Source organism: Notothenia rossii, assembly GCF_949606895.1.
Source record: "Notothenia rossii genome assembly, chromosome: 3".
NCBI lineage: Eukaryota > Metazoa > Chordata > Actinopteri > Perciformes > Nototheniidae > Notothenia > Notothenia rossii.
In genome coordinates, this window is record NC_136901.1 from 25,958,400 (window position 1) to 26,102,578 (window position 144,179).

General features: G+C 42.1%; 2 protein-coding genes across 3 annotated transcripts in view; both read left to right on the forward strand.

The window, feature by feature from the left end:
- Positions 1 to 21,302: 21,302 nt before the first annotated feature.
- dnah2 (dynein, axonemal, heavy chain 2) lies at positions 21,303 to 67,495 on the forward strand. The gene is made up of 88 exons (XM_079668532.1): positions 21,303 to 21,650; positions 22,327 to 22,380; positions 22,525 to 22,689; positions 22,827 to 23,055; positions 23,187 to 23,297; positions 23,761 to 23,999; positions 24,160 to 24,351; positions 24,791 to 24,948; positions 25,065 to 25,152; positions 25,731 to 25,936; positions 27,197 to 27,326; positions 27,516 to 27,698; positions 27,926 to 28,140; positions 28,331 to 28,477; positions 29,522 to 29,678; positions 29,844 to 29,953; positions 30,445 to 30,574; positions 30,997 to 31,185; positions 31,286 to 31,430; positions 31,575 to 31,767; positions 31,864 to 32,064; positions 32,552 to 32,708; positions 32,914 to 33,088; positions 33,366 to 33,529; positions 33,963 to 34,124; positions 34,470 to 34,573; positions 34,740 to 34,896; positions 35,116 to 35,198; positions 36,011 to 36,191; positions 36,335 to 36,473; positions 36,571 to 36,788; positions 37,274 to 37,363; positions 37,509 to 37,634; positions 37,866 to 37,976; positions 38,223 to 38,411; positions 38,783 to 38,886; positions 39,287 to 39,476; positions 39,560 to 39,740; positions 40,053 to 40,180; positions 40,875 to 41,027; positions 41,312 to 41,437; positions 41,649 to 41,867; positions 42,592 to 42,709; positions 42,939 to 43,075; positions 43,206 to 43,343; positions 43,472 to 43,630; positions 43,797 to 43,949; positions 44,590 to 44,681; positions 44,806 to 45,001; positions 46,034 to 46,258; positions 46,412 to 46,516; positions 47,165 to 47,353; positions 47,610 to 47,695; positions 47,899 to 48,029; positions 48,125 to 48,274; positions 48,873 to 49,040; positions 49,324 to 49,484; positions 50,055 to 50,194; positions 51,222 to 51,354; positions 51,760 to 51,899; positions 51,995 to 52,205; positions 52,313 to 52,429; positions 52,703 to 52,844; positions 53,178 to 53,347; positions 53,691 to 53,807; positions 53,908 to 54,072; positions 54,150 to 54,272; positions 54,445 to 54,593; positions 54,734 to 54,800; positions 55,388 to 55,538; positions 55,638 to 55,786; positions 55,912 to 56,045; positions 56,154 to 56,298; positions 56,408 to 56,607; positions 56,804 to 56,930; positions 57,209 to 57,395; positions 57,973 to 58,121; positions 58,339 to 58,522; positions 59,070 to 59,254; positions 59,380 to 59,571; positions 59,783 to 59,967; positions 60,498 to 60,726; positions 61,038 to 61,189; positions 62,228 to 62,342; positions 64,941 to 65,117; positions 65,535 to 65,609; positions 66,434 to 66,584; positions 66,720 to 67,495. The coding sequence occupies exons 2-88, from the start codon at positions 22,348 to 22,350 to the stop codon at positions 66,872 to 66,874; spliced, it is 13,302 nt and encodes a 4,433-aa protein (XP_079524658.1). The 5' UTR covers positions 21,303 to 21,650; positions 22,327 to 22,347; the 3' UTR covers positions 66,875 to 67,495.
- Positions 67,496 to 69,406: 1,911 nt separating this feature from the next.
- The window catches only part of kdm6ba (lysine (K)-specific demethylase 6B, a), a 93,986-nt gene continuing 19,213 nt past the window's right edge, over positions 69,407 to 144,179 (forward strand). For both annotated transcript variants that reach the window (XM_079672714.1, XM_079672715.1), the window contains exons 1-5: positions 69,407 to 69,967; positions 72,415 to 72,590; positions 72,957 to 72,997; positions 102,856 to 102,903; positions 134,621 to 134,682. The gene's annotated coding sequence lies outside the window, so the exon portion shown is untranslated. The remainder of the gene's footprint in view (positions 69,968 to 72,414; positions 72,591 to 72,956; positions 72,998 to 102,855; positions 102,904 to 134,620; positions 134,683 to 144,179) is intronic.

The following is a 144,179-nucleotide window of genomic DNA, read 5'->3' on the forward strand; positions in this document are numbered from 1 at the left end:
TTTTCAGACCATCGCTCCACTCAAACGTTATCCAAAAAGAGAATGGATTTATAACCATCGTAAAATAGCAGAAGTATAGAGATTGTTGTCTCTCAGATAGAGTAAAAGAAGTACGTTTGTGCAGTGAATTATATTGCAGGGACTGTCGGAACATTAAATATTAATCGTCAGACTTCCGCCCTTATGGTGCTGATCTCCACTAAATGGAACACTTTACACAGGCGCCATTTGTCAAAGTTATTTGCTGTCATCTTATATCTGGTGCACTGCTAAAATTAGCTCCCTTCCTTCTTCATCTTTGTTCCAGACTTCAATAATAACAAAGTGACATTTGGAATGTGAAAGCAGAGGTAATTTGTGTTCATTCATCTGTTAGCAATAATCAAGCTACCTGTTTTCCTTCCAACTGTATTTTTCCAGTTGTGGTTGACGAAGCATCTTTCTGTACAGCAGCATGTGTATGCACTTTTGAACTCTTGAAACGACTGTACCTCATATGACTTTTCTACTATTGACGTGTCCAATTCGCTAAAAGACAATATAAGAAACGAGAAGAATACTCAGATGAACCAGATGCTCTAAGGTGCAGGCTGTCCAAACCCACAAATAGATTTTTTTTCTTCCAATCCATTAAAGCTGCCCAATAGAAAATTGACACGATTTGTAGTTAATGACTTGATGAAAAAACGGATAAAGAGGTTTGGTTCCTGACTCAATGTCTTAAATTATGATTTTGATGAATAACCTCTAACCTTATAAGCAATATCCTCTTACCCTAATTACACAAAGGTGTTTTTCCAACCATTACCTACAGACATCAAGAAGCAGCTTTTGTCTCATTCTCATGTTCAAAAGGTTCTATTTAACTGTGGAATTACAAAGTACCAAATAAGTTGGATTTTGAAAAGTGACTTAAATCAGAGCAGTAGAGCAATTTGGTTTAAGTAGCATCGAATTACTTGGGACACAATATCTTAATTAGGAATTTGGCTCCTTTCAACACAGAGGTAGTAAATCTGTGGTCATTAAAAGGTTTGTTTATCAGCAGCTTTGCATTTTCTGCCACACTGCAAGACCGTGCTGTAAACTACACAAGGCTTATAAAACAATTTCTATCTAGGCAAACACCATGTCAGAATCGGAGTCACCATAAATCATGCAAAAATAAATCACTTTATTTTGCAGGAATTGGTAAAAACTCTAACTTTATTTTTTATGTTGGTTTTCTGGCTATCTCTTTGTTTCCGGAAAAGGCCTTAAATTAAAAGCAGGGAGCGTTCTAAGTGCTTAAAACAACAGGTGTGACTCATCCTGACACGGGGAGCTATATCATAGACAAACTGTTTTACAGCTTAGTTTTATACATAGCTGAGGGTGTCGGATGCCCAAATGTCATATGGTGCTTTGAAGTTGTGATTTACAATGTTGAAAGGTAGTTATTAAAGTCCTCTGCACAAAGTGAAATGTAGCCCAACTGTAATGCTGTAGATGTATTGTATAAATTACATCTGATACTAAAACTGTTAGGCATTTAGCATAAGGATCATGATGCAAAAGCCTCTCACAAACTTCATCAATTCCTCCCGGAACAACTTACACAACGAGTGTGGAATAAAATATTAATATAGACGACATTTCCATTATTTCCAATTATAGTTTTAAATGATTAATGAACTGATGGAAATAAAATGTAAAAAACAGAAGTGTCCGGTACACAAAACTTTCCTGCACCCTTTTTCCTCCTCTTCTCGTCTCTTATCTTCTCATCCCGTTGAGTATCCTGTTCTCTCTTGTTTCACACTGTCCTGACCTGCAGTCCTCAATGAGTACATTAACACAGATGAATAGCCCTGTCTGTACAACCATAATTAGGGCACAACATTTCATCTGCTAATGTGTTTTGCGGTACTCACCGTGCCATACACCAACTTCGAAGCGGTCCACACACAGGTTTATGAAAAGGAGCACAGTGTGAATCATGTTTCTGTGCTTCTAGGCTGAAGAGCCCCTGCTCTTAATGGCACTTCAGCTCCCCGCTAGCACCTCTATGTGAATTGTTTCCTTAACAACAAGGTTTTATATTTCTGATGCATTGTGCTCTACTTTTATATTCTATTAAAACTCACACGAAAACAACTTACCTGCTTTGCCAGTACACAAGGGTGAAAAAAGCAGCACACAAAAGCACAAACTCAAAACCTCTCAGCAGTCTTTTCTGTCTGTCAGAAAACTCACGTTACCATGGCCATGTTGTGATGAAGTGGGCTTTAGTTGTGAAGTGCAACATCCTGATCAATCCAGCATCCAGCAGAAACTGGAAAACAAATACTGATCTTTTTTAATAAATAATCAATTTGAATCAAAGTTAAATCCAAGTTAATTTGAATGTATTAATGTATGGGGGCGGTGGTGGCAAAGTCGATAGGGACTTGGCTTGGTAACTGGAAAGTCACCAGTTCAAGTCCCGGCAAGACCAAGTGGTACCGAGGTGTCCCTGAGCAAGGCACCGTTCCCTACACTGCTCCCCGGGCGCCGTTCAAAATGGCAGCACACTGCTCCTAACACTAGGATGGGTCAAATGCAGAGAAACAATTTCCCCACGGGGATTAATAAAAGTCCATCTTATCTATTGAGGGACTGTGTCATTGTAATGTTGTCCCTTAGTTCCTGCAGTCGACAATAAATCCCAAGGTCTGCTGATTAGTAGAAAAAATCTATTCAAATGTGAATAAACCAAAACAATGGTTGTTTTTTTTGTCTGCAGGAACGGGCTGCAAATGTTAGTAGTGGCAGATGGTATATCTATATCATTTTTATTTATTTGTTTAATGTTTTGTATAAGGGCGAGTACATAGCTTAAACCAGTGCCACACACCACCATGTTAACTTTAGAGAAATACGTTTTCATGCAAAGTAGTATTTTCTGTGGAATTTACCTTAAAATACTACTTATTGTTATTAGCGTCGCACCAATTAGAGCTACTGTTTTGTGTTATTATTTGAGTGATTTTGCTTTTGTGTGCTTTTTGTTCATCGTGACTTTTGCAAAGCTAATACCCTTTAAATGATGTATCAAAAAGAATCAATTGAAGTACACTTGTGGTTTTCAGTCCCTCAGATACATGTAATTATGCCTGTACAGCTCCTCTCAGCTGCTCAATATTACATTGAGGACAGTGGGTCGTGTCCACCATGAATCAGTGTGTTAATGGCTGTTTGACGCTTGGTGTCGAGCAAATGAGGTCTAGTAAGCTGGGCGATGCTGCAGCGAAGACCTGGGGCTCACTGTAATTGGAAATGAGAGGGTGGATGCAGTGGCAGCGAGGGTCAGCTGTCTGCACGCACACACAGTCTCTCTCACAGAACACCTCTTTCACTCTGTCTTTTTCTGATTCGCTCACCCACTTTCAGGGCCCGGTTGTAATTAGTGGCACAGGGAACCGGTCACACATAATGCTGCTAATTGGGCTGGCAGGCACCATTACCCGGAGCTAATCACCGTTCTCCGGGTGACGAGGCGTCCTGGCCCCCTGACCACTCGCTGCTAGCAGGATCCATATCAAATCAGCAGATCTCAGGGGGTCCTGCTGCTCCAATTAACCAGCTAACTCACTGACTCACTCCCCCTGCTTCACAGATTTATAGGTAGTGCCTTTGAATTGGGTCATGCTGCTTAAAGGAATAAAATACATCTAGAATTCTCCTTTTTATATCAAAAACTTACCATGCAGCACCTTGAATTCTTAGAAAAATAGTTTTCATCTGTTTCAAAAAAGAAAAGAAAAAACTGAGGTAAATTCCAACCAAGATTAACAACAGAAATCAATAATAATACATCATGTAAATAACCATTTAGAGAACAAAGAATTATTTAAAGCCTATCCAATCTTACTCTTTTAAAGACATCCTTGAGTCCTCATCTCATTACTGTACCACTTGACACACTGGTTAATGGTTAATGGACTGCATTGATAGAGCACTTTATCCAGTCTTTACAACTCCTCAAAGCGCTTTTACATATACAAATAGCAGTCACACATTCAAACAGAGGCAGAGGCTCCATGGAAGGGGGCCCTATGATCAAGAAAACGTACTTTCACACAGCATTGACCATGCCATTGGTAGAACTCCGGGTCAAGTATCTTGCCCAAGGATACGTCGACATGTAGACTTCAGAGGTTGGGATTGAACCCACAACCTTCCTCGTAGAAAATGACTGAGATAGTCTTTTAAATGTTGTCCTCATTTTAATGTGTGTCTTTTGCTAACAGGAACTGCCTCCTTGTATACCGTAATTGCCCCCTACACCAGACTGGTTCTGTGAGAGACCCAATTATGTCTTCCTGGTGTCCTTAGGTTTTAGTGACTGATGTTTCTTAACTCAGTATGACTAGAGCCTCATCCTCCTCTCTCTGACGAGGACTTTAACAGCTTTATACGATGCATCTGGTCCACCAGAGCTCAAGGCTAGCCATTAGAGAAAGAGAGGAGAGGAAGAAGGCAGTAACCTGAACATAGCTGAGCGGGAACAGAGACTTTTTTTCAGCTCTCCTCATCAGCACCCTTTTTATTTCTGGGCCCATTAAACCTGACCTGACTTTAATTGCTTTCGCCTCTCTCTCAGACCTCATTTCAAGTTAAGGTTTGGCAGCACTTTCCCACAATGCTTGATTTTGCTTCTTGTAAAGATGGTAAGACTTTTATTGTTTTGTTCCCATCATGGTTAATCAAAATTTAATAAGCTGACAGCATTGTGTTCCTTGTGGCAATGTTTTTGTGATTAATGTTCTTTAATTGTTCTTACGTGCGTTCAGGCTGTGGGAACAAATTCCCTCTACCTGAGGACAATAAATAATCTGTCTTTATTTAAGTAAAATGCAAATGAAGTTTGATAGTGAATTCCATTTTATTATCAGAGTCATTTCTTTATTTTGATTTCAAGTTCATTATTTTGACGAAGAGCACATTGTCACTGGTTTCCTCCGTCATTTATGTAATGCGAGGAATTGATCTCCATGGCCAGGAAGAGTAATTACAGCAACCAATAACTACTGTATATCAACATTTAAATATTGTTAGACAGACTCACAGAAATATATTCTCAAAGTCTCTTTCCCTGTGGCCCCTTTTGTTTGAGTTCTCTCTTCAATCCCTTTTCAAATGCCACCTGTCTACAAATCATGTGTAAATAAATCTCTCCGTCTCTCTATTCAATTACTGAAACACCTGTCTCTGTAACAGCCACTGTCACTCATTTGATTGTGTGTGGGTGTTTATAGAGAGAGTGTCCTTCCAGAGAAATGCACTGAGGTGGGAGAGCTGGTGATGGAGCTGTGCTGCTGCCTCTTTAAGATCAGGGTCACGCAGGAGAAAGTGGAGGCCAAGGTCTGTAGAGAAGAGAAGCATGTGGTGGAGATCCAGAGAGAGTGTGACCAATACTTGTCCATCATCCTACAGCAGAAGGTAAGCCTTGGATAGCATATTCACATTCTCGACATGCTACCTATAACGTGAAATATGTTGGTGTCACGACTCAAATGGAATTTGTTCTTCTGCCACAATTGGTTGTTCTACTTTTTTAAACACACAGTAAATATTCAAATAACCCCATGACATGTACGGCACATTTGGAGACACAATATCACAAGGTTATACAGAAATATGTCATTGCATTGTATAAAGAACTTATCATGTGCTGCTCATGAAAAAGGGATCACAGGTAAGAATATTCTGAATGTCCAACTTTTTCCAAACTCAAATATCTCAACAACTGTTCTGGGGATTGCCGAGACATTTTGTGTTTTGATATCCATGATCACCAGGCGATGAATCCTTTTGACTTCGGTGCCCGTTGACTTCTCTTTCAGCACCACAGTTATGATGACATTTGCCGTTTTGAGGGAAATATCACAATAACTACAAGATAGATTTATTGACTTTCTTGTTCCCTGCAGGACACATTTAAAAAACGAGTCTTCCTCTAACTTTTCAAATAGGGCTTTAATAAGGTCAAATTTGTAACATGTCCTTTTGTAAGCAAGGGATAGGCCTAATCTATAAGTCATTGTCAAATCATACTAAATAGCATTCATACACTAACATTCAGAAGATTTACTGACAAAATCATGGATGGAACATGACCAAGCGGCTGTCAAGCCCAAATGTAAAGGCCAATATAATGTGTTAGGTGTCTAGTCTTTTATTTTCCAGATCAAAGATGTATAAAATCAAATCTGACTCAACAAGAAATATACCCTGTGGCCATTCAATGCATCTACTTTCTGTCCTCTGATCAACTCCCATGGCCGCCCCCCCCACGCTGAGGAGACAGTGATGCAGGCCATCAAGATCCTCCAGGGCAGAGAGCCCACCTGGTCCAGGGCCAAGAGCCAGCTGGGAGAGAGGCAGCAGCATGATGGAGGGATGAATAAGGGAGGAAATTAAAGGAGAGATGCAGGGAGGCAGCCATTTGGACCTGGCAGAGAGGAGGAAGGGAGTGAGGCTAAAGTGCCTTAAAAATAAACATGGCATACAGTCACAGAGAAACAGGATAAAGGTACAACATACTCTATCTACATCTAACCTAAAGAATCATTTATTTTCAAACTGGTTTATTTCTTGCCTTCCGCATTAGCATAGCATGGCCAAATTATGATTATGATTATTAATAAGGTTATTATCTCAGTTGGAGGAGAAGCAAAAATGAATGATTTGGCTGAGATTGGGACCGCTTTCATTGAACTCCTCTTCACCCGAGAAATGTGTTGATAAATGGAAAGGTTCAAAAGTTGAGGATGTGAGTTGAGCTTTGGAATATTGTCGCTAATATGAAATCTGTCCAAGCACCAATTTTCATTCAGAAACATATCTGTCAGTTTATGAAAGACAGAAGCCCTCCAGACACTCTTCATCCCTTCCTCTGTACACAACTTTCTCTGACATATTTGCCCTGTCTTGCCCGTGTTTGACACCTATGCTTTTGAGTTTTTAAATGTCCTTACCCTTGCCTGTGGGTTGAAACCAAACTTATTTTCATTTGACAATATATATTTATTTATTCATTTATCTAAGAGGATTACAGCAGCTGAAAGTTTCCTAAATACATTCAAAGTCACACTTTCACAATAATATCACGTTTTTGTGTTTAGATGCTTACAAAAGAAGAGATGCGCTATGTGAAAAACATGTTTCTCAAGTGCTGTAAAGCATAATAAAGTTTACTGGCGTACAGGTGAAAACTCAGTAAGCTACATTTTAATATTCAGATAGAAGGCAAACGACACAAAGCAGTAGGGTGATTTGGAGAGCAAGGTCACTAAATAAGGAAACATTCCTAATAGTAGAAAAAAAATGGAACCAATACTTGTTTAAAATGAAACAGAGAAAATATTTGAACTTTACCTGGTCTGTTTGGCCTTGAAATATATCACAAGCGGTGTAAACATCATTCAAATGTTAATAATTGCTGACAATGACGTTATATGTTGGATTTTGTCTCAAGATGATAAGCTAAAATATGTTTTCAAAGGATATACTGTAGAAAACACACACATCCACACACCTATGTAACTGCCATCTGCCCTCTCCTCAGTTGCATTAAAGCCAAGGTGTTCCCCAGGGACCAGGCTCCTGTCTGAGGTGATGGTGGTGAGCGGTGGGCTGCAGCATCAGGGCATGCCCTCCAAAACATCCTCTTCTGGGTCACCGGTCAGTACAGTAAGGTTGTCATTAAAGGACTATTGACTGACATTAGCTGCAGTCCAGTGAGCACACTTAAGCAAAGAAACTTTAAAACAAAGTAAACAGTTTGTCAACTGTGAGGGACTCTGGTCTTCGTGCATGTGTTGCCAACAAAATGACTCAAACAGTTATCAGATGAGCAAACAGAGATACAGCAGCACGACTTAATGTGTCCTTCAAATATGCTCTAATATTCTGTCCTCAGAGCAGGAGAAGATAACAGAGAGGAAGTGAACAACATTTTTTAACCCATTAGGGTTTATTTAAAAATACTTTTGATTAAAGCGTACCCATGTCACAATAACTGTGTACATTCTGGTCAGGATCATTCTTTTCTTTGAGGACTACACATTTACTTTTCTCTGGAGTTTGTATTTTTTTTGGCTATCTTTTCTTTTTTTAGATCTACATCGTGTATGCATTATATTTTTATCTTTTTCAGGATGTCAGCTGATGGCGCCACTTAAGAACCAGCCCTGCAGTGGAGATGAAAGCAGTAAGTCTTTGCTTACCCAATTGGCTAATAAAGCAAATCCATCTCAAATGTTCTGTCTATACTGATGAAAATGTAATTTTAGGGAGCAATATCATGGACATTTAAAGTGGAGCTATTATGCTATATTGGAAAAATATATTGTAGGGCCATACAAAACATGTCTGTGAAGTTCTTTGCTTAAAATACCAAACAGATCACCCATTGTAGCCATGCCTCATACTGCTCATACCCCTCTTTTGCAGCCCTGTTAGAGAAAGCGGATTTTGGGTCCTTAACTTTAAAAAAAAAAAGAGCAGGAGGCGGAGATAATGCCTGATCATAATTATACCGCAGATAAAGTTAAATTCTGCTGTGATAAAACGCCATCCTGTTTAAACCACATCAAGGATTATTTCTGAAATAGTATGGAGCTCAAATGCTTTTTCTCTTGCGGGTTTATCACAAGGTGAGTTCCTTGTTTTATTTCCTGCTTTTTAAACACATGTGCTCTACAGTACAGGTTAGCTCTGAGTGTTAGCGAGGCTTGCTAATGCAAACAAAGACGAGATTATGTCCAAAACACGTCAGGCATTGTTTCTGATAGCAACTTATGGGTCCGCTGCCGATTTGTCGTCATATCGGCAGCAAATCTGTATCCGCTCGTTGTACCCCCGTTTTTAAAAGATTTGGGTACGGAGGAAAAGAGAAAAGGTCTTATTTTCTGACGCTGCGTGACTTCCCCGACACACCGGGGACACATATTTATGTATAAAAGACTTTAAAAAGTGCATTTTGCATGATAGGTCCCCTTTAAGTTTCCCCCATAGGAAATTCAGGGTTGTTTTAAGATGAGGACCTGACTACAATCTATTTGTACAAATGTCTCAAGTTTATATTTAGCAAAACACAATTGATTAACATTTTCAGTTTTGACCATTAAGCATTGATTTTAACATGATTACATGCAGAGTGTACACACAGACTACTGACTGAAGACTTCGAATCGGGGTCTTTAAATCACTTGAAATGCAAATAATCCCTTTCTTAGGGACAGTGTGTGCTTTGTGTTACATTGCAGTCAAACCGAAGCTGCACTTTCCCTCTTTTTCATGAGAACTCAAATGGTGTCCCCTGCAGTGCCCCTCTACGCCTGTTTGCCTCTGGTGGAATAGTTCCTTTGACTCCCTATGCATTTGTTACCACCTTTAAAAGTGGCTTCGCATTTTATTTGCTCCATTTGGTATTTAACAACCCATAGCAGTTTGATTCCCAGTGTGAGCCAGTGGGGATCAACACATAGAAAAAAACTTGGAGCAGTTGAGTGTTTTTCCAGAAAGCTTTGTGCAGGAAGAGGGAACTGCTGCAGCTTCAATCTGTTGGATCAGAGGGGCACCACCCCACCTCCGCTTACCATTCCAGGCTATATCCAATGTAGCCTCTTTCACTGGTTACCTCCCATGTTCTTTTTTCACCGGGCTTTCTCTCTGTGAAGCAGTTTAGCCTCCAACATTAGCAGGTTAAGGAAAGTAATGTTGCCAGACATGAACCTGAGCCCATGTACAGACATTTATAATGGAAACCAGACTGTCTTTAGCTGTTATCAACTGAAGAATGGCAGTAAAGTGCATTATGGTCACATTTGACGACGGCTGGTGATATTTGAAGGTATTTACTTTGACTGGATGTCAGATAAAGCCATCAGGAGTGGAAAGCCAGAGAAAGCTACAAAGAATGTTTTCAGGAGCTATATCCTTCCTGTTTTCTAAAAACGACTGTGACTTCTGCTCTCCCTTTTCCTCTAAAGTATTTCTACATTTAAATCTTTTCATATGCATTTGTGCATGGTCTGTAAAGCCTTTTCATGTCTTCTTGTTAAGTCTGTAGTTGAATTAAAATGGAGCAGTTTATTTCAGCAATAATCTTATAGAGCAATCGAATCGATACATGTCCTAATGCATTAAAGATTCTTTATTTTACACTTTAAAGGCAGACCTTTTGAACCAAATGTCAGGAAAAGTCATCAGGCTGCCAAAATAAAACATTGAAATACCCTGTCAAAATGTAAAATTGTTTTTAATGCTATTGCTAATCAGGTAACAAAAATGTACAAAAAAACACTTTCTTATCAGGAAATCAAACATTAGTAAATGTAGCCTCAAATTATAAAGAATACAATTATTATTATTAAAATGTATTATTAAAATGATAGTTAAAAAATGGATTTGGGTTTTGATGCTTTACACACAGTGGAAAAATACACATTTAGCTGTTGTCTCTGTTTCATTGTGTCAACAAAGTGACTCCAACGCATTGTGAACTTCTTTAGGTAGTAATTGTGTCTTTTGAGGCTGCAAAGGTGTATGTGTGATAGGACAAAGTGAGAGAGTAGGCCATTCTTCCATCCTGATCTTTAGGTCATCGTTCTTCTAATCGTCCTGTCGTCACAATGTCCTCTCCTCTCCTTACTGTCTTTTCTCTGGCCAATTTCTTCCCAGCATGTTCATTCAGACGGTCTCTTGGTCTCTCTGACCTTTCATTCTGTCTTTCCCTCTCTCTAGGTCAATGCTCTGCTTCATTGCCCGCTCTTCATTCAGCTGCCAGCTCACAATGTAGCCACAGCGTGACATTTAGGGACAATTGAGTGGTGGCAGATATAGATTGAGACTGCAGCGTTTCAGAGTGCCGTGTTTATCTAATAGCTGAGTCGTCTGTTCCTTTTGACCTGACAATAATCAATACCACTTTCTGCCTCTTTGTTCATCCATATACCCCCTTATGGGGCTAAGAGTAGTAGGAGTAGAATTCAATTTTTAAAAACATGATTATTAGGATGAACAAACTCCACAGAGGCAAACCCTGCTGTGCGTCACGTCAGCATTGATTATTGGGAACAAGATATACTTGACTTTTCTTTTTAAAATAAAGCAAACGTAGTAGTAATACGCTTTTTTTTGCTTGACATATATTTGACATTTTATGGCTTTGTACGGAGCTGGCAGTAGACTGGCTCACGCTGAGGTGTCGCGGCAGCTTGGAAATTACATTTACACCAAAGTGAAGATCAACTTGCTACCAGAGAGGCGAGGTGTGAGGATGGAAGGAGTATACTGTATATTTGAGGGAAGGGATAGGGAATGGATCAGTTTAGAAAATGTTGTAAAGAAGACGAGTAGAGCAAGAGACAGTTAAAGGAATAAGAAATGGAAAGCTGCAAGAATGTGTTGTCATAGACCAGCAAGAAAAATAAGTGGAGAATAAGTAGAAGACATTTTAAATAAAATATTTGCAAAATAAGTTAGTATCTGACATGAAATTAATTAAATTTGAATAAGAAAAAGAGACTAGTGGCATAATGTCCAATCCTTGTCTGCAACATGTATGGTTAGTCAGAAAAAATGTCAGCTTGTTAGTTTATAAATACTTTAACTCTTTAACAATAAAAGAATGATTTAATATGTGTATTGAATTTAGATCATGGATGTATTGCTTTTTTTTCTTCTCATGATATATATAGGGTTTCCTGCATACTGTAGTTTTGTACATTACCCAAATCCAATGGAAAAATCCCATTGGCTTTTTTGTTGAGGAAACCAAGGAAAAGATGAAGGGGTAAAGGGGTGAGCAAGCAGTTGGAAATACAGGAAAAAGTGAAGGAGGAGAGAGGGCGAGGGATGGCAAGGAGCCATGGCAGGAGGCAATATGGGGGAAGGAAGAGGGATGAAAGAAAGTCAAAGGTGGGGAAAGGGGACTGATTGAAGATGAAAAGGAGTGCTGAGGTCAGTAGAAAAGTAGTTCCAAAAGACAAAGACAGAGACAAAGAGCTTAGGGAGGATCAGTAAACGTTTGAAGTTTTTCTAAGATAGAAATGAACATGCTGTGACAAATTCAGATTCACATGCTAAACCGATACAGAATGGTGCACTTCACTATACATTCCTCAAACTCTTTGAAATAGAAAATAAAACAGCACTTTCTTTGTAAATTGTTACAAAGACTTACATAAAACAAGTAGGAAATATTGACTGTAGAATAAAGGGCAACTATTCAGAAGAGAGTAACTCTTCTGTACAGCTGGGTGAAGCAGTGTGGAGGTGGAGAGCAGGCTGGGGCAAAGACTCATTTCCACTGCAGCATGCTGACGGATGGACTAAGGGAACCTTATTTTACCCTATAAATGTTTTATTCCTCAGTCCTCCAAACTATTAGCGGCCTCCCTTTTGCTCCCTTTCCCTGCCTCTCTATCTTTCTTCCTTTCCCCCTCACTCAACGTCTCCTGAGCTCTCTGCTGGGATCAAACTGTGCCTCTGACTTTGTTCTACGTCAGCTTCTTCTTAACGTTACAGGACCAGCTTTGGCACTGTCACTATGAACTTGCATGTACATAGAACACCATGATCAGACCTTAGGCAGTACTAATGAACAAACCAAAGTACACACTATGGAGGACTACAGGACACAGTAGTATCAGCGTATCAGAATCAGGAATTTTACTTTTTGCCTAAACCCTGGATTTGATTTGCCTTGGATTTGTTTGTTTTTTACATTATACTATTTATTTTGTATTAAGTTTGTCGCACAATAACATTGTTTGATTGAGCTGAGATGTTTGGTAATGACAGGAAAAAAGTAATACAAATACAAATGATGCAGTAATATTAGCCATACAACTTTTTTTGTTAAAAATGTAACTTAACAAAGTGCAGCCTCATGTGTGCATGCATTATGTTGAAAAAAGTGGACATTTTACATACAATTATAGACTCTGTAGGGAGAAAATAAAAGTTATCAAATATAATAAGATATAACCACAGAACTGTGGAGATAAACGTGCATGTTTTGATCTTAAAACACAAGATAATATGCCTTTACAGTAACAGATCATTCAGAGCCGTCATTGTTTATCACATATGGCAATGGGTTGCGAGCAGTTTAACCAAAGAGTGCTCTTTTATGTAAATCCTTCTCGATGGCTTGGAGATGTAAAATCAAACAGTTATTCATGTAAAAAATACAAGATGAGAGGAAAATACTAACAGAGACATGTGGGGTTTTTGTCGAATAGTGTTTAACGTGTAATCCACACAGATCCATGTTACGACTCCTTATCGTTTCATAGAATACATCTGTCTTTCGCTGAACTGTGAGTAACACTTGTTGTGTGTGCTATTCTTCACAGGTACACGTGCCGTGGATAGTTTGAGGTCCAAAAGCTGCTCTTCAGCTTCCAGATGCGTGCCAACTCCACATGAATGAGTCCAGCTTCTTCCTCTAAGGATGACAGAACTCGCACAAACATCTTGTTTTTATCCTTTTTGATTTGAGATAATTCAACAGGACAAAAATTTTATTTTCAAAGGCTTGGAACAAAGGATGCCCTAAAGGCTTTCCAATGTGAATTGAAATGTAGAACTGTGTAAAAGTTATGCTTGTGTTTTTTTCCAAAGTGAATCCCATAAGAATGTTACTTTTCCCGTAACTTGCTATCCTTGCCATTTCTTAAAGGGGCTCTTTTACGCTAATATCCAGGTTTCATAATTGTATTTGGTGCCTCTACTGTGACATGTTTACAAGCTTTAATGTTCGAAAAGGTCTTTATTTTGGCACTCGCCCAGTCTGCTCTGATTGGTTAGCTGACCGGCTCTAATTCGATTGGTCAACCACTTAGAGATGTCCCTACCCTTAGCCTATCACAAACAATGTGCTTGGCGCTAGCCAATAGAAGCCTGAGTGTCACACAGTGATTTCACTTTGTTACGAAAGTAAACAAAGGAGGTGTTCAGGCATGGAGAAACTCCCTCTAGCAGGAACTTTGGGATTGTAGCCTTTGCAGACCATTTACAAAAAGGTATACAGTATAACACAGCACAGGAACGGGACAAAAGCATAACAGGGCCTCTTTAATGGACAAGCCTTATGCTTACTGGTTAACTGCATCAGGTAGGATAGCTGGTTATAAAACAGTTCAGATTAACAATAAGCTGGAATGGTTCCTCAAACAGAACCCTCTAAAAACGTTTCCTTTACCACCAGGTTTGTATGAGATGTTTTTTACTGCTGCAACGAATAATGTTCTACCCACCAGAACCGATAAACAGGAAGTCATGTGTGAGGGCAGATGTGTGAGAGTTTCTGCCTTTCCTGCAGTGTACTGGAAAGTTTCAAGGTTCTTGCTTGACAATTGAGAACAGCTGTATGCTTTTTGTATTTGATTAACACAACAGTCCCCCTGCCAGCGTGGACGTATTATACCTCGGTGATGTTGAATACTCCTCTGCTCTTTCTGACAGCCGAGGATCTATTCATGGCTGATCACTGAGGAGAGAAGAGAGCAAGGGAGTGTGTGGGTTTGTGGATATCTGTCACTCACTTCACTTGCTTTATTCCATCAGTGGGAATTAGATTTGACAAAGTTGAGCTCAATATTAATGTGATCACAGGAGGTTTTTTGCTGCTGCCAAGATTTATTTTCCCCTCAGCTTAGAATCTAGTGTTTATTTAGCTCAGTTAATTATGTCATGATTCATGATTTGCGACTTTGATAAAGTTTTCTTTATAAAAACCTAAAACAAGCCATACTTTCTTACATATTTCCCTCTCTAAATACCCTCCCATCATTATGTATTCTCTTCCATTCATATCTCACCTGCCCTCTCTTGCCTTACATCACCTTACCCCTCCATGTTTCCCCTGAATCACTGATCTGTACCCTTCCTCACCATTGCTCCTCCTCCCAGATGAATGGGATAATTATCTGTATTAAGGTGCAGAAGATGTTGAGAGCATCACTACGGCATCTCCTTCCGCGTCACCGCTTCATCGTTTATTGTTATCGCTCTCTGCTGCTCTGAGTGTCAGCTGTTGTCCCATCCATCTCCATCTCCATCTCTTCTTCTCTCTCCATGTGGCTGTGGGCTCTCTGCCTCTGCCTGTCTCACTGAGCCCACCCACAGTCCGGCCTATTTGATGGCTAAAATGGCCTGCAGAGATGGAGGCAATGGTGTTGTCATTTTAACTTGAGAGCAAATGGTTGTCTAATTCTGTTTGCGACTCAAAACGTTGAATTGTACAAAGGCCACCACAGGGTTGCTATTAGGTGTGAAGTGAGTTACATCTTGTTGGCTCATCTATTCTCTTTTATTTCTCCATCTTTGCTGTCTCTACTCTCTCTGTCAGGACTCCTCTGATCCGTGTCCTGGTTCCCGCGGTGGACCCCACAGGGGCCCTGCTGCAGCACTTCCATCCTCTCTCTCTGGACCAGGAACAGGGCCAAGAGGATAACAGAGGAGTGAGTGGAGAACAGTACGACCCCATCTTTGATGTGACGTCCAGACTGCTCTCCTGTCTCTGATTTGTTCTGTTGCTTAGCAGTGGGGGTTGTTTTCTCCCACAAGGCTTTCTTGTTCTGCTCCAGTGTCATTTGCGCTTGACAAGGTGCACAAAATACTTTATGAATATTTGATTGATTTGGTTTATTCAGATGAATCTTTCACTCCCCGTATCGACCCACTGTCTCCCTGCTCCCTCATGCTCATCAGCATGATTTGCAGCTATTTATTATACCAGTGGATGCCTGACTGTCAGCTTCTATGGGTTGTTGCCTTTTAGACACGCTTCTCTGCAACTAGGGAAATGTCACTGTTATACATCAAGTAATTTGTTTGTTTGGGGAAGTCGATTTGTATTGTCTTTTCTTTGATTCATTTGCAGCCTTCCATGTCCTCCTTCTTCTTTGCTTTCGGTGCAAAACAGTCCTAACACCCTGGGTAAAAATGGAACACAAGATGTCTGTGATTTGTAACAGAGGAATGATTCTTACTAAATTGTTCAATAAAACCTGCCAATGCAAACAATTTGACCTACATTTGCACATCCCATTGAAACCATTAACTCCTACTCCTTCATTTCTCACTTTTTCCTTTATGTCTGCAAGGGCTTATTCATTAAAGAGATAGTTCCTCCCTTATTTATTTTATTACAATTCCAATTGCTTAGCTTGAAAGAAAATACCACTATTTATAAAACACGGCAAGGCATGTACGTAGGTCTTATTAGCCCTTAACACTCTATAATTTACTGTACATTATGCACTTGATTGATTCATTAAGTGTCTCATTAAGCTTGGATGGTGTCAAAGCATATATATTTATATATACAGTCTATGTGTCAAAGCCAGCACTTACTGAGAATGTTGTGTTGCTGGAAAAGGTGCAAGAATATCGGCTTGCGTCATGGTGGCTCGGCGGTTCAGACACTTACCTTATCAAAGCTGTGTTGTGAACTTTGTGTCATGTCATGCCTCTATCTTACTGCCCATGTTTTCTGTCTGTATTTTAAATCTGCTCTTCATCTGCTGTGTGAATATTAGATCTCATTTCAGCACCAGGAGCTGTCCCATCTCTGTCTCCTGGACACTGAGTTGGACAAGCAGGTGGATCAGCAAAAAAGAAAAAGCTTCAAGGGTCCACAGACTATTGGCATACATTTATTTGTACTGTCTTGAGCTCCGTAAATCCATAACAAACACATATGAATTACAACATTTCAATATGGAGCTTAACATAGCTCTGCATTGACATGTTTCTACATCTGGAACACTGTCTATCGGACGTTGAGGTCAGAGCCTCTTCTGATTCTGAAGGAAACGATGACAGTTATCGGCACATCTGCAGTCAGATTGTATGCCATGAACGCAGTGAAGACGGTGGAACTGCTCAACGATTGAGCGGCAATGACTGTGATGTGGTAGCCGTTATGGCCGCGATGATTGATTGGAATGTATGCGTGGCTGATGCTCTCTTTGTCAGTAATCTGCAATAAAACACAATATAGTCTTATCTCAAGCACAAAGGCCATTTCATACCCTGTCAGAGTGAGGGCCAGTTAGACTAATGGATGATGACAAAATGTTGAAATGTATGAGACTAAATCCAACTGTTACAATGTCTTCCTCTCTTTTATATCCCTGACTGTTCCCGTCTAATTTGTGCAGCAGAGATTTTTTCCTTGCTCCTTGATCTGTATCGTGCATTTCAAAGTCAGTCTGTTAAGATCTTCCTCTTGATGCCCTCTAGGTGACTCAGAGTGTAGAATCTGTACCTGGAGGAGATTCCCTGGGACTGCTGGGGTCATTGCTGGGGTCAACTATTGAGGTCATGACTGGGACAAATGTCCTCTAACATATACATCAATGACGGCTTCCGTGTAGCTGCTGTAATCCAGCCCTTCTTCAAGGAAGACACTAAAACACACACACTGACACACCTGCCACAACTTAATGTATCTGCATAAAGTTTCTTGTACATTTATGAGATAATTAAACCAGCCGACAGAATAGTTTGTGACCTGAACCTTTAAACTATACCACAGTATAAAATACCAAGTTGCTATATTTAAATGTACACTGCTTACATTTACAAGCATTATATTTTGTCCAAATGCATACAGTCCACTGACATACAAATATTTTTCCTGGTGAAACGCACTGCGGCTGCACAATAACTGAATATCGTCATGGTCGAAGAGTGTCAGCACCACCAAGTGGACTGTCAGATTATTAAAGCCTGCAAAATATAGACACAATGACAACCTGATGAACACTGACACGAACACTTAGTCATTTCTTCTTTCATTGAATCACTTAGAGGACTAAGGCGCTCATGTCCCTTCACTTTATATCCAAACACCCGCTCAGAAGATTTGATCTCTAATTCTGGTGGTTGAGCAGATAAAATGCTATTTCTTATTTACAACCGCCAGATGATGACGCTTTTTTTAATACTGTCAAAACATGATTACGGTTTGAAGCCATATCACTAAGTCCCTCATGTCAATTCGTTATTTACTTGACCTTTCGTTATACTGTCCAATACATTTCTACCAAAACAAAGTAGAAATGAACATCAATGCAAATTTGACAGCAAATGGGTGAAATGATCCAAAAAAAGGTGGATGTGGTTGATTTAAAAAAATGATTTTACGTCAACCACATCCAACTGCAGAGGTTTGTGGTGCGTTACACAGGTTTATACTTTCTACTTTTTGTTTTGTTTAGGCCTCTTTTTGACAGATTACTTGCTCTTTTTTACTCGCAAAAAGTCTTTCTCTGACTAAATTGACTTGTGGCCAATATCAATTTGCAAACATATATTTGTGTAATCAGGTGAGTGTAAACCCAAAATATGTTTACACTTCCCTTATTTGCCACATGCTGTCGAAGACATAACAGATGAACATTGTGTCTGTGTGTCCCTGGTGGAACTGAAGGATGAAAAGCTCAGTGGTGATGCATCCAGTTTGAAGGAGACCTTTCACTGCTATGACGCCTGCGTTTCAGCATTGCTCGAGGGGCCATACCCTCACTACTACAGAAACACACACACTCATCTGACATTATCATTTCAACCCCTTATGTTAAGGATTATAATGGTTTTGGGTTTCGATTAAGTTATGAGTGATTCTCACCTCCTCTTGTGAAACCATTGCTTTACTTCCCTTTGTCTATTCATAAAGCTGACAGACTACACTGAAGAAGCAGCTTGGATCAATAATATTGAGACAGCTGCTCTTTGGAAAATGAGCAGTCTTCTATAACACAAGACAACAAAAGCCAATGCTGAATCAGGAAAACAAGTAGGCCTATTAGGAAACAACGTTTTTTAAAGTGGCAGCAAAACATGAGAAGTTACAGCTTTATTAAATATTTCCTTTTTCTAATCACATTTCGCTTCCTGAATGTTTATACTTACTTTAATAACAACGTTTTTCTGTGGTATGCCCCCATTTAAAATGCATCTTGACAGTACACACTCACACACAAATGCACACACACTGTGATGGGGCTCTGGCAGTATTCTAGCCGTAATTCTGTCCGAACACTTCATTATGACCAGAGCTCCCACTGCAGTGCGAAGAAAACACAGGGTGCTGTCAGCCTGGGTCAAGGGGCTGGAAAAGTGTGTGTGTGTATGTGTGTGTGTGTGTGTGTGTGTGTGTGTGTGTGTGTGTGTGTGTGCGTGCGTGTGTGTGTGTGTGTGTGTGTGTGTGTGTGTGTGTGTGTGTGTGTGTGTGTGTGTGTGTGTGTGTGTGTGTGTGTGTGTGTGTGTGTGTGTGTGTGTGTGTGTGTGTGTGTGTGTGTGTGTGTGTGTGTGTGTGTGTGTGTGTGTGTGTGTGTGTGTCTGTCTGTGTGTCTGTGTGTCTGTGTGTCTGTGTATTCTCTTTTATTGCAGCTAATAGGGCCGCTGCGTCCAGCTGAGCTTCTGTATTCTATTCTCCCGACCACTTATAAAGTAGAGAACTCTCTGTTACTCTGTTTAAGATGTATTTGTATTTGTGGCTCTCATCAAACCCTCCTCCCTTTTCTAATTGTACTAAGTGATGCTGTATATCTCCAGCCTCCTCTCATCTGGTCCAAGCAGCAAGCCCCCCACAGACTCTCCCTCCTTATTCATCCCTCCATCCCTCTCTTCTCCTCCCCTCCTTGGCATGGCAGCCTGTCATTAGTTCTGAGCTCAAAGACTCATGGCTTTAATTTTGGCCTGCCTGTTTCTGTGTCTCTGACCATTTTGTATCTGGTTTATTCACAAAGCTCTGCTGTATGTGTGTGTCTGTGTGTTCAGGCTGTAATTATATGGTATAAGCATTTGTGTACTTAGGTGCTTGTATTCCTCTTATCCATACATTGTTGTATGTGTTTGCATTCAACATGCATGTGGACCTTAGCCCAGGCTGTGTACCTATCCTATCCTGTTGATTTAACACTCAGACACACATAAACGTTCTTACAGTAACAAAACACACACAGAAACAATGCTGTTAATCAAGGTGATGTAAATAATATGTGTATGCTAATATGCAAATCCCCAAACCTGAAAAGAGAACAGGAAAGGAGAGACTGGAGGGGAAATGAATCAAACAAATGAATTCTAATGAAGCCTCCTACAAGACGTTTGGAGTCGCTCAGCATTGTGAAAGAGAAGGCCCGGACTTCCCCACTGGAAAAGGACTCAGCCCAAACTCCTGAAAGGGGGAGAGAAAGAAGATAGAAGGACCCTGGAGAAAGTGAGCCGGGGGGAAGAATGGTCCAGTAATGAGAGAGGGGAACCAGAGGAGGGGGGGGGGGGGGGGGGGGTTGTGCTCTAGGTTGTATTCAGACGTAAGTATTTTTCTCATAAAAGACCAAACACAAACTTCCTCAGGGTTTAAGAGCTTCTTTATCAGACCCAAGTCTCTGTGTGTTTGGGTGTGTTTGTTTGTATTACGCTAAATATGTGAAATATGCTGGATTCAAATTCAAAGTGGTTTAGTCTCAGGTAGGGTTGTAACAAAATTATCAGATTTAGGAGGTCTTTTCCTTTATGCATAGTACACCGGTAATATAAACTTTAAAGATGTGCAATTGGGCGATCATTTACTTTCCTTTCTAATAGGAGAATATTAATTGTTTTTCCGGGCACAAGACAACTGTGTTTTTTTACAATTTTTTCATTGAAAGACAGCTTTTCCAATCTTCTTATCGACTTATCTTTACATTCCAAGGTTTTTAAAATATTGGAAAAGGAATAGGAAATATAAGACCAACTAGACATCTTCAAAAAACTACTTGTGATTCCTTTTAGTGATGATTAGCTCTCAGTAACTTCCTAAACATAATGATTCAAACCTGGGCCAAGTCATACTTTGTGTTTGCCAGTCATTTCATGATTATTACCTTCACCATTCATAGGCTCATTGTAGAAGCCACATTAAGAAGCACTAACTTCTGCTGTTTATTATGGATGTCAAACGTGTATGTTTTATTAGATGCAAACATAAGAGGAGGAAAAAGAGCACTGGAATTATTTAGAAAGGTGATATGACAGTACAGAGATGCATATCAGTGAATCGTCATGCCTTCAACATGTTTCTATAATTTTTATCTGTGCACCTCGTGTAAACGTTGTAATTTCCACACTTCTTTATCCCTGCAGCACTCCAGTCGTTCTGCCACCAGATGGCGACCCAGGTCAGCTATTATTATTTTTGAAAAAGTTTAACTTGAGAATGCTTGGAACTGGAAGACACCGTGCCGGACCACAGACCTACAACAAACTAATCCAGCAGGAAATATGCCCCCTCCAACTCCACCTTCCCCCTAAAAGCTCCGCATGTCTCGTGAGCATACTCGTGTAATGCCCAACCCCACTCCGGCGTTACCCAGACAACCAAACGTTACCATGGAGACATGCATACTCAAACCAACTAAAGGTTTGACTGAGGGGATGCAAAACGCGGAACATATAAAAGAAAAGTCACGTAGCTATCGTAAATAATGACTTTTGATAACTTAATTTAGCCGGATACTGTAGTTGTTGAGTAAATAATTGCACTTCTTCAGTTGTCATGTATTTCAGCTCGTGAGGACTTCACAGCTGTGCCTGTTAGCAGAGAGGTCATTAAGGTAAACTGCCGTTAAGCTAACTAGTTGCTAAAGGTTTGCTAGCTAACGTTTGTTACACCAATCTACAACCTCCAAAAATGATAAATACATTTCTACAGCCAACTACGAATATGAAAATAAACAATGTTGACTGAAATAGTTATTGTGGAAAAGGCAGTGGTGTAAACAAAGTAACTAAGTAGATGAAAAAATTCAGAGGTATATCGTGTACTGTTACTCCACTACATGTATTTAATACCTTGAGTTACTTTGCAGATTTGGATTAATGATGTGAAAATATAAGACTTTAGTTACACCTGTAGTAAATTCACAAGCTACCCTGCAGCATGTAAAGTAATGTAAACTAGCTGCACCTTTACCAGCTTTGATAATACTTAAATGTATCAATAATTATATACAAAACACATCATATATATTTTTCTGAAATGGGCCAATCTGCATGAGTACTTTTACTTTTGGCTTTGAGTTGCCAATACTTTTGTACTTTTTCTTGAGTAACATTTTGATAGCAGGACTTTAACTTTTTGGAGAATATTCCTACACTCTGGTACTTCTACTTTTACTCAAGTACAATAATTAAGTAGTTCTTCTTCCACCTCTGGAAAAAAGTCATGAAACTTGGAAAAATGTATCGTTATGCCACTGCATTTCAGTTGTGTGCTCCTTGTGATAACAGGTGGAGAAAGCTTGGAAAGAAATGGATGACGAATACTTTAAAACCATTCGTCCGGTAAAGCTGGTTATTGGTTGGAATATTTTTTCGTCTACTTCTGTGGGATAAACACAGATATTGTCCATCTAAATTACAACCTTTTGCATTATCTTTCTCTCTATCTTTTTCTCCCTGTACCCTTCCTTTAATCTCCTTTCACAGTTGTTTATCCAATGTGTGGCTTCTTCTGGTATAACCAGAGAGTCTTGGACAGAGGAAAATGAGCTGGCATTGGATCCATTTATTGTGGACACATCTCTCACAACCATGGTGGTCTACATGGGCGAGCATGACAAGCTGCATGTGGAATACTCCATGCCGGAAAAGGTATGGCACAATGTTCTTCTCACTTTTAATACTGTTAATTGTATTTAAAATGAACCATTGTCCAAGAGATCTCTTTTCCTGTACAGTATGTCTCATTCCAAAATCCAGCTGCCTTACTCTGTTTTTCATCTCTTCAGGTGGTGCAGCCCTTGTCCTCTTTTAGCCGCATGGAAGGAACCATAATCACAGCTGAGACCTTTGATGCGGTGATACAGTTTAGCACAGCCCAGGGCGGTTCCAACCAGAAGGTTCTTCATGACATGACCTGTTTGCATGCCCCCTCAATTGCCCTCACCTCCTTCAGGGGAAGGAGCACCAAGGATGATTACACCAACGACATTCACTGCTATCTTGCTAGCATCACAGGTGGGTTCCTAAGTGGAGCAGAGAGAGAGACAGTTAAGACAATTAAATGACATGTCACAAGATAACATAAATGCTGAAATGTTCACAAAGCCACATGCGCTCCAGTGTTACACTATTTTCTTTTCTTACAGATGATGTGTTTAAGAATGAGGGCTACACAGTTCTATACATCCCAATGGAAGGCCTACAGTGCAGCCCTGAGGTGGCCAGCAAAGACAAAAAGCTGGTGCAGAGAATGGCGGGTAAGATCCTGATACAGCTTGTGTGTTTGGGAGGGGGGTTGGGGTGCCTTTCTTTTTCCACCCATCTCTGTGGAGTCTGTATCTAGGAGGTCACACCTGTTTCTGTTCAAAACAATATTGACTTTCCAACTCTTGAGATTGTATTTAATGCTGTACTGGGCTCACCGTCTCTCACTCACATCAGTCTAATTAGTCCATTGTTTTTTTCTACTCTTTTTCCACCAATAGTCTTTCTTTCTCAATTTCCTCATCAACTCTCTTTAACATCAATTTTTCAGATTTGAACATTTCCTTCATCATATTCACATCCTTCCATCCTTTGCTGCATCTGTCATTCTGTGTTTGTCTTATCCAGACTATTGATTTTTTCTCATACTGTATATTCAGTCATTTTTATTTAAAATATGGAGAAAACTCGCAACCTCTATTTACCTTTTCTCACACCTTTTCTCTCTCTTATTAGTTATTGTGATCCGCTGGACGGATCAGATCAAGGAGCTACTGAATGCAAAAGCAATAACGAATGTGAAGGACAACTGCGGCCCTCTTGAGGAGATAGCCTTCTGGAAGAGTCGCTCTGCCAAGCTGTTGAACGTCAGCCAGCAGCTACAAAAGCCAGCGGTCAGGCACATCCAGAACATACTGAAGCTCTCCAAGTCTCTCTATGTACAGCGCTTCAGCAATCTGGCCAAGGAGATACTGGTACTAATACACATCTAGAATATCTTCATCAACTCTTACTCACTGACCAACAAGATATTTGTTCACTGGTTCTGCTATTTATTACAACATTAACGCATCACTTTACCAACAATTGGAAAATGTTGGCATATTATAATCTTAACTTTGTGTGTTTGCCTAGGAATGCTCTCTGCAGGCCCAATCCAACCTTCTCTACCTGTCCATACTGAAGGAGCCGTGTGAAGAGCTTACCCAGCTCAAGCCTAGCCAAGTTGCTCCCAAGCTGCGACACATTGTCAGTCTCATTCGCATCATCTGGGTCAACTCCACAGACTACAACAGCAGCGAGAGGATCACTGGTCTATTCCGCAAGGTGCCTGCAGTTTACCGCATCAGATTAATCATGAATTCAAGTTGTGAATCACCTAGTACTTAAATATGTTTCTATTCTAGTAAGAGTCATTGTTACTGAAAACCACTTCCACTCATTCTGGGTGTTCACACATCAGTTACAGCACCCTGAGAGTGAATGCACTGAATTCAATGCCTGATCACAGTTCTCATTACCTGAAGAGCTGGATCGTTTCACTTCAATTGCAAGCTGTGCATACACATTGCTCTCTCTTAAATATTCGGTCTAATTATTTTGTAAGTGTTTGAGTGCATACATCTGCTGCTGTGGCTGATGCTATATTGATAACCATCCTGATAGGGTGAGCAGTAAAACAAAAAAACATCCTTTTTTCCATAGCTGATGATGGACATTTTCTGAAGCTGAAAGTGACAACGTTTTTTTGTCTGTTGTGTTGCAGATGAGTAATGAGATCATCCACCTGTGCTCCAATAGCCTCTCTCTGGACAAGCTCTTTGGGGGCTATGTGTTATCGAGCAAGCAGAACCTCACAGACTGTATCCAGTGCTGCCTGGCCTGGAAGGAAATGTACCTGCATGCCTCACAGGTTCACCAAAAGTAGGAGAATATCTCACATTTGTAGTGACTCTACGCTTTGTCATTAGGGTTAGAGGCACACAACTTATATTTGTTAGACTTCAAATATTGTAACTTTACCTCTGCCTTTACATCAGGTATTCTCCAAAAGGATGGGTCTTGGACCAAACCAGCATTTTTGTGGTGTTTGATGTTTCGATTCAGAGGTTCAAAGAGTTGCTTGAGGTAAATGTTCCACACACACACACACACACACACACACACACACACACACACACACACACACACACACACACACACACACACACACACACACACACACACACACACACACACACACACACACATACGTCAAAATAACAATTCTACAAGCAATATTTCTTCATTGAACATCTGTGTTACAGTATCTTTCTGCAATTGTTATGTCATGACAAGTGCTAAGGTTGAAAAAAAGGTATAAATATTGTGAATGATTTCAGTGAGGTTGCATTGACACACATTACGCCACAATAGGAAATGTCCAATTGTATTATGTGTTGTCATTGCAATTTTAACAGATCTAAGACAAATGCAGTAATAGGGGTTAGCATTTGTGGACTTGCTTTTCTCATTTCTTTCCAATTCTCTTTGTGAGAATATGTTATGTATCTACCCTCTATCCCTGCTATTATTGAACAAGCTTTGTTGTGAATCAATTCTCCATAAATGAATGGTACTGTATATGACCTTGATTATATTTCAAATCAACCGTCATTTCACAATGTCTTGACTTTTTGGATATCATTTTCTCTTGCTTTGTGCAGGTATGTGACTGCCAGTATCAGTTTGCCCGTTGGGAGGATGGTCAGCAGAGGCCCCTGCCGTGCTTCAGCGGTTGCCAGGGACCAGAGTTCACCCACTCCCTCCTGGAGATAGAGGGCAACTTCCACCGGGGCCTGAAGAACCTGCACTCTCTTGACCAGGGCGTCCTTGATGTCGAGAGCTCCACATGGGGCAATGCATTCAAAAAGTAGGTGTTTTTCTCATTAACACATTTAAACTAGGACTAAGTTTAAAGGAGACCTATCATGCAAAATGCACCTTTGTACGTCTTTTATACATGAATATGTGTCCCCGGTGTTCCAGGGAACTCACCAAGTGTCAGAAAACACAACCCTCTCTATTTTCCTCCTTAGCCAAATCTCTAAAAAAGGGGCTGCAACGGATCTGAAAAAAACGGATCCAGATTTCAACACTTTTCTACGTCACAAAGAGGTGCTCAGCTTATTGGTCAACTCTCCACCTATCAGGGGAATGAGCCACGGCCACGTGCATTGCCAAACCTCTCATTCGCATATACTGTAGGACGGATTTCCGTCCATTTGGCTATTCAAATGTTAACGAAACGGACAGACTTCCGTGCACATCAGCGGCTGTCGGATTAAAACAGTTTAATGCACTTTTAACAATCACGCACCCAGGATTCCTGCTCCTTTCCTGGGTTACAAAGTGAGGTGACGCAGCCTGTCCTCTGGGTGCGCTCTGTGGGGCGAGGGGGGGGGGGGGGGGGGGGGGGTGTATCGCAGCCTGCTCCTCTCTGCCTGCCTGTCGCTGCGCTCTGCCTCTATCCACACAACTTTTCCCCGCCTTTCAGAGACTTATTGCTGGGTCAAACTCTAAGTTACAAACTGTACACATTGCATTCTTGCTAATTAGCCAAAATATGAACGGAATAAGTAGCAAGCATCGTAACAAACAGAGTAAAATAAATAGGGACAACAGCTTGTCAACTAACCATTCAGAAACGTCCTGCAACCGAGATGTTTGCACCTCCACCAAAACCTCCGCTGCTTCAGGGTCAGTTTCTGGATCAAATTGATAATATGCTTGAACACATGCATTGCTCTGAGATGACATGTTTATTCCACACTCGTAATCACAGCAAACATGGTAACGTGACTCTCGCCGGCTCATGCCCCCCCCTGCAGGGGGGCGTGGTCAGATGCTGCTCAGAATTTTCAAAGACAGGCTTGGAATAGAGGGAAAATGAGCGAAACGAGGCATAGCTAAAAAATGATCTGTTTGGTATTTTGAAAAATAAAATGTATAAATATACCTTATATAGGTATGGTCATACACTATATCATTTAAATATAGCATGATAGGTCTCCTTTAATTTTATGAAAGTATAGGCTGCAAATCTTATTAAAATCTCTTAACACAAACAAAAATGTGCATAATTTTGATAACCAGCTGATATGTTCCTGCGTGTGTGTGCTTGTACACACAGGTTTCGTGCGTTGGTGAAGGATCTGGAAATGTTAAAGCAGAACCTGATCAAATCAGTGTTCAAGACGGTGACCACAGTGGAGGAAGGAGTTCGGCTTCTTGATATTTTTAGGCCAATGTCTACTCGAGAGGTGTGTATCTCACAAACACACACGTACATTCACTCAATTCACTTTTAAACCACCAAACACATATCAATACATTAACACTTTTTATCACCTTATATTAATGAAACCTTTAAAGACAACTATACAGAGTTATTGTCGGTTTCTTACTCTGTACAATTTGTGTACTCATTCACTTCCATCCTATCTACCCAGGCCATTAAGCGGACAACAGAAGAGAAGATGGAGCAAGTGTACAGCATCTTTCGCAAAGAGCTCAAAATGGCCAACAAGGAGCTGAATCAGAGGACGAGGTCTTATCCTGACCACATGGCCCGGATGGCAGGCGAAGCCCACTGGGTGAGGGCCCTCAAGCAACGCTTGGAGATACCCATGGAGGTGAGTTCATTAGACTATACGCTAATCTATTCCCTTTTCTACTCGTACTCAACCGTTATTTTCCACCACCATAAGCAGGATGCAAAGTAAAGATGTTTAGTTAGAACTCTGACTCTGCTTAGGTTGAATTTTAACCATGTGCTCACTTAGCAGACGGTATTAATCTCTCCTTCTGGAGCTTCCTCCTTGATTTTTCTTCTCATTTGTCCTCTTTCGTTCCCCTCCAGGTGCTTCAGAAGGCCCACTTCATGCCTGAGTCAAACAGCCGCAAGCATGTCGTTTTAACCAATGCCCAGATGGTTCAGGTTTTTGACGAGAGGATGAGGAAGAACTTCAGCACGTGGAGCCAGAACCTGGATACACAGTACCTCAAGAGACTGGAGCAGCCACTCCTGCTGCGCTGCAAGGACAAGACTGCCAAGCTGGAGGTCAACTTTGACAAGTGTGTGAAACAAGCATCACTTACACACAACACCAGTCATTCATTTTTAAATATACATTCAGTGTCTTAAGTACTGATGCTAATACACTCTATGACATGCTCGTACACAATATATATTCATTTTAAGGCTAAATGTTGACATACATGACCTCTTAATTCATTTTGTTTTTTTCTGTGTTTTCTTGTCCAGCAACCTGTTACTTCTGTTCTCTGAGATCCACTACTGGGATCGACTGAAGTTTGAGATCCCCCAGTGTGTGTCTGACATTTACCAGGACAGGGACGAACTCCGAGGCCTGAGGGAGAGAGCACTGCTGCTGACCAGGGACTACAACAGGTCTGACAAACACACAAACACACACAGAAGAGGACGAAAACATGAATTAACTGAACAATTGATGTATGATATCAGGGGCCTGATGTATCTTCATATTGTAAACATCAGAAATTATTCTTGGAAGGGACTGTGACTACCATACACCTGATATAGTTTAGTCTATCAAATATATATATAGTAGGGCTGTCATTTGATTCAAATATTTAATCGCATGATGTCCATAGTTAATCGCACATTTTCTATCTGTTCTAAATGTACCTTAGAGGAATATTGTTCAAGTTTTTAATACTCTTATCAACATATGAGTGGACAAACATGCTTTATGCAAATGTTTGTTTATTATCATTGGAACAATGACAAATATTCTCCTGAATATTTTCAATACAACAACCTGGAGCCTCTCTCTCTCTCTTACACTCTCTCCCAACCCTGTCTACTTCTCTGCACTGAGCCAGTTGCTCAAACAGACAAGCCTGTTTACAGTTGTCGGTGAAATGCCGCTCCTCTGTCTTCATAACAGTCAAAGCATGAGACTGAAGTTCCCACTGTGGGTCAAAATAATGCGCTGTGATGTGCAGTCGACACGTTGGATGCGATCCGAATGATCTCACACAGTCCCTCGTCCTCCACAATGTTAATTGTCCTGCAAGCTGTAGCCACCGCCACCCATTTAGCTATCGCTGTCGAAAGCTTGCTGCTCGTAGACGCCGTGTCCAGGCGTCTCCCCGGCGTCTCCCCGGCAAACTTTCAAGCGTGGTCTGCCGCAAGCGAGCGGCAGGAGGCTGTCAGCATCAGCTGTGTGCTTGGCTTGCTGTTTAAAACTGTTTTGTATCCATATCTCTCGCTGCAATCTCCCACTATCCAACTAACAACAACAACAACAACAACGTCGTCAAGCCTTTGGGCTCTGAAACTACGGGGTGGGCCAAGGACAAATACACATGCGTTAATCGCACGTTAAAAATAATTAGTTATGCATTAACTTGATAGCCCTAATTTATTTATTTTTTAAATTGTGTGTGTGTGTGTGTGTGTGTGTATCAGGGTCATTGGGATGCTGTCTCCTGATGAGATAGGTCTGTTTCGCGAGCGGATTCGTTTCCTTGATAAGAAAGTTCAGCCGGGGCTGACCAAGCTCGAGTGGTTTTCTAAAGGGGCTTCTAATATCTTCATCCGGGAAGGTCTCCAGCACGTGAACAAGGTAGGAACACAAAGTTTACGCATAACTGATATAGCCACCTGTAAAGTGGTGTCAACAGGATAAAAGTAACTCAAAGTATCCTCAACAGATCCTCCTATTCTTGGATAGTGGTGTTTAGTCACTGATAAACTCCTCTCTTCTTCTCTTACCTTAATCACACTATAGGTTCAGTTGTTGGTTGATGGATACAAACTATCCAACCTATCCATCTCCAACCTTTGTTGCCAAATCAGCGAAACATTGCTGGTTAGACTGGATGGAAAGACTGTGTTCAGGTAACACTCACTTCCTCATTGCATAGGATGCCTAACAGAGTAAAACACAAAATAGGGAAAGGCACAGATATTGTTCATCATGTTTTTAGTCACTTCCTACGAAATGGTTCCTACAATTTATATTGTGTGTATGTATTTAAACTGTAAATTCATTAAGTACTGTAAACATTGGGTAAAGTTGTTTTTATGAGTTGATTTTAAACATGACACCCCTTCATTTTATTCATCATATTCATTCATCCTTAAACTCAGCGTTGTCATGTGGATGTTGTCTATGCCGTCATTCTTTGAAATCCCCTTTACTTTAGTTCCAATATCGAGCTAATTATCTTGAAACAGGCCATACTATATTACTGACAAATCATTCATAAATTGTCACCACTTTTACAATTGTCTGAAGTGATGCACATGGGTTGCATATTACCGCTCAAGTGATGCACATTGTTTTTCTGTGTTGGTTGAATCTTGGGTGTTCCTCCTGCAATTCTAAGGAACCTGGAGTTTGAGGATGACCAGAAGAAACACCAGCAGATCCAACTCCAAACACTGCGCTCAGCACACCAGGATATTGCTGAAATTATGTCTCACATCCACAGCACCTTCTCCAATGATGGGCCTGAGGTATGTGCTCTTTCTCCTTCACTACTGGCGTTATTCTTCCTGCACTGTTAGGAAATAGTTGGAATACTGTAACATGTATAAGATTATTATGTTGTGCTTCCTCTATGTGAGAAAATTATGTGTCTATGCTAGGTGTAGGCATAAGCCAACATGAAACTGTTAAGTAGTAGCTCAGCTCTTTTTCTGAAGGTGACGTTTAAATCAACACAATGTTTTGAAAAATGTAAAAAATGTTTGCATGAAAACTCAATGACAACAAGCAAGAGAGCAAACACTGCATTCTGCCTCTTTATCATTAAGTTAAATCTCTTTCTGTTCGTATCGACAGCGAGACTTCCATGTTTTATGTGATATCATGTACAGCAAACATACAAATGTGCAGTCCCATGTCATGTGTGTATGTTTGTACCATGGTGTTTAAGGTCGAGGAGCACTGGGCGATCTATACAGAGAAGGTGGATCACATGGTAGAAGAAGCTCTGAGGAGCAACATCAAGAACTCCATGAAGAAGCTCTCCAGGGCCATCAATGGAGACAACAAGACCTCGCCTAATCCCTTGTTCAAAGTCATGGTAGCAATGCGCCAGGCAACTCCCACAAGTACACCGAAGGTACCATCAAACCCCTATTTATCTGTTTAAGTGCTATGGAAAATATCAAAATGTATGTTGCGGTAGTTCTCTTTATGCTGACCTGCGTGTGTTTTGACAGGTCGAGATCTCCCCTACGCTCGCAAAGCTCGCTCAGATTGTGAACATTATGCCTCAGCTCATCAACACCATCTCAGAATTTAAACGACTGTCTGAAGTTCTCTCCGGCAAACAGCCAGAGGGGAATCCCATACACATCAACATAGGTTAGAGCAACGTTTTTTACATTTCCAAAAAGAGTACCACTGTGAATATCTGATATGTTTTTACTGTATGCTGAGAATAATGTAGACCCGAAAGTGTTTCTTCTCCCGTCTCCGTTGTCACCCTTGCCATCTTCAATCCTTTAGAGCAAGACGAGGAGATAAAGAAGATTCAGGCTGCAGTTGCCACAGGGATGACAGCCAATGCCAGCAACCTGCAGATCTATCTAAAGACGTGGGACAGATACAGGGATATCTGGGAGAACAACCAGGATTCCTTTATACAACGCTACAAGAGACTAAACCCACCAGTCACTACTTTTGATGCTGATATACACAGGCAGGAACATCCTTCTTTGATTGTTCATTTCTATGCATCTTTTGATACTCCAAGCATTGGACTACATTGTGAGTTGTTGTCTTGTTTTACCCACAGGTACACAGAGAAGGCCAACAGTGTTCAGCAGGAAGAGACGGTGTTGACCATCCGGTTTGTCATGCTGGACTGTTCCCCACTCAAGTCCTCCTTGGCGCAGCTCTGCAGCCAGTGGCAAACCAAGTTCACTCAGCTGCTCAGCCACATGGCGAGCACCCGCCTCAAAGAACTTCATGGCTCCATGCAGGACAATGCCAACAGGTGGGGAGTCAATGGAGAGGAGTTTATATTGGACTCATTTGTATGTGTTTATTACAGAGAGTAGGGATGACAGGTGAAGAGGGAGAGAGATCTAACAAGTCCTTGGCAAAACTATTTATTGATTTGACCTTAAGTGATGTTTTCAGTCATTAAGGGAAGATCAGAATCGAGTAGTCGTTTTTCACATACAAAGACTCTATGTATTGTATTGGTGCAAAACTTAAACCTAGTAGGAAAAATTTAAAATGAAACAAGAAAAGTAAATAGAATAGGTAAGAAATGAAACAAAAATGAAACAGAACTAAAAATATGTATGAAAATAAATAATATAGAATTGAAGAAAACATTTTTTTTTTCATTTTTGAGGATAAATAGAAGACGAGATTGGAAAGCCAAGGGGGAAATGTTGATCCTGTAAACATTTGGAAAATATACTGTGCTTAAAGTGGTATGAATATTTGTTGTGATTATTTCTATGTGTGTTTAGGCTGAAGAAACCTCCTCAGACACTGGCAGAGCTCAGTGGGAACCTGAAGCTGTTGGAGACTCTTCAGGGCAACCTGGCCAAGACAGAGGCTCAGATTCCTCTCATCCACGAACAGTTTGCTATCCTGGACAAATACGAGGTCCCAGTGGAACAGGCTGTAAGCACATTGCCTGATACAGAGAGAAAGGACTAAGAAAAGTGTATAGCGTTAACCTCCCCTGAAGTAAAACAATGAAATCTGTTGGATTTGTGTACACAGACACTTAAGGGTTTCAGCAAAATACAGACATTGTAAAAACTCTTCTCTGATAGTACTGCAGATTGTCATACAAACGAACACTACATGTGTTGGTGACCCACAGGTGCACGAGTTGCATGAGGTGCTGAACGAGGACTGGGTGTGGTTCCAGCAGGTGTTGATTGACAGTGACATCCTGCTGCAGAAGGACAAGGAGAAGTTTAAGAACACCCTCCTCCTCTCCTCTGAGGAGCTCAAGAAGAAGACCCAGAGCACTATGGAGGAGTTCAACAGCACAGGTCACACACACACACACACACACACACACACACACACACACACACACACACACACACACACACACACACACACACACACACACACACACACACACACACACACACACACACACACTCTTACTCCCTCTTTTAACACACATATATGATATAGCTAAAAGGTAGTATTCAGTAGGCATTGTATAATAGTGTGTGGACATTTAAATCTGTATGTTTTTCTGTTTTTGTATGCTTTTTCATGGGTTATTGATCTCATTTCATTTGAATTGTTCATATCCAGGTCCATTTGACAGTTCCCTCAGCACGGAGTTTGCCTTAAACCAAGTAGCCGAGCATCACAGCCAACTGGAGGCTCTGAAACAGGAAGAGATCACCCTCATTCAAGGGCTGAACTTCTTTAAAATAGAACAGCCCCCCTCCAAGAAGATCCGGGCGCTCGAAAAGGTCCGACAAAGCACTTACCTCATAGCCCTTATATACTTATAAACAAGCTTATACAGTTCTGTGGGAATTGTGTGGTTGAGATAAACTGGCTTAGCATAAGTGAGTTAGCATTGTTTAGACGGTAATTGATAGTACAGTATATGCTCTTTTTCAGGACACGACTTAGACGGGTTTATAAATTCAGACCTTGGATGTTGCCATTAAAGGAATTTTGCAAATGCGTAATGCAGGGCCGCTGTACAATAGCTGCCCACTGCTCCTAGTACTAGACTCCTGGTACTAGGATGTGTGTACTGTGTGTACTGTACTGTGTGCTCTGCATGTGTGACCATTAAAGAGGGTTTCATCCCTCCCAATATTAGAATATTAGTATTAGAATTATGTACATGATTATATATTGACCATTTGTGTGTTTAAATGGATGTTTGTACAGGACATAGAACACCTGCAGCAGGTCTGGGCGATCACAAAGGAGTGGAACGCCAACTGGAACATCTGGAAGGTCGGTCAGTTTGCCACCCTGCGGACGGAGAACATGGAGAGCACAGCACAGGACATGTTCAAAATACTCCACAAACTCCAGAGAGAACTAAAGGTCAGTCTTGTCAAAAATAGTTTGTTAACAGCTGAGTGCAGATGAGCTACTACACTCACGGTTTAGCTATGATATATTATCTGTGTCAGTTAAGAGAAGTACCTTAATGCACTGATGCCAAACAATACATTTAATCAAAAAAATCTAAAAGCTTGACATTGTTTCACTCCAGAGGAAACTGAATAATGCCTTGTGTTTACAATGAACAGACTCCTTTTACAATGACAGCTCAAACATGATATGCCCTCAAGGACACACTGCATTTGATGACAATATCGGCAAAATGCAGCAGTTCTAACATAAATATTACACAGTAGAGACGACCTGATCTTTGTCTGCCTGCAGGATAAGGAGTGGGACATTGTGGATTTCACCAAGAATAAGATAGACCAGTTTAAGAGGATCATCCCTCTCATTGCTGATCTGAGGAACCCAGCCATGAGAGACAGGTATTGACTTAAATAATCTACATGTGTTTCCTTGTCATTAAAGTATAGTTCGGAACTATTGTTTTGTTTGTGAAGTGTCTTACCTGGGAGGTGGTAGCTTTCTTTACTTTTTACTTTAAGCTCACATTCAGGACAAACCCTGCTCTCAATGCCACCTTTCTTTCAGGCATTGGAAGCAGATCTGCGACGAGCTGCAGTGCTCCTTTGACCAAACCAGCACTGAATTCACCCTGGATAAGATCATATCTCTGGGCCTGGACAGGTATACTGAGAAGATCTGTGAGATCTCTGGAGCCTCCAGCAAGGAACTCTCCATAGAACAGGTCCAGTCACTTCCTCGAGTCTACACTGATGCTCAGTGGGCAGATGTGTAGCTTTAGCTTATGTATTCTAGTCTGTACGAATACTTCCAAAGTTCAAGACTACAAAGAATGATTGTATAAAAAGACAATTGAGAAACATTTTTAGATTTATGTTGAAAAATGAAAAGATTGGAAAGGACCTCTGTATGCTAACATTACTCTTTGTGTTTGATAATTAAGAGCCTGGAGGACATTATCAAGACCTGGACGGACACACTCTTGGACATCACACCTTACAAAGACAAAGGCCACTTCCGGCTGATGTGAGAAAGCAAGCCTTGAACGGTTAAAGCAGCTGTTGCTGTAACCCCGGCTGATGCACTCCATTTATATAATGGGGATAGATTTGTGTCTTCATGATGTCTTATTTACATGCATCATTAGATCCCACAGCTCAGTACAACTGCCATCTGGTGATGTATCAATCTAGCGTTTACAGTAATGCCTCTGTAGCATGGCTGTATAGTGGAGAGCATATGTGACATTGATGCCAGATTGATACATATTTGAACAGCCATGTTGGAGGAGTCAGAATAAAATGGGAGTTGGTTTGTCGTTAGAGAAGAGAAGGAAGAATGACAGCCTGGCTGGTGGAAGCAGTACAGCAGAGGCCATCTGTTGCATATACAAATGAATCTAGTCAGATCTCAGACACAGTTTTATTAGCAACCAAATAAATTGCCACTGATTTGAAGGAGGGGGGGAAGACTACTGTCTGCCACTTGCCCACAGTAAAAAACATGGAACTGTGAGGTTGTAATGCAAAAAGAGAAAATTAAGGATATGTGAAAGGTACTGAAAATGAAACCTACTAAACGTGTACTGTATAGATTACTTTTTTATTTACCAAAGGTCTGAACCAAACCTAATGAAATATGACTAATGCTGGAGTATTCCTTTTGAGCACAGTATTATTATTAAAAAAAACTAGTGACAATCAAGTAACTGAGAAACTGCATTACATCAACCTTAACTGTACCTTGTACATAATAAACTTAATTTCTGCTCTTTCACCATTGGGATCCATTTCAAGCAATCTTCAGCAACCATAATTGTCCCTCTTGGTCTCTCCCAGGAGCACAGAGGAGGTTTTCCAGGCCTTGGATGACAACATGGTCATTCTGTCAACAATGAAAGCTTCTCGCTTTGTCAAAGCCTTCGAGCGGGAGGTGGACAGCTGGGAGCGGCGGCTGTCACAGGTGCTGGAAGTCATCGAGATGATCCTCACGGTGCAGCGTCAGTGGATTTATCTGGAGGTTTGGGAAGCACTCACATACTCTACTGTGTTAAATGATTCATTCATTTCCAGGGGTATTCCCATCATCTGTCAAAGCACACATTTATCATCTGGTCTTATTGGGGTGTTTGAGCACTCGATCTCTGTCTCTCTTCCCTCCAGAACATTTTCCAAGGTAAGGACATCAGGGAGCAGCTGCCTTGTGAGTGCGAAGAGTTCGAAGAGGTTAGTTCTAGTTGGGAGACCATCATGGGCCGACTCCACAAGGATAACAACGCCTTGCAGGGAACACATCACGCCGGTACGACAACATGGACATGGATTCACACCATCTGACGGATAAATACAATTATATTTAGAACTTAGTCTTCAACTAGCTTCCCCTCTCTGGCTTCCAGGCTTGCCGGAGAAGCTGTCAGAGATGAGTATGAAGCTGGAGGAGATCCAGAAGGCCCTGGACATGTACCTGGAGACCAAGAGGCAGATCTTCCCCCGATTTTACTTCTTGTCCAACGATGATTTACTGGAGATCCTGGGGCAGTCACAGAACCCAGAAGCCATGCAGCCCCACATGAAGAAGTGTTTCGACAACATCAAGAGCCTGAAGATTGACAAGGCAGGGATCACAAAAATAATGACAAAATACACATACATACTTATTCTAAGAAATATTAACTTAAGGCCATTAAGTCGCAGTTAGATTTACACTGCCTGTGTTTATTAACATATTCACTTTGGTACAAAATCTAAGAAGGCTTTTATGTAAGCTAAATTATTATTTTTATGGAAATTATTTAATTGTCAAGCATATTTAAAATGCTTGGTTATTGTCAATGTGTTCTTACTGTACCCTTAGTATTCCCTTTGCATTAGGAGGAAATATGAAAATACTTATTTTACACATATGTTTAGGATAAGATTAGTAAATGCACGATGGTTTGTTATATCATGTTGCATTGCCCTCAGACAAAAAAAACGCTGTTCCGGTGCTATGTGCCTGGTATTTCTTAGTTATTTTTAATCTTAGAAAAAAACATTATTATATTATTATTTAACAGAATCTCCATTAAGCCATTCTGTGTGTGTGTGTTTCTTTTATAGATAAATAAACCACTGGCGGTCGGGATGTCTTCTGCTGATGGGGAGTTTATCAGCTTCTTTGCAACAGTATATCTGGACAAACCTGTGGAGGTACAGCGGTGATGATCAATGTCATGATCGTGTTGATATGAGTGTTCTGTTGATAGATGTGTAGTCATGATAGCATCGGTGCTAATGTGTACAATACAGAGAGTTGTGAGAGATGTCAGCACCATGTTGTGTTGTGGTTATGCAGGTTTGGCTGTGTGATGTTGAGTTAAGCATGCGTGATACACTAAAGGATTATCTGAGCGGCTGCCTTGTGTCTCTGAAGAAGATGTCAGGACAGAGAGACAAATGGGTCAAAGATTGGCCGGGACAGGTACATTTTTATTTGTCTTTTCTCTCTATAACTGCCCATTGTGGTTTTGCAAATTCACACATCCTGACAGACTGACACTAATTCAGTGACATGCTCTTGATATATTGAATAGCTGTGATTTACTAATCCAAGTTCCTTCTAAACTCCATTTAACATTTCTCTATTTATATCAACAGGAACAAAGCTTTACATTCAAAAGTAATGAAGCGTGCATTCTTCCTATAATTGTAGATGCTGATCACAGCCAGTCAGATCCAGTGGACCATCGATGTCACTAAAGCGCTCTTCACCTGCAAGGAGAGGGGTGACAAATCGTCCCTTAAATCCATGAAGAAGAAACAGGTTTGCTATTTGTTGCTTAACTAAACTAGAATCATTTAGAGTGAACTGACTGTGATGGTCTTTCCATCCAACAAGATGAAAGTTCTGTACTACCGTAGGATGTAAAATGTGTTTTGATCCGGTTAGAGATTTATTTTCAATATGTTTAAACCATCCTTTTGAGTTCTTTCGATAGCCAATATAATCATTAAAAGAAGAGAAAAGGATCCCAGTAAACTTCTGAGCCTTTGCTATAACTGTTTTCAGGTCTCAATGCTTCACTGCTATTCAGAGCTCATCCGTGGCAACCTGTCCAAAGTCCTCCGTCTGAAGATCGTAGCGCTGGTCACAGTGGAGGTTCATGCTCGGGATGTCATAGATAAACTGGCCAAGGCAGGCTGCAATGACGTTAATGCCTTTGAGTGGCTCTCTCAGCTGCGACTCTACTGGGACAAGGTATGCTCCAAGAAGTGCAAGAGCAGGAAACAGTGTGGAGAAAAAGACATGCAAAAACTTTTATCCATGATTTACACATTTCAAAGCGGAAAGCAATACTTTAATGGTGGGTTTGGGTTTAGAAAAGTATTGTTTTATGCATTGATGCAACCTCTTTTATGGCAGTTAAAGGTATACTTTAAAACACTTTTACCCAAACATATCCCCTCACACTTTACTCACTATTTTCAGCATTTCCCGCTCTCTACCACTTTATGTCCTGGCTGTCTAATAGCAGCAAAAGATCATCTTTGCTTAGATCAGCTAAGTTGGAAATAAAAAAAAACATCCACTAAACTTGCATTTTAAAATGTTATCTATCTTCCCAATAGGAATCCGAAGACTGCATAATCCGACAGACTAACACACGTTTCAAGTACGGCTACGAGTACCTGGGCAACTCCGGACGCCTCGTCATCACTCCACTTACTGACAGGTAGCCATCAATCATTCAGTCAGTCAATTAGTGCACCAAGCAACAAATGCAACAGCACATCAATCAGTCAAACTTCAGTTTTATGTGTGTACTTAAATATTAAGTGATTAGGATTGTTACTGTAGTGTAATCACTTGATTATATATATATATCATACCTTTATTAGTGCATTTACAGATTAAAGGACAATGCACATTTGAATGTGAATTGTCTTAACAGTAGATTCATAATTGCAATAAAGGCTACATCAAGGTCTTTTTTTCAATGTTTTGATATATGCTTATTACATTTTTTAGTTATTGCTTGAAATGAAAATATCTGATCATATTTGCTTGTATCTAAATATGTATTTGTACTATAATTATCTGTAGAGCCAACGTCTGTTTTTTTCTGTGTGCAGGTGTTACATGACCCTGACCACAGCCCTCCATCTGCACCGGGGGGGCTCTCCTAAAGGTCCTGCGGGGACCGGGAAGACAGAGACAGTGAAGGACTTGGGCAAAGCTCTCGGCATGTATGTCATTGTAGTCAACTGCTCTGAAGGACTGGACTACAAATCCATGGGACGCATGTTCTCTGGACTGGCACAGGTAGGAACAATGGATTTGAAACTACATGTGTTTTTGGATCAATGTGTGATTTGAATGTATTTTATTGTGTCAACACTAAATAGACAGGAGCATGGGGGTGCTTTGATGAGTTCAACAGAATCAACATTGAGGTGTTGTCGGTAGTGGCTCAGCAGATCCTCTTCATCCTGTCTGCCCTCTCAGCCGGACAAACCAAGTTCCATTTTGAAGGACATCACATAGGCCTGGTCTGGTCATGTGGTATCTTTATCACCATGAATCCTGGTAGGTCCACACTAACGCCCAAAAGGATACATTACGTTGCAAAAGTGCTTTAAGCATTTTCCAGAGGATAAATTGCTCTTTCAAGGTTTATTATTATAATAATGATTCATTGCATCTATTGTTTGCGCTTTTACAAGTGCTCAAAGCGCTTTACATTACATATTACATATATTACACATGGAATACATCAATACTGTGGACAATACCCAACAGCATGTTGACTGCAGTGGCTGCTCCCCTGATCTGAGGATCAGCGCACTAGCCCACAGCCGCCCCTTTATAATCTTTTTTGTTCTGTCTGTTTTTCCCTAGGTTACGCTGGTCGTTCCGAGCTTCCAGATAACCTGAAAGCCATGTTCAGACCCATCTCCATGGTGGTGCCAGACTCAACTCTAATCGCTGAGATCATTCTGTTTGGAGAAGGCTTCAACAACTGCAAGGTACTGAAACTTAAGGACTTTTATACTTGTATTATGCTGGGGGAAAAACTGGTATCTGTGTCTTTCTATATGTTAACATGCACACTTATAGCATGGTTTTTCGTCTGATTTTCATCGGAGTATCCTGATAGTGTGTTGCGAAGTAAATAATACCCTGATTTTAGAAATGTGCATAGTATACGTTTCCCAGGATAATACTATTACACACTACATGTGTGCATTTACAGTAAATGTACTCATTGTAACCAGGGTTAGTCTGGTGGTTTCAGGCCACAATTTAGAGTCACAATTTATTCAGGAGCATGGAAATATGGCATTACTCTGTATCTATAAGTAAACCCTCTCACTTCTCAATAACCACAGATAGTATAGTGTATGTATCTCTCTGCGTGCTATTTTTACCCTGTACACAGCTCATAGTCGCACCGATTTCTAAAGAATATCTTCGAATTGTCACAGCCTTAATGAAACATTCCCGCTTCTTTTATGTGAAGAGCTCAGGCAATCAGCACATGGGATTGAGTTATTCTACACTGATAACTTCATTAGAAATGAGTTATCAGTGTACGTTCCATTAATAATAATCTTGTTGTAAAATCAGAACGACTGTAGCTTCAGCTGAACATGATCAGTGGTGGGCGTGGATGTTTCTGTTACTCTGAGTCACCTTTGTTTTCTGCCTTTGTCCTCGTAGCTCCTGGCTAAGAAGGTGTTCACGCTGTACTCCCTGGCAGTGCAGCAGCTGTCCCAACAGGACCACTATGATTTTGGCCTGCGTGCCCTCACCTCCTTGCTCCGCTATGCCGGACAGAAGAGACGCTTTTGCTGCAACGTTCCTGATGAAGAAGTAGGTCTTTCTTTGTCACGCTCACATTCTACAACAAACCTGTCTAATGGTCTGAATTAGTCAAATCAAATGGCCTTCTCCCAGATGTAAAGTTAGTGCAACTCCATGGCGGATCAAGAAGTAAGTAGGTAGATACTGTGACTACATCATCTATCGACACCTTTTACTACAATGTGAAATTATACGAAACAATGATCTATTAATTCAACAAAACTAACAACAGTCCTCCCGTTCAAATGAACTAACATTTCCATTATAGATGTAATTATGTTCTCTGTCCACAGATTCTACTGATGGCGATGAAAGACATGAACATCGCTAAGCTGACTTCTGCTGACGTGCCGCTGTTCAATGGAATAACCCAGGACCTGTTCCCTGCTGTGGAAACACCCGTCATAGATTATGGCAAGGTAAGTCAGCAGTCCAGATCAGCTCTCGCAGAGAATTAGTGTTTGGTAAGGTTTGCTTTGAGAGCACAGTCATAAACTGTATAAATATGTTAACAAACTAAAATCATCAACTTGACTCGGTACATTGTGGTCCATATATCATCATTATCTGTACAATATCACTCTGGGTATCACCATCATCCGTCTATCTTTTTCTGTGATTGCGTTGCAGCTGAGGGAGGCTATAGAGGCGGAGCTTCGTCAGAGCGGTTTGCAGGTGAATGCTTTCACCTTGACCAAGGTCATCCAACTTTATGAGACCAAAAACTCTCGACACTCCACCATGCTGGTGGGCAAGACAGGCAGCGGTAAGAGTGTGACCTGGAGGACTCTGCAGAAGGCCCTCACCACCCTGCATCAAAAAGGAGTGCCTGACTATGAGCTGGTCCAGGTGGGTGTGGATGGACAAGAACACGCTGTCATTTACCGCTTCTTAAAACTAAAAAGAACATTTTAGGGTCACGAAACGAGTCAACAGCCATTTAGAATGACAGACATGTTTTCTTCCTGCTTCTCTTTCTAGCCTTACATTTCATCTTGCTTTCTTTCTACCTATTTGTCTTTATTTTTACCTCTTGTTCTCTATTTCCCCCCTGTGCTTTTTGCATATCTATTTCTGGTGCCTCACCTCTCTCTGGCTCTCATTATCTCTCTCTCTTTGTTCCTCTTTACTGCCTGTCTCCACAGAGATACTCTACCTTCTATTTCTGATCGTGTTTCACCTACATGCTCATGCAGACAAAATTAGGCACACACACACACACACAAACACACACACACACACACACACACACACACACACACTACACACACACACACACCCACACACACACACACACACACACACACACACACACACACACACACACACACACACACACACACACACACACAATACACACACAAGCAGTACACCAAAAGTGTTTCTTAAAATGTTACTAAAATGAATCTAGGTTTGTGATAGCTTTACCCTAATCAATTCAGGCTCTAAAATATTAAATGTCCCTGAAAGCTACTGATCTCATTTGTTAGCTGACATCAGTAATTATAATCTGCCATAATATTGCTCTTCTTGTTTATCATTTGTCTTTTATGCCTTGGTCCCTGTGATACAGGACTATCCTCTGAACCCCAAGGCCCTGAGTCTGGGAGAGCTGTATGGAGAAAACGACCTCTCCACCAACGAGTGGTCTGATGGAGTTCTGTCTTCACTCATGAGATCAGCATGCGCAGGTGCTGACACTAAAACACACGTTGCTGGTCATGCAAACACGTGTTTCAACTGAACATCAAATTAAATCCTTATATTGTCTTATAGAGTGTTTTGTCAACAAAGTCAAATTCCACTTGCTTTTAGAGTGGTAATACTATACATAAAAAAATGGTAGTATTAAAAAATGTGGTTTTCCATGTCACTCATAATTTGAATGTCAATACCTGCATCTCCCTTTCTTTTCTTTAGATGAGAAACCAGATGAGAAGTGGATCATATTTGATGGGCCTGTTGACACACTGTGGATAGAGAGTATGAACTCTGTGATGGATGACAACAAGGTGCTCACACTCATCAATGGAGAGCGAATCTCCATGCCTGAACAGGTTCGAACAATACGAATGTACTTAACATGATTAGAAAGAGGAAGAAGCTTGAAAGGGAAACTAATGACCTTTTTTGTTTGAAATTGATTGTCTCTTGAGTAGATAAAGTTCCTAAATAGTTTTGTCCCAGGTTTCTCTGCTGTTTGAAGCGGAGAACCTAGCACAGGCCTCTCCAGCTACAGTGTCTCGCTGTGGGATGGTCTACAACGATTACACTGACCTGGGATGGAAGCCTTTTGTTCAGTCGTGGCTGGACAAGCGAAACAAGGTGCATAGCATTCAATCCCAATAATGCACTGACTTTTTTTTAATGATATCCATTTTATTCCTTGTTTTCTTGACACCTTATTGTTCCATTTATATCTACTGATGATTTGGGGCCTCATTTCTCCACAGGCTGAAGGGGTCCACTTAAAGCGCTTGTTTGAGAAATACACGGAGAGCACACTGAACTTTAAGAAGACAAACTGCAAGGAGCTGATTTCCATCACTGAGCTGAACGGAGTAACCTCTCTCTGCCGCCTCTATGACTCCCTGGCCACACCCAGCAATGGGGTGAGACAAAGTGCAATCTGTAGCCTCCACTGCACACCCCTCTCATGGACAACCACTTTCCATCATAACTTAATATTTATGAAAGATTGCATTTGTTTTTAGACTCATAACTGAAATAAAGCCTAAGCGTGTGAGTAAGTAATATGTTTCTTCTCCCTCTCTCCAGGTGAATACTTCGGACACAGAAAACTTGGGTAGGATGGTGGAGCTTTGGTTCATCTTCAGCCTCATCTGGTCTGTCTGTGCCTCTGTAGACGAAAATGGACGCAAGAGGATGGACAACTTCCTGCGGGAGATAGAGGGCGCCTTCCCCAGCAAGGTCCTCTATAGAGCATAATACTTGTTAACACACTTGTGACATACAACATCAGTCAAACACTCAGCACTAGTTTGCTTACTTGGCCAGTGTTAAGTGTACTGTTAGCAATTTCATCGGCTAAATTACGTTTTGCATAAAAAGGACAAGTAGGCTTGGGCAGGCTAGATGAGAGAAATAACCTATTCAATATTAATATAAACCCACAAGGCACAAGAAAATAAATTGAAACATGTGGGCAGAAAGCATAGCTTGTAAAAAAAAAAAGCATTGTTTTAGGTATAAGGGCTATAATCTCATGGTGAAGAAACTAGAAACGTTATAATACATAAGAATCAAAACATATTAAAAAAGGAAAATCTAAAATGGAACCAGGGCATTGATGAGTTACCAAAATAGTAATACAATAGCGAAACATGAGAAGAAAGAGTAAAGAAATGTCATACAAGTATATGAATACAGATAACAATGTTATTTACTAAAGCCGTATAATTAATAGTTAAAGATTAACCATTGTTAGCATAGATTACTCCAGAAGCCCATGAATATAAACATCTGAAACAAATATAAAAATAATAATTGTAATACAAAAATTAAATAACATACATAACCGTCTCTATACTTGAATTGTAAACTCCTTCAGGACACGGTTTATGAGTACTATGTGGACACCAAGAATAAAACCTGGGCTTCCTTTGAAGAGAAACTGCCAAAGGGCTGGCGATACAATGCTAGGTAAGTGACCTTGTGGTCCTTTGTATCAGACATCCGCTGTCTGCCAACCCACTGAATATTACTCTTGAATCTGCATAAAGAAAGACGGTATAACCCACCATGTCTGTTTCCATTCCTGCTGCAGTGCTCCATTCTATAAGATCATGGTTCCCACAGTGGACACAGTTCGCTACAACTTCCTGGCTAAGGCTCTGGTGATGGGTCGGTACCCAGTGCTGCTCACTGGGCCCGTGGGCACTGGAAAAACCTCAGTGGCCCAGAGCATCCTGCACGGCTTGGATAACAAGTGGTCTTCCCTCACTGTCAACATGTCCTCACAGGTTAGTGCCTCTGCATTGTCTGTGTGTGTGTATGTATGTGTTATTCCCTATTCTTCTAACACTGTAAAAGTCTATCTCCAAAGAAATGTGTTGTTTTTGGGTGATGCTCAGTCTCTGGCTTCTTATCTTTCCTTGAATCTACCCCTTCCTTCTGTTTTTCTCATGAAAAGATGTGATATTTTTACCCCAATATTCATTTATATTTATATGTATATTCCCCCCTCACTTGCAGCATGAGACACAGTCACATAGAGGTGTTTGAGTACAGGGGGTGCTTGTGCAAATGTCTGTGTGAGTGAATGAAACTGCCTCCATCCCACCACATCATGGCTTTGAATAGCCTCCATCTCAGCTTCACTGCAATTAGAGTCAGTGGACCACGTCATTGCTGAATAGCAGTGATGAAGGGATATAATGTAGGCACTCATTTCCACCACACTTTTACCACCATTATCACCAATGCGGGAGTGCTGTCCCCACCACTTTTCCCTCCACACTCTTCTGTGATACGTTTTTGTCAACCTTCACAAACACACTACTACTAGTAGTTGTGGTTAGTTTAGTTAAGTTTCTTTCCTCATGTCATTACATTTGTTTGTATTTTTAAAAGTATTTTAAGCTACTCGTAATTGTATGTCAGTGAATGCATGACTGCTGCTTTCAGTGGACAGTTTATTGCTACATTTTCAAGATTCAAGATTTGTGTCAATAGCTCAAAACTCTCAAAAAGTATTGATATGAATGTCATAGCTACATTCCATAGTTAATCCCACAATTGACTCATCAAAAGTTCTAAGATTTTGATAATACTATGTAAGGTTTTATATTTACATGAAGTATATTATACAGATACAACAATGTATTCCTTTTAGCCAACAAGCCAAGACACTGTCTCATTTGGTTAATAAACTAAAACACCTTCTTAAATACATAATTATACATGCATTTTCATAATAAACTGTATTTGTTCCCTTTTCTGAATGACTGCATCTCTGTCTTTCTCTCTCTCTCTTTGTATCCATCCCTGTGCAGACCACCTCTAATAACATCCAGGCCATCGTGGAGAGCCGCATAGAGAAGAGAACCAAAGGCGTGTTTGTGCCAGCGGGGGGGAAGCGCCTGCTGTGTTTCCTGGACGACCTCAACATGCCAGCGCACGACCTCTTCGGCTCTCAGCCACCGCTGGAGCTGCTCCATCTCTGGATCGACTACGGCTTCTGGTACGACCGCCAGAAACAGACCTTAAAGTTTGTCAAGGTGAGTAATGGCGCTTTTGTTGCTTAATTATTGTTCTTTGTCCGTGTGTGGGACATGAACTTTACATGTGTTGTATTTTTATTTCTTAAGTATGTTCCTCTGAGGCCAATACATGTGCTCTTTTCTGTTGTGTTTGTGTGTCTGCTGTGTTAGGACATGTTCTTGATGGCATCTATGGGGCCCCCAGGTGGAGGGAGGACTCACATCTCTGGCCGCCTACAGAGTCGATTCAATCTCATCAATATGACCTTCCCTCATGTAAGTCCTACTGATAATTCATCCGACCTTTCCTTGTTAAGCACTGAGGAAAACGTTCGATATGGAATAAACAATATAATACAAATACCCAGGAATCATATTGAGTAGTTTTGACCGTTTTCTCATTTAACTAAAAGAGACATACACATATATACATTTTAGCTGGTGAGTCTCCATCTGCCAGACATTTCATCATATCTTTTCTTGTTTTCTTCTATTGTGCATTTGTGTACTTCCATTGCTCACTCCCTCTCCAGCTCACCTCTTGTATCTTTTTAGTCTTTTTCAATTTTCTGGCATGCTTTCATCTCTGTTGTTGTGTTCCTTTTAACCTTTCCCAGCCCAGCTTTATTTCATTCTATTTGTAGTGTACTCTGGTTTTTTGTATTGCCACAAGAGAACAAAATAGATTTGCTTTTGAAATTGGCTGAAGCAATATTGCATTCACGAAGCCAACACTTGAGTTGCCTCACCCTTGAATGTAAAAATGTGCTAACATGAAATGAATTTATTGCATCCCTTATACAATTCCTCTTCTGTTCTTCTTTCTTTCACCAGTACAACTTTTAAATCCATGTATTTCATGGACATTGGTGTTTAGTGAAAGACATGCAACGATCTTAAACAGACCGTTCTTTCTCTGTGCAGGAGTCCCAGATTAGGCGGATCTACAGTACTATGATCAACCAAAAGCTGCAGGGCTTTAAGGAGGAGGTAAAGCCCATTGGAGAAATTCTGACTCAGGCCACCTTAGAGCTGTATTATGCTGTTTCAGCTCGATTCCTTCCAACTCCAGCCAAGATCCATTACCTCTTCAACCTCAGGGATATCTCTAAGGTACACGTTAGTACATTAAGATGGGTCAAATCGATACACGCGTACCCACATCACACACACACACACACACACACACACACACACACACACACACACACACACACACACACACACACACACACACACACACACACACACACACACACACATACATACATTACCTATAATACGGTTTCACATTGGAAGAGAGTATCTTTGAAGTCAAATATTTCTGTAATTTCTAGGTTCTCTGTCTCCTTATTTCTCCTCGTTCTAGGTGTTTCAAGGTCTGCTTAGAGCTCATCCAGACTTCCATGATACTAAAAACAGCATCACTAGACTCTGGATCCATGAGTGCTTTAGGTAAGAAAGAAAATGTTTTACCTTTTCACATTCATATTACATATTCACTATACTTCAAGCCTCATTATGAAAGTGATGTCATGCATATTTAGCCGAAAGCTGAGCCCTGGGATATATCAACTTTACATTGGGCAAACCATGCTGCTTGTTTTGGTGTTTATATTGGATAATATTTGTTGTTGATGTTTTGTTGTTGATTCCAGGGTTGTCTCAGACCGGCTGGTGGATCCCAGTGACTCTGAGGCATTTGTTGCTCTACTGGGGGAGAAACTGGGCTCCCTCTTTGACCTCACCTTCCACAGCATCTGCCCCAACAAACAACCGCCAATATTTGGTACATAAACCATTATGCACACAGCCATTTCAAACCAATGAGTGTAAACAAACTGACAGATACTTGATACCTGATTATTTCTGTGTGTTTGTCAGGTGATTTCATGAGTGACTCTCAAGTGTATGAGGACCTAACGGACATGAAGGGTCTCAAGAAGTTCATGGAGACCCAGCTGGAGGACTACAGCCTGACTCCTGGCGTAGTGCCCATGAGCCTGGTGCTCTTCCGAGATGCTATTGAACACGGTGCGTCTGAAAATACAATAAGACACATCCACCCACACTTTTATACACATTTAAAAAGACACACAGAAGACAGACACACAACATTCCCTCAAGAGTCAATCCCCTCCATCCCATTCTGTGCAGTCAATCCCGTATATTACCACAGTCAATGTAAGAGGTCCTCGAGTGCTGTTCTCTGATGTGTCTTTGATGTGTTCACTGTTTGTCAGATTTATGATTCAGGCCTAGTTTGAAGCTCCTTTTGAAAGAAAAGTGCATGAGGCGCAGCTCAAAGCGACCCTGCAGTGGAGAGAGAAGGCCTCTCAGCAGCAGGCTCTGCTCTCCACACACTGCTGTCAATCTGACACTTTACCCCACGCCACTGCAAATCAATAGCACTACATTACTGCAGAAACAACATGGAGCAACACTAGTGTGTGCGTGTTGCACTGGTTTGTCAGTGTGCAGGCATAACCAGTGATATGCTAATATTAGAACAGATTCCACACTATTCATAAGAAATGGAAATAGAAAAGTGGGTCACATAATGATATAGGTTTTAAAAAAAAAGAACTACAGAAATGATGATCTGGATAATTCCTTTGTTTTCTCTTCACAGTAACTCGCATTGTGCGTGTGATCAGGCAGCTCAGGGGCAACATGCTTCTTGTAGGTGTGGGAGGCTCCGGTAGACAGAGCCTGTCGAAGATGGCCGCCTATATCTGTGAATACCAGGTGTTCGAGGTGGAAGTCACCAAGCAATACCGGAAACAGGAGTTCAGAGAAGGTGACTACTTCTATATTTACAGATGTTTGAGATACATATAGCATGACGGTGTCCCCTTTTTTTGGAACATTGAAAGAATAAATATTGAAACTAAAGAAGGACATTTAACAAGATCACAATGAGCATATGTTTTTGAGTATTGAGTGTAACGCATGACAAATGTTAGTGCCTGGCTGAAATAGTCAAAATAGTTTTGAATATATAATCTGTCTTTGGTCATTCAGTTCCTCACATCCCATCTTCAGTCATTATATATTGTTGAGTTCTTTATCCTTTTTTTCAGACATAAAGAAGCTATACCGGCTGACCGGTGTGGACAACAAGCCCACAGTCTTCCTGTTCAATGACACACAGATCGTGGACCAATCCTTCCTGGAGGATATCAATAACGTCCTGAGCTCTGGAGAGGTGCCTAACCTCTACAAACAGGACGAGTTTGTTGAGGTCTGTATTGTCTTCAAAATCTTTTGGATGAACTAAATGTTTAAACCAAACCTAGTGAAAAAACAAAAGACAATGATCTTGGCTGTGGTTTGACATAAAATACTAGGAATGCAATAGCTCCATCAAACCCATCATTACAGTACATTCCCAGGAATTTGTTTTTACATTAAGAAGAATTTGAATAGGGCAAAATCGTGTTTGGTCAAATCTAAATTCTGAATGTTTACAGTGACACACAGCCTCCAATATAATTGTAACTTGCCTACCGTAGGATCGTGTGCCTCTATAAATCATTAATGTTTATTTAAGAGATTTAGAGACCATTTAGATGAATTCCTTAACACATGCCTGCACAACAAAATGCAGTTATAGCTTAGTCAATTTATCACATACAAAAAACACATGAAAAACAAAGGACACATTTAAACAACGGCCATAAAAATCAATTTTTTTTAACCATCATCAATGTAAACATGTGTCCGCATCCTCTCTACCCAAAAGGGTGTCTCAAATAACTTGATACCTATTTCAAATTCTTAAAATATGTAATTGTTGCCTTCTAACCTCCAGGTGTGCAGTGCTCTGTCAGAGTTTGCCAGGAAAGACAAAGTGGTGGAGACTCCTGAGTCCTTGTTCAGTTACCTGATAGAGCGAGTCCGGAACAACCTGCACATCGTGCTCTGTATGAGCCCCGTGGGAGAGCCCTTCAGGTACATACAGGTTGTATTCCTCGCCGCACACTATGTCTTAATCTTGCTGCACAATCTGTTCCTCCTTTATCTTTTTTCCCCCTCTGTTTGAGGATCCTGTTAGCTCTTGTTGCTCAGGTTTATGGAACAGCATGAATCATGTTGCAATCCCAAAATGTCCCAGCATGCATTGTTGCCCTAACAACAAGTAACTTATATAAACAACGTTATTATTTTATTGGATAATTTTTACATTTTACACACGACAAAATATTGGCACTCACAGTCATGTCTTCAACTCTCGCTAGACATGCTTTGCTAATATTTTATATTAACTGAATGAAAGAGGAAAAGATAATATGCATGTTGATGCATTTTTGACCCAGGCAAGCAGACACATCCGAGGCACTTGTGTTTGTTAATGAAGGTAAATTCTATGCTCTGGTGGTCATGTACAGGTTAACTATTCCCTGCAGTGCCTCTCAGCCGCTTTTCAAAGTTACACTGGGGTCACACATTTTCTGTTTATAACATATATTTACAAACCCATTTCTTCCACAAAAAAAACCTTTCAAGCATTAATGGCCCATTTCCAAGTAGTGGCACAGGGTACTGGTCACACAAAATGCCACTAATTGGGCTCACAGGCATCATTACCCAGAGCTAACCACCGTACTCTGGCCCTCTGACTGCCAGCAGGAGCCATATCACATCACCAGGGCTCAGAGAGTCTGCTACACAAATTAACCAGCTAAACCCACACACTCGCACTGTAGTTCTACAGCTACTCTGATGCTACTTATCGTAGGAATTTATATAAAAATTGGTCTGTTAAAAGCAATTTTGACTGCCATAAGCGTGCCAGTCTTTCTATAAATAAAGAGCTTGTTGTCACAAAAGGCAGCATTAGTTTAAGGGACATTGAATGACATCCATAGTGGCTTTATTTTTTGTCTAACCAACCGCCAAATGCACCTGCTCTAGTTAACAGACCCTCTGACCACATTGCTATAAGGGGCATCATAATATCCACAATGTTTGCCATCAGGGACCGCATCCTCCATTACCCAGCGCTGGTTAACTGCACCACCATTGACTGGTTCTGTGAGTGGCCCAAAGAGGCTCTGCTGGAAGTCGCTGAGCGGTACTTGGATGGACTGGATCTGGGCTCCTTTGAGGGGGTGAGGGATGCATGCACGTCACACAATAGATTTTTCACAATAAAACTGGTGCTTTTTTCTCCGTTTTTTCACAGGAAGCGCCCTAATTTTTGATGCCCAGTAAACATTTTGTATGACATCAAGCATTTCACTTGACATCACTTTAGTATTATGTTAAATTAAACACCTTCCACATTATTAAAAGGTCAGTTATTTTCAAAAAACGTTGAGAACTGTTTAAAAACTCACATGAAAAGGTTTCTAGTGTAGAAAACAGAAATCTGTTATCTATATCTCTATTAACTTGAACTGCACTGAACCTTGGTCTAAGACTAACATCAATAACCAGATCAATGTATAAATCATAAAAAATGTGTATCCTGAAGATCCTGATGAACTTGTTACATATGCTGCATGATGTTGTAGATCCAGACAAAGGTTGCCAGTATCTTTGTGACCACACACCAGTCGGTTGTGCAGATCTCCCAAAGGATGAAAATGGAGCTGAAGAGAAATAATTATGTGACCCCCACCAACTACCTGGAGCTGGTGTCTGGATACAAGAAGTAGGGACCTTCGAAATGAGTTCTTCATTTATTCTTGTTTCTTTTTTTTTGGTTTTCGCACCACTTAAAATTGCTTCATGTGTGGTTCCCTCCAGGTTGTTGGAGGAGAAACGCAGGGAATTGGGGGAGCAGGTGAGCAAACTGAGTAATGGCCTATTCAAGATCAGCGACACGCGGGTGAAAGTGGAGGCTATGTCTGTAGAGCTGGAGGAAGCCAAGATCCAGGTGGCCGAGTTCCAGAAACAGTGTGACGAGTACCTGGCCGTCATTGTGCAGCAGAAGAGAGAAGCTAACAAACAGAAGGATGTAAGCACCAAACACATATACACTAACTTAATGGATTAAAGAACTCATTTGTTCAAGGAAGTGATGTGGTTTCGCAACCTACTTACACATATTCTGTTTGTGTTTAGGTGGTGAGTGCTAGCAGTAAGAAAATCAAGGCAGAAGAGCTGCAGTGTAAAGCCATGGCTGAGAACGCACAGAGAGATCTGGACGAGGTCCTGCCTGCACTGCAAGATGCCATGAGGGTGAGGCTCCTTCCTGTTGACTTTTTACTAATCCATCCCTCTGTCTGCGTTATCTCTGTTCACACTTCCTCCATTAGTATGTCCAGTTAAATAATTCCCTTGATATTTGGTGAACTGTATGAGTTTGAGTGACTGCTCCATTTCTCTGCTGCACTGTAAGCACCTTGTCATTGTTTTGTGTGTACTTTCTGGAGGTCAAACATTATGACTTATCTTCCTACATCCACAAATGTTTTTGTGGATGTTCCTTTTCCTTCCTCTTTTCACACATAGGCTCTGGAGTCTCTCAATAAGAAGGACATGACAGAGATCAAGTCGTATGGCCGCCCCCCGACCCTGGTGGAGACGGTGATGACGGCGGTCATGACCCTTCTGGGCAAAGAGCCTACCTGGGCAGAAGCCAAGAGGCAGATAGGTGAGAGACAGCAACATGCAGTATTTAGGGAGGAGGAGGAGGAGGAGGAGGAGGAGGAGGAGGAGGAGGAGGAGGAGGAGGAGGAGGAGGAGGAGGAGGATTGGGAAAACAGAAGTGCACAGATTGTGTACAGAGTGAAGAAAAGGTGTTACTGAAAAATAAATCACCAATACTATATTAGAAATCCTTTCAGTGTGGACCCGTTTTTTTTATACTAGAAATGGCTTACCCCAAAATGTGTGTAAATAGACAAAAAAAAGGTAATAAAGGTAAGGTAGAATTCATTTAACTAAGCCTCTTGCTTTTCTGACAATCTGACCTTGTTTCTGACAGGTGAGTCCAACTTCATCAAAACCTTAGTTAACTTCGACAAGGACAACATCTCGGACCGTGTGTTGAAGAAGATCAGCCGGTACTGCAGGCAGGTGGACTTCCAGCCGGAGATCATCGGCAAGGTGTCGCTGGCTGCCAAGTCCCTCTGCATGTGGGTCCGAGCCATGGAGGTAAGAGGGTGTACACTGGCCATAATAGATTACAATTCATAATTTGTAATAAATGATTGTGTCAATTGTTTGTATTTTTAATGTATGCAGCAAACACAAAGCACAGCAACAGCTATCACAAAACAATGAGAACTATTCGTTATATTGTTTTTTAGTTTAGCTTTTTTGATGGTTCAGTTATTTGTGTCCTGTAATGCTATCTTTTTCTCATTAGATAGCATTACATTTGCAGTTATTCATGAAATTCTATTCATGTTTTGGAATGTTGTGAATCGAATCGAATACATAAAAAGTCAAATAGAAAGCAAAACTAAATCCATGGATGTGCATGTTGTTCTTCCAGGTTTATGGGAATGCCTTCAGGGTGGTGGAGCCAAAGCGGGCCCAACTGAATGCTGCCACGTCCCAGCTTGAAGAGAAACAGGCTGCCATGGCCTCGGCCCAGAGCAAACTACAAGAGGTATGGAGCCCAGTCCATATCAAAAACAGCCTATACTAGTGCAACATTTGCGAATATAAAGGTTGTAACTTATTTGATGTGTGTCTGTGTGCTTGAACAGGTGGCGGAGAAGCTGGACCAGCTGCAAAAGGAGCTTGGTGAGAAGCTGGCCACGAAGGAGAGTTTAAGGCAGAAATCAGAGGAAATGGAGGTGAAACTGGACCGAGCTGACAAACTGGTGACGGGACTTGCTGGAGAGAGGGTTCGCTGGGAGGAGAGAGTTACTGTAAGCCGTGCACACAAACACAACAAAAACAAGAACCTTTATCCTACTCGATTGTGATCAGCGTGTGTGTTCCTCAGGGTCTTGAAGAAAACATGGGATACCTGGTGGGAGACTGTTTGCTAGCAGCCTCTTACCTGTCCTACATGGGACCCTTCCTTTCCAACTACAGGGACGAGCTTCTCGCCATCTGGATGCAGGGGGTGAGACACACACCTCAGAAACATACAATAACATCATGCGCAGCTCAGTAAAAAGTAATATCCTTCGAATGTATTTTCACAAGCAAACCCCATGATTTACACTACGCTTTCTTTATCTTTCTCCTCTCTATCTTTATTCCCCTCTCGCTCTCTGGTTGCTTCTTTTCCTCAGGTACTGGACTTAGCCATCCCCTGCTCACCAGGGTTCAGTTTTGCAGTTTTTCTGTCCAGGCCCACAGCAGTGAGGGACTGGAACATACAGGGCCTGCCCTCTGACGCTTTCTCTACTGAGAATGGAGTTATCGTGACTCGTGGAAACCGGTCAGTACGTGTAGACACACTTAAGTAAAGTTATTTATTAAGAGAAGCTGTAGTCCAGTTTCTTAAGTTGACAAAATAAAACATGTGTTTCATTCTGTGGATACACTTTGACTTATAACATTTCCTTTCCTTTTTTCAAGATGGCCGCTGATGGTGGACCCTCAAGGCCAATCTCTGAAGTGGATCAAGAATATGGAGATGAAAAGGGTGAGTCTTTTCTCAGTGGATCGTATTCTGATTCCTATTCAATGTTATTGTGTCTTTTCTTTACTAGTGCTGGGAAACGATTCAAATGTGTCATTTTCTGTATGTGTATTCAGAGTCAGTGAGTAGCTGACTTTCAAAATAATAATAATAATAATAAAATAAAAAACTGTTCATTCGCGCTAAAATAACTGTCGCCGTTAATTAATTAATGCTTTAACACAATAACGCGCTAACTTTTATGTAGACAGACTACATTTCTGAATAAATAATAAATATTTTTACTATATTTTTTCCAAATTTCTTGAAGATTTTCCAGAAAAAAACTGTGAATTCAGTCAAATGATCTAACAATGACATATATTTACAACTAAAATGTTGCATGCAGAAGACCAATAGTTTTCAAACATGTATTTTTCTGATAATATAATAGAAAGACTTAGAACTGATTTTAAGGACTTTGATATAAATGACATTTGTCCCGTAACTTTTAATAAAAATGTCAAGCTTTGATTTGATAACGTAACTTATCTCTGCGCTCTGCCTCTTTCTGTTCTCCTGCGTCTCCTCCTGTGTGTCCACATGTGCAGGGTCTGAAAGTGATCGACTTTCAGATGCCAGACTACCTGCGGGTGCTGGAGCAATCCATCCAGTTTGGGAATCCTGTTTTGCTGCAGAATGTCCAGGAGGAGTTGGACCCCTCTCTCAATCCAATTCTTAACAAGTCCCTGACACGAATAGGTCAGACGTTGACACAAAAAATTTAAATGGCATCTGTCGAAGTGTTTAAACTAGTAAATGCTAACTTTTAGGGTGTGTTGTTGTGTGTGCTTTTTCAAGGCGGTAGGCTGATATTGAAGCTGGGTGATAAGGAGGTGGAGTACAATCCAGAGTTTCGCTTCTACATCACCACCAAACTGTCTAACCCCCACTACACACCAGAGATTTCTACAAAGACCACCATTGTCAACTTTGCTGTCAAGGAGCAGGTGTTTGTTTGTGTTTGTTTTTGCTCCAGTTCAGAATTGAGTTTTTATTTCTGTTCACATACAGTTTGAGAGTATTCATTGCTTCCTTAAACTGTCTCTTTGTGTATGGGATTGTGAATTTCCAGGGTCTGGAAGCCCAACTACTTGGAATTGTGGTGCGAAAGGAGCGTCCAGAGCTTGAAGAACAGAAGGACTCTTTGGTGATCAGCATTGCAGCCGGCAAGAAAAGCCTTCAGGAGCTGGAGGATGAGATCCTAAGGTCATTGGGCTAGTACCAGTAATAATAGTTCCCTCTGTTTATTGTACAGTTTTCACTCGTCCTGTATATTATTTGTTGTATGTTGAATGTGTGTATCTACTCTACCAGGCTGCTGAATGAGGCGACTGGATCGCTGCTGGATGATGTGCAGCTGGTGAACACCCTGCAGACATCCAAAGTGACATCCACTGAGGTTTCAGAGCAGCTGGAGAGCAGCGAACAGACTGAGATCGACATTGACTCTGCCAGAGAGGTCAGGTGTAGGAATGAAGGGACTGGGGCGGAGGGGGATTTGGGTCTTATGATCAAACCCTTTATGGATACAGTATGTGTTTTCAACTTAAAATGATCTCTCTTACCAGGCCTATCGCTCTTGTGCCCAGCGAGCGTCCATTCTCTTCTTCATTCTTAATGACATGGGACGCATAGACCCGATGTACCAGTTCTCACTGGATGCCTACATTAACCTGTTCAACCATAGCATAGAAAAGAGCAAGCGCAGCCACAAGCTGGAGGAGAGGATCACCAACCTCAATGACTACCACACATACGCTGTATACAAGTAAGCAAGGGTACATTAAGAGGGGATTTTATGAATTGTGTCTGTTTGCATGCAATCAAAGTTGTATGAATGTTGATGTTTGATAATCAGACAAGGTCCATGATAAAGACATTTCTACCAGTTTATTTATTGAAATTGGAAGTTTCTGATATGGTCTGTCAGAAACCTGATCTCACTCAGGTGTTTTCCTCTGCAGGTACACATGTCGTGGTCTGTTTGAAGTCCATAAGCTGCTCTTCAGCTTTCAGATGTGTGCTAAAATCCTGGAGGTGGCTGGCAAACTCAACATGGATGAATACAGCTTCTTCCTCAGAGGGGGGCTCGTAAGAAAACACACAACACACTCTTGTTTTTGCCTTATTCGATTTAAGATAATCCAACAGGACATACCTTTTGTTGTCAAAGCTTGGAACACACGTAATGCCCAAAAAGGCATTCCTCTGTGAATGAAATCATCAAACCATTTTCCCAAGATTTCCATAGCGATTAGGGGATTCATTTTACTATCTTTCTTTGCCAGTGAATTTCTGATTGATGTGTTGTTTGGTCTATTTATTGATACACTGATGAAAGCGGGACTGATTGATGGGTTTGCTTCTAGGTTCTCGATAGGGAGGATCAGATGGACAACCCCTGTACCAGTTGGCTGGTGGACTCCAGCTGGGACCACATCACAGAGCTGGACAAGCTGCCAAACTTCCATGGCATCATGGCTTCCTTTGAACAGTACCCTCGAGACTGGAACCTTTGGTTCACCAGTGCTGAGCCAGAGAATTCTACACTTCCAGGTCCGTGTGTGTTCGTTGAGGTTCTTCTTTTCTTCTTGCGTATTTTTTTAAAAACTAAAATATTTCCCACCAGGAACAATGAAGTTAAATTGCAGATGTCTGATATGTGTGTTTGAGAAAAACCGCTGTTCATTCACAAGGTTTTGTAGAAGTATGACAGAGACAATAGAGCAAGTTTTGCAAACTTATACATGGTTTCTGTATTAGACACGTGTGTTTATGGGTCAGCTTCTTTTGAAACAACAATAGGAAGAATGTCAGTACAGCTGGAGTGGCTGTGACTGGACAGTGTACACAATACAATATCACTGCAAACAAAAAGTACTCACAGCATATTACCCTGGTGGTGATGAACTCATGTCTTCTTCATTTGTAAGAATTATATTTGACTACGTTTTATTCAGTATGAATATTTCTTCTGAAATATTTAACTGTTTTAGATTTTTCTTGGCCTTTGCCCTCATTAAAGCCTTTGTTCAGTATGATTTCCTGATTTGAATCACACATGTTCCTGTCTTATTACCAAACTGCCTGCTTGTACCCCTGTTTACCCTCCTTCTCTTTGGTTCCTTCCCAGGTGATTGGGATACTAACTGTAACGAGCTCCAGAAGATGCTGATAGTGCGCTCTCTGCGTCAGGACCGTGTCTCCTTGTGCGTCACCTCCTTCATAGTGAACAACCTCGGCTCTCGCTTTGTGGAGCCGCCTGTTCTCGATATGAAGGCGGTGAGTGTCTGCTGTAATCTATTCAACCCCTGTTGCTTCTTCTGTCTCGACTGTTAGGTTTGAAGCTTTGAATTTGAATGAGACAAATGTTTCAAACATTCTATGTGCCTAATTCTGTTTGATTGTCGCTCAATACAAAACGTACACCTTGTCGGCTCATCTATTCTCACTTTCTTTCTCTGTTCTTTTTGTTCCACTAACTCTGTTCTCTTCCTAGGTTGTGGAGGAGTCTACCAGCAGGACTCCTTTAGTCTTTGTCCTGTGCCCTGGGGTGGACCCCACAGGAGCCCTGCTGCAGCTGGCTGAGGCCTCCGGTATGAGCAAGGACTTCCACGCTCTCTCTCTGGGCCAGGGACAGGCTCCAATAGCCAAGAGAATGATAGAGGAGGGCGTCAAGAATGGTAAGACCCTCGTTGTTGTTCTTTCTTTATCTTTCATTATGTTTCTTATAAGTGTTTTTTTGTCTCAAAGGTCGCTTGTGCTTGACAAAATGTACTTGGCATTTAATCCACAAATGTACCTGAACACAAAAAAGATAACTACGCTTTGCATTCCAGAAGTCTAAAATATTGTGAATTCCAGAGGAAGATATCAAGCGCAACCTAATGGAGGATTTGGCTGGAATAGTCTTAGTAGCTATTTAATTAAACCGGCTCAGAAGTATCACCCTAATGCTTTTCCAGGTGAATTCTGTGTAATCCAATAAATACCATTCGTTTGGGGCCTTGTAAAAAAGTACTGCTTTTTGGTGTCAGATTTATAGAAAATTAGTGATGATATTTGGTTAAAAAATACATTACATTTAGACAACTTCCTTCCTTGACTTTTACATCCAATATCCACAAATATTTAAATAACCACTTATTTGGAATACTTAGTATACTGTAGGTGCTATAATCACCATTATCCGCAGCCTGTTTACCTCACAACCTGTTTTTCTCTGCTCAGGTCACTGGGTGTTCCTTGCCAACTGCCACCTCTCCCTATCGTGGATGCCTGAGTTGGATAAGCTGGTGGAATCGCTACAGAAGCCCCACCCAAACTTCAGACTCTGGCTCAGCTCCTCCCCACACCCCGAATTTCCCATTAGCATCCTGCAGGCTGGCATCAAGATGACCACTGAACCACCAAAGGTGTAGGCGCTCACACATACAGACATGAGATATTTGGGTGTTATTGTCCTACACATGTTAACAGTAATCGTAACATCCTACATGTAACCTTCCATAGTGTTAACACTGCCCTCTTCTGTCCTCAGGGTGTGAAAGCCAACATGAAGCGTCTGTACCAGCTGGTGACGGAGGCTCAATTTAACCGCTGCTCCAAACCAGTATTCTACAGGAAGATGCTCTTCTCCCTCTGCTTTTTTCACAGCATCCTGCTGGAAAGGAAGAAGTTCCTCCAGCTTGGCTGGAACATTATCTATGGATTCAACGATTCTGACTTTGAGGTCAGAGCCTCTTCTGATACTGACAGCTGAAGTTATAAAAGCCATTTAATACCCTGTCAGAGTAATTGATCATAACAATCTATTTCAAATTCATTTATTACCCTGTTTATTTATAATTCATGCAGCAAGGATTTTTGACTTGCTTTACTTATGTTCTGTATTTTGCATTTCAAAGTGAACCTGTTAAGATCTTCCTTTTGATGCCCTCTAGGTGAGTGAGAATCTGCTCAGTCTCTACCTGGAGGAGTATGAGGAGATTCCCTGGGATGCTCTGAAGTACCTCATTGCTGGGGTCAACTATGGAGGTCATGTGACGGATGACTGGGACAGACGTCTTCTAACCACATACATCAACGACTACTTCTGTGATGCTTCCGTAAGCCAGCCCTTCTTCAAGTAAGACGTTGAAACACACACATTACACAGATATTTAGACATATTTTAATCTTTGAAAGCATACCGTCCTCAAAATATATTTTCAATGTTAAAAGCAAGTGTGGCCGTGTCAATGTGCCAGAGGCCACTTTAAACTGCCTGCTGCTGCTCCAGGCAGCTCCTGGCAGCTCCTGGCAGCTCGCAGAGTGCCAGCACCACCAAGTGCACAATCAGAATATCACAACTTCAAAAATGCTGACAAATTGTTGCACTTCAACACCTTAAAGTACCATTATTCCAGGGCAATTGTTTCCTTTATTACTTAAATGTACCCATTCTCTTTCCACTCCCTCCCCTCATTTATAACCAAACAATCAAAAATATAAAGGGGAAGTATTTGTTTTTTATTTAGTGTTTTATTAGTTTTTTTGATGCTATACCATTGAAGTACATTCAATAAGATGACATTAATCTCTATGGGGAAACTGGGAATTGTAAACCATTACATACAGGATCCCTGACTTTGTATTCTGCAAACCCCTTTCTCTCAGGTTTTCCTCCTTAACCTCCTACTACATCCCCCGTGACGGTGCCCAGGCCTCATACAAGGAATACATCAGCATGCTGCCGCCCACAGAGCACCCTGAGGTGTTCGGCCAGCACTCTAATGCTGACATTGCCAGTCAGATCGCTGAGACCAGGACGCTGTTTGACACCCTGCTCTCCCTGCAGCCCCAGGTCACCAGCTCCTCTGCTGCTGGGCAAAGTAGAGAAGATAAGGTGAGGGGGGAGTAGGTCATAGACTGGCATGAGATGAGACCAACCATTTATTTATATGCACAACAATCTCAGGCTCGATCTAGGTTCAAACAAAAACTGATGACGCTTTCAGCTATGCAATCTCATCATCCCGCTCCTTTATTGTGCTCGTTGTGGCATGGCTTACAGCGTGACTGTTCTTGGTGTATGAGTGTGTTTATCAAGAGACTTAGTTTGAACCATTGTAAGTCCTCTAATTCTACCCAGCTGCAAATGCTTGGTCAGAGCCTCATGTCTCATCTGATTTTGTGCTCTTTGGAACGTCATTGCAGGTATTAGAGTTGTTGGCAGATGTTCGTGGGAAGATCCCAGCAATGATCGACTACGAGGGCACAAGGTCGCTCCTCCAGGACAACCCCACCCCTCTGAATGTGGTGCTGCTGCAAGAGATCCAGAGATACAACTTGCTGCTGGAGACCATCATGTATGAACTCCACATCTCATGTTATAGTGGTACTCTAAGAGCAGCAAATCATGCGCCTAATAGAGATGCTATGTGTATTAGTAGTGAAATTGGGTGACTTAAATTGAGATTGGAATTATGTGAATGTAAATATTAAGGCATTACACTTGCAAATTATAGTTATACAAGTAATTTATAGTATTGAGTAAGATAGCGAAAAAGCGCAATATAATGTAAGAAAATACTGTCTGCTTGGCATATACTTATCAAAAAATCTTTTTTCCAGCACTTAATGATAAAATATAACTTCCTTACACACAGAAGATTTACAAAATAATAGGCTTAAATAAAAAGAGGACTTTTTTTATCCTCTATAAATTCTTCAATTCATTTTGAATCAGAAAGACAATTGTCAGTCACTATCCCTCCTCCTTTTATTCTGTCTATGCACAGTTTGCTTGCCCAAACTAATACTCTCAAGTAGTATACTTTATGTTACAACACAGACCAGCATGGGACCAAGTAGGCAACCATCAATAGATACATTATGAATAAAGTAAATCATAGTACACCTAGGAAGTTGATATCTAACAAAGTGTCACATTTTGATGGCGAAACAAAGTATCTGATTGCAAAACAAATCAAAACCAGTTATTTTCACGGGAATTCTGCTACACCTATCAATAAAGATGCAAATCAGCAAACAATGGCCCAATCACCCAGCCTGTGAGTGCACGGCAATTGCAATAGATCCAGACTAGAAAGCAGTGACGACAATAAAAGGGTGTTGAAGTGACAGATTAGTTCTATTACTGTTTGTGGGTGTGTGTGTGTGTGTGTGTGTGTGTGTGTGTGTGTGTGTGTGTGTGTGTGTGTGTGTGTGTGTGTGTGTGTGTGTGTGTGTGTGTGTGTGTGTGTGTGTGTGTGTGTGTGTGTGTGTGTGTGTGTGTGTGTGTGTGTGTGTGTGTGTGTGTGTGTGTGTGTGTGTGTGTGTGTGTGTGTGTGTGTGTGTGTGTGTGTGTGTGTGTGTGTGTGTGTGTGTGTGTGCGTGCGTATTAGTTCATCCCTGGTGGAGCTGGACAAAGGGATAAAAGGCTTAGTGGTGATGTCACCCAGCTTGGAGGAGACCTTCAACTACATCTATGACGCTCGTGTTCCACCGCTGTGGGAAAAGGTACCGTACGCACTAACCAACACAATATTCCTCCTCCAAAACAAGTTATTTTGAGTTTACAGAGAATAGTTTAACACAAGTATGCTGCAATTATTTTTCTCTGCATTCCTCCTTGTTGTATTGCTTGAGGCGTAATTTGGATGTATGGATGATGCTTATTCCTTCTGAAATGAGACACGAAGCTGCACCTGCTGCCTTCCTTTTATCTCACGACATAAATTGATAAAGTGCAGACAGACTACGATGGAGAAGTGCTGCTAGGATCAATACTATTAAGATATCTGCTCTCTGGAGAGTAGAGTAGACTTGAGTAACACAACACAAAAGGTACTGCTCAGGGACGGATTCAAACTCAGAAAAGTGGGCTGTGAAAATAAAGCAAATCATTGAAACATACAAGGTAGCAATAAAACATGTGTAGCATGCATCGGTTAGGCTGGATAATGAAAACATATTTCTATGGTGCACTGCCATTGAACAGAGACCATTCAAATTCTCACTCAGGACTTCATGTATATTGATCGTTGTGATTGTGAGCAGCACTAATCTCCCATGCTCCCATCAGTCTAACAGCTGGAAACCTGTACTGGTCTGTTATTAAAGGTCTATTTAGCCATCACTCTGCCTGGTAGCACAGACACACACACACACACACACACACACACACACACACACACACACACACACAACACACACACAGACACACACACACACACACACACACACACACACACACACACACACACACACACACACACACACACACACACACACACACGGATGTGTAGCCTGAATCTTTTCCAGCCCCTTGACCCAGGCTGACAGCACCCTGTGTTCTCTCGTCACTGCAGAGAGAGCTCCAGTGATAATGAAGTGTTCGGAAAGAATTACAGCTGGAATGCTGCCAGAGCCCCATCACAATGTGTTTGTGTCCACCAAGCAGGGCTCATTCAGGGCAGTTTGTGCTTTTCTTCGAGTTTCCTCAAGATTCTGTCCTCATTATAGGCAATGCTTTAAAGTGTGTGTGTGTGTGTGTGTGTGTGTGTGTGTGTGTGTGTGTGTGTGTGTGTGTGTGTGTGTGTGTGTGTGTGTGTGTGTGTGTGTGTGTGTGTGTGTGTGTGTGTGTGTGTGTGTGTGTGTGTGTGTGTGTGTGTGTGTGTGTGTGTGTGTGTGTGTGTGTGTGTGTGTGTGTGTGTTCATCAGGTGGAGCTTACCCTGGCCCTCAGTGGCAGAACAAAGCCACTGTCTGTGAACTAATGGTAGTGTAATAAGTAAAGAAAACATACCAAGTCCTGCTCCACTTCCCTAAAGAGACCCTGAGCTCATTGTGCTACAGCCAGTGGCTCATTACTGCTGGATGTGTGTGTGTGTGTGTGTGTGTGTGTGTGTGTGTGTGTGTGTGTGTGTGTGTGTGTGTGTGTGTGTGTGTGTGTGTGTGTGTCCTCCAGCTGAGCTGCTCTTTTATATTCTACTGACCACTTGTAAACAGACCACTTGTTCAATTTCTTTTTTGCGTACTTTGGTTTAATCACTGTCTACTTCATCTCTGTCTCTATCTCATTCCTTTTTTTTCTACTTCATGCTCTCATCCCTCTCAATCTGCCTCATCCAAGCAGCAACAGCAACCCCTCAAAGACTCTCCCTCCTTATTCATCCCTTCATCCCTCTCTTCTCCTCCCCTCCTTGGCATGGCAGTCTGTCATTAGTTCTGAGCTCACAGACTCATGGCTTTAATTTTGGCCTGCATGCCTCTCGGTCTCCGGCCATTTTGTATCTGGTTTCTTCACAAGGCTCTGCTGTACGTGTGTGTGTGTGTGTGTGGGGGGGGGGTCTTTGTAACTGTTGAGGCTGTATAGCATATGTGCATGTAAAAAATATGGAAGAGATGTGCATGAACATATTGCAAATGTATGGAGGTAATGACATCACTGATGGTATGGTTGCTCCCTCCGTGGGTTTCAAACATGCACAAATGCTTTCGTCCCCCTAGTCCACTTAGTGTGTGTCTATAGAATGTGTGTGTGAATCGTTGTGTGAACATGCAACAAAGTGTTCATTTGTTTTGTATAGTAGTCAACAAAATAAATAAAAGGACACAGAGAAACCTGGAAAAAGAAGATATGGCAACCTTCCTAAAGTTACACAATTTTCTTACACGCAAGTAGCTGAGTAATGTAATTATTTATTTATTAATGAAATGCATTTCGTTGACATGTTTTTACAAAATAATGTAATTGAGTTATTAAACAGCTATGACAATTATTATTTTACTTTCATGTAGGCTACATCATGATTATCATATTGCAGAATATGTTCTTAATATCTTGTGGTTCTCGTTATATCATGTAAATATGTTATCAACCAAAGGAAGTAAAAGTCTAAAACTAACTGCGTGCACACCTCACCTGAGAAAATGTGATACAACACCACCCGTGTATTATAATTGGCTGCCGACAGCTGCAGTGTGAAATGACTGTAGATTTTCACGTCTCTCTCTCTCTCTCTCTCTCCCTCCCTCTCTCTCTCTCTCTCTCTCTCTCTCTCTCTCTCTCTCTCTCTCTCTCTCTCTCTCTCTCTCTCTCTCTCTCTGTCCACCAGGCGTACCCCTCACTGAAGCCCCTGGCAGCGTGGACCCGGGATCTTTGCCAGCGAGTCAATCAGTTTGCACAGTGGGCACTGACGGCCCAGCCCCCCACCCTGTTCTGGCTCTCCGCCTTCACCTTTCCCAACGGTTTCCTCACCGCTGTGCTGCAGTCCTCTGCTCGACAGCACAACGTGAGAGTTCACTCACCCGCATCCAGATAGGCATGAAGACAGTCTCAATACATTAGGAAATATGTGAACGACATATGTGTACAGAAGCTTCAACTGTGAAACAATTATCAAAACTACAAGATGTAGCCTGGGAACACATTGCACTCTCCCCCTGTGCTGCTTTGGCATAAAGAACCTGCTGAGTTCCCCTTTCTCTCGCTCTGTTGAGTCCATACATTAATCTCAGCCTCTCGGCATCTCACAGCCAACAACCACTCTACTTACAGTAACTGCACATTAGCTGCCTCAAGCAATATATATTTAACATGCATGCATTAACACTTACTGTTTAGTACTATTTAAATATGTCTCTGCTTGCAATGAATGGAAATGTCCTTCTTGCCTTGTTAATAAACTCCTTTCCCTCTGGTGTTTCAGATATCAGTGGACACGCTGTCTTGGGAGTTCACCGTGTCCACTGTGGACAACAGCAACCTCCTCTACCCGCCCAAGGTGATTCCCTCCTCCACACACACTTCTATTTCCATAACGATTTCCATACACTTACCATCAGACCACTTTTTTCCCGAGTCATTAGCTTTCAGCTGTCATCGGCACTTTTCATCACATTTTTCATTTCCACTCAAACATTGACTCTTTTTTCCTGAAAAGCGCATTATCATTCAAAGCTTATCCTCAAATCTGCTCTTGCATTTGGATTCTCTTACAAAGCACTTTGACTCTGAGAGACGATGTTTAATTGGTCTTGTTGCTCCCCCCTCAGAATGTCTGTCATTGTAGCTGTTTTTTTCTCACTCACTTCATCTTGTTTCATTCTTCCTGTCTTTTGTGCTGCTTCCTTCTTGCTTCTTTTAAGCTCTCTGACTCTTGACTAATGTCAGAACTTATCTTTCCTTGTTTGTTCTTCTCTTCCCCTCCTTCTTCTTGTGTCCTTTCCCTCTTCCCTCTTCTTCCCTCCATCTTTCTCTTTGGCAGTTCTCTTACTTCACTCTCTCCCTCATAACCTACTGCTTCCCACTCTTTTTTTTTACCAATCTCATTTTTTTCTCTTCCCTGTCCTCCCTGCTCTTCTCCCCTCCTCCTCGTTGCCTCTTCCTTCCCTCTCTCTTCTCTCCTCCCTCTCCCCTGCAGCCTTTATCTTTCCTTTGTTTTCACCCCTCCCACTTTACATTAACTAATTGGCATGGCTGTGTGTCATAAACATTGTTTACGAAATGTGACCTCCAACCAAGTGTTAATATCTCACCTTGTACTTCATGATTCCCCCCTCCCTTTTCTCCCTTGTTTCCCTACTCACTCCCTGCCTCCCCCTACAGGATGGAGTATTTGTCCGAGGTTTGTTCTTGGAGGGGGCTGGTTGGGACAAGAGGAACTCCTGTCTAGTGGAGGCTGAGCCCATGCAGATGGTCTGCCCCATCCCAACCATCCACTTCAAGCCTGTGGAGAACCGCAAGAAGGCGGCCAAGGGTGAGTAGTTTGGGACTTTTGCGGGGGATTTCTGCACTATTCATCATCAGTTCTGATTTTCTCCATCTGTTTGTATATAGTCCGTGATGTCATGCACTGTGGTCTCAACTCTGTCTGTTTCTCTTGTGTGTGCAGGTGTGTACCTGTGTCCGTGTTACTACTTCCCGGTGCGTTCGGGGGGATCAGGCCGTCCTTCTTTTGTGGTCGGAATAGAACTAAAATCTGGAGCTGTGACCCCAGACCATTGGATCAAGAGAGGGACTGCTCTCCTGTTGAGCCTGGACAACTAAATGCTTTCACACACACACACACACACACACACACACACACACACACACACACACACACACACACACACACACACACACACATACACACATACACACACACACACACACACACACACACACACACACACACACACACACACACACACACACACAACCAGTGACTATTTTTTACTGAGGAATATTATTTATTGTTAGAGCTGTTTGTTACTGGATTGAAATGGACTCAAGGCTTCAATACACTGCAAAATGTATTTTCAATTAAAACACTGTTTTACTTCTCAAATGTTTTGCATTCTATGAAACAGGTCACCACACCTGGCCTCTGACAATGAGTCATTCTTTGATACTTTGAAGTTGGTCTGACTCAAATCTTCATTTCCTTTTTGTTCTCGTCTTTCAGCCTCTTTACGGACCAGCATCAGTCTTTCCACACTGACCCCCTTTTTACCCTGCTCAAACATCGACAACAGACACACACACATACATACATACATACATACATACACACACACACACACACACACACACACACACACACACACACACACACACACACACACACACACACACACACACACACACACACACACACACACACACATACACACACACACACACACACAAGGAATAGTCTCCTTCTGGTAAGTGAAGTGTTTCACTGGAAACTTGCTTATTGCAACATCTGGATCAAGTGTCTGTCTGGTCATCTAACTGTCTGCTGTTCTCATTGAATTCTCTAGTAATCTGATTAGCTGTTGTGGAATGCGTGATGACAGTCCTGGACTGTAGATAATATGTTCAAAATATGAGTTGAATTACATCATTGGAAATAAGTGCTTCTGTTTGGAAATACACTGAATTGCCAATGCTTTCATGAAGCCCATAATATACTGTATCCTGTTCTGGCTAACTCACCAGACAGACCTGGTTGGAATCTTTTATGAACAAAAGTATTTTAATGGTACATTCATAAATCCAAAAAGAATGTCCTTTTGTGAATATTAGATTTGTCACACAGTAACAACACGCAAACAATGCAGTTAATCAAGGTGAGGTCAAGAATGTTTTTATGTTAACATGCCTCCCCCCCCCCCCCCCAACCTGAAAACAAGACAGAGGGAAGGAGAGACTGGAGGAGAAATGAACCTTTTCAAACAAATGAATTCTAATGAAGCCTCCCACAAGACGTTTGGAGTCGCTCAGCGTTGTGAGAGAGAAGGCCCGGACTTCCCCACTGGAAAAGGACTCAGCCCAAACTCCTGAAAGGGAGGGGGGAGAAAAACAAGAGAAGGACCCTGGAGAAAGTGAGCCGGAGGGAAGAATGGTCCAGTAATGAGAGAGGGGGACCAGAGAGAGAGGGGGGGCTGAGCTCAAGGTTGTATTCAGACGTAAGGATTGTCCCCATGAAAGACCAAACACGAACTTCCTCTGGGTTTAAGAGCCTCTTTATCAGACCCAAGTCTCTGTGTGTACACTGGTGGTCTCTCGTTGGGTGGGAGCCGGAGGGGGGGCTCATAGCAACATGTTGAATAAAAATTTCAATTGGCTAATTCTCAAGCATGCTGGTTACAAAGATATCAGACTTCGGAGGTGTGTTTAATGGATGAAAGCTGATTAAAGCAGCTGAAATGAACTTGAATGTAAATATGATGTGGAAACAACCTAGATATATATTTATTATGCGCTGGTTATTAACCTTCCTGTCTGACAATCGAATTGGATTAGAGGAATACACTTTCCAAAGTTTTCAAAGTTAAACATTGTGCATTGTTTTTCCTTTTTCTAACATCTCTGTGTTCAGATGATGTGTTATTTTGAAGCAAATCTTTTTGTTTCTTAAAGGCATTGGAAGTCAACTTCTTCCATCTGCTTATCCACTCAGAAACTGTAAAACAGCAGCTTCTAAAATGTTGAAAAAGTGTAGACATTTATTGAATATCTTTGATGAGGGAATCCAACATTTCCCATGTAATAAGAACCCTGGAAAACGGTTCTCTAGACATGTTTGAACTTGTTTTGTCACATTAGAGAAAAAGCATGGGAAATGTCTAATCAGATTACAGTTAGTGCTTTTGAATGCATTACCAGTGAAATTAAATCAATCTGCAGTTTATTGGGGACTCCTTTATAACGCATCAGGCACCCTGAGGAGCCATCTGTGTGGAGCTAAATGGCATGGGCTTTAATTTGATTTCCCAACATGCTCTTGGCCTAGTTTTCATTTTCTTGGGAATTGACCGGAACCTGACAAGATTACCAGACACCTCCAAAGAAAAACTTTTGATTCCCCAAGTGGCTCTTGGCCCCTTTACCTCCAACAGGGAGTTTGACTCTTGAACTAAACACTTATAAAGGGACACACTGGGGTCTTGTTGTTCTCCATTGAATTGTTGTTAATAATGGAATTTGGGCGAGTTGTACAGTGTGTTTGCCAGTGACTATGGAGGCGGGGCAGGCAATGTCCAAGACTCTTCCACCGAAAAGAAACCTGCATGAGGGAAGAGAGAGAAAAAGAGAGGAGGGAGGAGGAGGAGGAAGGGAAAGAGCCTCTCAACGGGGACAGAAGGGAAAGAGTCTCCGTTTCAGAGGAATATAAACTGCGCAATTTCTGTCAGGACTGCCTGCCCTAATCGCCGTGGACCATTCCTGTATCGAAAACGGATATCAGTTGGGTTTTTGGATGATTAGGGATCCGTGCCCGTTGCTGCCTTGGAGGTTACAGGAGCTGGCGATTTATTCTTTACCAGATGGTCTTCAGAGGAGGTAACGAGCTGTGCAATCTTTCAGAAAGGCGATATGACTGTGCAGAGATGCAAGATCAGTGATGAGTCCATCAGTCATGCCTTGCGAACACTTGAACATTTCCTCAGCCGGGGCTGTGATCTATTTGCGTGTACAGTGCTCCCCGTGTCGACGTTTGCACCTACACGCGTTATGGATGCTGAATGGGGATTTAATGTTTTTTGGGAGAGGGCTTTTTAGGGGGCTGCGTCATCCATGGCTGGGAAAGGAGATGGATATTTTCAGATTTTTCATTATTACACTACAGTCAGCACGGTACCTCCCCAGTAGATTTTGGATTACACATAAAAGGTAAGCATAACGCATCTTGTTATCCGGCGTATGCTGGCATGTGAGGCTGCAGAGAATGTGTTATCTAATTGCAACGAATGATACTCCATTGAAAACAACCTGAACTATCCTCCTCCTGTAATATGACTTAAACGAGGCGATCAACATAACAGTAAAAATACAGTTTGCATTACTGTAGGAGACACTTATAGGCCATTATCTGGTAAACTAAGAGCAGTAACAGCAGTCATGAAAACAGAAGGCCAAAATACTGTGATTTTTAAGAGGATGGTTTGATGGCAGACTATTACATAATTCCAAAAACTGTGTGATTTGTATACTCTAACTTTGCACGAACAGGCGGTAAGTTTCCTATCTGTGTTGCAGACAGCTGTTTAGTCTGCTTTCCCAAATGTTATATATAACTGTATGTATGGTGATGTCACGTTTTTACGGTAAAGAGGGAATAGTTTACGGGAACAAGGTAGGTCTGGAGTTGGTGATGTCGCAATCGCCTCGCGTTGATGACGGTTACACATTTCTAAATGCACAAAAAGGCAATGGATCGCGTCCGTGGGTGTGATATACAGCGCGTGGCCTGATAACGTGCTGGTTGGAGGAGGAATAGAACAGCGGCTTATTCAATGAAATGCACTATCGCGTGCGTTGCAAGAAGGGTCGTGTCGCATTTTTTTTCGAAATGTCATGTGGCCAAGTTGTGGCGGGTTCTCTTCTATTTCCAGGAAGAGTGTTTGAATTTTCTTCCCTAGAATTTGTATTTGTCCCCACCCCTCTTTTTTTTTGGCTGTTCCTGTAGCACCTCCGACATTTTGCCACTGGATGGCGACCCAGGACTGTTAAATTGGTTAGACTAACAAGTCATGAGCTTGCTCCAAGACTGTCCAGTCCTGTCTTTAGATAATATAATACAATTAGTGAGTAAAGATACCATATCAAAACTTTACTAAATCACATTAGGCTATACAGCTGACTATCCACGGAGCAGCTATGTTTCATCAACACCATGTCCTCCTGACTATACATTAAAAAAGTGAATTATTAAAATATAATTAAATGTCAAAATAAAAAAATAAATGCAATGTTTTGACGGTGTTGTTGATGTCCCACAATGGATTGTAACTCGAGGAGCTACTCGCAGCTGCAACAAATTCAACTAATTGCAGTGGCGAGCCAGCTCCAGTAGGACAAAACAAGAGTGATATTTTGTGGGGTAAATGCTTTATTATTACTGTATTGTACCGTAGCTTTCTACATTAAATGCAACACAACTGTGTAATTAACATTTTAATGTACTGAACAATGCCTCTGCCCAGGTAGCATGGTGTATTTCTGCTCTAAACATCCCACTGCAACACTTACTTGCTAGCTTACCGGTTAAAATCACTTAAAGGCATGTTTGAAATCTGGGGCCCACAAGTTCCAGTCTAAGCGAATATTGGACAGTTGTATTTTACTTTAAATATGAAAACGAGAACGTGGACTCTTAAACTTTCTTTTGGCACTAATTGTACTACTCCATTTAAAACTGTAGTCCACTACATACTAGGCGTTATCCTAAACTGACTGTTTCTTAAAATCTCTTATCCAAAGTAACAGTGACATTTTCCTATACAAAATAGTGTTCTGTCATTACATTATGTTGATAACAGCCCTTTCCTTCCTCGGTGTTTCTCTTTTTAGCTATATAAAATAAATGATAAAACAGCATTGACTAAGCATCACTTGACTGGTTTGCTGGCATGCTGTGAATCTGTTTTGTTTGTTTGTGTTTTGCACATTTCATGTACAATTAGTATATTGTCGAATACATGCCCACTTACAGCATATTTTTTCCCCTATCTATACCTCAGTTGTTAAATGTATTCAAATACCTTGTGATTCCTGCATGCTGCTTTACATATTTCCTCCTGTATGATAGATATTTATTTGAGGAGGGAACTCAACAAGTTGTCAAAGCTTTTAAGAAGATTAACAGCCTCTGCGTGGTTCATGATAGGAATAATTACATGCCAACAACACTGAAGAAATGTCTCCAGTAGTTATTTTATTTTCTACCACTACATGAACAGTCAGCATTAGTCTACAAAGTGGCAAAGTTGTTCGCTGTGTACACATTGTTGCAGAAGAGTGCAAGAGTGTGTGTTCACCCCTAGATGGCGACACATGCGCAGTCCATCACTGCTTTGTGTGTGACCTTTGTAAACAGCTGCCAATTTTCTCACGGTGCAGGAATGGAAATCAGACTGTAGTTTTTGAATAGATGTTGTTGTTCAATTACATAAAACGAATCCAGTGCGTTTGCAGAACAAGCTTTAATGACTAAAATGGCCATGTAGGTGTTAGTGTCTGAATACTTTTCCGCATCAATAAGCGGCTTGATTACTGCTCATATTTTCTGTTTTGTATCTCTTAACACAAAGGATAATATATATATTTCTCATTCACAGAGAAAGAATCAGGACCATGGCCAACCATTGTTGTGCTATGCTTGAAGAACCACCAGCACCCGACTGAAGCCATGAGTGAAACATCTGAACTACTGTATGCAAGACGTTTAATGGCATCCTGTGAAGATGGACTGCACAGCTGAGGAATGGCAAACGGTAGACATTCCGGATCAATGGTAAGATGGACATTTTAGTTAGGTTTCCTCATATTAACTATCTACCTTATGTACACTTCCCGCCTCTACAAAACAAAAGTAAATCCTAATGACAAAGCAAACCTGTGATATTTATGTTTCATTTAATAGGTTGTAGAAGAAATTCAAATACACCCATTATTAAATCCATAGCATTTTAATTTGAAAAAAAAGTGATATTTTTAATAAAAGTGAAATATATTTTAACATATTCATTGAAATTCACTACAAAGTTTAAAGGCATCATCCCCCTATTGCCTTACAGCTGATTACAGATCATAAATAACAGCAGACTAATTGGACTGATCCATATCAGACTTTTTGTTGACATACTGTGTTTTTCTGCAGGAGAGCCACCTGTATTTTGCTGCAAGATCCCACCTACCCAGGTAAGACCTTTGACCTTTTCCCCTGGCTTTGACCTGCCTGAAGTGATACATGATTTCACTGTTTAGTCATGTTGATGCCGTCTTTCCTGTTTTTGTCTGTGCAGTGGTTTGCCTGAGCTTCTTCCAGAACAATGACATGTTTGATTAGCTTGAATACATTGAAATATCCAGCAAACGAGTACAGTATGTTTGTTGGCAATCTCTGATTCTGTTTGGTTCAACATTCAGTTTACAAATATGAATTCCTAGACATGGTAGAAGCTTCTTTTCTCTAATATAACAATTGTAGCTTTCCTTACTGCTTCAGCAAAGAAAGTCATTATGACGGCTGATTTGTTTTGACACCAGAAATAAACAATAAGATAGTTTCGGATGGCATCACTCAAAGCTTTCTTCTATTATCTGTTTCTGTTGGCCTGTTGTTTGCTTGCCAGAACAATTTATTCCAAAAACCGGTTTGATTCCTTATATATTTTTCTATTTTGTATGTAATGGTTGTGTACTTTCAGATCCACCTGCTGGTTTTGTATCGTCCCCCCTTAGAAAGGCGCTGCCATTGGATTAGAGTCAAGTTTAATCCAACTTAAACTTGGCATTGAATTTATTGGGACTAGGGACAATGGCACGCACGCACGCACGCACGCACGCACGCACACACACACAGATGTGTCAATTGAGTTGTACACATTCAACACCCTTACTTAGGCCTAGCACACCTAACCTAACACCAGCTCTGTTTCATTTTCACACACAGTCCTCAAACACTCTGACACACATCTCATTCCCCCATCACCTTTTTCACCCACTGTTTTGATCTCCCTCTGAGGGACAAAGACACACACACTCTGTAATGCCAGCGTCTCCCAAGGCTGTGCCTCACACACCTGGGGTTTTCCATCAAACCGCCTGCTCAGCTTTATTACACACATTTACTGCTGCCCATGAATCAGATCCATTACACACATAAATGCACACATACACACTCCCGCTTAAGACCAAGTAGACACCCTCCATTATGCTTGCAGACAAATACACACATATATAAAGCGCAGCCTGTCTGGAACCTTTGCTGTAAGGAAATATGTTGCCGAGTAAAAGGAGGGAGCGAGGAGGTATGGATGGAAAAAGAATACCATGACCTGTGACAAACAAAGTTTGTCAAATTACAGTTTCACATCTTTTATCAATCTCTGCCACTTTTTGTTCATTATATGTGTAGTTATATCATGCAGGTACATATTTACAATCAATCCATTACTTAGAAGTGACTTAAAGGTCCCATGTCATGCTTTTCTGGTTATGACCCGTCCCCTTGTGTGTTATGTAGCTTCTTCTGCATGTAAACGGTCTGCAGAGTCACAAACCCTCAAAGCACACCCTGTAGAGAGTACAACTCTAACAAAGAAAATACCTGTCTGTGCTGCCCCAGAACGCCTCGTTGGAGATTTCTCTTTTTCCATTGTTTACTTCTTGGGTATAGTGACGTATTTCGGGTATAGTGACGTATTTCGGGTATAGTGACGTTACGTCGATGGAGCCGTTATGTTTGGACCAATCTGCGGACTTCCTCACACACATACACTCGGCGGGACGTTGCGAGGCTCGCTGCTACGAGGAGCGGACAGTGTGAGCTGGCTCACTGGTGTGGGGTCGGTGAGACAGCGAGACACCGCAGAACTCAGCCTGGGCACACACACAAACTCCCAGCCAGGCTGCCGGTGTGTGTGTGTGTGTTTCGGGCTGAGTTGCGCTGTGTCTCGCTGTCTCGCAGACGGCCACTGGGCTCACAGGGAGGGGGGGGGGCAGGAGCTCCAACAAGCCGTTTAGGACAGAGAGTGAATACACATACTATACAGAGAGGCTGTATGAGAAACCAATGTGAGTTTGGAAAATTGCACAATATACCTTTATTCTAGTAGACCTCAACAATGGAATTATGATCAGTAGAAATGGCCATGACATGGGACCTTTTAAAAAGCTAGGAAATTGTGGATGAAAATGTAGCCACCGGTTTTCCCTTTCTCTAAAGACAGCTTTTGGTCATTTGTTGAGCAGTAACTGTCATTTTGAATGTCTGATTGTGTTCAGATGTGTGTGAGTGTTACTGTACATTTTCTGGTAAAACTTTAGCTGTGAGCGCTGGCATCAATCAGTGTGACAGCGTCGTCAATCAGCTTGCATCTGTCTCTGAGACACACAGGAATGCACACTCACTTTATGACTTCAGTGTCTTATGTGCCTCAAGGCTAGTCCTGTATTCTGGCAGATATAAGTATGTAAGATATTTAGCGTGTTCCTTATACATCTTAGGTCTGAGTCGCCTTTTTCTGTTCCCTCTCGCGTTGTTACGCTTTAAGAAATACGACTTTAGTACCAATAGTAAATCTAAAGCCATGATGATGTCACCTCACTTGACTTGCAGAGCTTGGCAGCACCCATTACACCAGGGTTTTGATGTTGGCTTTGTAAGTGAAATAATTCCATATGGTGCACCTGGGAGCAGTTTATTTGGACAGGGTTATGGTTTAAGACGTGGTAGATGAGTGACATATGTTCAGCTGCAAACCTTTTTCAGAGCATTAGGAGTCCATAGACTACAATACGTTTACTGTCCTGCAGATGTTGGTATAGTGAGTAACACAAACTTTACATTTTGAAAAAGAAATATGAAACATAAAAGAAAAATAACTGAGGATTTACTAAATATTTTACATTGGATTTTCTGTTGATCTGAAGTTAATATTGACCTTTGCAGTTAATTAGTCTTTAAATATGAGTAACACTGTTCAGGTTGAAAGCAGGTGACAGTTTGTGAGTATCCTTTGCAGGGCTTAGGACCGGACATTAGGATTTGGCATCTGTTTTTTACATCTGCTTTGTCTACATCCTCCTCTTCCTCCTTCTTTTCTGTCTTCTTAATGCTCCAATCCGTGTGCCATCCACATGTGCCACAAACCCTGTGGAGGAAGCACAGACAAAGGTTTTTGCTCATATAATTATTTAGGGTTCAGTGATAAGAACATTATTCTTATTTATCTAATCGATGTTAACTTCAATCTGTCACAGCTTTTGTTCCCTTCTTTTCTTGTGAAATCCTACTCTTGAGAATCAAGGGCACAAGCTTGAAAGAAAGAGTGTGTTTGTTTCAGAACAGATTTGAAGGAGGATTTAGAGAGAGATTCAGGAAGAGAGGTGGTGAGAGCTGAGTCAGGATGCCCGGGGGGAGGACGGCAGGAAGCAGTGGGTGAGGAGGAGGAGGACAGGAAAGAGAGGGAGGTGGAGAGACTCCTCTTCATCGTCATCCTCCTCCTCTGTTGTCATCATCAGCAGTGTCATGGAGGGAGGAGTGGCGTGGGGAGGAGAGGTGGAGCTGACATCATCCACCTCCTGGAGGTCTGTGAGGGCGTATCACCACATTCTCTATTTAAGCTATTAACAGTTATGCCCTGAAAGGGCTTTTAATGCATTTGAACCACAGCTGTTGGAAATCACATTCAAGAAAGGCTAAGTAAAGAAAGTTTACTAAACTAATTAAGAGAAGAGAAAGTGGAAGAAAAGATAGCACTCAATAAAAGAGGAATGGTGAAAAAAGGGGCTCCTCTAACTATCTCTTACATAACTGTCCTGCCAGAGAGGGCATTGGGTTTGTGTGCGTGCTTGTTATCTTTGTCGGCTCTGTGTGTTTGTCGAGGCCACAGAGTTTGCAAAGAGGAAGATGCCCAACATGCCTCCTCTCCTCTGCTGGGCTTGTTGTTGTTGTTGTTTGGCCTCAGTTACCCAACTGTCACAGGCCTCTGTTGGTATGCTGCATTTGTGTGTGTTTGTTTGTGTGTTGGCATGTCCACCAGCAAGTGCGTAACTCTGTTTTTATAGTGCAGCTATGTATATACTTAGACTTCTATTAGTATGAAGTGACTCAGTGTTGATGTGTGCACCTGTGTTTTAGGGCCCCACTGGGGTTTCAGGGGCAGTTAAGGGAGGTTAGATGGTGTTAGATTAGTGCCAGTTTGTGGTTATTTAAGCAGGTGGAGGGAATGTGGTAAGTAAAGGGTAAAAACAAACCTATAGGTAGGCGGTTATGTTGCTTTTTAATGGGATGCGTCAACCGACACCTCGGAACAACCCAAGACAAACCTATAAATAGGGAAAACTGTGTAATAGAAGAAGAAAAAAGGAAAAACAGCAGTATATTATTTTGCAGTTTTTAAGTCATTCAACAATTCACTATCTGACTCCTTTCCCCCTGATTGGCTCTAGCAGGCCTTTATTAGTGTGTTCTTCTGACATATATGTATCAAGAAACATGCATGTTGTGTTATGGTAATACAGGGGAAGATGCTGTTGCTGCTCTGAGTAAGAAATGGAACTGTGGCAAAGGATTTGAACACAATCTGCCTTATAAAAAAGAAATATAAAGTGCTTACACAGGCTTTGGTAGATAGTGGAGGTGCATTTCCCAAACTAAATCCCTTTCTTGAACAAATCCACTGCCAGCCCCCCTCCCCCCTTCAAAGTGGAGACAAAAAAATAATCTCTGCCGCTATAGGCTGTTTTGTGTTGTGCTCACACCCCCTGAACCCCCCCTCCCTTCCCCAGCTCTCCCCTCCTCTCTACCCCAGCTCCTGTTCTGGCTTTCTGACTCTCAGGTTTCTCCCTACCCCCCATCCCTCTCCTACACCATCGTGGCCCCCCTTTGACCCTCTGTTACCCCCCATCCACCCCATCACCCTCCCTTTCCCCAGGGCAAGCCCACAGCTCACAGCTCCTTTGTGCCTTCCTCCCCCCCCTCCCTCCTCCTCCACCTCTGCCTCCCCCTGCCTTTGTGTGTGAGAGGCCAGCGAAGGGAGAGAGGAGAGGGAGGCTGCCTAGGAGGAGAGAGACAGGAGCAGAGAGAGGATCCTATAGATCAGGTGTGAAGCCTATTCTTTGTATCTTCTCTAACTTGACTTGTGTATTTGCAAATGAAGTGAAGCCTGTGTTCCCCTTGCTGTGGTCTTTGTCCCTGATTCATATCTCAACAATAATATACTAGGATCAGTGATGCAAGGATATTGAAAGTTTATTTGTTCATAGTCTTTCCTGGTATGTGAATCAGTATATTTTTTTAGTTTAATTTATTTCACAATGATGTATACTGTATGAGTGAACCAGTCCTTAAAAAACATAGCAACTACAGGAAATAAAGTGGGGTGTAAACTTAAGTTTTCAACACGTCATTTTCAAAAAAACATTCAAACTGGGATCTTGTTTTGTAGTCAAGGTTCATGATGCAAAAGATTACAACATTTAAGAAAAATTGAACAATACGTTGGGATTATTCTAAGACAAAGCTCGTCTACTTTTAAGCCAATGGAGCCTTTGTTTGTTTCTTTTTTATTAAACCACGAATAAAAACAACTAAGATCCACTTTTTAAACGATGATCTGAAATTCAAGTAAGTAAAGTCAAACATTGATAACATACAAACAATAAAGTACCAAGAGAGTGCAATAGAATGTCCACGCATCAGAAACAAGAACAAATCAAATGAAATGACAAAAGCGCTAAAGTTGCAGCTAGGACAGTTTGTGACATAAGCCCCTGCCAACCTTTGTTTCGGCATGGTTGACCACCCATCCTGACAACTCTGCATATTATTCCTGTTTATACTCATTTATGTGACAATATGAAACACAAGTGGTGTTCATGTGCCTATCAAAGTATCAAATCCACCCTCTGCATTCTTTACAAAGGCAAATGAACAGTTAACACGCAAGGAGAGACAGTCTCTCCTACAATATGCAACTTTAAGTTTCATCTCGGTTTGTTTTCGCTGTCCCTATAATAGCAACACTTTCAAGGTAACAGCAACGCAGCTCAGAATGAAATAGTGTTTATTTCCATCTGAGTGTTTCACGGTAGCTGATTATAGGAACCCAGTGAGAAAACATCTACTTAACTCCAGGAGTCATCGTTTACTTGACTTGTTTTGTCTTGCATGTGAACTTTGTTTGGATAGTATAGTGCATTCTTTTTCTAATATCAAACATGCATACACACACATGTAAAATAATAAAAACGGGAAGTTAACATATGTTAACATCTACATATTTGAGATGTTTAATGATCATCCCGAAGCAGACACAATCATGTATAATACACTCAAAATGTCTATATTTGCGATAAAGTATACAAAGCACTGACATGTTTAACTTTAAACACATGCATTCAAGAGGCATTTTACAAACACACAGCCTGTGCTGGTTCTTATTCTGCCCTGTAGTTGAAGAAATATATATATACAGTATTTTGAGCTGAATATAGTATGTCCATGGAGGGCTCATTAGGGGGCGATATAGAGCAGCACAGATACAGTATAACTGTTTATAACCTGACTATATATAGAATACCTATCTTTTTTTAAAGGCATTGTGGGAAAAGGAGTAGGATATTTCTGCGGGAGGAACTGCTGTGGATGTTATATCAATCTTTTTATAGTCTTTGTTGGAATTCATTGCAGAGCCGTAAAACACACCTGAGATCATCAGACTTTAACGTCAGACCTCAGGTGTTACCTGTTTAAAAAAAAAAAGATCTTAAAGCTCTATCTAAACATCTTGTGGCATTTATATAAACATACTGAACCAATGAGCATAACTTCTCTCTCTGGCATGGGTCATTGAGTTCGGAGTGGGGAAATGAGCCGTTATGGGGCTAAGAGGGCTTTAAAGTAAGTGTATTACCTAAACAAAGTGGCCAGAGAAGGTGTCATTCACCTACGGACCTGCCTAAATGTTTCTCAGAGCAGCTGGGACATAAACAGCATACACACACACACGCACACGCACACGCACACAAAAATAAACACATAGTAAGAACACGGGGAACATGTACTGTATGAGTGAAGCTTGTCTTAGTTTGTGTACATGCACTTACATCTACTGTCCAAAGACCCACGGCACAGCCCATGCATTTTCAAAACCCAGGAAACAGAGATAGGTCACACTGTGTGTGTGTGTGTGTGTGTGTGTGTGTGTGTGTGTGTGTGTGTGTGTGTGTGTGTGTGTGTGTGTGTGTGTGTGTGTGTGTGTGTGTGTGTGTGTGTGTGTGTGTGTGTGTGTGTGTGTGTGTGTGTGTGTGTGTGTGTGTGTGTGTGTGTGTGTGTGTGTGTGTGTGGAATCCACTTGCAGGGAGTGCATGTTCAGTTCAGTTTATTCCTGGAAAGCCAGCTGCCACTCCTGCTATCAGAGCTAACCCGTTTAGAGGAGCTTCTGAGAGCTGCAGCATGCACACACACCCATTGGAGAACTATCCTCTCAGCTTTAATTGAATCAACAAAATAAAAGTCCATGGAATTTCAACTAATGCCACATTGCAACTATAGCCGTTAAAGCTTTTGCTAAAGCTCCACCAGTCACATGTACAATATGTATATATTGTCACAATAATATTAACCCTGCCTGAGGAACACAGACATTTTGGCTTGCAAATCTAAGCATAAAAACGAACAATGTAACTTCAGGGTTTAGGAATGGCTAGCATGTCGGTTCAAATTCATTGCACCCAACGTATCCTCCAATGTGGCATGCTAATATGTACTTTTACAAACTGTTAATAGAAAACACCACTTTGCCCCTATTGTATCAATTAACCACAGCACAGAAACAATGTCAGTTAGGAGGCAAGCCTTTGATGTGAGGTGCTGACCTTCTCCAGTGATCATGCTAATTATTGATCACTTAGATAAACACAACTTACCATAAGAGCCTATTATTGTCCCTCCCAAAGCCTTCCTATGGACGGCGGTTATAATTAGGCCCGAGGGTAATTGGCTGACTAATTGCTGTTGGTGGGATACATACATCCCCTATCGTCCAACCCAAGGGGAACCTCTGCTATTACTTTTAATTACCTGCTGTTAAGTTTGACAACTGACCCTGAGTGCTGTTTTTGGAGCTGATGGTTTTGTTTCGTCTTGTGGGAGGGGAAGGGCTTGCTAGATATCCACCTCCAGTTTGGTCACTGCCACAATGGCCCAGATGGATGGCTTCTGTAGTTACACACAATTACTCCCAAACACACACACTGTTGGGCGAACACGCTGGCTCTTTAGACAGCAGACCCATTTATCTTGTGTGTGTCTGTAGAAAAGCTGCTCTTCATTGTCTCTCCTTCTGCTTATTCTCCAGGAGCAGGCCTCTGTCTTACATCTCTGTACCTGTCTCATTTCTTCTCCCTTTGTCTTTCTGCCCCCCACTATCACTCTACTCGTGTCTTTTTATCTTTGATAGTCTCCCTCCCGCTCTCACACCCTTTATATATCTCGACTCACTGAGAGAACAAAGAGGATGTAGCTAGTTACCTTTCCTGTCTGCCTGGCTGTGTGCGTGTTTGAAATGTGCGACTCTCCAGGAACACAGAAATCACTTGAACAGGTATTAGTGTTTTATGCTGCTTTGTAGTTGTTGTAGCCCCTCAGTTATTATCAGATCCAATAATGGCAGCTCACACGTATAATAACTCGGACATACAGTAATAAATAAATAAAAATAAGTATTCACACAAGAATGAACTTGGAAAGTTGTACTTGATGTTCAGCATTCGACTTCTCACTTGCGCTAGAGTTAACGTTATCAAAAATGGTTAATTCTCATCTGTCCATCTATTTTCTCTAGTCACTTTTTCTTTTTGAGGATTTATATATTTCACATGCACTAATACCGTACCAGTACTGGTTGTCTCGTTGAAGCCATGCTGTTCAGAAATGGTTAAATAATAGTATTTCTGTGCAACGTGTTTTTCAAAGAAAAAGAAAAATGGTAGGATTACTCAATTCAACTTTAAGCTCTTGTGTAAATCAAGTTGCAGTAACCAGAAACAATAACAAATACATTTGTATTTACACTTGTAAATAACCTTGCTGTTGTAAAGCAATTGTATATGCTCCATCCGTGAATGCTGCTGAAATAATTGTACACTCTATCCATGATACTTGGAAACAATCTTAACATTTACTAGAGGTCCTTTTCAACAGGGACACTACCATAATAATAACCAGAGCATTTAAAGAGTAACTGTAAAAATAACTTTAGACGCTTTACACTTCGGACCTAGAGAGGGGATGTAAATCCTATGGAGATTGTTTACTTTAACTTGATGATATAGAATTCAGTGTATCCTTATTATTAGCACTTGTCATTCGGTACTCATCACAGCATTTCCTGAGTTATCTTATAGGTTTAACTTTTATTCCAGCTTTCAGCTGTGCAGAGTTAGCTGAGTTGGCTTGTCTGCTAGGTGAGTTGTGCTGCTTTTGCCTGTGACCATTGAGGATTGGTTAAGTTTGTACTGTATATACAGGTGTGTGTGTGTGTGTGTGTGTGTGTGTGTGTGTGTGTGTGTGTGTGTGTGTGTGTGTGTGTGTGTGTGTGTGTGTGTGTGTGTGTGTGTGTGTGTGTGTGTGTGTGTGTGTGTGTGTGTGTGTGTGTGTGTGTGTGTGTGTGTGTGTGTGTGTGTGTGTGTGTGTGTGTGTGTGTGTGTGTGTGTGTGTGTGTGTGAATTGTTGTGTGTGTGTACACTACACAGGCCAAATCCCAGGGCCAAGAGCAGGGTTGTGTTGCCATGGTGAAAATGAAATCCAAAATGCAGGGCTGCAAGGAAACCAGCGATTGGCTGCAGAGCCATGCATGGGATTGTGATGCATGCTGCCAGCTGGCCAATGGGATGCCAGCTGAGCCAGGGCTGTTGCTAAGGGGAGTAGCTTGGATCAGAGTCAGCTGGGTTTTCTCTCTCCCTCTCCTCTCTTTTCCTCTCTCTCTGCATCTCCCAGTCAGTTTCTGGCTCGCTCGTCCGTTCTCTCCCGCTGCTCACTCTGCCTTTGCCCTCATTGACTCCTTCTCCCCCTCCTTCCTGTCTCCCCCTGCATTTTCTTTTTGCTCTTCTACACGTGCGAAAGGGGAAAGAGCACATGTTGAAAAATTCACTGAATATTTCATGCAGCTTGTTGTGCAGAACCTGGGCTATATCCAAAGAAGCCTTGCACACAAAGTAGTGTGTGTGTGTTTGTGAGTTTGTGTGTGTGTTTGCATGCATGCATTAACTTTGTGTCTGTTTGTTTATTTGATTGTTTTTGTGTTTTCTGAGTAAGTGCATTGTCTCGCCTTTGTGTGTTTTTATATTATTTTATTTATTTGTGCCTTTACTTATGTGCTTTTGCTTTCATGTGGACTTACACTTCCTTTTACCTCAGTTTTTCCATCTTTCCGGTCTTTAAGTGGTACAATGAGTTTGTGTGAGTGTGTATTATGTCTGTATATCCATGTCTGGGAGCTCTCCAGGGATTTGGGGCTCTCTAGCTGAAGTAGGGTGTGTGTTTGAACATGAGCCAGGTAGCATTGGGTACGCGCCTGGCGTCACGTAGGGCTGGACCCCCTCCTCCACCCCCCCTCCACCCTCTCAGTACCCCATACCACACTGCTGGGTCCTTACAGCCATTCCCTTCACACCATATATCTGTGCTCTGCTGAACACATTTGCTGACACCTCGACTACAACTTACATTATGTCCATGTTGAAAACAAATAGCCTGCTGAGGCAGCACTTAGTATGTAGATCTGGTGCATAATAAATAAATATTGTATTTCATTAAAATTAGGAAATAAGAAACAAATCTTATAAAATCAAACTATGGGAAATATTCCCAAAAATATATCAGGGAGAAAAATCTATATTTGTAAAAATAAATCCTCAGCTTCTATATAAAAGTGTAGCATTTACTATAGCAAGTACATTGGAAATGAAGCACAGGATGGCTCGTCTCGAGCAATCTGATGAAATGTCAATTGCATGTTTCCACTCGTTGCTGATGATTCCCATAATGCATGGCTCTATGTGCTAGTGGTTGCCATGCCAACTCTTGTACAACTGAGGTTTAAGTAAATGGTCTTTTCTTGATTTCTTGGGTCCTTATTGTAGCTTTTTATGCAGCTTGGTTAACAGTTTTACTGATATACAGTACGATGAGTCCCTATCTAACCTCATCTTAATTTGCTTGATCTAAATAATGAAGGTCCTGGTTAAGAACTAGAAAGTAGATAAGCCTAACTTATTGATAATAAATGGATGAATGTGAAATTGAGGCAACACAACCAGTTAGATGGAAGAGTCTTCAAAAACCACTCACATTTCTAAAGTAAAGCTTCTCTTCCTTCACAAACAATCTTTGTCTGAGTACATTCCCCGTCCTGCAGAGAGCACACAAACCTCACAACAAACACGTTTTATGTTAGTCAGACATCAAGTTACAAACAAGTGAATTAGTGGCGGTGGATGGGACCTACTGCTGACAATGTTTGTCTTTCTAACAGTAAAATCTATGATAGGATTCATAATTTATTTCTTTGAAAGAAATATCGTCCTCTGGAGCAAAATACATAATTTCCTTTTAGCGGTCAGGCACTGTGGCTTTAGTAAACAGTGTTTCCCACAGATTTGAAATATACTTGTGGTGGTAGCAGAGGGGGGGGGGATGGCGGTTGAGGTGACGTGACGTGCCTTTGTGACGTGCAACAACATTAACATTAACCTTTCTGTTGGTCGCTTGTTAGCAGACCCTTCACGCGATGGCAGAGCGAACAGGTACAGGAAGGGCCCATAATGATAGCCCTATAGTTTAAATCTACTACCCACAAATAAACATATGGACATGGGTTACTATTTAAAAAAAAATGGTAAATGTATTTAGCAACCTGTCCATGTGATTTTAAGTGGGGGTGGACCTCAAATACTCTAGGGGGGTCCGGGGGCATGCTCCCCTGGTGAGATTTGTTTTTTTAATTTTGGAGTTAAATGCATCAATCTGGTGCAGTTTGAGGGGCAAATAAAGAGACTAGATCTATGGGAACACCTATGAAACAGAACTGTATACATTTAAATAATCATAAAATCATGGCTATAACCAATAGCATCCCATTTCCAATATGAAAAAACACTGAAACTTGTTTATTTATTTACTTATTTTTGGTTCATTTATAGTTGTGAGTGTGTCTGTGCTCCTGAATCAGCCTCTCCTGTCTCCCTCCTCTCCCCCCTGCTCCTCTTTGAGGCAGCAGCGAAGACTAGTTTTAGCTCTCAACAAGTTGTAAAAGTTTATCTTACCTTTTTTCACCTAGTTAACTTTTTATTTATTTATTCATGCATATTTTACTTATCACTACCCCCTCAAATGGAAATATGTGTTTACATAAATGGTGACCAAACCGTTTGAGAACCACTGAGAACTTAAACTAAGTTAACTATCTAAACACTCAGAGAGTCCTTAACCTCACCTGAGCTGAGGTTATCCCGAGCTTGAATGACACGCAGAGACCAATCAAGGGCTTTGATTTATGATCTGTATGACAGTGGCCATGGCCATCATGTAGACAGCCAGTCACCCTGTGTGAGGCAGGCCACTTAACAGGCCAGGCCATCGGGAAACCCCCCGGTCCTCCCGATGGCCAGTCCGGGACTGGGTACAGGAGGCGTAGAGCGAGGGATCATTGTCCACAAGTTGATCGATCACAGATGGCGTCGTGGTCGCGGACGGATAAAAAAGAACATTTAAAAACCTAAATGGGTCGCGAAATATACTTGGGCGGCCGTTAATATACCTATAGTCTATGTGTGGGAAACCCTGGTAAAGCAACATTTGATGCCTAAATTAAAACAATGTTGGAGTCTTTAGAGGCGCCTCATAACCCTTTTGGTGCCTGTTTGTCCATTTATACAATAGGTGTGGGTGAAGTTATTGTTATTACTCATGATGAGATTATCCTTATATGAATCAATGGTTTTAGTAGAGTGACTCACATTGTTTTTACATGATAACTTTCGGAGACAGTTTGCGATATTTTTTAAATGATTGCCTTGACGCCACAAAAATGAGTCCCCGTATTGTTTAATTTCCCACCTTTTGAACATTAAACCAAACTACATTAGCCCGGGTGGCATCTTTCTGACTTTATTACAACCACTTTCTCCTCCAGTGCCATTGTGTGTGTTAATGACACACATGGTGCATAGGAGTAGGCTGAGGTACTGCGTGTGCAACCACTCATGAGAATGTGGGTTGGCATCCGTCACATAGAGTCATCATCAAATATGTATTCATGACGGTGCTGCTGGATGACTTGTCCACTGTCCGGCTTTATTCGTGCAGCATTTGATTTGTGCATGTTGGTCTACAGGCAATTTTAATGTATTTTAATATCTTGATCAAGCTAGAGAAGAATATATGATAGTGAATAATGAAACTTCGCCAAAGGGCAGCAGCAACAAAAAGAAAGACATTTGTATTAATTTCTGGAAAGGCAGGAATAACAAACAGAAGCAGAAACAAAGCATCTGCTCTCTCTTCATTTGTATGTCCCCCCCGCTCCTGTTTCCTTCCTACTCTCATTTCCTCCTTCCACACTTCCTGTTTCCTGACTCTCATCCTCTCTTTGTTCAGCTTTCTCTCTCAGGGGCACATTTTTCTCTCCTTCCGCTGTCATTACTTGCTTTTTGTGTGTGTGTGTGTGTGTGTGTGTGTGTGTGTGTGTGTGTGTGTGTGTGTGTGTGTGTGTGTGTGTGTGTGTGTGTGTGTGTGTGTGTGTGTGTGTGTGTGTGTGTGTGTGTGTGTGTGTGTGTGTGTGTGTGTGTGTGTGTGTGTGTGTGTGTGTGTGTGTGTGTGTGTGTGTGTGTGTGTGTGTGTGTGTGTGTGTGTGTGTGTGTGTGTATAATGGATCTATTGTGCCGATGGCTGCCAGGGGAATCACTGAAGTGAGGCTTCCTACTTATGAATCAAACTCTGCTAATAGAGCACGGCTGCCTTTGAGATGACATAACACACACACACACACACACACACACACACACACACACACACACACACACACACACACACACACACACACCATGGCCGTCCCATAGCCCTCAATCATTCATTCATAATAATCCTCACAATCAGTTATTCAGAATGAGAGTTGAAGGGAGAGGAGGGACGAGTGAAACATTGGGAGAGGGAGGCACTCACTCACTCACTCCATGTGAAAACAAAAAAAAATGGTGTGTGTGTGTGTGTGTGTGTGTGTGTGTGTGTGTGTGTGTGTGTGTGTGTGTGTGTGTGTGTGTGTGTGTGTGTGTGTGTGTGTGTGTGTGTGTGTGTGTGTGTGTGTGTGTGTGTGTGTGTGTGTGTGTGTGTGTGTGTGTGTGTGTGTGTGTGTGTGTGTGTAGATGAGATCAAAGTGAGCCCCAGCTGTCTCATAGCACTCCCACTGGTTTCATTTGGGCTATCACTATGGTTTTATTATTGATAGTGTGTGCGTTTGTGTTGCATCAAAATAACAGTTTCAGCTTGAAATGAAATGATACATAAAAGAATAATCAGGAATATAAGCTTTAAGGGCAAGTTTAGAAAATTGCGTTTCCAAAAATACACTTCCGAGCGAATATTCCACGTCTTTAACAATGGAAAACATTAAACACATGTGCACACACACTGAAAGGTTTCACAGGCAGTGGGACGTATTGGAAGAGTATCAAGCAGCCAGCCTCTGTGCCGTGGTTTAAAAATAGACACACTCGGCTTGCAGCTCAGAAATAAAGAGGCAAAAAGCATCCAAGCCCAGTCTCTTTTTCCACTTTTAGTTGTTTCTCTTTCTAGCTATTGCTGTAAACTTAGATGAAAATAGAAAGTAGAAAAAAAGAGTAAAGAAGATTTAGAAGAAAAAAAGGGTTCAAATAACAGAGATCATCCGAGGGAATCACCCAAGTGCGCATCACCGCAGCACCACGCGCATGTGTTTGGGTCATAGGAACTTGTGAGTGTTTGATGTTCTTGAATTTGCGGCTGTGTGTGTGTGAAAGCAGCAAAGTCTGCATACATTCAAATATCTGTGGTAGATAGTGACAGTGAGACTTTGGATTATAGCATTTCAGTCATTTCTCTCTCTGCCTCACAGGCGGAGGCAGAACAAACCTGAGGTTCCAAAGAGTAACAGCCTGAGTGTGAGGGTAGAGCGAGTGTCATGGTGAATAACAGAACGCACTGTGACTACCGATATGTATCTGTTGACACAACAAAAGTTCCGTTCATCACTCTGCACGTCTTTCCACATGTACTGAGTGTTCCATGCAGCACAGTGACGGAGTATCGTCCCTCTCATCACTGCGGACTGCCCCTACACAGAGAAAAAGAAAGAGGAGTAATGAAGAGGTAGAAAGCTTGATGTGAAAAAGACGTAGGGAGGAGAGGGGGAGGAGGAAGATGAAAGGGAAGGAGAGAGAGGAGATTATTAGCAGTTTAAGACAATAATGGCTTTGAAGAGAGGGGGCTAGAGGGAGATAAAGAAAGTGCAAGATGAAATCTCTTCTTTCTTTTCATCACCTACTCTCTTTTTTTTCCTCCACTTTTACTAAGTTGATGTGGACAAGAATGAGACAGCCAAAGAAGTAAAAACAGCTGTTGGAGTGTCTCTACGACATCTGATTTCTTGAGGTGTGATGTGTAGCTGCGGCAGAGGAAACATAACTATTTACCTTGTTCACACGCTCACATTTGGTAAAAACATGAATATATTTGTAAACAAAGATAGATAAGCTTTAATGTAACTCATTGTTCTTCAGAAGTTTGTAGGAATTGTTATGGATACTATTGCTCCAAAACAGCAGCCAAATGGGCCTTGTGGTGGTACTTTTCTCTCAACTATGTTAAAAAAAAGTAGTACTTGACCAGAATGTCCCATTGTCGGTCCGAATACAGCCTGATTGGGAGTCTGAATCAGTCTAACTGTGTGAAATATTGCATGGCCTGGGTCCGCTTTGATAGATGTTGCTTTCCAGCTTTATTGATGACTCTCTGACCTCTCCAGTGGAAGAGGTTTGGCCACTTAAAGAGAATAGGGCTCAGTTGCATCATTGTGTCAAATGTTTATATGTATGCCATATATGTTGTGTTCTGTTAGTGTGCGTATGCAAGAGAGAAAGACTGACAATGTTACTGTTTCAGTGAGACAGACAATGAGACAGGAAGATAAAACAAGCTTCTCGTGAAATCGACATTTCCTTTGCCGTTTCTTGTGATGTGATGTCACTCTGAAACACTGCAACATGTTGAAGGAGATAATGGACTTGTAGGCTGGACTGAGATGGCTTTTTTCTAACTTCCTCACACCTTTAAACTAAACTAATCTCTAGTTAAAGGAAGTGGGCGTTGTCATTTGTTCCAACCTAAATTAGGGTCTGAGAAACACAAGCAGCAAGTGATTATCAGCTTCTGCTCAACACGACTCTGTATTTGAAGCCAGCACATGCACTTTTAGCTGATGTATATGTAACACTGTGTTTTTTTTTGTGCAATACCAAAAGATTTGGGTAAAATGTGCTAGATAGTTCAACAGAAAATCACTTTTGTGTCCCCTTTTAATCTCTCCATCTCTCTCTGTCACTGCGATTTGACCTCTCGGCCGGTGACCTCATCATGAGGGGCTCGTTTGGGGGAAGGGCAGGGTCAGGGGGGTGTGTGTGTGTGTGTTTGTTTGTGTGTGTGTGTGTGTGTGTGTGTGTGTGTGTGTGTGTGTGTGTGTGTGTGTGTTCATGACCCTGATGGGGCCCCTAGCATAGTTTGATTAAGAGGGGGGGCGATCAGGGAGGGGTAATTTGGGCCCCCATCTTCCGCCATTTTAGGTTGTGTGTGTGTGTGTGTGTGTGTGTGTGTGTGTGTGTGTGTGTGTGTGTGTGTGTGTGTGTGTGTGTGTGTGTGTGTGTGTGTGTGTGTGTGTGTGTGTGTGTGTGTGTGTGTGTGTGTGTGTGTGTGTGTGTGTGTGTGTGTGTGTGTGTGTGACAATCACTCATCCTCATCTCTCTTTCCCCCTTCTATATACATCCACGCCCCATCCTCCCTTTCACTTCTTCATCCTTCTCATGGTTTTGTTCCAGCCTCGCCTCCCTCTCCTCCTCCGGTCAGGTGAGAGAGAGGTGAGGGAGGAGGAGCATTAGCCTCACTGTCTGGAGCCAGTGGTAACCTTATATCTAAACGGAGAGAGTCAGAGAGGAAGGGTTGCTGGTAACTTGAGCTTTAGTGATTGTACACTGAACACAGAGGTCATTTTAGTTGACACTGGATACGGGTGAATACACACACAGTCTCCACACTTTGCCAAAACAATTGTATACATCCAACAAACACACATTTGAAAAGCATGTTTCCCCTTCTATCAGTGATGTAATGCATTGCAACGCTGTATTGGTAATTGTCCTCTCCCATCCTTCAGAAAAAGGTTCTGAGGTTCATGGCTCGTCCAGGCGGCTGGAAAATGGTGTTTAGTTAGCTCTGTGCCCTGGGGCTGTTTCATGCTCTAACACACACAAATGTACATACAGTACACATACTCAACACAGGTAAATCACCTGCAGGAAGTGTGAGCAGTGGTATAAGAGGATGTGGAATATTAAGTGTAGGAAGTGGGAAAAGCAAAAACCTTGCTTTTAGTTTTGGAACCTTATGTTCTCTGTTTTTATGCCATTATGGCCTGTTGAGGATTATGTACTATTACATGTTTTCAAACCACATAATACACATGTTTTGGATGTCTGTTTTTGAAAGGTTTGTTTACAGCTGTGGGAATGTGTATCATAACAAAACAGAAGAGAAACAGAGAGGCAGACACACAGAGGATAAAAAGAATAGAACAGTAATGGAAAGAAAACAGAAAGCTTTGAACGATGTGAGGAAAAGGAGACTGATATATGGGCGGTAGCATTGGGTTTCAATCAGTCCTAGCAGGGATGGGGAAGCAGTGTTCATTAGAGAGCGGATTGGGGCTCAATGCTGTAGTTTTCTTTCTTGTCCTCACATTTCTTCCAAGTGAAGTCTGATCTTAACAGGCCTCTGCTGCAGCTGCGGAACTGATCCCAGTCTGAATATTTTTCTGGCTTTGATTCAGAGACTCTCGCCTTTCACTTTTTCCATTGATGTATAATGTGAAGTTTAGAAAACTTGGCCCAGTTTCTCAGTTGGCCCACCTGTCCTGATCCCTTTAGTTGGTTCAACATGTTAAACACACTGGAATGATTGTTAGTTACAGTTAGTTTAGAACTTGCACCCCCAGGATCAAAGAACAGTTTATTTATATAGCAGTGATAGCAAAATGCATGCATAAATCAGTGTAAATTGAAAAGTATTGTTGGTCAGAAAATACCATTTGAATCAAATATGGAGCTCAGAGTATGACTAATTGTAAAAAGAATCTGTACAATGTGTACACTGTGGAGATGTTGAGCAGTAGTGGCATGAAGCACTGTAATATTGCATCACATACACAAAGCAATACATAAGCGCACACATTTTGTTTACAATAATATGACTTTTCCTAGTATCTAGCAGCCAGTAATCACCCATAATTCAAAGCTGTCATTTGTGATATTGTGCTGTAGAGCCAATGGTGTAAGCGTTGTATATTTGCTGTGTCTGTATAATGAGCTCCAGCTCGGGTCAGACCACAGACAGCCGCAGCACCGTGCCAAGGTGAACGAGTCCTCACCAGGCTGAGGGGACCAGATGTGTCAAGTGGTTTAGCTGGGGGGCACAATGGGCCCCCCGGGGCCTGCTGAAGTGCTTTAGGGGGGCCCGGACGTTTGGGTCTATCCAGCGATCCCCCTCAACCCCCTGTCCCTCTCAGACCGGGGCTTTTCCTGGGCAGCGGGGCACAGTGTGTGGCCTGGCTGAAGGCCAGAGCAGCCAGCCTGCCTGCCTCTGCCAGCGGCCCCCCCCCCCCTCTCCCCTGAGAGCTGAGACAAAGCTGGGACACAGCCAGGCCCTCCACACTCTGTTTATCTCTCCATCATTTCCCTCTCTCTCTCTAGACTCTTTCTTATTCTTCTCAATCATTAGGGGTCATATCGTCCTTTTTCGTCCACACTATCCCCTCTCTTTTTCTGCACTTTGTTTCTTTGTCCTTTTGTTCTGCTCTATGAATTACTGTAATGTGTGTCGATCGTCGCTTGGTCTTGTTTATCTTATGTGTTATGTGTAAGTGCACTGGATCTAATCTCTCACTAATGTTCAGGGTTTCTCACGAATCATTTCACACAGTCATTGTTTCTTTCACATATACAGGCTCAAAGGCAAAAACCTCCCTACACACACACACACACACACACACACACACACACACACACACACACACACACACACACACACACACACACACACACACACACACACACACACACACACACACACACACACACACACACACACACACACACACACACACACACACACACACACACACACACACACAGACACACACACACACACACACACACACACACACACACACACACACACACACACTATATTCACACACATCCAGTCCCTCTCCAAGCCCCCACACACAGATGTACTGTCACAGTTTTCCCATATAAACACACATATAGCCCTACTCAACACATCCCCTTCTCACACCCACCCAACCTCCCTCTCTCTGCGGTGTGTGTGTTACCGTGTGTCTGTCATTCTGTCGCTGTGTGTGGGCTCCAAATCAAACCAGCTGCCTAACCAATAAAGGCTTGCTGTAGCCACCAGCCCTCAGACCGGCTAGTATGCATCACTCACTAAGGGTGTGTGTGTGTGTGTGTGTGTGTGTGTGTGTGTGTGTGTGTGTGTGTGTGTGTGTGTGTGTGTGTGTGTGTGTGTGTGTGTGTGTGTGTGTGTGTGTGTGTGTGTGTGTGTGTGTGTGTGTGTGTGTGTGTGTGTGTGTGTGTGTGTGTGTGTGTGTGTGTGTGTGTGTGTGTGTTCCATCCTCCACAACCACCCACGGTGCTGCTGCTAACAACTCTTGTTGACTCGCAAACTTTATGAGGAGATAAGTGTTTCTTTCTCTTTGTCACTCTCTCTCTCTCACTCATATTCAACTTCATCTGTTGCTGTTGTATGGTGACTTCCTCTGCCTCTTACTCACTGAACTTGTTTTTCTTTGTTCGTATCTTTATGTTCAGTATTCTTTCTTTGTCTGTTTTCTTCATCTCTCATCACTTTCGAATTACCACTCTGCCCTGTATCATATCTGTTCCACAGACTTCACACCTCACATTAAGGAGAATACCCGCAAACAAAGCCGGGTTTCAAACCGTTTAGATACAACATGAGCGTACACATATGCACAGTTTCAACACACTGTTCTAATTCCTCTCTAGTTATCTTCAATAACCTGAATAATGAGATATTTTGAATATTCTCTCCAATGTATGTATGGCTTTCTCTGCTCTACTCGGGCATTTCATGACCATGTGCAACACCATGAAAGTCTTTGAAACTGACCAAATATGTGTTTTTGACAATTATCACATCTTACTGCTGTCAATAATAGCTTTCATCCTGACTTTAAGTGTGGTCGTTCTGAACTATAATCCATCTATGATCTATAAACGCTGTTGCCCTCAAACTAGATCAGAAAAAACCTCATATTAACTAGATCATTTCAAGAATAGTCCAACCTTTAGTGTAACCCTTTTGATGAAGTCTCTGCTGAAACGCCACTCTCCGTGTTCTTATGTAAGTCATTCAACCCACAAATTCCTCCAGTACAGCTGCCAGTTGGAAAGTGTTCTTGGATAGGTGAGGGTAAAACATTTCAGTGAAAACCGATGTAGGAAGCCTTCTGAGGTGTAGGGAAACTTGTCCCTATTTAGCCAAGTATGTCAAACAGGTAAGTCTGTCCCTCAGGTAACAAAGCACAGATAGGAGCGTAACAATGTTAGCCTACAATGCTAATTATGAATGGAATTGCAACCATGTGCAAAAAACAGAAGCTCTCCTATACATGTGCATGATTTAGTGGTTTAACAACTAATCGCATAATCATCATCAGTTCTTTGTTATAAAAACACATTACAAAATGCTTGCATCACATTGCTGTTAGTGCATCGTAAATTCATTAAGGAAATAGGTTGTGTTACCCCAATGGAGACATGATTTTAGACCAGTAACTGGTCTCAATAGTGTTGGGACCTTTAAACTAAGCTTATTTTGTAATATTTCATAATATGCACACTGAATAGCTTTCTATACACCAACCATGCCAAACTCATGCATGTCATATGCCTGCAGATCTGTACTTATCACATTACCACATAGACCCACATCGTCATGGTGTATCTCTGTAAAATGATGTTAGAGTTACAATCTATTGAATTATATGGTCCTGCATTAAAGGCTTCAGTTGGATTCTGTTGAGGCTAATGTAGCGCATCCTGTTACATTATATTCTGACATTGTCTCTGCTGCAGCTCCTCAATGACTTACTTTGTGTTACTGTCTGTCATCAGGTCAGTATTTCTCTGAAAGAGACAGCGCTGGCTTGAGACCGTTTTTTACACAGGGCAGATTGTTTCTTTCTATCTATCTTTTGTTATGTTTCCCATCGGAGGTCATGTCGACCTGTTGTGTTGTGATAGCTGCTGTGTTTGTGAGTGCATGTGCACAACTGGAGAAATAAGTGTGTGAGTAAAGGGGAGGTAATCTTTTCTAATTCTATGCAGTGTTTGAAGTTTTCCCTTGGTCTGCCCCAAACTTTAACATCAAACGCTCAGGTCACCCACCCTCCCTTCATGCTGCGTCCTCCCCCCACTCCTCACACACTCTCTCTCTGATCTGGTGAGACTAGCACAGGAGTGTCCTGCAGATAAAGCGGGGGCAAGTAAGATTAGACATACAGACGCCCCTACACACACCAAAAGAGACAAGAGAGGGCACCGCCGAGTAACAGGGTTTACACAATCACTTTATGCTGTGTGCATCCAAAACAGTGTGTGTGTGTGTGTGTGTGTGTGTGTGTGTGTGTGTGTGTGTGTGTGTGTGTGTGTGTGTGTGTGTGAGCAGCTGCTACAGCCAGTTGTTTCATCATCACTCTGTAACTATGTTTGACACACTCAGCAATGTTTACCCCACACTTAGACCCGCAACCCGCCAAATAACTCACAAGTCACTTCAAGCCAAACACACACACACAACCTGAGGGTTTTCACTGAGATGCACGTAGTTGAGAAAAAGTTTCACTTGTTCGCCGGCCAAGATATAAATTTGCCTCTGTTGCTACGGTGTGTGTGTGTGTGTGTGTGTGTGTGTGTGTGTGTGTGTGTGTGTGTGTGTGTGTGTGTGTGTGTGTGTGTGTGTGTGTGTGTGTGTGTGTGTGTGTGTGTGTGTGTGTGTGTGTGTGTGTGTGTGTGTGTGTGTGTGTGTGTGTGTGTGTGTGTGTCACGTGCCTCTCAGGCAGACACTGAACAGCTGCATGTGGTTTGTGTTTGTGTGTATGACAGCGGCCCCTCTCTCTCTCCTGTCTGGACCCATGGTGAGCCCTCCTCCTCATCCGCCAGCTATAAAAGCACTGACCAAATGACGAACACACACATACATACACAAACACACACACACACACACACACACACACACACACACACACACACACACACACACACACACACACACACACACACACACACACACAATGCCGCATTCACTACACATACTACTTCTTTTGTGTCTTGCTCTAAGAGGAGCCAGATGCAAAGTAGCACATGCTTGTGTTTCCCAAATTGGTGTGTGTGTACCTGTGTCTTTTTGCATTTTAAATGTGTGTGTATCTTCTTCTTTGTGTTTGGTTTTTCTTTGTTTCTTTTCTGTTCTTGTAGACATGCAAACTGTACATGCTCATGAATCTAGTTTGTGTGCACATGCTGTGTGTCTCCCGGTTACAGAGAGGTTGTTTTGACTAAACCTTAAGTATTTTTTTGTCTTTTGGTGTGCTGACTCAACTGATTGTGTGTGTGTGTGTGTGTGTGTGTGTGTGTGTGTGTGTGTGTGTGTGTGTGTGTGTGTGTGTGTGTGTGTGTGTGTGTGTGTGTGTGTGTGTGTGTGTGTGTGTGTGTGTGTGTGTGTGTGTGTGTGTGTGTGTGTGTGTGTGTGTGTGTGTGTGTGTGTGTGTGTGTGTGTGTGTGTGTGTGTGTGTGTGTGTGTGTGTGTGTGTGTGAATATATATAGGCTGTGTGTTTATCAGGGGAAAGAGAAGTATTTAATTTGTATTTGCTCATTCTATAGGTGGACTGAAGGCTAGTGTGTGTGTGTGTGTGTGTGTGCAGTAATGTATTGACCTTGTCTGTTATTGCCAGTTCCCAGAAGGTTGATGAATAAATAAAGGCGTGACGCTTCCCCAGCGAGCCTGTGTCTGACTGAACGACACCACACACAATGTCAATCACACGCACTTTACTCACAATCCATCTGCCATTCTGTGTGCAGTCCTATATTTGCACGGTGGAATAATGCTGGTTCCCTGTGATACTCAGGCTGAGAATTGTCCCTGTTCTGTGCCTCTGCATTTATGTGTGAGTGTGTCGCTATGTGTGGAGCTTGTTTTGTTTTGGATAGGCTCTTTCGTTTTTCTAAACTGTATTCAAGTGCAGAGTTAATTCTTGCAGCAATACTGCTGTAACTCAAGACTCTTTGCAACCATTTGCTCTTACTTGTATTGTATGTGAGCATCTTTCACATACAATACAAAACAACTACTTGTTGGTAATGACATGTTCTTCCCTGAGTCTAGAAAGAGAAGATTTGGAAGGTTAAAAACCGAGTCCATGTCCCTCTCTACTGTTTTTCTTATTGTTAGTCCACTTGACTGTTTCAGCACAACTGTGCAAGGTGTAGGTACAGCAGGATTTTCATCACAAATATTTTGCAAGCCAGTCGTGGTCATATATGCTGCTTACATGAGTGTTACTTGAGTGTCCTGTGAATAGAGATTTTTTTGCAACCCATATTTTCACTGAAAAGCATTTGCCCATGCATACATTTGGCATTTTGCTTTTAAACGAGAGGGAGGAGCTGTACATTTAAATTATTTTTAATGAGGTAATCAAACTTTTTTGTATCAATGTTTTCTTTGTAGAAACACACACTCTCATAACACTCACATACAGACATAAACAGGGCAGTGTGGCGGGAGTGGTCAGTAAGATGAAGTGCCAGACCAGTGCTGAGGTCATGAAGGTTAGAGCGTTGTGGGGGTCAAAGGTCAGGCCAGACTGCACGTGCCCAAATCGGGTGGCCTAGCAACCAGGCAGGGGGAGGTGAGATCTATAAAAAAGGAGGGAAGCTAATGTAAGAGATGAAATCCTAACGCGCATCTTCTCTGACACAACATTAAAACCAGTGAGCACAGTTGTGGGATTTTCTTTCTCTGTCTGATTTAGTGCTTTTACGTCATTTTGGCGGGGGGCGCCCACTGATTTTCATTGCATTCCATCCTCTAATTAGTATAACAAAAACATTACCGCTGCAGTCACATGAACATGGTTTTGCATTACATGGCCTAATTCCCAAATGTAATCTGAAGGGTTGCTCCTCCCAAGATAGACTCACTAGCTGTACTGGACTTTTTATTGAACTTACTGAGTCTCTACCTGTAATTTGTTTGATGGATCGCCCGGTCACTGGCAGGTCATGTTTAGTTTTTGGCCTTTTTTTGTCTTTACATTTTTGTCTACATTATTTCACTCTCTAGACACTGCCCAAACTCTCATTAAGAACACTATAACTCATAATAATGGCTGTCATGAAACCCAAGTAAGCTGGGGCCTTATTGGGAAGCATAAAGCACAGGTTTAAGGTTACTCTTGTCTCTAAGTGTATTCACACCACCTAGTGTTATCCCATAATTAAATTACTTACATCCTAACAAAGAAATGCACTGCTTTAGTTAGGCTTCATCTAGTTTTTTGCTCACATGGATTACATGAAAATGAAATATATTTCACATTTACTTTCCTCCTGCGGTGTCTTGTAATCACTCCTGACAATTATGTGAAGTTTTTATTTTTCATGTGTACCTTTTATACATTTCCTTCAACTATGCATTTCCTTTGACACTCCTTTTTTCTATGGGTAACACACACATGGTATTCATAAATGTATGTTTTTGTTCCTAATTTAAAGAGAAAGTTACCACATGTAGTACATAGCAAGTGGACAACTTTGATGTGGGATTACTGGTTTTAGGTCACTATGATTTAAGTAAGCAATAAATTCCTTCATGCCTTGTTTATGTCCCTCTCTCTCACACACACACACACGCACACGCACACACACTCGTATAATGACTTGTCCCGTTAGAGTTCAGGGTTAGAGACATCAAAGCCAAGCAGACAGCCAAATCAGTAGCCACTTTCAGACGTGCACTTTACTCCGTAGATGTGCTGGCAGTCTTTGGTGTCCACGTCGTGTTGGGTTATGCAAAAGTCCCCCATGATGTCAGACTATAAACGTGATTGCATTTACATTACACTGCTACCAGACTAGTTATAAATCAATGCAATTACAACAAAAAAGGCTACAACATACATACATATGTTGTAACCTTTTTTTTTAATTAATTGTATTATTGAAGGCATGTGTTGTTCCACTAAGATAACATTTTAAATACTTTAATACATTTTTTAAATGCTGACAATGAAATGTGTTAAAAAAAAGAAAACATCACAAGTTGTAGAGGAGATACTCTTACAGTGCAAGAGGCTTTGAAAATGGCTTCAATTGATTTTATGATGTTTGTTTTGACAATTGTCCAGAATAGTCTTTACATTAAATGACACAAGGGTATGTTTTCGTAGTTTTGTCATGTAATTTGGTTTTACTTGAAGCTAAAATAGTTTCCCGTCATGTCTCTCTCCATCTCATGCATACACAAGGATCCACTGTGCCAGCAGTATATATTCTCCCCCATCTTTTCTTCATTGATTATTAAGCCCTAGAATGTAGGAATAGTCACACTTCCTCAATCTCTGTTTTCCTCACACCTCCTCCGTACCACACCCAGACAAACACACCTGCACAGCACACACAGAGGTAACAGGCATAGGAAGTGTGCGAGCTCCACATATATACTTTAAAACCAAGTCTATTTGCCTAATGAAGTCATTCTAAACGAAAAATGTATTGGCAAATAGTGAAGTCAGAAAGGAAAAAAAAAAATCCAAGCTAGCAAGACATCATGACAACAGGGGACTAAAAGGAAGGCGCAGATTGAAGAAGAAACAAAGAGAGAACATGTGAGAGGGAGATGAGAGCATATGGATGGGGGAGGAAGAGCGAAAAACTAATTAAAGAAAGTAGAGTTTTAGTTGGGTGTTGATTCCATGAGGAGTAATGGTCCCAGGTGTGTGAGATGAGGGGAAACGGAGGAGATGAGGGAAGGGGAAGGAAACTAGGTCCCCATACACCATATGTTCTCTATATTTCCCACTTTCTTCTCCTTCTCCCATTCCCTTTCTTACCAGGCTTTTCACTGGCTCACTGAAAAAAAACCTGATCTTGGATTCCTTTCCTTCTCGTTTGTACGTCTTCCTCACCGCTCGGTCCGTTATTGCCATGTCCTGCAGGTTAGGTAGGGTGACAATGGATTGATTGGGCGGAGTTATTGTGTAACTGTTTGAATTAGGGCTGAACGATGAATCGTGTCATGGCGATAACGGCGATATGCGCATGCGCGACATTCACATCGCAGGGAGGTGCAATTTTATTATTATTATTTATTTATTATTACGTTCAATATTAAGTAGGTAAATTAACTCAAACACGTCATGTTACAATTATTTTGCTGCTTGCTAGAAAAGGAAAACGTACGCGGCTCTCATGTCAGGGGTACTTGAGTGAGTGACGTGCAGGCTCTGCATGCACAGCAAACCACCAATCACAATCATTCTCGATCAGATCACAGCAGGCCCCGCCCCGCTAGTTTGCTGACCACCAAAACACCGGTAAAAAATGAGCGAGGCACAGGAGGACAATACCGGCGAGAATGAAGATTTAGTTCCAAAAAGAAAAGCAACATCTGCCATCTGGAACTATTTTGGATACAAAAAGGTTCTTCTCTTCTTCATTCACAGATGAACTCCCTTATTTGAGGGTAAGCAACATGTATCATGACATGTTAGATCATGACTTAAGGTATGATGAGTCAACCAGTTAAGATCCAGACGTCCGTGACTAAAATCCTTCATCCGGTTAAATATAGTTAAGAAAACCGCAATATATATCGCAGGGAAAGAGAATATCGCAATGTCAGTTTTTTTCAATATCGTGCAGCCCTAGTTTGAATACTCTATTTGTTATATATAGGATTTGTCCTCACAATCTAAAGTGTGTTTTTCAGGATTTATATTTGCTGTAGATTTGGATTTCTGTATTTGTCTTGCACAATATGCTTTTCCTGCGTTTGCATTGCTCATTGTTTGAAAGTGGATATCTCTGTGTGCATAGGGTGAGTGCTGCAGCTTTGGTCATTAAAAGCTTTATTAAAGGGCCACTTTGCAGATTCTGTACTTCGTCACACAGATTTATGAGTACATTGTGGGGCCACGTATCCCTGCTGGTGTTTCATTCCTTGACCATAGTACAGGAACAGACCACGAGTTTAAAATGACATGGCATCTATAAATAGCAGCTGAACTCACTCACCCTTCCCTTAACGCAGCCCCCTCTCCGGCCGGATAACCAGCCCCCCTCATCGTGGATCTCTCCACCCCGTCATGAAATGCAAGCTGCTCCCACTGTACATTCCACTCAGAGGAATGATCCAACTCCCCTGTAAATTAGAGAGCGGGGGGCTAGTTATTGTTTTCTGCCAAACAAAGGCAGTCGGCAAACAGGAGTGGAGCTGTTTTCAACCTGTGGTTAGTCAGGCTTGTGGGCCGGGCCTGGAGGGAAGCTGCTACTGCTTTGTCACCAGGTTGGAGTGCCTCAAGGCTCCCTCCTGGGGCATCTCTTTGGTCCCTTTTCTGTTGTGACTGTGTGTATGTGTGGGCCCCCAGGCTGTTGTCAGGCAGATCATGGGAGTGTTGTAAGCAAGCCTGGCTGTTGGTGTCTACCTACATGCCTCTGTTCCCAAAAGAAGGAGAAGGAAAAAGGGAAGAAGGAGATGGGGGGGGGGGGGTTGATGAGAGATTGAGCGAGCGCATTCCTCGACTGAACAAAACGTGTCCGCAGGGGGAACTGCAAGCCCTGCAAGATTCACAGACTCCCAACTTCCAAAAACAAGACTCATCTCCTCCCCCCTCTCCATCCTCATCCTCTTCTCCCCCTCCTCCCCCTCTCCTTGGTTCTGGAGTGGTTTAAGGAAAGGGATAATCTGTGGAGGAATTCCAAAAGGCAGGAATCCAGGGATTATCCAAAGAGGAAAATGGTAGATGATGGAATATTTAAGGATTTACCTGAAATGATTGCTCGGGTTTAAGGCTTTGAGGTTTATATTTGTGACAGCATGACCAATTTCAGTTTTGCAAATAAGGTGATAAATTAACTAAACAAGACATCAGCCAAAACACGATGTGTTGACTCTTCTCTCAGACATTTACAGTATATTATGCTGGCCTGCATTCTCGTCCTGCTGAAACCTATACATTCAGATAAATAGGTCCATGGTGAACACCCAGATTTAAAAAAAGAAAATACTTTTTGTTTAAAACAACTCAAATGTATGCAGCCAAGGTTCCACAACAATGGCATGTGCTTGATATTTTATTTTTTGTGTGCATGTGTTGTCTACTAATTAGACCCTAAGGTGTAAAAAATATTTAAAAATAATTCTCCTAATATCATTATTACATTTGAAGTCGAGTAGCACTAGCCTGCTGTAGTCCTGTTAACTTGTCATAATTAGGTCCCATTAGCCTTCAGTTAGCCTAACCTACTGATTATCAGTAAAAGTAACCTGCCGTTCTTTATCTCCAATATTCTATGATATTGTCATCCAATCCTGTCTCCTGAAATCCAAGATCAAATGCACGCTAAAGGATCTTTGAGCAAGTTTCTCTCAGTGATCGCATGTATTGTGTCTTGATATTTGTCCATGTTGATGTTACAAATGGAGCTGCTGTGATGCAAGTCAAATTTCCGACTTGATCTGACCATTAAAGTATTATCGTATCGTCTCATTTGTGTCCATACAAAATGATGGTGCAACAGCAAGTAATGGTTTACTTATTGACATCAAATTAGAACCAGACTAGTTAACATAATAAGTGTGTTGACATTTATAATTTAACATTCCCACAATACCCCTGGACTTCCTCTGACCCCCTTGTATATGGCACAAAACCTTGTTGATCCGTACATGACTAAAATGAGTGTGTTATTGTAAACAAGCTGCCTCTTTGGGGCTTAGCTCATCCTGTCCTACTTAACTGGTTGATAAACAAGCTTTAGCTTTAATTACGGTGATGTCTGATATTGCGCCTTCTTACATCACGCTAGTATCATGTTTATGTGTTTTGTCTGGCCGTGTGTTGTTTGTGTGTGGGCATTTGTGAGTGTCCATCACAATTTCTCCATGCCTGTGTGTGCTCTTTGGATAGGACGATATGGGACAGTGGGTGTATGTTCTGGTCTGATAGATGTAATCACTCGTTCAGTACATTGGTTTCTGTTAGAATCTTTGTTTACGTTTGTGTGTCAGTTTTCACATGTACAAGGAGAATTACATCAGATCGGTCTATTTGTAATGCTTCTATATAGTTTCAGCTATTGTGCCATCTTGTCTTAGTTGATCCATATTTACACTGTGTTGTCTTTCCGTGTTTCTGTGTTTTATTTTAGATATGCCTAAGGTTAAATCAGGCATTACTTACATTTTACTGAAAATGTGTAGCAATTAACTGTAGTTCTTTGTTACAGGATATAGCCAAAATCTTGTGAACGTTCTTGTGTCGAAGGAAGTTTTTATAACCCTGTTAACAAAGAAAAGACCATGTAGAAACAGTTTGAAGTATATATCAATTCTTATATTGGTGTCATGCTTGCTTTTCAGGTACAGGAAACAGGCAGTACACACCCAGAGTGCACTCAGCAGTGGCAGGTAGGAGGATTGTGTGTGTGTGTGTGTGTGTGTGTGTGTGTGTGTGTGTGTGTGTGTGTGTGTGTGTGTGTGTGTGTGTGTGTGTGTGTGTGTGTGTGTGTGTGTGTGTGTGTGTGTGTGTGTGTGTGTGTGTGTGTGTGTGTGTGTGTGTGTGTGTGTGTGTGTGTGTGTGTGTGTGTGTGTGTGTGTGTGTGTGTGTGTGTGTGTGTGTGTGTGTGTGTGTGTGTGTGTGTGTGTGTGTGTGTGTGCGTGCGTGCAGTCCTACCCTAATAGATTATTGATGTACTGCTGGGTTGGTTTGCTACAGCAGACAGTGGAAATGGGTCTGGACTCCCGAGAGGAAACAAGATATCTCCAACACACATACACACAGCTAACACACATATAGAAAACGCACAATGTGACTTGATAGAAAAAGCTCTCATGCGCAAGACTTTAAACACATTTTGCACACTCACACACACACTTGTGCGCAATTAGACACACCACACACCTGCTGGGTCTTTAGAGGAAGCTGAGCCTGTATCTGAAGATGAAAGGAGGAGAGGAGTGGAGAGACATGCAGGAGGAAGAGAGAGAGGGAGACTGGCAGAGAGGTAGAGGACAAAGAAAGATAGCGGATAAAGAGGAAGAGGAGGGATGAAGAGTGATAGCCAACTCTGCACGCTCCCACCTTCTTTTCTCCCTCTCTCCTTTGTGAACAGATGGGTGGAGGTATCAGATTGTGATGAAAGCCAAAATGGGAAAAAAGGGACCGACAGACATACATACAGTACAAACACAGCGGCAGCCACACATGGCCACACACACTTTCACTCCACCAGACAGATGCTATACTCTCTTATTGCTCTCTGTCTCCTCATCTCCCCAACATCATGTTTACATATGACATGATCTCATTGTGTTTATGTGTGTTTTTTGTGTAGTTATCACAAACTAGTCAGGTCAGACAGGTTCTACGATCTCGTTCCCACAATGGAGACAATGTACGCACACAAATCTGAATTGACACCAACTGATTTTGATGATTTTCCTGGACAGAGACGGGCATAGATAGAAATCGCTTTAGGGAGGGGCGAGAGGCTCCAAGCAGATGATGGATCAGATGAGCAGTAGGAAGAAAGAGATAAGGAAGGATGAAGAAAAGGGAAGATGAGAGGAAGGAAGCCCTGTGGGTCTCTGCTTGCAGGGGGTGGAGGGTAAATGGAGGCATGGTGGAGAATTCAAATGTCTGTGTCAGTGGGTTCACCGGCAGTCTGCGCTGAAACCATCGCACATCATAATATACACTATGGCTCGAGCGTGGAACTGATGAAATGTGTGTCATGTGATGTTGCATTTTTAAAGCTACTCTAGGGACAAATCTGTGTTGGCAGCTTCAAATGACACAGAAAAGGATTGCACACATTAAGCACACCAATACCAAACTACACCTGATCGCTCTAGTAAAGGCATCAGAGGGATGTTTGTCGGTAAAAAAGCAATATTTGACAGGAAGGAAAATAAAATAAAAATTCAAACTCAGTCGCTTAGATCAAATGAAATATAAGACACAGAATATACAGTTGTGGAGATTTCTTTTTTAAATCTATTTTTTGCAGTTTATGGATTTTTTTTTATAGAAATTGGTACTATTTTATCCCAAATGTAGGAAGAAGGGTGATGTGTGTCCAGTCTGAGTTTATTACAGGTTGCCGTTGTGTGCTTGGCTGCTTGCGTGTGTGTGTGTGTGTGTGTAGTGTGTGTGTGTGTGTGTGTGTGTGTGTGTGTGTGTGTGTGTGTGTGTGTGTGTGTGTGTGTGTGTGTGTGTGTGTGTATGTGTTTGTTCTTGTGTGTGTGCTTGTCAGCTTTCTGCTGGTCATGATGGTCAAATGTACTGCCAGCAGGGACTCTGTGTTCCCTGCCCAAAAAGTGTAGTTTGATTTTATTTTTTTACCGGCCAGACTTCCCTCTCTCTCAAATCTAGCTATGTTTAAGTCCAACTGTCAAATGAATTTTATGTAAACCTGTGAAATATTGCAAAAAATGTTGTATGCAAATTAGGTGTTTTCCATCTGTCGGTTTGAAGTGAATAAAAATAGGCCTCCTCATGTCAAATGTCCATGAAAAAGTCTTTCAACAACAGCATTGGGTTTTCTTGGGCATGATATCGTTCCAATCCACCAACCCGTTGAATAACTTTACTGTAATAGCATTATTATCTTAAGCCGAGAGTTAGATTAGAAGATCAATACCTCCCTCATATATCTGCAGTTAATATAAAGCATCCGCCAGCAGCTGGTTACCTTAGCTTAGCATAACGAGTTGGAACAGGGAAACACTGGGTGTTTCTCAATGTCAAGGGAAGCTGCTCCAGAGCCACTATTTCAAGCATACTACGTCATCGAGTGCCGCCGAAGGACTGTTCCAATGTCCAGGATACTTGGAATTCTACCAAGCCCGGCGTACTTCGTTGCGGGAAATTTCGAGGCTGCACATGTGTAGACTCCATGGTTTTAAAATCCCCACAATGCTTTGCGCATGGACCAGTTTCCCAAATCTTTGGCGAAAAATGCAAGGCATGGCCTCTCATACGACGCACACCTGCACACTTGCTCGCCTGTTCCATTCTTCGTTTTCCGAGGCTAGACGGTATTCTTTCCTCGCATCTTAAGGAACTCACTTGGAGGTACATGTGCTACCAAGTAAGCCTCCTCAACATTGAGATCACCCATGGTCTTTTCGTTACTTGTGTGGTACTAACCCGCCTGTGTGACTTGTACACTCCTTTCTCTTTAACCTTTGGCAAATAAGAAACTTTCCTATTTCCTTTAATGCTCAAATGTGCTCTAAATCCACATGGAAACGTCAGTGCATCGCTACAGATAAAGATATTATTGGTATCCATATATAGACATTTTATTCATTGGGATAAACCCCTTGAGATGCACCATCTCGTTTTCCCGAAATCCATATCCATAATCATACCTCCCAGGTGAGAGTTATGTGTGGTCTGTCTCTGTGCATTACACCGCCTGACTGACTGAGCCAACTTCCTGTGGGGAAGTAGCTTCTACGTGGGAAATGAAAAACCCACACTACACTAAAAATATGTATGACAGTACAAAGTCATACGTAGAGACGTCTTTGATCGACAACACGTGGAAGTGGCATCCAAAGATAAGTGATCAGAAATTGCAGTCCCGTCAGCTTCTTAATTCCAACGCATCAACCTCTCTTTTTCTCTCATCTGTCTCGAGTAAGACTTGTTGAAGTGAGGAAACAACAGCAGAAGGGGGAAGAAGAGGGTAGGATATTTGATGAAGGGAGAGAAAGAGGTGGGGTGGGGTGGGGTGGCGGGAGGGGGGGTGCCTAAACTAGTGTTAATTGAACACAGCTGTACCTCGTTAAACATTAATTGGCAATTAATCAGCTCACACCCCCCAGTTGAATATATCTTGAATATATATTTTAAACGAGGGAGAGAGTGGGGAATAAAGTAAATTATTCACAGTAGCACAAGGAAAGCCTGTTCTCGCTCAGCCTCTCTCCACTTTTTCTCTTCTCCATCTTCTCCCTCTCTGTTCCATTCAGCCCATTAATCTAGTTTTCTGCCTTTATCTCCACTTCCTTCCCCTCATCCGTCAGTAGTTCATCCAGAAATGGAGAGAGAGATGTAATGAAAGAGAGATGTCACTACAAGGAGGAAGTGCCAGAGGGGAAAGAGGGGTTGGAGCAGGAGCAAGAGACCCTGATGCTCCTCCATGAAGGGAATCATGAAGAACAGTACTATCAGTGAACAGTGTGACTATGGTCGTAGTTCACCTTGTTTAGTATCTGAAGATCAGGTAGACTATTCATTTCTATGTGAATGCATGATGTGGCTCTCAGTGGTGCATGTTCGCAAGCTCATAGAGTCCTATTGTGAACCCGGAAATGCCCGGAGTACCCCAAAGTGTTAAGTTAGAAATGTATAGTATGTGTCCCCAGCACTTTGAGCTGCCGGATGCTAACTTGCATATTTTGGGCAATTTGCACATAAAAAATGAGTTGCGTTAATTAGCATGAGTTTTGGGTGTTCTTGAGGATGCTGAATCCATTTAATATTCAAGATCAAAAACGGCAGTTTTAACCAGAAAGTGGCTATATTTGGTTCGACCCAAAATGTGATGATTTACTGGGTCAATTTTGAAGTTTAAGAGGACAATGAACAACATATGCAATTTGCATCCAGCAGTTTCTACGTGCTGGGGATCCATACATTTCTAACATAACACTTTGGGCTACTCCGGGCATTTCCGGGTTCACAATGCTGGCAACTAAATTGATATGAAAAGTGGCAGAAATAGTTGTGTGAAGAATGAAAAAAGAGAGCCTCACCACCTGACCAATAGCTGTGTGGAATGTGCCTGCTTGTCAGTTTCAGAAAGATATAAAGCTCGGAGAAATATCGTATTTTCCAATGTAACCAGCCAGTGTGCACTCACTTTTAGAGCAACCTGAAGTTTATATCCAGCATGTGGCCACAGGCACTTTGTGTGCTCGTGTTTGAAGAAATACTGTGTGCAGTAAACCCAGTCTGTCCTGTACTGTGTCGGCTGTTCTGCCCAGTGCTGCAGGCTCTTATATAACAGGGCTGATCAGAGCAACAAGGGTGACCTGCGGTGCACTCCCTGACACACATTCTTTGTGTCCCGCCTTCCCTCGATCTGTCACTATCTCTTCATCCCCGCTCACACTTGTTTCCTCTAACTGAAATCTCCGCTATTTCCATCTCGCTCAATTAAACGCTCTCCTTAACGCTTTGTTTCCTTCTGTCTCCTCTCATTATCCAGCGCTGTTTCCTCTTTCTCTGCTTTCTTTATTGGTGACATTTTGGCTGCATCCCAAAATTCCCAGCTATTACTAAACCTGCTTCTACCTCTTTTTCACTGTCCTATCAGTCGCCATCTATCTGCCCTCACCATCTCTCCCTCCCTCCCTCTCTCTCTCTATCTCTCTCTCTTCCTCTCTCTCTCCACCTGGGCTCCAGCTCAAATATTAAAATGCTATTGCATACTGGCTAGGGGCCAAATCAGCAAGGCGATAAATCAATACAGCGAGAGAATTATGTAACGTGCCACCATATTGACTAGCTTTCTCTCCTCCTCCCTCCCTGGATGGCTTCTCCTCTGCTCCTTGCTCTCTGGCATCGACTCACCTGGTTTCCCTTGCCCTCATTTAACCAGATAAATTGTAGGACTCTTATTTGAAGACTCAGTCTTTAGGTTTGTTTCGGGGTAAAGTAACATTAATGCACAGCTTCATACAGAGCACGACTTCTGTCATTAAACAATTAGCACCTGTTAAAAGCGACAGGAGAGTAATTGCCAAATAATGAGAAAACATATTAGTGTAAATGTGATAAATGTAAAAATAAGTTCAACCTGACAGTGGTTTGAATCATTAAAAAGAAAATAATGAAAATGTTGCTCACCTCTGATGGGGCTTTCACACCAATACAGTTCCAGGGCCGGTTCGGAGCTAGAGCCTGAAAAGCACAGTTTTTTCCTGTTCACACCGCAGCGGAGCCACCTCTAAGCTCCGGAATCTGGTTCGTTTCAAGCACCAAAAATGTTTCGGTTTAGAAGCAAGAACCGCATACGTCACGCTTACGTTGGAGGGGGGCGAGATTAACCTGAGCTAACAGTTAAAAGTGAGTACGGCAAATAGAAGTACAAAAACAAGCAAAGTGACTAGAACGCAACCACACACTTGTTTAAAAAAAGAACACTTTATAAAGTAAGGCAACACTAACCAGGCTTTGTGTCATTCTGTTTATTTGTACCTTACTTTGACCATCCGTTCGCTGTTATTGATCATTGTGGAGAGCAGGCAGACGTTTTGTTTTGTATTATAGCAGCTATCGGATGGAATCAATACTTGGGCTGCAGAGGTTGTCATGTCCGGCTATCACAAGTAGAATCATAATGAAAAATACGCCGGTAAAATGTGCCTGTAGAAAACGGCTTATTCCACAATAGGATAGCAACAACAAAGTAGTCAAGATAGTCAGTTTAGCTTCGGTTGCTATGCTAACATCACCCATTTCATACCAGAGAAACTTTAATAACAGCGTTGAAACACATTCACCTTTGGGGAATTGGGGATATGTATCAGCTGCTTGTGTGACAGTCAGACAGTGAATACTTTACAGCGGTCGGTAAATGCCGCTGAAACACATTAATAAACAATGAACCATGGCACTCTGGAGAAAAGTATAAGGTTGGGGAAGTCGTTATTTAATTTAATCTGGCTTCGTATGATTAAAAGCAATAGAGAGGCGAAGTCCCGCCCATCTACTTCTGACCCATGGGACCTTATTTCGGAAATATTATGTATTGAAGTCAATGGAGAGAGAAAGATTATCTTTCGACCCCGTTTGAATTGTGCCACGAATTACACATATGATGTTTGTCAATCTTAAAAAATCATTTCCATGTAAAAAAAGTCACAGTTTGTCGTAAAATTGTTGAAATATAAGACTATGAAAAATACGCAACAAGACAGACTACAAATCCCAGACTCCCGGTCCCGCATGCTGGCTCTTACGGAACCGACTAACTCCCCTTGTGTGTATGTACAGCTCTCAACATGCCCAGACTTGGAGTGATTTTCACCTCTTTTACTACTTTTCGCCTCATTCTGAAAGAAAGAAGTGAAATGTGCCAACGTGACGGCTGTCTTGGTGTGTGGTGCGAGACGGGAGATGTAGTTCATTGAGCGGTTTCACACAAAAAAAAGTGTTACTTCACATTTTTACGACACATTTTTGCAAAATTATCTTTTAAATTGACAAACATTATGTGTAATTCGTGGCACAATTCAAACAGAATCAAAAGATAATCTCTCTCTCTCCATTGACTTCAATACATACTTTTTTCGAAATAAGGTCCCATGGAGGTCCCCCGGAAAGGGAGGGACTTCGCCTCTCTATACGATCATCGACCCGACGCAGTCCCCCATTGCTGTTGTTGTAGTGAGCGCCGTAACGCCGTTGGGGAGAACATTTGCGACGTAAACGGTGACGTCATGACGCAGCAGTGTCAGCACCAGTCGGGCTCTGGGCGGTGTGATCAAAACGGGGGCTGAAAAGAAAACCCGGTTCCGAACAAGAAAAGCTCTTGCACGGAGCTAGAACGGGAATCGCGTTGGTGTGAAAGCCCTATGAGAGTCAAACAGATTAGTTAAGAAATAGATTGTTTCTCTGTGTACGTGCTGGTTCACTTGTTATTGTGTTGTGAGGCTTAATTACAGCACACCCAGAGCCCACGACGGTACACTAGCAATGAAACATGAATCAACTCAAACTGCTGGTTGCTATGTATGCTCTAGGGGAGCAGTTAGTTTGTGTTGAGTAGTTATTTGCAAAGTGAGGCTGAACATTTTAACTTTACCTGGAGCAAATATTGTTGATGCCCAGTGATGTTCGGTAAAGAAGCATTTATCTAGGTGAATCTTGGCTTCTGTTTGCAGGTTCTATCATTGTATTGGCTAGAATAGTGGCTCTTCTGTAGTCTGTTATGATGCACAGTTATTCTATGCATTTTAATTGTTTTATCAAATCAATAATTAACTTTTTTTGTTGGTCAATTGTGAAACTTAGTTGTTAGTTGTTGGCAGCTGTTCTCTGATGAAATGTCTTCCCTTCAAACAGCTTTAAACAGCGTGCGTGTTTTACAGCAGGAGCTCTCATGAAGTTAACCTCGCAGATGCATTGAACAACTGGCACATTTGTAATAAAACTCAGTTTGGCCCTCACTGTTTTTGTTTTAGTATTCTGTTACTTTTTTATTCTGGTCATGCTTTCTGAAGCTGTGTCTCCTGGTGCCCCGGCTTCTTTATGGAGAGAGAGGGGGAAGGGAGGGGGGTCTATAAGAGTCACTGAGTGCAGTAGTAGTTCCTATATTTCCTCCAGCCTATGCCCTGGTCAGAGAGTGCAGCGGCTCCATGCTGTATTTTCCATACCTTCACCCCACACCACCCGTTCTCCCCTTTCCCACCCTCTTCCCCGACTTTCCAACTGTACTATTTCTCTCCACTCTATCTTCCTGCATGTAGCCGGCACTCAAGAGTATGTGTGTTTTTGTGTGCATAGATGTGAGTGTGTATGAATGTGATCTATAGGAAACATCTTCCAATGAAAAAAAGGGAACATGAAGCATGCATTTTTTAGTGTGAGTGTAACAGGCCAACAAGTGGGCACTACTTGTCCTATCCTGAAAGCACAGCAGAGACCAGAGTTTATTTGCTCACTGTGAATGCAGTACCTTTTGTATCAACACATTCAATCCAAAGTGGTAGAAAGCATTCATGTCTGTTCATTTGTCAGACTTATCAAATGCACATTAAGTAATATTGATCTGGAAAGTTTTGCTCTGTTCAACCAGTCAAGAGATTTCCTTGAGGAAACAAACTAGAAATCACACACTAATGAAATAGTGGAAGAGGGGGGAACAAATCTATAATGCAATGCTGAAAGCACCGACTTTCAATCTCTTAGAGAACAACACAGAAATATAATTGTGTAGCACTGGCTATCATTCTTATTGCAAATAAAAAGAGGCAAAACTGAAAGGAAGAAACACGAGCCATCAAACGAGCAGAGGTTTTAAACAAACTCCCAGGTCAGCCTGATCTATTTGGAAGAGAAAAAGATTTGTCCGTTGTAAACGTTCAGTTATCAGATCAACTTCCTGGTTCGACTTTGACCTACCGTACTTGTATTTTTTCTGTGCCATGAGAAATTATTACCATCTTTGTTGTGCACTCACTTCTGGTTTTTACTTACAAATCAAGAGCTCTATATACAGTGCATCCGGAAAGTATTCATACCCCTTCACTTTTTCCACATTTTGTTATGTTACAGCCATATTTTAAAATGGATTAAATTCTTCTTTTTTTTTTACATTCAAGACACAATAGCCCATAATGACCAAGTGGAAAAAGTTTTAAAATATTTTTTCTAAATGAATAAAAAATAAAACACTCAAATATCACATAAACACAAGCATTCACACCCCAATACGTTGTTGAAACACCTTTGGCAGCAATTACAGCCTAACGTCTTCTTGAGTATGATGCTACAAGCTTGGCACACCTATCTTTGGGCAGTTTCTCCCATTCTTCTTTGCAGATTGTGTCAAGCTCCATCAGGTTGGATGGGGAGCGTCAATGCACAGCCATTTTCAGATCTCTCCAGAGATGTTCAATTGGGGTAAAGTCTGGGCTCTGGCTGGGCCACTCAAGGACATTCACAGACTTATCCTGAAGCCACTCCTTTGTTATTGTGGCTGTGTGCTTAGGTTCGTTGTCCTGTTTAAAGATGAACCTTTGCCCCAGTCTGAGGTCCAGAGCACTCTGGAGCAGGTTTTCATCAAGGATCTCTCTGTACATTGCTGCATTCATCTTTCCCTTGATCCTGACTAGTCTCCCAGTTCCTGCTGCTGAAAAACATCCCCACAGCATGATGCTGCCACCACCATGCTTCACTGTAGGGATGGTGTTGGCCAGGTGATGAGCGGTGCCTGGTTTCCTCCAGACATGATGCTTGGCACTCAGGCCAAAGAGATCCATTTTGGTTTCATCAAACCAGACAATTTGGTTTCTCATGGTGTGAGAGTCCTCTAGTGGCGCATTTCCACTGCAGGGCCTCGCACGGCTTAGTACGGTATAGTTAGGCCTTGGTAGGCCAGGCTCACTTTATGCTGCGTTTCCATTACAGTTTAGGAACTGGGGTAGTAACTATAGTAACGCAGTGTAGGCAGAGCCGTGACACCATCTTCAATGCGAAACAAAAAACCGACATTAGCCCTCAGAGCTCACAGCTCCTCATATCTGTTCAGAAACTAGACAAAAGTTAAACAAGTACAAACCACATACTGTCTGTGTCATGGCGAATACAGTCGCTGGTTTATTTCTGTCTGTAGGCCGTTGTTGTGAGTGTGGACGGTCGGAGCATATACAACGTTAGCTTAGCCGATCTCCATTCCGAAAACACGCATTTTAAAAGGTTTTTCTCCTGCCGTCTGTCTGCAGACTTGTCAAAGCATTAATTCATGGTTTTTACTAAACGGTATCAGTATTTTGTTACTTCGGCATCATTTTGAAACGTGTATTACAATTAAATCACGGTCAAATATGTTCATCTTGTTGTAGTTGCCAGCGATTCTCTCACTAGTTTAGCATACTCAGCCCGGTTGTTGGTCCGGAAAGAACCTCGATTTTGGAGAGCCAGAGAAACTGTGAAAAAGTACCCGCTAGCCGGAACTACGCCTAGTGGAAACGCAACCAAAACCGGGCCGGGCACGGCACGCTTAAACCGCGCTCTGTGCTGTAGTGGAAATGCGCCTTAGGTGCTCCATGTGGGCTTTCATGTGCCTTTGGCTTCCCTCTGGCCACTCTTCCATAAAGGCCTGATTGGTGGAGTGCTGCACAGATGGTTGACTTCTGCAAGGTTCTCCCATCTCCACAGAGGAACACTGGAGCTCTATCAGAGTCACCATCGGGTTCTTGGTCACCTCTCTGACCAAGGCCCTTCTCCCCCAATGCTCAGTTTGGTTTGGGCAGCAAGCTCTAGGAAGAGGATATAATGGAGACCAATGTGCTCGTTGGGACCTTCAATGCTGCAGACATTTTTCTGTACCCTTCCCCAGATCTGTGCCTTGATACAATCCTGTCTCTGAGGTCTACAGTCAATTCCTTGGACCTCATGACTTGGTTTGTGCTCTGATGTGCACTGTCAACGGTTGGACCTCAAATAGACAGGTGTGTTATCTTCTTAGTCATGTCCAATCAATGTAATTTACCACAAGTGGACTCCAGTCAAGTAATAGAAACATCTCAAGGATGATCAGTGGAAACGGGATGCACTTGAGCTCAATTCTCAGTGTCAAAGCAAAGGGTGTGAATACTTATGTACATGTGATATTTCATTTAATTATTTTTAACACCTTTTCAAAAAATTCTTTAAAAACGTTTTCGCTTTCTCAGGGGTATTGTGTGTGGGATATTGTGAACAAAAATGAATTAATCCATTTAGAAATAAGGCTGTAACAAGTTAAGGGGGGTTAAGGGCTTTCCGGATGCACTGTAAGCTGGGCTAAACTGTTAGTTTTGATACAACTTACCGTGTTAAGTACAATGCCATATTATATTATTTATATGAGAGACAAAACTATAAAAATAGACCCAATTTGTAAGTTAGTGAACTGTTCCGTTAAGGATCATAACTGAGTTTACAAAAACGAAATGGCAGTAAAGCAATCATCTAATCTAATTATTTTAATTAGAAGGATAAATGAGATGTAGTAAATCCAATCAGAACACCAAACGCAGGCTGACAGGAGTCTCTAAATGCAGGAAAACAGAAACCATGTATCCCAGTGGTCATGTTGTACCAGATCTGGAGTCTGAACCTGGAGGCCATTGTTCTCATCGAGCCACATGTTAGCTGCTTTTATGCTAGACCTTTATCGCTGGGTTCACACATCTGTCGGCATGAAGATGTCGGTGCAATAAATTCACATCTGTGCAGGAACGCACTGCAGAGTTTAAACCCCCCCCCAATTGAAGGTTATCTGAATCGATTTGTTTAGTTTTTTTTAATCAACAGCTCACTGTAGGTCAAAGCACGTCTCCATCAGGCTACATGGCACTAATGAAGAAGAGAAACCGAGGTAGAGAGAACACAGAGGCTCCTTCTGCTCTCCAATCCCATCTGTTTGACACACAGAGGTAGGGAGGGGAAGGATGGAGAGAGGAAGGGAGGGAGGGGTGGTAGACGAATGAGAACGAGGCCAGATCAGGCTGAGGGAGGGATGGGGGGAGGAAAGGGGGGAGGTGCTGTTTAGAGAAAGGCAAGGAGTGAAAAAAAATCAGAGGGAGGCAGGCTGGGGGGTTGGGCTCCGAGCCTGTGAGAGAGGGAGAGAGAAAGCAGCGAGCGAACGTGTGTTGTGTGTGTCTGTGTGTGTTTGTGTGTGAGTGTGCGCTCGCTCTGTTCCTTTCCTTTCTTTGTTTGACTACTGAGTGGGGCGAAAGCGAGACAGAATATAGAGAGAGGGTGAGGAAGAGAAACACAGACAGAGGAGAGAAAGAAGAGGATCCAAAACACTTTTATTTTTTAGAGAGAAGAAAGACAAAGGATTTCTATTTTGGTCTCTTGTTTTTTCTTTCTTCATTTTCCTTACATGCTGTAGAATAAGAGCAAAATATATAATAATAATAACAACAACAACAACTCTGCATGCTTTTGACAACAGTGTCATATTCAGGAGCAGTGTGTGTTTTCTGTGCTGGCTCTGTGTGTGTGTGTGTGTGTGTGTGTGTGTGTGTGTGTGTGTGTGTGTGTGTGTGTGTGTGGGGGGGGGGGGGTGAGCTGAGGAGGTGGGGGGAGGCAGCCTGTGCAGTTTAAAGGGAAAAAGCAAGGCACACACAAAGCTGGGAACACAGGATAGGAAAGGAAAGGAGAGGAAAGGAAAGGTAGTGGGAATCTGCTGAGCTGGCTGACGCTGTAACTAACAGACCTCTCTGGGATTGTACTCCACCGAGCCGACCCTGCGTCTCTCTGTGAGCTCAACCCGAGCCGGCCACGGTAAGACAAGCTTCCTATCCCCGAGCTCTCAGCTGTGTCACCGCCGCCGCTCTGCAGACAAAAGCAGGAGAAAGTTGCTGTGTGTGTGCAGATTGAGAGAGGAGCTAAGCTAAAGGCTGAAGCTAAGGCGTGAGGAATGCAGCACAAAGGGAGCTTGTGCTCCAGCTGGGGCTGTGTGTGTCTGTGTGTGTGTCTTTGTGGAAGGGCTTGAATGTTTGTGTCACGGGGCTTCCAAAACTTTTGAATGTGTAGCATGCCCCAAAATAGACAAGCACTGAAACACAGAGCCCCTTTTTGGGGAATAATATGTAATTGTGTTCTGAAGGAGGAGACAGAAAGAGCTCCTATCAAATCATTATACAGTACATGCTTGGGATCTTACTGACAGCAATCATTCAGATCATTGTCATTAAGGAGGAAACAAAAGGAAATCCTATAAGAAGAGTCCTGAAGGTCCCAACGTGTTTAGTTTAAAAACCAGTGGTACATGTCAGAGCCGGTCGATTTAAATACCCCCGACGGCTCTGCAGCCAGCTGGCTCACCGGCGCAGAAACAAAACACTAAGTTCATTTTTACCTCTTTGTCTCCTTTTCACCTCTCTTTCACACTCTTCCCCTGAGTCTTTTTTCTGTCTTTCATCTTCACTCCTCACTCTTAGCTGATTAAATTGCCAGTTTGCTCAAAAGATCTCCCTCTCTCTTTCTCCCCCTCTTCTCTTTTTCTCTCATTTGTATGTTTCCACCAGTACCTATCCTCTCATGATCTCTGCATCGTGTAATAATCCGGTCACTGTATTGAACTTGGGTCTTGTGACTTTGCAGCCTAAGCATTAATCAGTGAACACAAGCCCAGACACACACACACAAGCACGCACAGATGCCGGCTCCCATTAGCTCCTTACACACAGTTAAATACACTCAGCCCTGTTCTACAAAGTGTATGTTGTCCTGACCAGTGTGTTGTGGTCTGGGGGCTTTCAGGTCGTTCTCATCAGTAGTCTGGTCTGCGGTCAGCACCCGTTTTGTAAAGCTATGTGCCTAACTGATATATAAAGGGCTTTTGTGTGTGTGTGTGTGTGTGTGTGTGTGTGTGTGTGTGTGTGTGTGTGTGTGTGTGTGTGTGTGTGTGTGTGTGTGTGTGTGTGTGTGTGTGTGTGTGTGTGTGTGTGTGTGTGTGTGTGTGTGTGTGTGTGTGTGTGTGTGTGTGTGTGTGTGTGTGTGTTCCTCCCTGCGCGAGGGTGTGAGAAACACAACACTTGTGCTGGCGTCTGCCTGGAGCTAATATTGTGACTGTGTGTGTGTGTGTGTGTCAGTCCCTGTCCTAATTAAATCAGTGCCCCCCCCCCCCCCCCCCCCCCCCCCCGTGTCTAAACCAATGCTAATGTTCCTAGAATAAAAGCCTCACTGGAAAGACATCTGACGCGTACTACAGTAAACTGATCTTTACAGTACTCCTGCACACACACACGTGAGTGACCGGCCTGCACATGCGCACACACACTTCCACACACAAGGCAAAATCCCTCTTACTATTCCATTTGCTGCCCCCACCCTTCCTGTTCCCCCCTAGGGAATTTCCTCCTTTCTTTCTTTTCATTAGTTCATTACCAGCGGAAGTAGAGCATCCTTTACTCTCTGGCATTTCTCTTTCCTTTTTTTCTTGTCTTTCCTTTTTTATTCCTCCATCACTTCCTGTCCTACTGCGATTATCCAATATCCAATGGCGTGCCAGGCGCGGTTCAGCCAGGGTCGCCTGCTGTGGGCTGGAATACATCAGAGCTGCTCGCTCACTGGCTGACTCCTACTGTACACAGCCAGCACTAATGCTGCATAGGATATTGCATGATATATTATGGTATTGCAGAATTGATTATGCTAGGATACATTACTAGACAAATAAAATGGTTAGATAAATTACAATATGCATTTGGTTACATTGCTGATTTTGAGTAGACTTTTATGGTATAGAAGTAAAAACCATATAATGAAATTGCTGTCGCATGTGGACTATATAATTACAAAAACATTCTTGATGTTGTTATGTTTATGCGCATTTTGAAAACAATTGCCTACATTTTCTCCTGATAAAAGTATTTTTCTCTATGTTAGATAGTGTTATAGCATCTATAATGTGGCGAGAAAGAGTCAATTACTTTCCATTATGGCTGTTGTCTTTTTCTCTGTAGGCTACAGTTTTGCATAGTAACTTGTTGAGGGGGGGTTGACCCGGCCCAGCTGTGTGTTTTGCAGATCAAATATGGGGATTTGGCCCATGATAACAATTGATTCTGAGGCTGTCTGTGTAGCAACAAGCCATTTCCTGCACAGAGAGCCATTAGGACGCCACCCAAACCTCCCCCCCCCCCCCCCACGTCTGTCATCCACCATGCTCCCGTGTTCCTCTGCAGATGTGCACGATCATACAAACACACACAGGAGGTGGGGGCAGTGTGTTTTTGTGATTGAATTTGTGTGTGCATACTCCCCTCTCTACCCCTCCTCAGCCACAGGGCAGTCCCCCCACAGCTGAAGGGGGGAGATTGTGCATTCATTGGAATGGAGGCTGAGATGGCATGGGGGAGAGGAGGAGGAGGGTGAGGGTGATTGAGTGTGCTGCCTGGAGAAGAAAAAGGGAGACAGAAAGAAGAGAGAGAGAAGAGGAGAGGGGGAGGGGTGGGCTGCCTTGTGTTTAAAACAGGGGGGAAAGGGGGAGGAGAGGAGCAGACAGGCAGGAGAGGAGGTTGAGGGGTGGAGGTGAGGGGAGGCTGGCTGGCGCCGTGGCTGGGTTGTGTCTGGAGCTGGGCTAATAACAGCTTGGGTTCAAGGAATCTTTTGAGGAGACACACTCATGTAAATAAATGTTACTCTTATTGATAGTGTGTGTCTTTGTATATATGTATGCGTTTTCTTGTGGCATAGATATTTCCTGGAGAGTATTTCTTGTGTAGTTGGCATGCAGAAGAAAGTTCATTCAGTTGCGATCCTTTAAAATAACAAAAAGGATAATCCCTAAAGATACTTCTTAACTTCAGCGATAACCTTTAAAGATGTCTGCTCTATGATTTCATGTTCATCTGTCTTTCCCAGGTGTATTTATGCAGCTTTGTGCAAGTAAGTGTTGATCATGAAATGTAATAGCTTTAGTAAAACAGTTAAACGTTGCATCATGTGGCCTCAGAGAGTATAATTCAGACATGGATGTATATTCAGATTTGCAGATGTACTTCTTTAAACAGAGTATGTTCAAAGTAAGTATTGGGGATTGTGTATACTGTACGTAGTGGGTGGAACCAGCTGGCATTGTGTCATCTCAGAAATGTTCAAGGTGCAATGTGGTGTATTTACTCTATTGGTGCAATGCAACAGTATTCTTTTTGTGTATGTTCATAGCATACAGTGGGGCAAAAAAGTATTTAGTCAGCCACCAATTGGGCAAGTTCTCCCACTTAAAAAGATGAGAGAGGCCTGTAATTTTCATCCTAGGTATACCTCAACTATGAGAGACAAAATGAGAAAAAAAAAAAAAAATCCAGAAAATCACATTGTCTGATTTTTAAAGAATTTATTTGTAAATTATGGTGGAAAATAAGTATTTGGTTACCTACAAACAAACAAGATTTCTGGCTCTCACAGACCTGTAACTTCATCTTTAAGAGCCTCCTCTGTCCTCCAATTGTTAACTGTATTAATGGCACCTGTTTGAACTCGTTATCAGTATAAAAGACACCTGTCCACAACCTCAAACAGTCACACTCCAAACTCCACTATGGCCAAGACCAAAGAGCTGTCAAAGGACACCAGAAACAAAATTGTAGACCTGCACCAGGCTGGGAAGACTGAATCTGCAATATGTAAGCAGCTTGGTGTGAAGAAATCAACTGTGGGAGCAATTATTAGAAAATGGAAGACATACAAGACCACTGATAATCTCCCTCGATCTGGGGCTCCACGCAAGATCTCACCCCGTGGGGTCAAAATGATCACAAGAACGGTCAGCAAAAATCCCAGAACCACACGGGGGGACCTAGTCAATGACCTGCAGGGAGCTGGGACCAAAGTAACAAAGGCTACCATCAGTAACACACTACGCCGCCAGGGACTCAAATCCTGCAGTGCAAGACGTGTCCCCCTGCTTAAGCCAGTACATGTCCAGGCCCATCTGAAGTTTGCTAGAGAGCATTTAGATGATCCAGAAGAGGATTGGGAGAATGTCTTATGGTCAGATGAAACCAAAATAGAACTTTTTGGTAAAAACTCAACTAGACGTGTTTGGAGGAGACATAATGCTGAGTTGCATCCAAAGAACACCATACCTACTGTGAAACATGGGGGTGGAAACATCATGCTTTGGGGCTGTTTTTCTGCAAAGGGACCAGGACGACTGATCCGTGTAAAGGAAAGAATGAATGGGGCCATGTATCGTGAGATTTTGAGTGAAAACCTCCTTCCATCAGCAAGGACATTGAAGATGAAACGTGGCTGGGTCTTTCAGCATGACAATGATCCCAAACACACCGCCCGGGCAACGAAGGAGTGGCTTCGTAAGAAGCATTTCAAGGTCCTGGAGTGGCCTAGCCAGTCTCCAGATCTCAACCCCATGGAAAATCTTTGGACGGAGTTGAAAGTCCGTGTTGCCCAGCGACAGCCCCTCATGTGTGCAAATTCCTTACAAATGCAGACTCTGTTGTTCAGTGTGTTTCTGTAGAACGTACACACACACCTACAGACTGTATAGTAGTTACATTTGATCATGTGGCTGAATGTTCTGGTCTGAGGCTTTATCTCTGACTACACTAGTTATATTATTCAAAAGCACAGTTCGTTAAGGCACAGAGGGATAAGGCTTAAGTGGTTAATTCTATTATGAGGGGTCAAAGGGTTCAGGCAGATTAGCTTTGGCCTTGGAGCTAATATCCAGCACAGAAACTAGCCTGTGTAGGTAGGTGTATATGATTAGCAGAGAGAAAGACAAAGGGAGCGACAGAGACGTGATGAGACGGAAACAGAGAGGCAGGCTGGTGGAAGGTCAGATCCTGCAGCGGTTCTCATTTACTCTGGTCTGGATCTGAGCTGCAAAAGTGGAAAGAAAATGAAGGAAGATATATGTTGGGCAGTGAGAAAAAAATATCCTTGCTGAGACATTTTGAATGGACCCACACACACAAAGGTAGAATGCTGAGTGTGCACATGGCGTCTTTGTGCGATAGAGACGGGCTGAGGTTTGTTGATTTAAGGTAATGGCTTCCAGTTGTGTCAGTCAGGAGACGCCTGTGTCACTACTACTGAGGATAGACAGGCCAATGGCTGAGTGAAATCCACAACACATACACACACACACACACACACACACACACACACACACACGCACACGCGCACACTTTGCATGAGGTTGTGTGACTGTCATATGATTTACTTGGCCTGAGTTGATGGCCTCAGTAACAAGGAGCTTGTGACCGACTGACGTGTGTGTGTGTGTGTGTGTGTGTGTGTGTGTGTGTGTGTGTGTGTGTGTGTGTGTGTGTGTGTGTGTGTGTGTGTGTGTGTGTGTGTGTGTGTGTGTGTGTGTGTGTGTGTGTGTGTGTGTGTGTGTGTGTGTGTGTGTGTGTGTGTGTGTGTGTGTGTGTGTGTGTGTGTGTGTGTGTGTGTGTGTCCTTTGCTGCTTGGCTGATTTTTATCACTCCTTTGCAAAGGTCAACATTGGAGCTGTGTATGTTTATGGCGTCTCTTGCATTATGCGTGTGAAGGGTTGTGGAAGCTTGCTCGCTTTGTAATGAGGATACAGAGTTTTATAGTGCATGATTGAAGGGGAGGGAATGAGGAAGATGACAAAGAAGAGAATTGTTTATAATGGTAAAAGACTAGAAATTCAATGTAGGTATCTGACTTGTATTAGAACGTCTGTCTTGCTCCTATTTCTAAACTGGGCACGTCTTTATTTCCTCAACAATGACGTATTAATGCTCCTGGGATAACGGAAGGTGTTTTCCCCCTCTGTTGTAGTACTTGTATTCATTATAAGCCGCTTGTTATATTAATGATATCTGCGTTGAAGTGTGCCCTACTGTTGCGCTCTGGGTAGGAGCAGCTGCTAAATGCCTTAATTGTGCCACAAAAAACTGAATGTATAATAAAAGTGCACCAACAGAGAATCACGTAAACACAAACACATGACAATTGGCGCTGTGTTTTTACTGCACTCTGTAATTGTGCACTGGATAAATGTGCAGGCTCTTTGAAGATCTCTGCTCTCCTTTTCGTCTTCTCTCTTTCTGTTTATTTGTGGTGTTTCTCATAAAGTGTGGTACTGCCCAGATTCTCATTGTTTGTGCAAAAGTGTTTCTTTACTTGTGTCTGCATCTGAGGATGGAGAGTGTGTGCAAGGGACGACTCTCCAAAGTAGATATATGTTGCTGTTAGTGTGTGCCGACAGCTTGTGAATGAAAAGGTCTTTCTGGGAGCTGGGTTAGCTTGCAGGTACGTGTTTGGCTCCTGCCGTTAATGATGCAAGACTTAAACACAGCGTTTAGTCCTGTCTTGTCTAGTTTTACTCGCTTAATCATAATGTCTATTTACTCCTGGGTTGCTCCTGAAGACATGTGTGATTCCAATTTTTATTAAGGTTAAGTAACACATTTTTATTGAACCAAATGCTTGCCAAACAATCGACTACTTGCACATTCAGCAGAAGCTTAGCAACATGGGCAAAAACAAAGTAATCAAGTTAGTACACATCTATGGACGTTCACTACCTTCACATGCAACACAACTACACACACATATTGACTATGCTAGTGACCCCAAATTGAGCTCCATCGATCTGGCTGATTTACTTACAGTAATGCATTAACCCAATTATGATTATGAGGAGTTGGAGGAGAAGAGACGAAACAATTTGATGTTTGTGTTGCTTTTAGATATTTTGGTTTGAAGTGTCTTCTCATCCTACTCCTAATACTTTCCTTTCTGCCACCTCTTCTCCTAACTTGCTACAACCTCTTTCCTTTCTTCTTCTCCTCCCCTTGTTTCTCTCTCTTTCTTTATCCCTGTGTGTTGCATCATCCTCCTCTTTACCCAGTTCCGCATCGAACCTTGACCCCTCTCAGTTGTGTACTGTAACTTCTAGGATAACTGGGCTTTTGTGTGTGTGCCACAATGTCTCTTGCACCATTTATTCTCAATACATGAGTCACAAATCAGAGCTGAGACACACAGGAGGCAATTTATTTGGTAAGATGCAGTTGAGTCATTCAAATTAGCTACTTTATTACCAGCCTCATTTCCTCTCGTAATGTCATTTGCCTTTTTTCTTTTGTATTGTTGCAAATTCTCTAGTGTGTATGAAGATAATATTTTGTCTTTTTTTTTGTCATGCATTTGTAGAAATAGCAGGTGTGTGTATAAAATAAAGTATTAGATATCCCTGGAGCATTTACAAGGATATGTGTCTCTGCATGTGTGTCTGGAGGGGGGGGGGGGGGGGGGGGGGGTGTGTGTGTGTGTGTGTGTGTGTGTGTGTGTGTGTGTGTGTGTGTGTCCTGTAACTTGATCTGTCTCGAGAGTTGAGCCCTCCATCCCTCCTCTGTCTGTCTGCACCCAGCTTCTCCTTCCCTCTCTCCTGTATCTCCCCCTACCCGTTCACAGCCTTCTCTTCTTTCCTTCTGTCTCCCCCTTTTCCTGCCTTTTCATCCCCCTCTCCTTTTCTTCCTCCGTACCATACATGTGTAAATCTAGGTCAATCAAACATAGAAATACCACTGTCAGAAGTATTTTTGCATCTGTCTCTCCCTCACTCTGTTTCTCTTTCTCTCTCTTTTCTTTACAAACACACACACACTCACTGTGATCAGATGACTTTGATTGCAAAGATAAGAGAAGGCAGAAGTGTGTTTGTGGGGGGATCAATGTTGTGTTGTAATTGATTTTCTCTGTTCCCTTTGTTTGACTAGTGTTAGATGTCACTCTGGAAGCTGCCATACTGTACTGTGCTGATAGGATAAGGTATACAGTGTGTGTGGGTTGGGTGGGGCAGGATGACGGCTGAGGTCATGATGCAGGCTGACTCTCTCCCACGGGAGTTATATCACTGATGTATAGAATACAAGCCTTGCAGTGTGTGCACTCCATCTCTGTCAGATGGCAACCCTGCATAATGAGTGTTCTTCTTCCTGTATTCATTGAGCAGAAACATCGAAACTATGACCCTAAAGCCCCGGCCACATATCTGCTACAGTTCCCTATCAGATAGATGGTTCGGCCACACGAGGCCGACATGGAAACGCAGAAAACGATAACGGGTCCCAAGGTGGGTAGATCTGCAAACGAAACGCTCTGGGGGGGCAAACGGCTCCGTGTTTATGCCCATACGATCATTTCCTGATAACGTTGAAGAAATAGCCCCTCCTCTCCCTACCTTTCCTGCTCAGAGATCAGCTGCTGGGCTGGCAGAAGAGGGGGGGGGGGGGGGGGGGGGGGGAAGAGGGCTCCGTTCTTTATTCTTATATTATTATATAGAGTCATTATTCATTTGCTTGAAAGCTCAATAAATAACAAAGACGACCTTTTGACCGGCACTTTTATAATTTTGTCCGGAAGACTTCAACTTTAACGGACTTGTTGACCGGCGAAAAAAAATCTAACTGAAACTCTGCTGCACGGTCCCTCGTCCCTTGGAAGATGCGGAGGGTGTTTGTCATCTGCTGGTGGACTACCGGAGAGATTTACAGCAGGAGCAAACGCTTGCCTCGGGAGGGAGAAAAAGAGCTAGAGCGTCGATAGCGGAGAATAAACAGAAGGGCAACCATGGCAACCATGCGCGGGAAGTCTCTTCGCTGCTTTTGTGGCAGGACTACAGCGCCACTTACAGGCCTGGCATATGTACTACATCGTCTCCAGCGCTTTCGAGCGGTCTCGTGTGAACGGATACGTTTCTGTTGCGTGTGGACGGAATACTTTTTTTGAAAACGTTTGCGGTCCGTTTGCGTTATCGTCGACGTGTGACCGGGGCTTGAATATATTCTTGAAAATTAAAAAAACGGACAGTTGATGTGTGAAGGCGGTTTTGATATATTGGAGCACACCCGCACATACTACAACATATTCTCTCTGAGCTCTTTCTATTAGTTTTCTCCATTGTTAGTCTCTCATTCAAAATGTCCCATCTTACTGTAGTTTTAAACACGTGTTGATCGTGCACTGTGGGCTGTTTGGGCAGTGTGTTTGCAGTTTCCAGGAGTAGTGTGTGTGTTGCCATATGGCGGCTGTATTAGCCCACAGTGTAAACTGGTGTAAACACAGCTGGTTGCCTCCTGTGGCTGCATCGGTGAACAGCAGTCTGCCTACAGATACAAAAAGCCCTCAGAGCTGGATCACATTCAACGCTAGTACATTAATATGGCTATTAAGCACATTGGGATTCATGGTGTGTTTTAAGGCACGTTAGTGTTGAAGCCTGATATCCAGACTGTCAGTAATGTTTAGCCGGTGATTATTGAGTCTCTTAGAGGCTGCTCAGGTTACATTGCTGCAGGCTGTTCTGATCAAGATTGTGATAACAGTGTTTGAGTATATTAGAATCTAAACCTGACACTGTAATCCTTCTAATAAACATAAAAAACTACAATCTATTCATAGTAAATCATTGTAGCTTTTCAGACTTTGCAACCATGCTGTTGTGTAAATCAGTAGAGATGAAAGCTGCATTCCTGTTGTTTTTTGTAATACGTGCAGATAATCTGTTACTATTGCTATGGTTGGCTGATAGAGGTATTAATCAAAGAGTATGGAACCAGAGACACAAAGAGAGAGATAAAGCAGAGAGGAAGGGCAGGTTGTGAACATTGCAATTCATAAATAAAATGTCAGAAACACTGGTGCATGCTAGCCAGTGCTCAGGGTAGCGTGAAATCTGCTCTCACCCCCTCCTTTCTTATCTCCCCCTCCCTATCAGACTCCCTCCCTTGTTCTTTGTGTGTGTGTGTGTGTGTGTGTGTGTGTGTGTGTGTGTGTGTGTGTGTGTGTGTGTGTGTGTGTGTGTGTGTGTGTGTGTGTGTGTGTGTGTGTGTGTGTGTGTGTGTGTGTGTGTGTGTGTGTGTGTGTGTGTGTGTGTGTGTGTGTGTGTGTGTGTGTGTGTGTGTGTCACGCACGCACGCAGTGTAATTGAGGTGTGTGACCTTGCTGTAGCCTGGCAGGTGTGAAGGGAGGGATGGGGGGAACAGGGAGGATGGATGGTATATACGTACGTACATGTAATGCTAATATTTGGCACTCCGTGCTGAAAGAAATACAAGTTATTGTGTGTGTGGGTGGAAGCCCATTCTTCTGCGGCATGCAACTTGAGATCTTTTGTGTGAGTGTATGTGGGCGTATGTGTTATTAAGCAGACAAGACGGCACATATACTTTTCTATATGCTACAATCTGCTCATCTGAATCTATTTCACATTCTTGCATTCACCACTTTAAAACATCACATGAGTATACTTTCTTGTGAAACAATGATAGTGATGATTGGCAGCTTTTACACCATTACAATTAATATCATAAGACTACACTTCTTATATTCCCTGTTACTTCCAGCCATAAAGATGTTGATAAATATATGTTTATCTCTTATGAAAGTGCATTTTTTTAAAGTAACTTAAATGCAATTGAACTTGTCTGTCTCGTGTCTGAATTAGCAACAGAGACACATTTAAGTAAAATGTATGACATAAATCTTACAAGGTCAGACATAACATCACTTACTGCAGCAGACTCTTGTAAAAGGATAGAGAGAGGTGACAGAAGAGTTTATAAAACTAAGTAATAATCAGACCGATAGTCCTTCCCTACACGAGACAACTCAATCAGGTGAGCTAACACGAGTAGAACGAGAGTCCACCTTCATCTCCTGCTATTTAATGCGTGTTCCAGATTTTATAAATAAGGACGCAGAATGATCTTTCTTATAACATGGAATTGTGAAATTCACTTGCTCTCACCGTGGACATTCATCTAACTTTCAATGACAAAAAATTAGGGTTTTAAAGCTGAGGGACCCTGACTCCAATCGACCAAGTACTTTGGAGTCTAGATGTTAAGAAATGTTCTACATATGTGCGTTTGTAGGAGTTGATTTACACCAGGCTCACCATTGCAGATGCCCCAAAAACGATTGTGGCTTCCGTCTTTAACTGGGATTTAGACAATGTCCTGAGGATCAGCAATTCATTCTTAAAGTCAACTCCAAAACTAACCAGAGAGGAGAGGGCCGAGCAGTGGTGAACTCCTCTCCTCAAATGTGTCCAGCAGCTGTATTTTGTACCAGGTTCCCATTAGTTATAATAATGTTTTATAATGATAATTTAGTGTTAGCTGCAGTTTTTTCTCCCTCCACAGAATAGTGTGGAAACAGAGCAGAGAGGTAGTGAGCTCAAACATGGCCATCCCCCTCTTCATCTTGTTCTCTCTCTTTGTATACCCTCCTCCTCTTTGCTTCTGCACAGTAGCACAGTGCATCTGTGTCATGTCACCGGGTTGTGGCGTCCCGGAGTAACCCCCCATCCTCTCATGCAACTGCAATGTCTCTCCCTCTCCATCTCTCTCTCCCTCTGTCCTTGTGTGGCTCACGCTGTCATCCCCTATCTCTTCATCTTCCTCTCTCATATCTCGCTCCGGTCTGCTTTTTCCTAAAGGAGTCTCCTCCCCTCGCCTGTCTCTCTCTCTCTCTCTCTCTCTCTCTCTCTCTCTCTCTCTCTCTCTCTCTCTCTCTCTCTCTCTCTCTCTCTCTCTCTATATATATATATATATATATATATATATATATATATATATATATATATATATATCTAATGTGTGTCACTATTTTAAAATCTCCCCCTCTATTTTCTCTCCCACCCCTCCATGCAGCACAAATACACATCATTGCTCTCTCTCTCTCTCTCTCTCTCTCTCTCTCTCTCTCTCTCTCTCTCTCTCTCTCTCTCTCTCTCTCATGGAGCGTAAACAAACATAAAACCGTCTCGGTGCATACATTAATAGATCCAAGCTCCTTAGCTGGCTGCTGCATGCATAATCTATCTGCTTATACAGAATGTGAACAGTGCACTTATGAAGGTGTGTGTGCATGTTCCTGTGCGTGTGTGTGAGGCCCGAGGCTCCTCCCTCTAGAGAGAGAGAGGTGTAGACCAGATGGAGTTCCACCTCATTTCCTCTGCCCTGTGCAGCTGGTCAAGGACACACATACAAACACACAGGCAGGCATGCTCTTGGAAACATGGTTTTGAGTGCACACACCTCAAAATAAAGACATAATACAAGATGTAGAATCAAATGCAGCACTAGCATAAACAAGGAGTGTGTGTTTGTTTGCAGGCTCATAAGGCTTTCTGCACTTAAATTCCTATAGATAAGATTTTTCCACGGCCAAAGTAAAAGATTTGCAAATAGTAGAAATACTATGACTATCACACACCAATACAATATTTATAGCTGTATTTGGCTATTTATATTTGACATGGCAGCACTCATATGGCAGTTCATTTTCCATGCTGTTAACAAATACCTCCTCGCTTGACTTAGTTTCATTGTCATGGCAATACCCTGTGAACTGAATGAAGTATTAGTTGACTGATCAATTAGTTTTCCCATATTAGAGTGAATACCTTATTTTTTTTACCATAAAAACTAGAAATGTCTCTTGAAAATAATCAGCAGGTTAATTCCAAAAATGATAATGTCGCAGCCAAAGTGTGTGTGTGTGTGTGTGTGTGTGTGTGTGTGTGTGTGTGTGTGTGTGTGTGTGTGTGTGTGTGTGTGTGTGTGTGTGTGTGTGTGTGTGTGTGTGTGTGTGTGTGTGTGTGTGTGTGTGTGTGTGTGTGTGTGTGTGTGTGTGTGTGTGTGTGTGTGTGTGTGTGTGTGTGTGTGTGTGTGTGTGTGTGTGTGAAGAGACAGTGAGTGAACAAGAGAGCCCCTCGCTCCCATTGTCATGGTCTCCCTGCTGTTTTACCCCTTTGCCTCTCAGCCATTTTCAAGTTTTCAACACTGCTCGCAAACCAGGAGTCACCTCAGAAGTCAGGACACGAGGAGGGTTTGGTGCCGATTCTCAGTGTAGAAAGTGAGAAAGAGAAGCAGTGAACTCTGAATGAGTGAATGAGTGAGTGAGAGATGGCCCATCTGATTTGACGATTAACCAGTGCATTACCCCCCCCCCACCCTCTTTAAATAGCCAGATACTTTGCCTGTATGAAAGCAGCACATAGGAAGAGACTCACCATAGAGACAGAGAGGTGGAGGCGTGGTTTGTGTGTGTGCATTATGGGGTTTTATGCTTACTTGATGGTGAAAGTGATTGATAGTTTGTCATATTGTGCAAGAACAAATGCAAGACTGTGTGTTTGTGTGTGGTCCTGTGAAGATGGTATGAGCCACCATGTGGGGATCACGTGTGCCTACCACAGCAGATAAAGAAGTCTTTGTGAGCAGTTGCATGAGATGCAGCTCAAGCTACACACACTGTAACCTATACAAACACACTCTACTGCTCTTTCTCATGCTGCTTCTCAGCTGACTTTCACTCTCAAGCAGGGCATTGTTAAACTCACCAAGTGTGGCTGTTTGCATAATTAGAAATTTCCATTTGATTCGTTTATATTTATTAGGTATGAAATCATTGCGGTTTGGAGCGAACACACGCAGCGGTGTGATTACAAAAGCCTGAGTCAGCCTTTTTGGTATGTGACGGTTTACTTAAATGGCATTGTGCAACTCGATAGTACAGTTTAGCACCTCTGCACTGGTATGTGGGCTTGGCAGGGCTTGTCTGACCACTTTCCAACTCTGTCTCACACACACACACACACACACACACACACACACACACACACACACACACACACACACACACACACACACACACACACACACACACACACACACACACACACACTCAGCACCAGAGACAGTAAAAGTGCATCCTGGGCTAATGCCTGCAGCCTTAAACACACCTACCTCTTATTGCACATCCAAGCACACCAAACAGCTTCTTAAAGGCTCTGCTGCTGGTTTGAATATTAATCAGAATCCATCCTCTTTTCACCTTCAACAAAAGGTTCACTTTCTTTTCTTTGTTTTCTATTGGGTTTATTTTGTTTAGCTCAAATAAAGGGGACGCCTCTGGCCAAACTTCCCAGACGGTGTGTGCGTGGAGCAAGTTTAGACATGCCTCTAATGTTGTTGTTGTTTTTGAGCTATGAGTATGTCAGCATATACAGAACAGTCTTTAGTGTTTGGAGATGCCTTGCTGATGACACGGTGTCCCTACAGAGTAAGATGCATGTCATACGCTCGACCAAGCAGCACAACTACTCTCTTGTCATGTTTGTTTGTTTAACACACTCACAATTTTGCAACTACAAAGCCATGATTTGTGTAGTCTGTTAAATAGATATATAAGAATCTTTACGGCCAGATTTGCATTGTTGATGCCATTCAAGTAAAGCAAAGGGGTTCAAACTAGTTGGAGAAAAAATTTGGTCAGCAAACATTATGAAAGTCTGCTTTTATTATTTAGTCTGTAAAAACTTGTTTTAATCTCTTATCTATGGAAACCATAGGCTGGTGGTGGCACTAGAGAAAGAAGTATTCAAGTTTCCCTCCTCTGTGTTATTCATTCGTGGCCATGGGCATGGAGGTGGAGGGTCAGAGTTACAGAGTTTGACAAAAAGGCCATGTTTAATCTTAGAGGATTGACGTCATAGGACTGTTCCGACATTGACTGCTGTGGCTCTGAATGGTGCCGCCTACAGCTGTGAGGAACACACTCTGCTTGTGTGTGTGTGTGTGTTCTTGTTGTGTGTCTTTTGTGTGAGACAGATAAAGAGAAAGGACAGTGAGTGTGGAAACAGTACACGACAAGCGTTAAAAGGGTTATATTCATCAAACACTAATTTACACATGCTTGTACAAACATCACACAACTGTCTCTCACACAAACACACACCAAAGCCTGGCTGCTTTCATTAGTGTTGGTCTAGACACGATTTATTACCAACTGTTCTTTCTTGTCTCCCCCTCTTGGTCTGTCTCTCTGTCTTCCTATGTGTCTGGCTGTGGGCTCACTGCTGCTGAGTTTTCAGACAGTTTTGGTGTGCGTGTGCTGTGGCTCTAGTTGGTGAGTCTGTCTGTCACCCTCCGCCTTTTTAAGTGGGTGTCATTTTCCTGCTTGTCCCCAAAGAGGAAGTCAGCCTGTCTGCCTGGTCTATCCATTTGTTGGTCGCACATGTGAGTGTGTGTGTGGGAGTTAAAGTGGGTGTGACGGTTTGTGAGCCAGGCGTGGTTTTGACCATGACCTTTTACTGAAGCCATGTGGCAGAAGTTCACTGAGCCAAAAAACCTCCACCACATTCAACCTGACACTCCCCCTCGCTGTCTGAAGCTCTGCCAGATCAGAGCTTGAAAACACAGGCATGTTTACAGACAGAACACGTGTTGCCACTCTCATGCATGCACACCAAATTAGAAAAGTTGCACTCCACATAATCCAGTGTATTGGGTGTGAGTGGCGTGACATTTGATATAGTAGACCTCTAGCATTTGAAGTGGCAAGTTTAAAAATATTTTTGGGAAGTTTGGCCAACTAACTCAATGAAAAATAAAAAGTGATCACCTGCAATTCCTTGAATCTGTATACTTGTCTTTTACTATGTCATTCATTACCAACAAATTGAACAAGAGTAGCCACTTACAAATGTCCTTATTTATCCACCTCCTGATCTCACGCACTATAACAGGATGCGGTGTGACAGCATTCCAAGGCGTGCTGAAGATGTTTACGATACAAAGTGTCCTCACTCATGATAAGCTCCTTGGTGTGTGTATGCAATCAGCGCTGCTGACATAGCTAAAGCGTCATTCAAGGATTTTAACATTTTAGACTAACCAACTTCAAACACACAAAACACAAACAAAAAGCGATGGCCCATAGTGAATGTAGACTGGAAGATTTATCAGCATCTATCATCACTGCTACAACAGCTATGCTACTTCAGGTGTATGTGTGTGTCTGCAGGTATGAGGCTTGCTGCCCTAACTTGAAGAGACCCACTGAATCACCAGTGACTAAGGGCTGGAGCAGCCTAAGCACGGCTACTCTCCTCACGCCATGCAGGCTGACACAAGCTGAGGTGTGTGCCATTAGGAGAAAGCCTTAGGCTGATTATACTGTACAATAGGGCAATATGTGCCGCAAGCTGCAAACTGATTTTGCATTTGAAGCAGTTGGAAAGAAGTGTGTGTACTTTATAGCATATGGACGTATTCATTGAACATATGTTGACTTCAAGTTTGTGTGTGTTTGTACAGTGACAGGACGTGTGTGTTTTTGGGTTGGAAAACCTGTAACTGTAACCTTTAGGTCTGTTTTTTCGACACTAGGCAGTCTGTAAGTTAGACACTTTTGAAAGTTTAATTGTTTAGTTTTTTAAAAGAAGAAGATGTTTGTCCAATGCCATGGATGTGTGTATCCTGTCAGTATTTTCATGCCATTTGACCTCATATTTTTGGTCTTTGGGTGGAATCATTTATCCAGCATGACGCCTAATAGCGCGATACGTACCACATTATCTCCATGTTCCGATAAGATTCTAGCTAGGGACCTTCCATGCATGGAGCTTTGTACTTGTATTCAAGATGTTCTGCTCTCTGACACACCACTAACACATTCAGGTGTTCAGAGATATTTAAACCCTTTTGGCAGTAGCGCTGAAACACAATAAGTGAAAATTCAGTCTGTCTTCCTACAAGTTTTGAGTCAGTAGAATACCCCTCCAGAATCCCTTGTATTTGAAACCTGTGTAGTCTTTTGGTGCATTTTAAGCCTTTAACCCATTTATCTTTACTACTCAAACTGGGCTGGATCACATATCATCTGTTGCCTTAAGGACAATCATTTCAGACCTCCTTGCTGTTTAACATGGTGCTGTTGTTTTTTGTTCCTGCCCTGGTTTGTTTTCACTCTTTCCTTATCTGTCTCAACATATCTCTACTTTTTCATCTTTTGTCTGAAGTCCTTTACTCTACCCTCCCTCTACATCTCTGCTGCTCTCCACCTCTGAGTGAGCATAGTCTGTGTGCGTGTGTGTGTGTCCCCCCCCGAGCCGGTTAATGTCAAAGGGAGATGCTCCCACTGGTTAACCTTTACATACAAAAGATAAACACCACTTTCTATATCTTTCTATCTCTGCTGCTCAGCCTTTCATTATCTCTTTCATGTTTTCTCTCACATGGTCTCCGTCTTAATCTGTTTCTTACAATGCAATTATCATTTTAAACTGTATTTTTCTTTACGTTTGTATTTCTCTGATGCCTTGCCACGCCTCGCTCCTTAACTCTCTTAAGGTCCCTAACCCTCTTAAACTGTCTTTTTATCTTTCTCACATCCTTCCCCCTGTTTCTCTCTCCACAGCCCTGATATCGATCAAGGTCAAATGATTATGTCAAAGCTTGTGACATTTACTCGATGTGTCATGAAAGAATATATTCTACCCTTGCAAGAATTCTGCCTCAAACACATACATTTGATGTCTCTGGTGTGCCTTCCTTTAAGGTGGCTCTGCTCACCCACATTCTCCCACACTCCGCTATGTACACACACACACACACACACACACACACACACACACACACACACACACACACACACACACACACACACACACACACACACACACACACACACACACAGCCTGTCCACCTTTACAGTGTGGCCAGCTGTGGCCCTTTGGGGGGCTGACCTTTGACCTTGAGTTCAAAGGTTTGAAGCTTTAACCACAAGGCTGCAAGATCAGTGAGGGCTGAGCCAGCTGTATCTGTCTCGTATTGACACAACTGTCCCACACACACATAGAGACACACACACACGCACACATGCACACATGCACACATGCACACAAGCTGCCTTAGGCAATGTATAATGCTTTGGTTCTGTGTGAACAAGCTCAATAGAGAAACATATGGATTCTGCCATGTTTGGGTGTGTGTGAAGGAAATAAAAGAATGAGAAAGGAAAGATGATAGTAATGAAAGAGAGATGGTTTCCTCGGGCGGATTCATTTGTGGAAGCAGACACCAAGACACCATGTTTCTTACGTAGATAATTTGTTTTATCGTTCCAAGCTAACACTTAAACATTAATATTGATCAACAGTACAGTCAAAACGTTTTAGCAAATACCTCAGAAAGCAGAAAGTACTTATTGCGTTTTTCTAAGTGCTCTTAAAGCTGTTCTCACACATGGGCTCTGGACAATTTTTTTGAGATTGTATTGTAGAGACTTTCTACTATGGAGCTGGCAAGTTAAAATCCCTTTTTTAAATACCGTACCAATAACTTTTGGCTTCTCACATACAGCTGAGTGTGTACATTTGTTCCTCTCTTTCTCTGTTTCTACAGAGTGTGTAGTGCATTAGTGTGCATCCATGTCCACTTCAGGGTTTGAGCACGATGGCAGGTGCCTAGTGTTCTCAGGGTGCAAGCTGAGGTGTGTGTGTGTTGGGGGTGGATAGGTACACCAGAGTGCCACCTGTTCTCAGTCATGTGGCCCCGCACTGACACTGTGACTCACTGAACAGGCGGCACATAAGGAACACAAACACACAGATGGCCACAGCGCTGGTCCAGGCTCTGCTGTGCATTTTGGCTGTCACCCCCACACACACATTGTGGTTTCATAGGCAACACAGCATTACATATCAACAACATCATGACCACAGAACAGTCAGCAAACATCACACATGCATGATGAAACGAGCCAATAGAATTACAAAAAACGAACTCCTCTGACCCTTGAATAAAGTGCTGATGAATTGCTGACCATTGCTTGAACTCACACTGGAATATGCCAGACGTGTTTAACCTAGATTTGACCAAAGTTGAGAATAGCAACGCTCCATTGTCCCAAAAACACACATAAAGGGAAACCTTATGTTTGCTCAGTCCTCAGGGACTGATTCTGTTATGCGTGAATGCTGTTTAAGTAACCAACAAATATTCAATGTAGTTTAGTGAAGCTCCTCCCTGCTGCTGACTGTTCGACCTCCAGACTGACCTTTGTTCCTCCATGTTGTGTTTTCAGGAGCTGGGAGGTGTCATGGTGGCATGCTGAAAGAGACCGCCTACACTACACTTGATCACCAGGTAAGGCTCTCTTTTAGCGTTCTTAGTTTTCTCTCCCTTGGTTTTACCTCACCTACTCTGTGTCTATCTTACCATCCTTTCTTTCAGCCACATACGTACAATAATGCCTAAACATATACATACATAGTGTATTGTATGCTTTTAAAATAACAATTGCGTTATTTCAAAGCAGAGCTGCAACAATTAGTTGACGATTATTGCCAACTATGAATCATTAAATAAGTTCAATCGAATTGGTAGAAAAATGCTGTTTTCAGCCTCTCAATAATGGAGATTTTAATGCTTTTCTTTGTTTTTTTTATCAATGTATTCAACTGAAAAAAACAAGAAATATAAAGACATCACTTTTAATTGTGAGAACTCAGTTTGACAAGCTTCTAATTGTATTCTTATATATATTTATTAACCGGTAATACCTAAGTACACATAAACATGTATGTACACACATTCACACACAAGCACCTTTGTGGTGGTTAGGGTTAGAGCCAGAGGGCAAGATAAGTCAAAAGAGAGTGAGTAACACAAGAGTGGGAGTAAAGTACACACATTCATTCAAAAAGAAGGCAGTGGGTTGAGAAAAAGAGGGTGTGAGTTAGAAAGCGAAATGTCAATAATGTGCAAAAATGTAATAGGACACATTGATGATTTTGTGTCCATCTGATCACCTTTTAAAGTGTAAAATCTGCCAATTAGACAATCTGCTGAAAATGGGATGTACTCCTTTAAGAGCCATCTGAGCTTTCTAAGCACCTCTAAGTGGAGTTGACTTTTCACTATGTATAACTTTGGGATAGTGAGTATATTAATTGGGACTGGAGTGCTTAGCTTATCATAGCGCTACAGTCGGGATTAGCCGGTTGTTTGAAGACCTACAGGGAGAGCCGGGCTCCCTATCGGCCCCTCTCTCCTTGAATAAGGGCCCTAATCATCACGCTCTCCTTTAGCCGGCTACATGCTGCCGTATGTGGGTGTGCTGAGCCAGTCTGTCTGCTGTGTGTCTCCTCGTGGTGTGGTGTGTGAGTATGTGTGGAGGTGATTATTACCGTGTCTGACGGTCTCTCAGTGTACCCAAAAGGCTGACTCACGGTATGCCACAGATACACACACACACACACGCGCGCGCGCACACGCACACGCACACACGCGCGCGCGCACACGCACACGCACACGCACACACACATACATACACACATACACACACACACATACTCCCCTCACGATCCTACATATCAGGGGGTGAGAAGTACCATCTGCACAGCACACACACACCCACTCATGCATACTTTCTTTCCTGTACTGTTGCACTGTCTCGACCTCATCAGTATTACATGATGTTTATTTTTTTTTATGTGTGTGCGTTCCTGGTATGACAGGAATTGCGGGGCTCGTTCCCATGGGAGAGCAGCTAAATATACATATATTTGGAGTGTGAGAACTGTGCCGTCCTTGTCCCCAATCTCTTTAATTACACACACAAAGTCCCCACCACACACACACATACCCATGTCTGTCTCTCTTCCACATGCGTGAATACAGGATTGCTAAGCATGCATGAAAGCTGTAAGAACTTAAACACACAGTGCTTTGCAAATCTTTTTCCCCAGTTATTTCCCTTCCTGCTGCTAACACAAACACATTTGGGACCCCCGGGACAGACCATAATGCCTCCCTTGTTGTGGGAGAGGAAGGAGGGGAATTGAGCGCAGACATACATTTAATATTCTCAGACTCTTATTATATACAGTGTACTAGATCTACGAGAGAAACAGCTGGAGGAAGCTGTGTGTGGGGGGCAGTGTGTGTGGTACACTAGAGTCCCACCCATACCACATCAATCAGCAATCCTCATCCCGTTCACTTTTAAGGGCTAATGGTCTCCCACCCTGTACGGTGCAACCATACACACATACATACATCAAAACAGACACACGCAAACAAATACATTGACACACATACACACAAGCAAAGTCCCACACTTGCAATATGAGAATACAATACATCTTCAGATGCAAAAAAACATAACTCCACACACCCAGCAAAATGAGGAACGTAGCATTTGCATAAATTGTACTGTTGGTCTATTTTTGTGCAGGAGAGACCCGTGCAGAAATAGAATGGACTACATAAACAACCGTGAGAAGCAGATAATATACCGGCTACCTACATAACTACTTTACAACTGGTAATTAAGGACTGCAGCAATTCAGAGAGTAATAGCTTCCAGATGATGTTATTAAAAAGTCTCTCCAGCTGACTTGATGTATTATAATACACAGTATATAATGATTATAACTTAATGGATGCTGGCTGGAGTATGAAATTACATCATCTTGGATTTAATTACATTAACATTTAAGAAATACATGCCAGCACTTTTTCAGCTTCACAGTATTTTAGAAATGAAAGTGCCCACTCGATTTACTCAATTTTGCCGGCACATTTGCCGATAAGATTAACACTTCCATTATTGCTGACACACACTATACTACTGTATGAAATATATATCTGTCCCAAGATTCCTGATTTCTCCACACAGCCTTTTACCAAACAAAAGCAGAGAATCCATAAACAAGCACACTGACTCCAAGTGTCATAAAGACCCCCACTGTGCTGGCTTCCTCCTCTTTCTCAACACGAAACACATTATTGAACATTCATTGTGCCTTGACAATAGATTCCAGATCCACCATGGTGGTACACACGCCATGCACTTACTTCATCAGGGGTTTGAATGTAGCACAGACACACCTCTTGTGGTTCTTCACTGCCTGCTAATAGAAATGCCTTCAGTTATCTCAAAAAGACTGAGTAACCTGTTGTGAAAGACTGAGGCAGAGAGGTTTTATAATGTTTTTTTTTTTCTTATTAGAATTGTTATGTCCATAAATAAACAGCATGTGTCATCTTCTCAGCATAATCCATGACACATTCCCATTCTCCCTGCAGCAACTAATTTAGGACCCCTGTCCTGCTGAGGCAGTGCTTTCTAAATATAACCTGTGTGTGTGTATGACACATACGACACATACTGTTGGTTGTATACCAGTATGGCTTTTGGCATTATTACAGAGTACAGGATGGTTAGTTTGGCGGGGAAAAGCTGGAGCAAATGTTTCCGGCCTAGGAAAGACTCACTTGCGTTTTTTCATGCCTTATTTATCTCACACAGGATTTTAGCTGGCTGCCATTATATTAGTCTTGTACAGATATTTTCTTGCATCTACTGTTGCCCTGGACCTCACACATTCCATGTGCACAGTTATGAAAAGTAAGATAAGAATGTAACCTACCGGACATGAATCAAACATAAATTAACCGCTTGACTCTAACTTTATTTACATTCTTGTACTGTACTGCAATAATGTTTAATACATTAGATGTTAGATATTGTTCAACATTTAAAGACCACTCTCTATTTGTCTACTAGGGATTGTGCAAAGCTTAAACCATATTTACATCTAATGAATCAAAGTTGACACAAATGAGGTTTTTATTCTGTTCTATGTCCGCCATTCCCATAGTTTCATGATGCGTGCTGGCGGTCTGTCACCTGATTGCTGGAGGTTGACCTCCTATAGACATCCTGAACACCGCTCTGCAGATACAGACACCACCACACACTTGTAATGGGTCATAAGAGATGGTTGAGAAGGATTATTTTATTATAAGTCTACTCATTTAGCCTTTAACAGATCTATAAACCATTAGGTAAATGTTTATTCATTTTCATAGTCATTAATTACAGCTTATAAACCCTTTATGAAAGGTGCCCGTTTAGTAGTGTATAATTTGTTCCAATGTCTCCCAGTTAATCTAAATTGAGAACAGGGTTCCATATACAAATCTATTTATGAATTATGTATGATGCAGTGTGTGGGCTTTTTAACCCTATATACTATCTATCTGATGTTATAACCCATTCATATGTTTAATCCAGAACATTTAGCCAGTATAGCGACACCTGGGCCTATTTATAGTGCACTCAATCTAATCATAACACTGTGATACTGATCTGTCTGCGTGAATAGGCTATGTGGGGTGCTCTTCCTCATCCATAAATAGACGCTCACGGTAATACTGCGTGGCGCTGTTACAGCCGGTCACGAGTCCGCCCGAAATACACTGTGTATTGAAATGAAAAGGAACTAAACTCACCAGGAGGAGGGGCAGCTCCGGTACCGGGACTCGGTGCCAGTTTACGCTGTCAGGGAATTCCGGGGACGTGCGATGACGTCACGCGAGTGCGCGCCTCTGCTTGGTGGTGCGCGTTTTTGAGTGTGCATGGCTCTGTCCCTTTAAAACAGAGCTCAGAGCAACTCGATCCTCCGCCTGCCTAGCTGTGTGAAACAGAGGAAAAGGAGCTCGACGCGGAGAGACTGAGAGACTGAGAGAGGGGCAGCCATCAAACGGAATAATATCAAAATAAAGAAGAAGAACATTATCACGGACATCTGACCGGCTCTCCGGCGGCTCATATTTCATGGTTGTTTCGAGAGGAAGCGACGGAGACTAAAAGGGATTACAGCCTGAAGGCGCTGCGCTCAGCCGGCTCGTTGGGATTTTCTCTGCCGACCCGGAGCTCCAGGCTTGCGGATTCAAAGACTATCTAAGCTACCGTGTAGCTCAAGGAACAGGATAAATCTTGATATTTGGATATTATTTTATTTCTGGAGCGCTCATTTGAAATACTTGAATGAACGGTGAGTGCTGTGCCGCTGAGCGTTTACAAGTCCTGTCCACTTTGTTTTGGTTGGTAGCAGGCAGGTCAGTGTTGGTGTAAAAAGAAGTTACAGTGATATCCCTTCATTGGAGAACTGTGTTGTTACATGGTTGTTACATTGTATTTTCATGTTGGTTGAAGTAGGCTCTGTTCTGTTGGGATCCAGGACAGCACTGGGGGATTGTTGCAGGCTGGTTGATCAAAGAAGAACCATTGATCGTCTAAAAATTGATGATGTGGGGAAATTTCGTTGAGTTTTTATTCTAAACCACAGGTGACTTTTAAATCCCACTCGTTTGTGTCTCACTTCAGATAATAGGTTTCCTCACATTCACCATTGATCACCTTTACCGTACATGTTTAATCATTCAGTGCAAGTGGATTGGAGCGATTCTGAAAATTGGCTTTGATATGCAGTTAGGGTATAGGGGGCTTTAGGATGTCAAAAGCCTAACTTTTTAAAGGTTTTTATCCCACGGAGATCTATCTGGGAGTCTATATTTCTGTATATGTTACAGCCCATGTGCATACTTGTTTATGACACCGGCTTTTGTACAAAGTAGGCTAGTCGTAGTTATAGCCTACATACATCGAATATAGAAAATAGCATACGCTCATATTGTTGTGGGACATCCCGGGTTAGTATGATCATTGTTAGCCTGTAAACTAATGATCATCCTATGGCTAGAAAAGGGAAGGAGAACTAGAGGGCAGGGAGAGAAAAGTGCCTGTGTAAGGAGATCTCACGCCATTGTGTGTGTATGTGAGTAGGTGGCTCTGCTGGAGTGGGGGTGGGCAGGATCACTGAGGTCGGCAGCCGTATAAAGTGAATGGATAGCTGCCACCCCATCACCCCCAGTCAATCCTTACGCACACAAAGAGCTGGATTGAAAGGAAGTGATTTGCATCACCTCTCTTTATGGGGGGAGGGGCGGTGTTTTGGGCTGTCTGTCCTTTAGGTCTAGGTTTCAGGCAGTGCACTAAAGTCTGACCGCATACTATTGTTTGGTCAACGTGATGTGTTATCTAATTCTCACTTTTAAGAGGGAACACTTGTCCAAACAGAAGGGACTTTTTACTTATCTGGCGCTGTTATCTTGAGGCATATGCACTCTTTGATGATAATAAAGCGCACTGGAGTCATATGGGTTTACTTAGGCTATACACTGTGAAATATCCAGCTGACTTCCATATTGCTGTCTTTGATCGTTTGAAACGCAACTACACACGGCGATGATTACAATATATAAAAACAATACAAGTCAAACCGGGACAAAGTCCAGTAGTCTGGGGGCGTGGTGATGTCTTATTGCATAATCATTGTCGATATTGGTGGTTTTCACGCCCACAGACGTTAAAAGTTATTTCCACTGGTCATCGGACAAGCAGTTGATGAGAATGTGTGGCTGGCCAGGGGGGCTTATTTGTCACTTTATTGCCCACACTAAATGAGCAGCAGATCAGGAAGAGTGGAGTGTGCTGGCATGGGGTCGTCAAGAAAACAAAAAAGCGAAGCCTTTGAAGGTTCACTTCCTATCAATCAGATCGATCGGCATGGAAACCAGCGCAGCGTTTGATGTCTGGGGTTGCACAAAGTTTTAAAGCTGCAAATCGCTCCACGCACACTGCTGTCCGGCTGTGTGTGTGCTGCCTCAGCGATCCCCGCCCCCGTTTGTCCCGCGATCTCAATAGGAGTGTGTGTGAGAGTGAATGAATGAACAATCGCCGCCCATTTTACTATGAGTTGTGACGAACATGAAGAATATTAAAGTGATACACACGCGCCAGGAGGACAGATGGCGTTGGCTATACGGCTGCTACATCAACAATAGTGAGTGACACACACCTTGAGTAAGCAGCAGAGGTGTGTGTGTCAGGAGACTTTCCAGCCCCCAACCCTCTTTCTCCATATGTATGTGTGTCCTAAGCAAATTAAGATTACTTTGATCTAATTCAGATTTGTCCTACATGTGTGCGGCTTGCATTGGAAGTGGGTCAGTAGGCTGGCTAAAAGTGCTTACTCATCTAAAAAAACTTGTTGATGGTGATAAAACAAGAGCTGTGTGTGGAAGGGATTGGCTGTCATGATGAAACGTTTGTTTGAGTGACACATGCTGTTGCAGTCCTTCCAGTTAAGGGTGTCATTTCTCCTCCAGAGAACCACCAATAATGAGAGAGAAAACAGGAAGCTTAACTTCTGTACTGTTCACCATATGTTAAGGGGAATAATAGTTTGGATAATTTCAATCATGTAAGTATATGAGTAAAGTCATGGTCCTTATTACATATTTCTCATTATTTGTATTGACCAGCAGGACCCTGTTATACAGACGAGAGGCTTAGACTTTCATAACTGTTAACATTAGTCATACATTCAAAACATGGCTGCATTTTGAACAGAGAATCAACAATTATATCAGAAAATAATAATATTGTCTGGGGATCGATTCCACCCTGAATAAAGCTGTTAGAGTAAGAGGGTGTTTACAACCTTTTTTCCGGTTCTGCCCACTGAGAGAAAAGGGAAAGTTTCCCTTTGACTTCAGTTCCTGTTATCTCTGGCTCTAAGCCACTGATGATGATGATGCCGTGGTAGAAGGAGAGGGTGCAAACCTACACACTGTTTGTGTGACTCATACACAGAGCTACACACATTCACACACCTAGGAAAGAATTTTCTTCCTTCCTTTTTTACCTCCCCCTTTCCTCTGATGACTACTTTTATCCACCTTGTTCACGTTGGCAAAATGAGTGATAACTGGACCAGTGAGTAGTTGTGTCCAGGTTTTTTCTAATGCTTGGAATGTCTTCAACATTGGTATTTTAGGAATCTGTAAACCGGCCCAAATGAAGAAAAAACAGCAGTGTCAGCCTGTGTCAATGTGTCATGGTTGTTCTGATAGAGTCAAAATTATCATCATCATCATCATCATCTCATATGAACTGTAACAGAAGAGCCTGCCCAACAGCAGTAAGATAGAGGTAGGCAAGACTCAAATGGGATGGAGACGTACCTTATTTAACAAGCCATTGCACATTGTTTTAACTGACCTGAAAATACCTTGATTCTTAAACCCAACGTTTATGCAAAAGGGTCGTGCTCAGATTAAATAATCTGGATTATGTTCTAGATGTGTCATGTGGGGTCTCAGTAAACATGTTGATCCGTAAAGACCTCATATAAACCCTTATATGAATTATCGCTCCATCTTTGCCTCTCTAGCTTAGTTTATTAACAGTTAGTGAAGACGCGTCCCGTTTCCTTGGCAACTGTTACCAAGGAAGCAGAGTCTCCTTTTTGTTTAGTGCATTTCTGAGCATGTGTTTGTCCTGGATTTGGAAAAGAAGCACCTTGACAGACTGAGCAGTGTGAGGGAGGGGGATTTTGCAGTTTGAGGCAATGTGATGTGCTGTGTACCATTTTTTGTTTTTGAATTAATCACCCAGGAAAGCAGAAAGAAAACTTTGGGGGGTTTTGAGGTTGCTAGTGTGGAAATCGAAAGTGACGATGATCAAGTCGCTGTCAGTTCTTAGTTATCGCCCACGTCCTTTCATATTTCCAGGTTTGTCAGGATTTACACAGGGTTTTCCTTGCTTTAGAGTCACAAGCCAGGTGTTGAATCACTATTTGTTCTGTCTCACACACACCACTCATTTCAGGCAGCTTCATGTGTTAGGACTGTTGAGAAATCTAAATTGGTGTTTCATCTGTAAGAGACAGTTTCTGAGAACATGAAGCAGGGAGCACAAGTGACTGGGAGGAAAGGCACACAAACACTCATACACACTCATACTACCATCCATAATATTTGTCATTCCCTTAAACCAGAAGCTAAAAAGAGGGCAGACAATGATTTTGTCTTTACACCCGCGGTCAGATGTGAGTAAATGTATTTTCAAGTCAGTTGACTGTCTCGTTTTTGTTGACTAGGCTTGTGTGAGTCATGAGTTGGACACACGTGCCGTTCACACGAGATGACTATGTGTCTGAGGTCTATTTTAGTACTAAAACTGACCAGCATCCTTGTTTCACATCATGAGGGACGGACTAGTCATATGAGATCACGTTCATCGGTTTTATTACAGTCTAAAAGCTTTTGCAGACACACTAAAAACATACAGTTCATATCTTTACAACAGGAAGCCTCTGCCATCAAACCCCTCCCCAAGGCCTATCTTTCTCTCTCACACACACAAACACCCTTCAGGGAGGCCTTCTTCCTGTGGGGGTGACGACAGCTTCCTCTCTTCTGCGCTCTGTTCCCCTTCTTGTTAACGTCACACACGTGCAACAGAGCTCTGTGTGTTAGTGAGAAAGTTGTGTGTTGTCAGTCCCGGGCCCAGATGTCTGGGTTCTGAGTGCGGGAGACAAAAGGAACCTCATGTTTTCCTACCAGCCCCCCCTCCTCCTGCTAGTTTTCTTTTCCACAAACGGATACAAATATAGGCCAACTGTTTCTTGTCAGTGTGCCATTGCCACTGGGGGTCCGGAAATCAACATTTTCATTTGCTTTAGAGTTAAAAACCAATGGAAAAAGAGGTGGTGAAAGGCTGCGTTGACAGGCGACCGCAAACAGCCGCTGGGTTTGTGGCTGCTGCTAAAATGAACTTATCACTAAAAAAATCTACTGAATGTTGAAATAAGAAACATCCTCACCCCAACAGAGTTCAAATGTGAATATTTAGAGTCTTCCTCCCCCTGTGTTTAGGCCTAAGTGTAGATACATAAGCTGGAGGAGGCCTAGTGTGAAAATGAAGAGCTTTTATCTGGCATGTT

Coding starts and splice junctions, on each gene's coding strand:
- dnah2 (XM_079668532.1), top strand. CDS start 22,348: ATGGATGACGAATACTTTAAAACCATTCGTCCG. Junction 41,868..42,591: donor CTGACTATGAGCTGGTCCAG/GTGGGTGTGGAT, acceptor CCTGTGATACAG/GACTATCCTCTGAACCCCAA. Junction 53,808..53,907: donor CCCAGAGCAAACTACAAGAG/GTATGGAGCCCA, acceptor GTGCTTGAACAG/GTGGCGGAGAAGCTGGACCA.